Source organism: Gorilla gorilla, chromosome 18 (genome assembly GCF_029281585.2).
Source record: "Gorilla gorilla gorilla isolate KB3781 chromosome 18, NHGRI_mGorGor1-v2.1_pri, whole genome shotgun sequence".
Classification (NCBI taxonomy): Eukaryota; Metazoa; Chordata; class Mammalia; order Primates; family Hominidae; genus Gorilla; species Gorilla gorilla.
Window position 1 is genome coordinate 6,379,693 of NC_073242.2, and position 135,954 is coordinate 6,515,646.

Here is a 135,954-nt window from a genome sequence, read left to right on the forward strand (position 1 = left end):
GTGGGGCATCTGGGGAGTGTTTGGAAAGCCGGGCCCCATTCCTCATACCTCACCAGGTGCCGGCAATGGATACAGATGGAAACATCCACAGAGCGGCCATCCAGACAGTGGAGGAAAATCTGGATGGATTCCTTTCTGGTTTGGGAGTGGGGAAGGCTTCCTAAGCACCATGCAAAGCCAAGATCATTGCTCTCACTACTTACGAACTGAAATCTTCTGCAACAAAAATAACAAACATCGTTGGTAAAGTGTAAAGGGATGCTGTCAACTGGAAAGAAACATTTGGCAGGTCACATGAGAAACAGACCCAGTTTCCTGGATATTTGCAGGCGTCTTGGAAAAAGAGAAGAGGAAGGCCAAAGACCCCAAAGAAACAGAGTGAAGGGACCTGTGATTCCTTTGTGAACACCACTACCCCATGATGAAGGGGAATCGAGGTAGAAGGGAGGATGCCACTGCTGGTTTTCAGATGGGGAGAGTGTCCTGAGGATCTGGGGCCCAGTGTGATCACAACGGTCTTGAAATGTGCAAGGTGAGGCAGGAGCCTCAGAATATGGAGAGGCAATGGGGGAAAGCCTTGTCCGCCACTACTGGCTTTGGGGATGGAGGCAGCTATGAGATAAGGGTCTCAGGCAGCATTTGAAGCTGAAGGCAAGGAGATGGATTTCTCATTGAGAGCCTCCAGGAAGCAACGCAGTCCTGGGGCACATGCGTTCCAGCCGGTGAGACCCCTGTTGGACTTCTAGCCCCAGAACTGTCAGGTCCGATACTGGAGTTTATAGCCACTTGGTTTGTGCGAATTGGCTGCGGCAACCACAGGAACCTCACGTGGGGTCTGCACACACAGTCCACAGGAAGGGAAATTAAAATGACCTCTCGTGTACAGAGGATCCTCAGTCTCATAACAGGGAAACGCAAACTTCTTGGGGAGAGGGGCAAAAAGCAACACACCCTGGGCCAGGCATGGTGGCTCATGTCTGTAATCCTAGCATTTTGGGAGGCCGAGGCAGGTGGATCACTTGAGGTCAGGAGTTCGAGACCAGCCTGGCCAGTATAGTGAAACCCCGTCTCTATTAAAAATACAAAAATTAGCCGGGTGTGGTAGCATGTGGCTGTAATCCCAGCTACTCAGGAGGCTGAGGCATGATAATTGCTTGAACCCGGGAAGCAGAGGTTGCAGTGAGCCAAGATCACGCCACTGCACTCCAGCCTGGGCAACAGGGTGAGACTCAATCTCAAAAAAAAAAAAAAAAAAAAAAAGCAACACGCTCTGGCGGCAAAGTTTTGTTGAACAGGTATCTGGGCACTACAGGCAGGGAACAATTAGTACCTGGCTGCGGAGGGCAGAGTGACCCCATTGACCAGGTCACAGATGCATTTATGCTGTGACAGAGATGTCCCTCCGGGCCAGGGCAGCGCAGCATGCTCCCGACACAGCTTGGCCTGTGCCATGAGGAAGGCAGACAGTCACAGGGGGGTTTGTCCAAAGATACACAAGGCATGGGAGAAACCAACCCCAGGCTGACCCACCAGGGTGGGACAGGTAAGGGGGGAAGGGCAGCAAGCCAGACTCCTCCCAACACGCTTTGTATTTTTGAACTATCTGGAGTCGCTCTATACTGGAACATTTTCTACTCAAAACACAGGGACTGGTCTGTCATCAAGTAATGGTATTAGAGCCAACCTTCTCTGGGGGCAGATTGGGCCACTCAGGAGCTCACACGCCCTCCTCAGCCCTGCAGGTACCTGCCTGGAGGGGCCTCTGCACAGGGCATTCCTGGGTGGGCAAAATCAGCCACATTGGCCTGGAGGGAAGCTGGGCAGGGGGGAATTGCGGCTGTGTATTACAGAGGAAGACAGCAGCACTGACCACTGGGGCTGACCTGGAATGTGCGTGGGGCTCTGGGGTAGACCCAGCCCTGGCACACAGGGCTTCAGGCACTGGAGACCTCACCTAGCAAACCCCGCACAGCACAGATGGAGACGGAGTCTTTAGTGTACAGGGGTCGATGAGACCCCTGCAGGAGAGGGACTGCATCTTGGCCACCCTTTGTGTCTCAGCCCCCTACTTCCTGCCCCTGCCTGGCTGTGCAAGCTCTCCTCTCCCTACATCTGCCTCCCACTGTTCCTACACCCCAGGTATGGAAAGGTCCCCTCTCCAGGGCCCCCGAGGACTGGAATCCACATTCGCACCTACGGCCTTGAGTGGTGCTGGGCATACAGCCCACTAGACGATCTTCCTCCCTGGTTTAGGCACCTCGGGCACCCAACCCTGCAGAGAGCAACACGCTCAGCTGGGGGACTGAGGACTCCCCTGAGGCTGTGGGTGCTTGTCACTTGCAGAAGGGCACCTGGAGGGATGGGCGTGGGCCCTGTGCCTCCTTGACAGGCCCATAGGTGGGGATTTGTGTGTTGGGACCATAAGCTCTGACTGCAAACAGAATTTTAAAAACCCCACTCACAGAGAGCTAAGCTGACAGCTTCCTAGCTCCCAGAAAGAAGAGCTGAGCTGTGTGAAGGCTGCAGGCACTGTGCCGAGCACTGTCCCTGCTGAGGGGAAGTGCATCGTGTCCTGGCCCATGAGCCGAACCTGGGTCACAAAGGTTTCCACAGGCTCCCGGTGCAGCATTGAGGGGTGGGCGCGTCTGGCTGCGGTCACCAAGCTGGAGCAGGGAAGCTGCTAGGGCTCCTGGGTGCTGCCTGGATTTGTCTGCCACCTACCTGCCCCTGGATCTCTGCACCCACCTACTAGCCTGATGACAATGTTGCCTGACATGGTTGGTGCCTTGAGCACCAGGAGAATGCAGAGCTCCATTTTTTTTTGTTTTTTTGAGACAGAGTCTCGCTCTGTCGCCCAGGCTGGAGGGCAGTGGCACGATCTCGGCTCATTGCAATCTCCACCTCCCGGGTTCAAGAGATTCTTCTGCCTCAGCCTTCAGAGTAGCTGGGATTACAGGCGCCCACCATCACACCCAGATAATTTTTGTATTTTTAGTAGAGATGGGGTTTCACCATGTTGCTCAGGCTGGTCTCAAACTCCTGACCTCAGGTGATCCACCCGCCTTGGCCTCCCAAAGTGCTTGGATTACAGGCATGAGCCACCGTGCCCGGTCGCAGAGCTCCTCTTTATTCAGTGATTCATGAGTTAAATTAATCATGTCATCAACCAGGTGGGCCCAATTTCATAATTAATCAATTTCAAATGAATTTAACTCATTTCCTGTAGATGGGCATTTAGGCTTTTTTGGGGAGGGGACAGAGTCTCACTCTGTCACCCAGGCTGGAGTGCAGCAGCACGATCACGGCTCACTGTAGCCTCAACCCCCCAAGGCGCAGGTGATCCTCCTGCCTCAGCCTCCCGAGTAGCTGGGACTACAGGTGCATACCACCATGCTCGAGTAACTTTTGTATTTTTAGCAGAGACAGGGTTTTGCCATGTTGGCCAGGCTGCATTTTTTTTTTTTTTTAAGACGGAGTTTTGCTCTTGTTGCCCAGACTGGAGTGTAATGGCATGATTTCGACTCACTGCAACCTCCTGGGTTCGAGCGATTCTCCTGCCTCAGCCTCCTGAGTAGCTGGGATTATAGGCATGCGCCACCATGCCAAGCTAATTTTGTATTTTTAGTAGAGATGGGGTTTCTCCATGTTGGTCAGGCTGGTATTGAACTCCCAACCTTAGGTGATCCACCCGCCTTGGCCTCCCAAAGTACTGGGATTACAGGCGTGAGCCACCGTGCCCAGCCTGCATTTTTAAAATCTGATGAAGTTGTGCCAATAGTGCCTGAACACGGACGTCTCTGAGTGGCTCCAGTCCTGCAGGGACACTCTGCGGAGGCTGCACTGGAGGGGCTCCTGTTACGGCTCCGGGCGCTCTGCAGAGTGGGCTGAGACGTCAGGCAGTTGAGGAAGTGTGTCTTTATATATTCATTACTTTATAATTATTAAGTGATGCGTTTGTCTGATGCATCTTTTATGTTTTTTTTTTTAAAGAAGTACTTTTAAATACAAAATCGTCAAGCTTGGCAGTCATAATTCAATTGGATTTTCATAATTTACTTACTTTTTGTAGTGATGGGGTTTTGCTATGTTGCCTAGGCTGGTCTCGAACTCATGGGCTCAATCAAGTGATTCTCCAGCCTCAGCCTCCCAAACAGCTGGGATCACGGGTGCGCCATTGTGCTAGGCTTTGAAATTCTGTAAATTTCACTTTGGGAGGCCAAGGCAGGTGGATCATGAGGTCAGGAGATGGAGACCATCCTGGCTAACACAGTGAAACCCTGTCTCTACTAAAAAAACACAAAAAATTAGCAGGGCGTTGTGGCGGGTGCCTGTAGTCCCAGCTACTTGGGAGGCTGAGGCAGGAGAATGGCATGAACCTGGGAGGCGGAGCTTGCAGTGAGCCAAGATAGCACCACTGCACTCCAGCCTGGGTGACAGAGCAAGACTCCTTCCCAAAAAACAACAACAACAACAAAGAAATTTTGTAAATTTATGACTGTAACCTCTTTCAAAGAGACTAGGAATCTTAAGAAAATAAAATGGTGCTTGGCCGGGCGCGACGGCTCACGCCTGTAATCCCAGCACTTTGGGCGGCTGAGGCGGGCGGATCACGACATCAGGAGATCGAGACCATCCTGGCTAACACGGCGAAACCCCCTCTCTACTAAAAATACAAAAAATTAGCCGGGCATGGTGGCGGGCGCCTGTAGTCCCAGCTACTCGGAAGGCTGAGGCAGGAGAATGGCGTGAACCTGGGTGGCGGAGCTGGCAGTGAGCCGAGATCGCGCCACTGCACTCCAGCCCGGGCGAAGGAGCGAGACTCCGTCTCAAAAAAAAAAAAGAAAGAAAATAAAATGAGTGCTTTTCTCTGTTTGTTTTTCAGAAATGGGAGGTGGTGGGGGGAGTCTCACTATGTTGCCCAGGGCTGGTCTTGAACTCCTGGGCCTCAAGCATCCCAAAGTGCTGGGATTACAGGCGTGAGCCACCACACCTGGCCCCAATTAGTGCTTTAAAAGCTCTCTAAACCCTTACATCACAAAGAATATCCCTCCTCCCGCTCCAGAAAAGAAAGGGGTGGCTGGACGGTATCGACCTCACCAGGTGTGCTACACCAAGGCCAGAAAGAGCCGCTGAAGTGGCTTGGACATGGGCCATGCCAGCTGCACGTGGAAGGCCATTCCTCCCGGCACTCATTTCCAGTGTTTCATATCTGCTTGTCCTGGGTACAGGAACCACGGCATGTTTCAGAGGTTCAGAGCCAAGTACTTTTGGGGTCTGGGTACTGCACAGAGAGGGCCCAGGCACTTGTTCTGCTTGCCGTGTGCCCCACCATGCCTGCGCTGAGGACCAGCCTCAGTCCATCCTGCCCAGAAGGCTGGCAGCACACATGGGGCCTGGAAGCCAGAAGGCCTCTCAAGAGACCCTGCTTGCAGCCCTGTGGGAGGGGTTGGATGGGGGCTGGGGTCTCCAGATAAAAAGGTAATTCGAGAAACCCTCCCAGGCAGCTGGGAGGCTATGGCATTAACCCTAGGGATTGTCCTTCCTGAATGTCTGGTCTCCCTCTGGAGGGTAGGATGCTTTTGCAGACATCGTCCTCACCCTCCTACCCTGTTCCCACCCTCCCTAGCACCTGTCCTGGCTGGTAATTATCTAGTTATTTGTAATGTAAGCTCCAGGAAGCCAGTGTGCAAATGGGAGGGGCTCCACTCACCAAAGGCTTCCCAGTCTTGGGCCCCAGGCCAGGGGGGGTCTGGAGGAAGGCTTGCACCACAGGGTCCTCCACCAGGCCATGGAACTGGAAGCTGAAGGCCCACACAAGGCCACTGCCTGGGAGAACAAGCATAGGCAAGTGTGCCCGTCATGGATTGTCACAGAGCGGAGGGAAAAGAGGCCACGGGAAGGACCAGCCCTGGAAGGCCCAACAAAGGAGTTGTGATGTCAACGTGAGGGTGTCTGGAAGAGTTTTAAGCAGTTCAGAAGTCTGCATTTTAGGAACATCACTCCCAGGTGACAGCCGCTAGGATGTCAGCGATGGCTGTCTCTGGGGGTGGTGCCCCTGTGTGCTTTTTTTCTTTTTGCTGATTTGTATATTTTCTGCAGTGAATGTGGTTTACCTGTGCATGTCACTTTCCTAGGGCTGCCATAAGTCACCACGAACTTGGTGGCTTCAAACCACAGAAGTGGGTTCCCCTACAGCTCTGGAGGCCAGAAGGTGGAGACCAAGGTGTGGACAGGGTTGTGCCTCCTCCAAAGGCTCTGGGAGAGGATCTGCAGGGCCTCTTCCAGCTTCTGGCTCCTTCTGGAGATCCCTGGCATGGGCACCGCTCCAAATCTCTGCCTGGGTCTCCTACGGCCTCTTCCCCCGGGTGCCTATGTCCTCTTGTCTTCTTGTAAGGATGTCAGTCATTGGATTTACGGCCTACCCTAAATTCATGATGATTTCATCTTCAGATCTTTAACTCAATTATATCTGCAAAATCTCTTATTCCAAATAAGGTCACCTTCCGAATGTCTAGGTGGTTGTGAAGTTTTGGGGCACCACCGTCCACCACACTACAGTGAATAAAAAAATAAAGTTTAAAGGGAAACTAAAAAATCATTCTAGGGCTGGGTGCCATGGCTCACACCTGTAATCCCAGCACTTTGGGAGGTTAAGGCGGGAGGATAGTTTGAGCCCAGGAGTTCAAGACCAGCCTGGGCAACACGGGGAGACACAATCTCTACAAAAAACGTCCACCTCTACTAAAAATACAAAAATGAGCTGGGTGGTGGCGTGCGCCTGTAATCCCAGCTACTTGGGAGGCTGAGGCACAAGAATTGTAGTGCGTGGAGATCGTGCCACTGCACTCCAGCCCGGAGTTAGGAGTGAGACTCTGTCCCAAAAAAATAAAATAGACAAAAGACACGAAGAGAAATTTCTCCAAAGAAGATGTACAAACGGCCAACAAGCACATGAAAAGATTCTCACCATCATCAGTCATTAGGGTACTGCAAACCATGTTTTGTCACTATTCACGGGCATTAAATGTGCTGACTCACGCACAAAACATTCCATAAAGAATATCAGTGGGGGTACCGGAAAGGGTCTCACTGGAGGTGCTGGGGTCTTTAACCAGAAAGGCAAAGCCTTTGCCACTTTACTATACCACTCCAGAGTTGCGGCCGGCTTACAGAAGCACCGTCCACGGATGCAGAGTTCAGACACTCAAATCTGCGATCAGAGCTCCTGCAGGAGATGGGGGTGGTGGGGGGGAGGGTCTCCCGGCTCTAGCATCTGAGATAAGTACATCCTCCCACGGGCAAGAGAAAAACAAATCTTAAAGCCGGATGCGGGCCGGGCGTGGTGGCTCACGCCTGTAATATCAGCACTTTGGGAGGCTGAGGTGGGCAGATCACCTGAGGTCAGGAAATCGAGACCAGCCTGACCAATATAGTGAAGCCCCGTCTTTACTAAAAATACAAAAAATAGCCAGGCGTGGTGGCACACGCCTGTAATGCCAGCTACTCGGAAGACTGAGACACGAGAATCACTTCAACCTGAGAGACAGGTTGCAGTGAGCCGACAACACGCCATTGCACTCCAGCCTGGGTGACAAGTGCGAAACCACGTGAAAAAAAAAAGAACAACAACAACAACAAAAAACAAGGCCCAGATAAGGTGTCATGCACGGGTAGTCCCAGCTACTTGGGAGGCTGAGGTCGGAGGATCGCTTGAGCCCCAAATTCGAGAACAGCCTGGGCAAAACCCTGCCTCTTAAAAACACCCCCAAATCGTAATATCAAATATAAATCCTTGCTCTCAAATGGACAGTTCATTACGTGGTACCGCGTCCTGCTGCGGATCAAGGACACCTGGGTTGGTTAGGACAGCTAAGCGGGACGTCCAGGGCTGCTCGCCAGCGGCGGGTCTAGATATGAACTCGTGCTCGAGCAGCCCAGCGTCCTACAGCTCTGCTGTGAGGACGGCTGGCTCATTATCAGGCCCAGAATCACGGGCTTAGAAACATGAACAGGAAGTACGGTACCGAAAAGTGGAAACTTTAAGGTGCTTATTATTTTCCTCCTGCCTTGTTCCTGTATGTGCCGCTTCACCGGTATCACGTCCTGGGTCTGGTGGGACCCCGGCTTGGCTGCCCTACCGGAGGCTAAGAAAACTCCTCCCCCAGGGGCAGCCGTCGGGCCTCAGCCCGGTCTACAGCGGGAGAACGTGGCCCGTGCCACGGGTAACTGGTTGGGCCCCTGGTGCAGGTCTAGGGCCTGCAGCCAGGCTCGGGGCCTCCGGGGGTGCCCGCTGGCTGGGGTCTGAGGCGGCTTCTCTCGGGTACGGGAAGGCGGACTGCTGTGCAGCTGCGGGCTCGCTCGGGAAACCCAAAGTCACACGAAAGCGGCAGCACCACCGCGCCTGGGATATCGTCTCCCAACATGGGGAGACAAAATGGCCGCCACGCCCCGAGCCGAAATTACATCCGGGCTCCGCGGCACGCCCGAACCACAACTCCCAGAATGCTCTGCATCGACAGCGGGAGACGAGACGCGCTCGGGCGCCGCTTTGCTGCCGCTAGGCCCTGTGCTCCTCCCCGTAGCGGAAGGCCTACGAATACGCGGTGTCTTACGTCGCTTCGTCCGTTCTTCGTTGCACTGGCCAACGGGACGCTTAGTCTTTCGGCAACGGGGTGAAACCTTCCTTGTGCCTGAAAAAACGGTACTTCGCGGTGTGGCTTCGGCGCCTGCGCAAAAGGCCGCGGGGCGCACTCCAGTTCCCGGCAGGCCCCGCGACGCGCGTTTGCGTGCTGACGCACGCAGTTAGTCGTGCTGACGTGCAGCGCGGCCCAGGCGGGGTGCGAGTGGCGCAGTCGGAGCCCGTTGCGGCCCCTGAGGAACCGAGGAGGCGTCGGCGTCGGCTGAGGCGGGCGGACCGGCGAGGCGAGGCGGCGGCCCCAGGCCCGAGGGACTCGGGAGCTCGAGCAGCGGCGGCGGCAAGACCTCTCCCCCTCGGAGGCGGCGGGCGGAGGCGGCGGGTGAGAGGGTGAGGGAGCCAGCGAGCCGGGTGGGGGAGGGGCGGCGGCCCCGGCGCGAGGCCAAAGCGCGCGGAGAACGGCCCAGGCCGCCGAGCTTCTCCGCGCGCACGCGCGCTCGCCGCCCTTCGCTGGCGCGGACGCCCTCGCCTCCCTTCCCCCTTCCCGCCGTTCCTGTCGCGCGCGGGCTTCAACCCCCCGCCCCTCCCCCACGACAACGGCGTTCGCAGCCGCCCGTACTCGGGTTCGCGAGCGCCCTTGGTGAGGGGGGAGGGCGCGCGCCTCGGCTTCACTCCTCCCCCCAACATGTGCGGCCGCGGTGGCCTTCCTGCAGCTGCCGCTTTCGGCCCTAAAGTGGCGGGGAAGGGGCGGCGGCGGGGGGCTTGCTCCTGGACCGTTGCCCCCGGTTCCAGGTCTCCTTTCCTCGGGCTTCTCTTCGGCGTCGGGCTGCCGTGTCGGGGGCCTCCCAGACTGCGGGACGCCGCGCAGCCCCCTCCCCCATTCCGCAAGGCCGAAAATAGGTCCCCGGCGCTGCGGGGAGGGCCTTGAACTTCGTGGGCCGGATTTAAATGGTTTAGGATTCCTGGCTATCAGCCTTTGAGTTGTTAGTGGCGGGGAGAAACCTCAAAGCTGAAAAACTGTGAAGAAAGTGAACGTGTTCAGTTTACATTTGTAAGGTAGACCGTGCGTTCCCTTTTCACGGTTTTTCAGCGTCTCCCGAGAATTCGTGTTAAAACTAAGGAGGCTTTTGGAGACCTTCGTTGGGAGGAAAACGCCAGACTCATATATAAGTTTTCTGGTTGGTTTCAGGCGTTATTTGGCACACAGCTCTTCTGAAGCTTGGTTTCCACTCGGCTTCATTTAGGACGAATCTGGATCAGAATTTCAGAGTGTTGTGTTGCCTTTCATCCTAAGTGCGTGGGCTTAGGGCTCTTCTAAAGCTACTATTTTAGCTTTCTGAGTTCTTTGTGTCCACTCAGCCGCTCTGGAGCGCCCCGGTGCTGAGCTGGCTGTGCTTGCTGATGTCCATTTTCTTGGACAACCCTTGTCTCCCCTTTTTCTCCCCTTTTGGTGCCGTTTTCTTTTTTGCATATTTTACTGTTGAATTTAAATATATCTTTCTACTTCATTGTTAGCTTACCACTTAGATAATTTCCCAAGAGAAAAGGGTCTTTTTGTCTTCCTTTGTACTTTTTACTTTCTGCTTTTAACTTAACTTTTGCATATCCACTGTCTGTGGCCCCCACTTTAAGAGTTTTATAATATCGTTTGGTTTGGTGATTTGTGTGTGGTGTTGATCTTCCTGCTTTCTGTGTCTTAACACACCCCTTAGATGCCGTGGGGTATCTTTGTCTTTTTTTGGGGGGTAGACTAGGTGGCTCATTCCCTAAAAGTTCTCCGAAACATTGTGATCTAATATCCTTTGCTTAGCACCTACTGGTTTTCTTTTTTTTTTTTTTTCCGAGACGGAGTCTAGCTCTGTTGGCAGGCTGGAGTGCAGTGGTGCGATCTCGGCTCACTGCAACCTTCCGCCTCCCGGGTTCAAGCGATTCTCCTGCTTCAGCCTCTGGAGTTGCTGAGATTACAGGCAATCGCCGCTGCCCAGCTAATTTTTGTATTTTTGGTAGAGACGGAGTTTCACCGTGTTGGCCAGGCTGGTGTCAATCTCCTGATCTGGTGATCCGCCCACCTCGGCCTCCCAAAGTGCTGGTGTTACAGGCGTGAGCCACCGTACCCGGCCTGGTTTTCCCTTCTTAAGGAGTGGGGGGATTTTTGTGTGAGATGGTATGGAAGTGTGGGTGAATGGTTAAGCTGAAGAATTAAGTGCAGGTCAAAAACATGCTGCAGGGTAGGCAGAAATTAAGTGGGGTAGGGGAGAGGCGAAGAAGGACCTAGTTTTAAACCGTGAGGAGGATTGGTACTAGAAGATGAAAATGAGGATTGGGGTGTAGAGAAATTGATTTTTTGAGCCATAAAGTTTTTCATTTTTTCCTGGATTTCTGGTTGCCTTATCCAGGTTTAGCCTCTTCTGTCACCTTCTGCTTTCAGTATTGGGTCTGCTACTGGGCTTGGGCAGGGACCCATCCTTAGGCGCATGCGCTAGTATATTTTTCCAAACATTTGTATGATGCTTGTTCATTCTGGAATTTTCTAAATGCATCCTTCCCTTCTACCCAGTTCTTTTACATCTTTGATTAGTCTCTCCACTTTACCTATTCCTTAGGGTTTTTTCTCTGTAGTATTTTCTCATATATGCATGTTCTAGGAAACTATCTTGGAGAGGATGAGGATGAGAAAGAGAGTATATGTAATAGGAGGAAGGAGTAGAGTATGTGTAGCCAAGGAATCTAACCAGAAAAGCTGGGACTTGAGAATTTTTCAGAATCACGTTAGGGTTGGGACAAGTTGAAAGGCTAGAACCTGGGAGGAGGCATGGGGTTAACGCAGGAGAGAAGGAAGAGGCAGGGCTGAGAGATAGAACCTAGGAAGTGCTATCCAGGGGATTGGTGGGGAAAGCCAACGGCTGGACATTAATGAAAGTGGGGTGTAGAGAGGGTTTCTAGATAGATTTAGGGCAAGGTATATGGAGAAGGTATGGGAACGGTTGGAACAGAGGAGACTGGTTTGATGTGTTTAAATAGAGCAGAGTTGAAAACAGGTAATATTTGACAGTTGGCAAGACAAGGAGGGAACTGCAAATTGTGGTAAATCCTATTGAGAGGAAGGAAATTGAAGGAATGAAGTATCAGGATAGTTGATAGGATCTTTAAATATTTGGAATCAAGGAAATGGCCCTTACCTGGGAGGTGAAGTATATGACGATTATCCAAGGTTCATGTGTGTTTCTGATGTGCATGCTGGCCTTTAGTTGGGGTGTGAGGCTGCACATTCTGAACCAACTAGTCTGCTGTTCAGATACCTAGGGGCTGTGTAGTTTATTTCGTATTCATGTAGGGTGGTCTGAAATCCTTAGGTAAGTTTTTGGGAGAGTCTTTGGACATGGACTAGAGGCCGTTGGGTGCCACAGATCTATGTCTGGTGTTTGTTGTGACCAGGAGGCCTTGGTTGGTTACCAGAGGTTAGGAATTAGAGTAGTTGGTAAAGACACCACTTGTGCATTTTGGGGCCAAAGGAGAACAAAAAGGGACAGTGTGGAGAGATTTTAGAGGAACAAGATCCTTGTTTGCCTAGGGTGGAAAAAGAAGAAAATTTAGGTGCAGGGAGGGATTATTTAGAATTCTGTGCAAGGGCATTGAGAGAAAGGTTGTAAGAACTGGGCTGTGATTTGGTAGAGAGGAAATTTGGAAGGGCAAAGAAGTGGTTTTCTTGGGAGACCAGGAGGATGGTGGAGCATTATACAGCGAAGACTTAGTGTGAAGATCAATGTTGAATTAGGGATGAAGGAGAGCAGGGACTTGGGTGTGGGGCGGTAAGTGGTTAGTTTGGGGCCAGGGGCCTGACCCGTGTCTCCCCGCTCCCCCTCAGGAGCGGTGGTGCCCCACCCGGGCACGGGGCCATGTACAACGGGATCGGGCTGCCGACGCCCCGGGGCAGCGGCACCAACGGCTACGTCCAGCGCAACCTGTCCCTGGTGCGGGGCCGCCGGGGTGAGCGGCCTGACTACAAGGGAGAGGAGGAACTGCGGCGCCTGGAGGCTGCCCTGGTGAAGCGGCCTAATCCTGACATCCTGGACCACGAGCGCAAGCGGCGCGTCGAGCTGCGATGCCTCGAGCTGGAGGAGATGATGGAAGAGCAGGGGTGAGGGAGAGCTGGGGGAGAGTCAAGCACTGAATGAGTGCAGAGCTGAGGGTGTTAGGTGGGATGTATAGGGAGCTTAGGGTGGTTGAAAGAGGCCTGGCAAAGAGTTGTGGTAGGGGAGGAGGCAAATGAGCTCTAGAGAAGTGAAAACAGTTAAGGGACAGTGGAGAGTGGGAAATGAGAAGGCTGTGTGTCTGGGGCATAGATGGGAGCCTGAGGTACTAAATGGAGGCATGTGGGAGAAGGGAGGGGCCATTGAGGAACAAAAATGTGTTTTAAGGAAGAGATGGGAAAGCAGAGACCAGGTAGAGGAGCTAGGTAAGCTGATAGGTGTTGTCATTGGTAGAAAAGAAGAAGATAAATGGATGTAAGGATTGAGGCCTTGGAAAGTAGCATAGGCAGGAAAAGAGGAATTAGAAGAATACTTGAAGAAGAGTGAATCATGGGCTGGGAAGGGAAATTTTGGAAAAGGAGCACATTAAGGCAGAAAACTCTTTTAGAGCAGTGGTTTTAAACTTCAGCAATGGTGATCCTTTTATACAGTATCCCTTACTTTGGAATCCCAGGAAGTAAAAGGCACATTCTTGTTGAAGTTGGGGAGGAGCACTTGGAACCCTGCTTGCTTAACTTTTTTCTTTTGGTCCCTGAGGTGTAGCATATTTAAAATCCACTGTTCTAGAGGGAGTAGTAAGTAGAGGGAAGAAAGATGATGGGAAAAGATCAGACAGAAGGGACTTTTGGGTGAGCGAAAAGTTCTGTGTGTGCATGGAGAGGGAGGGGCCCCTTTTGGGAATGAGGGAAATGGAAATCTGGGACTGGGGAAAGTGTCCTGTCGAGCTTAACCCTGAAGGGATTTGTTCTTCAGGTACGAGGAACAGCAAATTCAGGAAAAAGTGGCGACCTTTCGACTCATGTTGCTGGAGAAGGATGTGAACCCTGGGGGCAAGGAGGAGACCCCAGGGCAGAGGCCAGCGTGAGTGTTGCGCTCTCCCTCGATGACTCTTGGACTCTACTCTGGCTGCTGGCTGCTGCTGCTGTCCTTTTCCTTACGTGGGACTTCCTCCCTGCTTTCGTCTGCCTTTCCCATGCCTTATTTGGCTCCTGCTTATACTTGTGTTCTGAATATGGCTCTGTCCTTTATATTTCCTTCAGACTTTTGCCCTTCTTTTCTCTAGGGTCACGGAGACTCACCAGTTGGCAGAATTAAATGAGAAGAAGAATGAAAGACTCCGTGCTGCCTTTGGCATCAGTGATTCTTACGTAGATGGCAGCTCTTTTGATCCTCAGCGTCGTGCCCGAGAAGCTAAACAACCAGCTCCTGAGCCTCCCAAACCTTACAGGTATACAAGGCCAAGAAACCACTGTCAGCTTCTTTTCTTGATTGTAAGCTCCTTGCTCTATTTTTGTCTTTTTGCGGGCTGGTTTCTTCCCAAACTCTTCAGATTTTGTTCTTCTGAAGTTGAGGTGCCCAAGAAAATTTGTCCAAGGGTTAGTCACAGTGGGTCACGCGTGTAATCCCAGCATTTTGGGAAGCTCAGGCGGGAGATCACTTGAGGCCAGGAGTTTGAGACTAGCCTGGGCGATGTAGTGAGACCCCGTCTCTACAAAAAGAAAAAAAGCTGAGTGGTGGCACATGGCTGTAGTGCAAGCTGCTTGGAGAGGTGGAGGCAGGAGGGTCTCTTGAGCCCACAAGTTGGAGGTTACGGTGTGAGCTGTGTTGCTGCCACTGCACCCCAGCTGAGGCAACAGGGCGAGACTCTTTTTTTATTTTTATTACTATTTTTTTTAGACTCTGTCTTAAAGAAAAGAAAGGAATGTTTGTTCTACCACCCATCTCTGCTGCTTTTCATTTTTCCCCAGCCTTGTTCGGGAGTCTAGCAGTTCTCGCTCACCAACCCCAAAGCAGAAGAAGAAGAAAAAGAAGAAAGATAGAGGACGGTAAGTTAGTTGGAAAGTGACTCTGATAGCCAGAGGACCAATCCTGTTGTGTACCTTTCTCTCTGGAAGTGGACAGTTCTGGCTTCCACAAAGCAGGAGATAGTTGTCAGGGAGGAGGGAGTTACCATTGAGGCCTCAGCTGGAAGAAATATCTGAGTTTCTCAGTGGGGAAGTGTTGAGTTTGCAGTTCTGCTAATTAAGGTTGGCCAGCAGCATTTTGGATTCTGGAATTTTCTTTTTCATTTTGAGGTTTGTTGACTTAAGGAGTTACTTGTACTTGTTGGAGAAGGAAGAAATAAGTCCTGGGCTTAGGTCTGGGGCATTAGTGCTATTAGGACGTTCAAGTGTTTCAGAAACCTTTTTAGGATTGTAAGTGGGAGGGCCAGGAAAGAAGCCAAGCAGAATGAGCTTGCTTTTGAATCCATCTTTAGCAGGTCAGAGAGCAGCTCTCCTCGACGGGAGAGAAAGAAAAGCTCAAAGAAGAAGAAGCACAGGTACGAGGTGGGAATACTTGAATGATTGGAGAAGGTTTGCTGAATTCAGGCAGAGGTGTTTCTTATGTTTTTTCTTCTCTTTTTTCTAACAGGTCAGAATCTGAGTCCAAGAAACGTAAGCATAGGTAAGAGCTCTTTAACTCATAGGGGGCGCAGTGGCATGTGGAGTGGTGATTTTTTTTTCTTGGAGTGAAGCTCAATTCCTTGATCTTTCTTGTGTCAACACTCCCTCTTTCCATTTCACTTTTGGTTTTATTTCCTTTTTTAAAGAAGTTACTTTTAACAACCTTTCCTTATTTCCCAGGTCTCCCACTCCAAAGAGCAAACGTAAATCTAAGGACAAAAAGCGAAAGCGGTGAGTGAATTTGTGGGGAATTTGCTTAGGAAGTAAGTGAACGCCACCTTAGTGGGAGGGAGTTGAATGAGTTATGTCCCTGATTGGTAAAGGGTTGAGGGATAGGTGAGGAGAATCCAGGGCAGGTACAGCAGTACCCTGAGCTGTGGTGGTGGTCTTCCTTCAGGTCTCGAAGTACAACACCAGCCCCCAAGAGCCGCCGGGCCCACCGTTCAACTTCTGCTGACTCTGCTTCCTCCTCCGATACTTCCCGCAGTCGGTAAGGGGTAGTCCAGGAGGAAGGGAGGGAGAGGGAATGATGGGTTAATTAATTTAATATTTATTGAGCGCCCACGGTGTGCTAGGCGCTGCACAGACCATTCGGAAGACACGGTCCCTGCCCTCTAGGAGCTGACAGGCTAAAGCAACAGGATGGACAGACATATACATTTCCCCTTCTCTTTTTTTTTTGTTTTTGTTTATTTGTTATTTTTGTTTCGTTCTGATGTATATGGACTGCCAGAATAGGGGGGGTGGTGGTTTGTTCGTGGTGTCTGGGGGAGGAAGGAATCCTTACCCTGGCTTCCTTAATCGGGGAAGGCTTCCTGAAGGAGGTGGGCTCAGAGGTGAGTTGTGAATGAAGCGGGTAGGGAGTGGGCTGGGTGGATGGTTTGGGGATGTTTGGGGGAGGTGAGTAAAGGGGTAGAGGGAGAACGCTCTTTGGGATTGTGTTGGGAAGAGAAGAACCAAAGTGGACTGTACTTGCATTTCAGTGAATGATTTGAGTTGTGCGACTAAAGGCTTTTTGGAAGAGGGTTGTCCAGTTAGGAAAGGTGGATGGGAGTTGGGGAGGGGGTTTTCTGTTCTCCCTTTGAGCTGATTTCCTTCCTCTCCCACGTCCTCAATTAACTCCTGCAGGTCTCGAAGTGCTGCAGCTAAAACTCATACGACTGCCTTGACTGGGCGAAGTCCTTCCCCTGCTTCAGGGCGACGCGGGGAGGGAGATGCTCCTTTCAATGAACCAGGTACTACCAGCACACAACGGCCTAGTAGCCCGGAGCCTGCTACGAAACAGCCTAGCAGCCCTTATGAAGACAAAGATAAAGGCAAGAAGGAGGTATGTTCCTGAGTGTGATGTTCATTGGGTTGCAAATGTATAGATTGAGGATAGACATGTGATGTGAAAGGGAGAGGTAATAACTTATTAAAATAAATAAATTCAGGTTTTTTTCCTGCATTCCTCTCCCAGTTCTCTTACTGTATCTGCAGAACTTTTAGTGTTGTTACTAGACTGAATTGTGAACCCTTTAGAATCAAATCTCACTGGATGTTAGGTTTTATATTGTGTCTTGTTTATACATAGATAGAACTGGAACAAACGTTGTATCTTATCTGTGTACTCCGTATGATGCCTCTAGTTTCTTCTCTTATTTCATTAAATGCTGGTCATGTCTCACCAAAACTTTTTAATCCATCGGGTTGCCACCAATAGTTTGAATGAAACACCGAAATAGTCTTCAGTAGTCTTCTGTTCTAATTTTAAGCATTAATCATTTCCTCTTGCTTTAGTGATTACAGTGTGAATTCTTGGCCTCTATCATCAATTTTCCATGTCATCCAGGGTTACCTTTCCAAATTACAAGTTGGTTGACCTCAGAAACTTAACTACTTCCTTATTGCTTTTGAATTATATTTAAGGCTTTTAATAATATGGTCTTTTTCTCGTTTCCTGTGCTCTATCCATCCTGGGCTGCTTTTTTACTCTTCACACAAATCACGTTCTCACATCTTTATTCATGCTGTTTCTTTTCCTTTAATAGAATTATTCTTCAAAGGTGAAGTTGCCATTCGCTTTAGGAAACTGCTTATTTTTCCATTTAAAGATTGTTTTTTTCCATTCTTATAACGTTTTGTAGTGATATTTGTTGAACGTAGTAGTGCATTAGTTATTTGCATTTTGTGTTTCTTTCAGTTTTAAGATTCTGACTATCCATATATTCATATGTTTTCACCACTGTGCTTTATATGATTCCTTGTTATTGAATGAAAGTGATCTCTTGTGGTCAGAGGGTGTGTAAAAGAAAAGTTATCATTGGAAAGGGTGTTGGGATCTTAGGGGTGATGTGAAGTTTTGGCGTTTATGAATCCCTATCCCTGATCTCTCTTCCACTCTTAGAAATCTGCAACTCGACCTAGTCCCTCTCCGGAAAGGAGCAGCACAGGCCCAGAACCACCTGCTCCCACTCCGCTCCTTGCTGAGCGACATGGCGGCTCCCCACAACCCCTTGCAACAACCCCCTTAAGCCAGGAGCCAGTGAACCCCCCATCTGAGGCCTCTCCAACTCGGGACCGTTCACCACCTAAGTCTCCTGAGAAACTTCCCCAGTCTTCTTCCTCAGAGAGCAGCCCACCATCCCCTCAACCTACCAAAGTTTCTCGGCATGCCAGCTCTTCCCCAGAAAGTCCTAAACCTGCTCCAGCTCCAGGGTCCCACCGAGAGATTTCTTCTTCTCCCGCATCTAAGAATCGCTCACATGGCCGAGCAAAACGGGATAAATCACATTCTCATACTCCCTCCCGTAGGATGGGGAGGTCCCGTAGCCCTGCCACCGCTAAGAGAGGGCGATCTCGGTCTCGAACCCCTACCAAGAGAGGTCATTCTCGATCCCGATCTCCCCAGTGGCGTAGGTCCAGGTCTGCACAGAGGTGGGGAAGATCTAGAAGCCCCCAGCGACGTGGCCGCTCTAGGTCTCCTCAGCGACCAGGCTGGTCTAGGAGCAGAAATACCCAGAGAAGAGGCAGGTCTAGGTCAGCAAGGCGAGGGAGGTCCCACTCTAGATCCCCAGCCACTAGGGGTAGATCTCGTTCTAGAACACCAGCCCGCCGGGGCAGGTCCCGCTCTAGAACACCTGCCAGGCGGAGATCACGATCCAGAACACCCACCAGGCGTAGGTCTCGGTCTAGAACACCAGCCCGGAGGGGCAGGTCTCGGTCTAGAACACCTGCTAGGCGCAGATCTAGGACCCGATCACCAGTACGACGCAGGTCTCGTAGTAGATCACCAGCCAGGAGAAGTGGCAGGTCACGCTCTAGAACCCCAGCTAGACGTGGCCGCTCACGCTCCAGAACCCCAGCCAGACGTGGCCACTCACGCTCTAGAACCCCAGCTAGACGCAGTGGTCGCTCACGCTCCAGAACACCAGCCAGGAGAGGGAGGTCTCGGTCTAGGACACCAAGACGAGGGAGATCCCGCAGTAGAAGCTTAGTTAGACGTGGAAGATCTCACTCTAGAACACCTCAAAGAAGAGGCAGATCTGGCTCATCTTCGGAGCGGAAGAACAAATCCAGAACATCTCAAAGAAGAAGCAGGTCCAATTCAAGCCCAGAAATGAAGAAATCTCGCATTTCTTCAAGGCGGAGCAGGTCTCTCTCTTCACCACGGTCCAAAGCAAAATCTCGCTTGTCTTTGAGGCGCAGCCTTTCAGGGTCTTCCCCATGCCCTAAACAAAAGTCACAGACACCACCCAGGCGTAGTCGCTCTGGATCCTCCCAACCTAAAGCTAAATCTAGAACGCCACCCAGACGCAGTCGCTCCAGTTCTTCTCCGCCACCTAAACAGAAATCTAAGACACCATCAAGACAAAGTCATTCCAGTTCATCTCCTCATCCTAAAGTGAAATCTGGAACACCACCGAGGCAAGGGTCCATAACAAGTCCCCAGGCCAATGAGCAATCTGTAACGCCACAAAGACGGAGCTGTTTTGAATCATCACCTGACCCTGAGTTGAAATCTAGGACCCCTTCTAGACATAGCTGCTCAGGGTCCTCTCCTCCTAGAGTGAAATCTAGCACACCTCCCAGACAGAGCCCATCTAGGTCATCATCTCCACAACCCAAAGTGAAGGCAATAATATCACCAAGACAAAGAAGTCATTCTGGCTCCTCTTCTCCAAGTCCTAGTAGGGTGACGTCGAGAACAACTCCACAGCGAAGCAGATCAGTATCTCCCTGCTCCAACGTGGAATCCAGATTGTTGCCAAGATACAGTCATTCTGGGTCCTCCTCACCAGATACCAAAGTGAAACCTGAAACACCGCCAAGACAAAGTCACTCAGGGTCTATTTCACCATACCCCAAAGTAAAGGCCCAAACTCCACCGGGGCCAAGTCTTTCTGGATCAAAGTCACCATGTCCCCAAGAGAAGTCTAAAGACTCACTAGTTCAAAGTTGCCCTGGATCCCTGTCTCTGTGTGCAGGAGTAAAATCTAGCACACCACCAGGCGAGAGCTATTTTGGTCTCTCATCTCTGCAACTGAAAGGACAATCTCAAACTTCACCAGACCACAGATCTGATACTTCAAGTCCAGAAGTGAGACAGAGTCACTCAGAATCACCATCTCTGCAGAGCAAATCTCAAACATCACCTAAGGGAGGTCGGTCCAGGTCTTCATCTCCAATCACTGAGCTGGCATCCAGATCTCCAATAAGACAAGATAGAGGTGAGTTGTCAGCGAGTCCTATGTTGAAATCTGGAATGTCTCCTGAGCAGAGCAGGTTCCAGTCTGACTCTTCTTCATATCCTACAGTGGACTCGAATTCTCTCTTGGGGCAGAGTAGATTGGAGACTGCTGAATCAAAAGAGAAAATGGCCTTACCTCCTCAGGAGGATGCTACTGCATCACCTCCTAGACAGAAAGACAAATTTAGTCCCTTTCCAGTACAGGATAGGCCTGAGTCTTCACTGGTATTCAAAGACACACCTAGAACCCCGCCAAGGGAAAGAAGTGGTGCTGGGTCATCTCCAGAAACAAAAGAGCAAAATAGTGCGTTGCCTACGTCAAGCCAAGATGAAGAGTTAATGGAGGTGGTAGAGAAGTCTGAAGAACCCGCAGGCCAAATCCTGTCTCATTTGTCTTCAGAACTTAAAGAAATATCCACAAGTAACTTTGAATCATCTCCTGAAGTAGAAGAAAGGCCTGCTGTGTCTTTGACTCTTGATCAGAGCCAGTCACAGGCTTCTTTGGAAGCAGTAGAAGTCCCTTCAATGGCCTCATCTTGGGGTGGGCCACATTTTTCTCCAGAACATAAAGAACTGTCTAACTCCCCACTCAGGGAGAACAGCTTTGGATCACCTTTAGAATTTAGAAACTCAGGCCCACTTGGTACAGTAATGAATACTGGATTTTCTTCTGAGGTTAAAGAAGATTTGAATGGACCTTTTCTTAATCAGCTGGAAACAGATCCATCTCTAGACATGAAAGAACAATCGACAAGATCCTCTAGACACAGCAGTTCTGAGTTATCCCCAGATGCAGTGGAAAAGGCAGGGATGTCTTCAAATCAGAGCATCTCTTCACCTGTGCTTGATGCTGTACCCAGAACACCCTCGAGAGAAAGAAGTAGTTCTGCATCTTCTCCTGAAATGAAAGATGGTTTACCCAGAACTCCATCAAGGAGAAGCAGGTCTGGGTCTTCTCCAGGACTTAGAGATGGGTCTGGGACTCCCTCGAGGCACAGCCTGTCTGGGTCCTCTCCTGGAATGAAAGATATACCTAGAACACCATCTAGAGGGAGAAGCGAATGTGATTCTTCTCCAGAACCGAAAGCTTTGCCTCAGACTCCTAGGCCGAGGAGTCGTTCTCCATCATCCCCAGAGCTCAACAACAAGTGTCTTACCCCCCAGAGAGAAAGAAGCGGGTCAGAATCATCAGTTGATCAGAAAACTGTGGCTCGGACTCCCCTGGGGCAGAGAAGTCGTTCGGGATCCTCTCAAGAACTTGATGTGAAACCCAGTGCATCCCCTCAGGAAAGAAGTGAGTCAGACTCTTCTCCAGATTCTAAAGCCAAGACACGAACCCCACTTCGGCAGAGGAGTCGGTCTGGATCATCTCCAGAGGTTGACAGCAAATCTCGACTATCCCCTCGGCGCAGTAGGTCTGGTTCCTCCCCTGAAGTGAAAGATAAGCCAAGAGCAGCACCCAGGGCACAGAGTGGTTCTGATTCCTCTCCTGAACCTAAAGCTCCAGCCCCTCGGGCCCTTCCCAGACGAAGCAGATCAGGTTCATCAAGCAAAGGCAGAGGCCCTTCTCCTGAAGGAAGCAGCAGTACCGAGTCCTCTCCTGAACATCCGCCCAAATCCAGAACTGCTCGCAGAGGTTCCAGGTCATCACCAGAGCCCAAGACCAAGTCTCGTACACCACCTCGACGTCGCAGCTCTCGATCATCTCCTGAGCTAACAAGGAAGGCCAGACTGTCCCGTAGAAGCCGCTCTGCCTCTTCCTCACCAGAAACTCGCTCTAGAACTCCCCCAAGGCACCGGAGAAGTCCCTCAGTGTCTTCCCCGGAGCCAGCTGAAAAGTCGAGGTCTTCACGCCGACGGCGCTCAGCTTCATCTCCACGCACTAAGACAACCTCAAGGAGAGGCCGCTCTCCTTCGCCAAAGCCTCGTGGACTCCAGAGGTCCCGTTCCCGCTCAAGGAGAGAGAAAACAAGAACAACCCGACGTCGAGATAGGTCTGGATCTTCTCAGTCAACCTCTCGGCGAAGACAGCGGAGCCGGTCAAGGTCGCGGGTTACTCGGCGGCGGAGGGGAGGCTCTGGTTATCACTCAAGGTCCCCTGCCCGGCAGGAAAGTTCCCGAACCTCCTCTCGACGCCGAAGAGGCCGCTCTCGGACACCCCCAACCAGTCGGAAGCGTTCTCGCTCACGCACATCACCAGCCCCGTGGAAACGCTCTAGATCTCGAGCCTCTCCAGCCACTCACCGGCGATCCAGGTCCAGAACCCCCCTGATAAGCCGACGTAGGTCCAGGTCTCGAACTTCACCAGTCAGCCGGAGACGGTCAAGGTCCAGGACTTCAGTGACTCGACGAAGATCCCGGTCAAGAGCATCCCCAGTGAGCAGAAGGCGATCCAGATCCAGAACGCCGCCAGTAACCCGCCGTCGTTCAAGGTCTAGAACGCCAACAACACGCCGCCGCTCCCGTTCTAGAACTCCACCAGTGACTCGCAGAAGGTCTAGATCCAGGACTCCACCAGTAACCAGGAGGCGATCTCGAAGCAGAACTTCGCCTATCACTCGCAGAAGATCAAGATCCAGAACATCTCCGGTCACCCGAAGGAGATCTCGATCTCGCACATCTCCGGTAACTCGAAGAAGGTCCCGCTCTCGAACTTCACCAGTGACACGCCGCCGCTCTAGGTCCCGGACACCTCCAGCTATTCGGCGCCGCTCTAGATCTCGAACGCCACTGTTACCACGCAAACGTTCTCGAAGTCGCTCCCCACTTGCTATCCGTCGCCGCTCCAGATCCCGTACTCCACGAACAGCTCGGGGTAAACGGTCCTTAACAAGATCTCCTCCAGCCATCCGCAGGCGTTCTGCATCTGGAAGTAGTTCTGATCGTTCACGATCTGCTACTCCTCCAGCAACAAGAAATCATTCTGGTTCACGGACACCTCCAGTAGCACTCAACAGTTCGAGAATGAGCTGCTTCAGTCGTCCTAGCATGTCCCCAACACCTCTTGATCGCTGCAGATCACCTGGAATGCTTGAACCCCTTGGCAGCTCTAGAACACCCATGTCTGTCCTGCAGCAAGCCGGTGGCTCCATGATGGATGGTCCAGGTCCCCGAATACCTGACCACCAGAGAACATCTGTGCCGGAAAATCATGCTCAGTCCAGGATTGCACTTGCCCTGACAGCTATCAGTCTTGGCACCGCTCGGCCTCCTCCGTCCATGTCTGCTGCTGGCCTTGCTGCAAGAATGTCCCAGGTTCCAGCCCCGGTGCCTCTCATGAGTCTCAGAACCGCCCCAGCAGCCAACCTTGCCAGCAGGATTCCTGCAGCCTCTGCGGCAGCCATGAACCTAGCCAGCGCCAGGACACCTGCCATTCCAACAGCAGTGAACCTGGCTGACTCTCGAACGCCAGCTGCAGCAGCGGCCATGAACTTGGCCAGCCCCAGAACAGCGGTGGCACCTTCGGCTGTGAACCTGGCTGACCCTCGCACTCCCACAGCCCCAGCTGTGAACCTAGCAGGGGCCAGAACCCCAGCTGCCTTGGCAGCTCTGAGTCTCACAGGCTCTGGCACACCACCAACTGCTGCAAACTATCCCTCCAGCTCCAGAACACCACAGGCTCCAGCCTCTGCAAACCTGGTGGGTCCTCGGTCTGCACATGCCACAGCTCCTGTGAATATTGCCGGCTCCAGAACCGCTGCAGCCTTGGCCCCCGCGAGCCTCACCAGTGCTAGGATGGCTCCAGCATTGTCTGGTGCAAACCTCACCAGCCCCAGGGTGCCCCTTTCTGCCTACGAGCGTGTCAGTGGCAGAACCTCACCGCCACTCCTTGACCGAGCTAGGTCCAGAACACCACCGTCTGCCCCAGGCCAGTCTAGGATGACCTCTGAACGGGCTCCCTCCCCTTCCTCTAGAATGGGCCAGGCTCCTTCACAGTCTCTTCTCCCTCCAGCACAGGATCAGCCGAGGTCTCCTGTGCCTTCTGCTTTTTCAGACCAATCCCGTTGTTTGATTGCCCAGACCACCCCTGTAGCAGGGTCTCAGTCCCTTTCCTCTGGGGCAGTGGCAACCACCACGTCCTCTGCTGGTGATCACAATGGCATGCTCTCTGTCCCTGTCCCTGGGGTGCCCCACTCTGATGTGGGGGAGCCACCTGCCTCTACTGGGGCCCAGCAGCCTTCTGCATTAGCCGCCTTGCAGCCAGCAAAGGAGCGGCGGAGTTCCTCCTCCTCGTCGTCGTCCTCCTCCTCCTCCTCTTCATCATCATCGTCGTCCTCCTCCTCCTCCTCCTCTGGCTCCAGTTCTAGTGACTCAGAGGGCTCTAGCCTTCCTGTGCAACCTGAGGTGGCACTGAAGAGGTGAGGGAGCTTGACTTTTAGAAATCTTCAGTGGGGGAGGTACTGGGGATGGGTTGGGGAGTGGGGAGGGAGAAACCATGTCACAGGTGCTTGGCTCTTGGAGGAGGTATGGGGACCTTGACCCTCAAGCTGGGGGTAGAAGAGAATGCTGGGGCAGGGGGCGGAGGGAGGAGGAATGGGACAGATAAAAGTCTCCGAAGGTTCATTCTCTAGAGGATAATGATAAGTTTTCCGTCTCTACAGAGGACAGAACTAGAGGAAATGGACTTAATTTTACAGCAGGAGGGATGGCAGTTAGACCTCAAGAGGAACTCCCTGGGCTGGAAGGATCTTCAGAGGTCATCCCATCCCTCTCCCTGCCTCCAGGCAGGACGGCCCCTTCCCCAGCCATCCTGCACTCACAGGGGCCTCCCCAAGCTGCGGCTCTCCGAGGAAGGAGACTACCCAGCTTCAGCTTCCACACCAGAGCCCAGAGGCCTTATTCCTCCATCAGGGACATTCTTGAGGTTTAACCTTGATCCCTTATGCTGCGGGCCCCAGCCTGTTGCTTCTGTTAGCAGAGGTTGGGTCAGCTCGCACCACTGCTCTCCAGAGAATTGCTGGCTCACGTGGCTCGGAGAGCTCCCAGCGCCTTTCTCAGGCACCCCTCCCCCCCACTGCCGTTCCTCCAGGCCAAGGAAGGTAGGGTTGGGGCTGGGGCAGCTTGTCTCCTTGTGACACTCCTCTCCTCCCACAGGGTCCCCAGCCCCACCCCAGCCCCAAAGGAGGCTGTTCGAGAGGGACGTCCTCCGGAGCCAACCCCAGCCAAACGGAAGAGGCGCTCTAGCAGTTCCAGTTCCAGCTCCTCCTCTTCATCTTCCTCCTCCTCCTCCTCCTCCTCTTCTTCCTCCTCCTCTTCCTCTTCTTCTTCTTCCTCCTCATCTTCCTCCTCCTCCTCGTCTTCCTCCCCTTCCCCTGCTAAGCCTGGCCCTCAGGCGTTGCCCAAACCTGCAAGCCCCAAGAAGCCACCCCCTGGCGAGCGGAGGTGAGTGCTGTCTTGCCTGAGTTGAAAGGTGGGTGGGAGAGTGACTTGTCCAGAGAAGGGGCCCTGGGGTGTGAGCTCCCCGCTGGGTGTCTCACGTGGCCTTGGGCATCTGGTTGTGGGGGAGGAGGCACTTGCTCTCCTCTCCCCATGCTCGTTGCACCCTGTTCTGGCGAAGGGCTGCGCCATCCACAGCGGCGCTCAGGCCAGGACCAGGGGGTCCTTGGTTTCTTCCTCTCCCTCCCTCAACACATAGCCTGTTCCCAGGGTTCTAGCTTTGTCTCCCTGTTGCTACTGCCAGGGCTCTGGTCTGGCCACCATCATCTTCTCCCGACTCTGTCCACAGCCTCCTCCCTGTCTCCCCGTCTCCACGCCATTCTCTTCCACATGTAGCCAGAGGGACCTTTCTAAAACGCACATCTGGCTACTTCCCTCCACTCCACAAATCCTTCGGGACGCCCTGTGGCCTGCAGGACAAAGCCCCACCTCTGCGGGAGTGGCGTGTGAGGCTCTTCACCAACGGGCCTTGCCCGCCCTGTGTTCTCCTCCTGCCCGCCCCCACACATGCCCTGTGCTCCAGCCACACCCAGCGCCTTGCAGTCTAAGGAGAGCCCATGCCTTTGGACATGCTGTTCCTTCTGCCTGGAATTTCCTTGTCCGCCTGGTGAACTCCTCGTTCTGCAAGACTCCGCTCAAAACAGCACCTTCGAGAAGACTGCCCTGCCCCTTCCCTGCCTTGCCCCATGTCCCCCTCCCTTGGGTCCCCAGAGCCACGCACATCCAGCCCTGCTTCCCACACACGGGGCCGTGCGTGCCTTTCTTCACCACTGAGCTCCTTCAAGGGCAGGGACTGTCTTTATCTTTGCATCCCCCGCTGCACCCTGTGCCTGCCCACTGGGCACTCGGTGGATGGTGTGCGGGCGGATGGGTGAGTGAGCGGACAAAGGTGGGTCTGAGGCTGGCCCTGTGTGGTGTGAGGTTTGGTGGTCAGGACCTGGGCGGGTGGTCCTGAGTGCTGGCCCGTGTGCTTGAAAGGGTGTGGTGCTATTGGGTCCCACTGTGTTCCCCAGGTCCCGCAGTCCCCGGAAGCCAATAGACTCCCTCAGGGACTCTCGGTCCCTCAGCTACTCGCCTGTGGAGCGTCGCCGTCCCTCGCCCCAGCCCTCACCACGGGACCAGCAGAGGTAAGGCCAACTGCAGGTGTCAGCACCCAGCCCTGTCTGGCCGCCACTGCTTTCTACAAAGAAGAAAGCTTTGTGGTTGTGGCTGTGTGGTGCCTGAGGTGGTGCCACCCTGTGGCCTGATGTCTGTCCTGTGTTGCAGCAGCAGCAGTGAGCGGGGTTCCCGGAGAGGCCAGCGTGGGGACAGCCGCTCCCCCAGCCACAAGCGCAGGAGGGAGACACCTAGCCCTCGGCCCATGAGACACCGCTCCTCCAGGTGCGTGTCCTGGAAGGCTGAGGCCCCCTTCCGGGAGCCAGTTGTGGTGGTGGTGGGTGGCGGCCCCATTTTGGGAGTGGCCCAGAAACTGGCCTTGAGGGCTGGGGTGGGAACTCCCTGTTGACCCATATCTTCTGTTGCAGGTCTCCATAAATTGTCTTTGGGGGATTCCACCACACCCAATGCTCTGGAGCCACAAGGAGTGTCCCTTCTTCCCCAGCAGAGCCGTGGGAGGGTCCTTGTCTGCTCTCCTTTGAACCTTGGCAGCCCTTGGATGGAGGGCTCCCTTTCCCTCCCTTTTTTTTTTCTTTGTTCCTGTGAAATGTTAATCTCCGTGAGTTCTTCCTGGTTCATGTGTTCTGGGGGGTTTGGGGTGGGAGGGAATGCAGATGGGAGTTGGGGGAGGGGAGGATACAGTTCAGGATACCCCAGCCTGGAGTCAGGGCCAGGGAGGCATGGCCCCACTTGTGTCCAGAAGTTCCCAGGGGTGATTGTGATGGTGGTTGGGACTGGAGGTTGTGTAAGGTGTTCTTGGAAGGAAGGGGCAGGAGTTGGAATTAGTTGGTCCCTACTGTCCCCCATGAGGTTGTGAACCCCTCCCCCCAACTTTTCATGTTTCTTAAAAGGCATTTTGGTTTTTTAAAATCTGTACAGCAAGAGCAACTTTTTCTGTCAAATAAAAATGAGAAATGCAGGAACTGGGTCTGTAGACTGTTTATTAAAGGTGTGTTAAGGGGGCAGCCACTTCCCTCCGTGATTACAGCCCCCAGCGTGGGTGGACCTGTGTGGGTCCGTCTTGGGGTTCCCTCATTGAACATGCTGTCAAACCAGGACACTGGCTCCAGCTTGTGTTTCTGCTCTTGGCCATCGTCCTCAGGACAAGAGGCCCCTGGGAGTGGACATGCAGGCTATGGGGGTGGGGGGCATTTAGAAGGAAAAAGGCCTAAAACTGGAATCTCTTGTCCCTGAGGCTGGCTCGGGTCTTTGTGTCTCTCCCAGTTCTTCCCTTTCCTCCCGCTGGCGTGGTTGGTGTGGCTGGCTAGCTGCTAACGATGGCTTGGGTCTCAGGACAACCCAGGTCCCCATGGTGCCTTTAAGCAGCAGGCTGGGCCAAGTTCTCAGCCAGGGTCTCAGGATCTGGGAGACAGGACAGCACAGGAACTGCCAAGCACAAGCCCCAAAAGGAGCCCACAGGGAGTGGGACCCATCCCAGGGAGGGGCGGGAAAAAGAGGCAGCAACCAGGCAGACTCCCAAATCTCTTTTATTGGGGGAAATGGGCCTCTTGGGGGTCCTCACTGCACGGCTTGTTCATTGGCACTGCTTCCCGAGTCCTGGGGCTTCATCACATCGGGCAGCTCTGGCGGGCTGGAAAACGGCTCGATGCACAGGGCCTCAAAGGTGTCATCTGTGGGGGAAGGAGCAGAGCTGCAGGGGGGTATCCCAACTCTTGCCCCAGCTGGGGCCTTGGTGTTCACGTGTGATCATCTGCAGCTTTGGGGATCTCCATGCGAACGCTCGTCCACACGGCTGTAGTCTCCACAGCACTGACCTCCCTGTTCCAGCTACCCCCGTGGCCCCACGGTAATGTCTCCTACCCCTGTGGGCCCAACCTGAAGGTCCCCAGCCCTTCCCACTGACCATGCTGGGGCCCCTTTCCTCATCTTCCACATCCACTAGTGAGTCTGAGGGCTGACCGGGCTGACCATCTGCAGCTAGCATCACCCTTCACCCAGAATATATCTCCTTGTTCCCTTCACACACTTTGGGAGGCCGAGACAGGCAGATCACGAGGTCAGGAGATCAAGACCATCCTGGCTAGCACGGTGAAACCCCATCTCTACTAAAAATACAAAAAAAAAAAATTAGCGGGGCATGGTGGCGGGCACCTATAGTCCCAGCTTCTCGAGAGGCTGAGGCAGGAGAATGACATAAACCCAGGAGGCAGAGCTTGCAGTAGCTGAGATCGCGCCACTGCACTCCAACCTGGGCGACACAGTGAGACTCCATCTCAAAAAAAAAAAAAAAAATCACACTAGACATATCTAGACTATTCCTCCCCTGCTTAAAACCATCCAGTGGCTTCCCATCATGACCTGAATACCATCAAGTCCTTGCCGTCTGTCTCTCCCTCTGCCTCCCACGCTCTCAGGCTCTGGCTCTCTCTGTTCTGTAAGTTCTTTCCTAACTCAGACCTTCGCACTTGCTGGTCCCAGCACTCGGAATGGCTGGCTGCTTCTGGACTTTCAGGGTCCAACTCAGGTCACCACCTCAGATGAACCTCCAGTCCACGCACCCCCAAAAGTCAAGACATCCTGACACTCTGGGCGTAGGGGCACTTACCACCGGACAAACTGCCCTTCTGACTGGCTCCAGGAAGGCAAAGGCCTTCCCTGTCTTGTCCGTACTGTCACCCCAACACACAGCAAACAAACCCACAGCTTTTCTCCTGTGCTTTCTTCCAGCTAGGAGACCCATCTCTGCTTGGCTCAGGGTTCTCAACTGATCAGGCATCCCAGGGAAAGCTGGAATGCCTGATCACAGTTGTGGCGGTCACAACTGGGGAGGTGGGGTGCTCCAGCGCTATCTAGTGGGTAGAGGCCTGGGATACGGCTCCGTGTGCTATGGTGCACAAGGCAACCCACACAGCAATCCAGCCCAACGTGCCCACTGTGCCGAGGTTCAGAAACTAATGCATCTTCCAAGCCACAAACCTGTGACAATTCGTGCCTTCACTACCTCCCTCATTCTTTTGTGATGAGCCGGGACAATGCCCTTTAACATTTGATTTGAAATACTCATCTTGAGTGGTAAGCTTGGGGGAGGGGAGAGGCGGAGGGTGGGGCACCCATTCAAGGCCTGAGAACAACATGATGACGGGTTGAGCTGCACCCAGAAGTGTGTTTCTGCAAGCAGTCCATGGGGAAGCAAAGAGCTGACAGCCCATGCTGTGCCCCCTATCAAGACAGCCATCACCTGCAAGAGGGATGATGTGACCTGGGCTCCGGAGTCACCACCACATTCCATGCCATATTAGGGGTTGTGGGAGAAAAACAAGTCACCTTCCTCAGCCTTGATTTTCTCATCTGCAAAATGGGTCTATCAGTATCTTCCAAGTCACAGCAAACCTCTAGGGGTACCACTGTTGAAATTAGAGAAAGGGACACTTCTGGGGGAACGCAGCCCAGCTTCGGTTCACGAAGCAGACCAGATATGCTCTTGGCACTCCCTTGCTCTCTTCAGACAGGCACCCCTGGGCCAGGCACCGAGGCTCAGGCCTGTAATCCCAGCACTTTGGGAGGCTGGGATGGATGGATCGCCTGAGGTCAGGAGTTTGAGACCAGCCTGACTAACATGGTGAAACCCCATCTCTACTAAAAACACAAAGATTAGCTGGGCGTGGTGGCACGTGCCTGTAATCCCAGCTACTCAGGCCACTGAGGCAAGAGAATCGCTTGAACCCGGGAGGCGGCGGCTGCAGTGGGCTGAGATGGCGCCACTGCACTCCAGCCTAGACAACAGAGTGCGACTCTGTCTCAGAAACAACAACAAAAAAATGCACCCATGTACAAGGCACGACCTGTGTCTATGCCAGCCCTGCATCTGACTCTTAACATCACCATCTGGGCAGAAAGCCCACAGAAAGGCTCTGAAGCTTCCCATCTGTTGGGCACTGGCAGCAGGCCAGACGTGGGGTGCATGAGGACTCAACACCACCTTGCTGTGAAGCCAGTCTCATCACACCCCTTTAAGGAGAAGGGAACACTGGGGCCAGGAGGGGCAGGAGGGCAAGGTAGCTGGCCAGAGGATATAGCTGCTGAGACTGAGGCCTAGCCTGAACTTATGGAACGGAAAGGTGGAGCTAGGACTCTACTCTTCCTCTTCAGCCTTTGCTATGTTCCCTTACAGGCAGAAAAATAAGAATTCCTTACAACTTTATCCAAGTTTTCTCAGCCATCCACACAGCTGCTGGGTCCACAGCTGTGAAAACACAGCTCTATAACCTCTCTTCAAGTTCCTAGAGACAAAATATTTTAAATCTCCCCTCCCTTTCTCTTGGGTGGAAGAAGATATCTTGGCGAGTAGTAAACCACTCCCTAATCCCCAGGTTTCTAAAGCTTGGGCAGGGGTGGGGTATGGCTGATGGAAGCCCAGGCTCTGGATCTGAATCCTAGATGTGGCAGTCACAGCAGATGACCTAACCTCCCCAGGCTCACTTTACTGAACCTGAAAACTGGCAAAATCCAAATCTCAGCCACACAGAGATGCAGAGGGATTCGGTGATACACAGCATAGAGCCTGGTATGATGTCTGACTCCAGCAAGGGCCCGGCAGTCAGCATCCTAACCGTGGCTCCCTACGTGACTGCTGGTAAGCCTGTGTCCTCATCTGCAGAACATGGATGATGGTATGTGGACCTCCCAGGGCTACTGAGAGGATGAGACAGGGCAGTGGAAGCCACACACAGAGTAACATGCAGAGCACGGAGCCAGGCACTCACTCAGCCTCCTGTAAATGTGAGCTGGCTTCGCGAAATAAGCTTTGGTTTCTGTAAGCATCTCATTTGGTTGCTTCTTTTTTTAAAAAAAAAATGAGGAAACAAACACATTGTGAAAGGATATTGCCAGCCCTTTAGGCACGAGGAAGACACTGCCCTGAAGGCTTCAACTCCAGGCTCCCTGATGACCCTCTTTGGAACAGTGTTCCCAACCTGCTTGGCTACCACCCAGCCCAGTGGGTGGTGGGCCTCTCACCTGCCCGGAAGGCCAGCCCCACTGTGGCTGGGGCCTGTGGCCGTGCTGTTTGACTGGTGAAGCCACACTCGCCCAGTGTCTTGCCATCATCCAAGAGTTGGTCATCCTGAGGAGAGAAGCAGGATCTTGGGAGAGGCCCTACGTGGGGCAAGTCCCAAAGACTTCTGACCAGCAACTACACGGGAAGTCAGAGGAGGGAAGAGAGAGTTCCCTCAGTGTGGCCCAGGACCACCACGCTGCTTGACAAATACACAGATTCCAGGGTTATATCCAAGAACTTCTAAATCAAAACCTCCCAGGGTGGGACTTGAGAATCCCGTTTTATCCAAATTCTCCAGGCAAATCTAATTTGAGGAGCCACTGAGCTATCTGGAGATAGGCAGACCTGGCTTTCAATCCCAGCTCCGTCACCCTGGACTAGGCATTTGAACATTTTTTTATTTTAGAGACAGGGTCTCGCTATGTTGCCCAGGCATGCAGTGGCACAGACCCAACATAAGCGCTATCATAGCCCCCTCCAGCTTGGAACTCCTGGGCTCAAGCAATTCTCCTGCCTCAGCCTTCAGAGTAGCTGGGACTACAGGACCATGCCACCACGGCTGGCTGGTAGTTGAGCCTTTTGATGCAAAGTTTCCTCATCTGTAAACTAGGAATTACCAGAATTCTCAATTCGTAGGGCCACCAGAGGGTTTCAATGAGCTAGGAAGAAACATAAAGCACTAAGTAGACATGTGGCACACGGGACATGCACAGGCACGGTCATTTAATATTTGCTAAGTCCCAGTAGTTATGAGTGAGGAAAGGCCTTTAGAGACCATGGGAGCTGAGGCTCTGAGCCTGGAGCTAAAAGTCAGTTTCCCAGTTTCCACCTCTAGAATCTGAACAATGCACTTGGGCGACAACCTCACAATGTTGGGAGACGTAAATCAGAGGCTGATGCATCTGATTCCCCAATGCAGACCCCAAACCCCAAGCCATTCTCACTGAATAATCTCAGTTCGTTTGCAAGGGGAAAGGGGGCTTCTAGTACATCAGCAGGAGGTCGGGCGGTAATAACAAACGGTTGCTTGGTGAAGAACGAGTGGGACCTGACTTTCTTTGCATTAACTGAGTCCCCAACCCTCCACCCGAAGGAGTGTCCGGGGGGACAGCGTGATTCCGATGGGCCTGCGAAGAAGGGTGGGGATTAAGGGGTCGTGGTTCGAACCCTGGCGCTGCCAATGACCTTTGGCTGGTTAAGCGACCAAGCCGAACCTCAATTTCGTCAACTGCACGGCGCGGGCGATACCGTTGCAGGGGTTGGATGCCACGGTGCCCTCGGCGCCCGGGGCCCGGCACGAGGTCTAAACATCGCCCCCGGACCGGAGATCCCCGCGGCGAGCGCAGCTCGCGCTTCACCCGCACAACGGATGTCCCAGTCCCGCGGCTCGGGCGCCCGCAGGCGTCGCCGGCCGCTACTGTTTACATCGCGGACAGCGTAGGCGTCAGCCCCGTGCCCGGCGCCGGGTACCCGTTCCCCTCGGCCCGCCCGCGGGACCCACCTTGTACAGCCGCTGCTCGTCAGGAGGCCGCTTGAGGATGCCCTCGACGATGCGCTTCAGTTCGAACACCGTGCTGGACTCCTTGGCGTCCGTGAAGATGGTGGTCTTGTGGCGCCGGATCATGAGGAACACGTCCTGGGGGCGGCGGGCCGGCGTGAGCACGAAGCCCGGGACCCCCGCGCGGCCCAGCCGCCCCCCGCCGCCCCCGGCCCGGCCCGGCCCGGCCGCCCCTCCCCCACGCCCGCTCACCATCGCGGCTGCTGCCTCTCCCCTCGACGCGCCGGCGCAGCCGCGCTCCGCCCCGTTCCCGGCAGCCCGCGCGTGGCCCAGCATGCCCCGCGCCGCCTGACCTACCCCGGCGCAGCCCCGCCCCGTGCCGCCCCGCAGCCGCCGCCATTTTAAGTGATCTGGAAGCGGGCGGTACCGAGGGGTGTGCGGCGGCCATCTCGACGGCGGGGATGGCCGTTGGAGGCGGTGGCGCCGTCTCGGGAGTGGCAGAGGGGAGGTCCCCGTGTTGGTGCGGTCCGGCGGGCTCCAAGCTCGGGCACACCGAGCTCGGGGCCGCCTTGTCGCGGGGTAGTCGTGGCCGCCATCTTGGGCAGGCTCCGCATTTGGGGTCTTCTGGCCGCCGTGCTGGGGACAGTCACCCCCGCTCCCTGACCCGGGCTGGATGCGAGGACTGTCGCCGCTCAGAGGGGCTTATGACCTGTGAGGAGTCCTGGGGGCTGCTGTTGGGCTTAGGGATGGCCGGGCGAACTCCTTGGGCTAGAAGAGGAGGCACGGGAGCGGTTGGCGACCGCTCTCCGCAGGAGGAGGGAAGGGGCAGCTCCTTGCCCCAGGAGCCCTGGGCGCCTGTCCGCCTTCCTGCTTGGCTGCATTTCGGCTCTGAAAAGGCCTAGAGACTTGATTCTCCTGGCTGGCCGCTCTTTCCACCAAGGCCCTGTTTCCTGAATGCTGGACACTATCCTGCATCGCCCCAAGTTGCGTTTACATGAGAGTGAGGGCCCCCCACTTGACCTCTCCCTTGCAGAGACACCCCAGGCTGGGTCGTGCTGGGCGGGTGTCGGAGGCGGCGTTCGAGAGATGAGCCAGAGGGTGGCCCTGGACGCCAAACCGCCCTGCAGTCCTCCGAGCTGCGCTTTGAGGGCTGTTGAGAATGGGGTGGAACGTGGAGGTGCGATTGCTGCCGCGGCATCTAGAGTGGCTAAGGAGCAGCCCTGGGCTCCGCTGCTGACTGCGGCCATGGGCCGTTAACCTCATCAAAGCCCAGTTTCCTCCTGTTGTAGATGGGAGAGGAACAGTTTTTGAACTGCGTAGAACCTCGGCAAGTCAGCGCTGCATTTGTGTTTTCTAAGCTGTAATTCTAGTTATTGCTACTTTTGACTTGTGGAATGTGGCTCCTCCCTGGGGAGTCCTCCAAAGTCCCTTCCCTCGTGTGACTTCCTTCACTGCGGTTCACTGCAGCCCCTACCCCCGCTCCCAGGGTCCTCAGCATCGCAGTCCCTGCAGAACCTGTCTCTTCTTCATGACTTGAGTCATGAGGCATTGGACAGGTAATTGCTGGGAAGAGCTCTTGGCCAGGCTAAAATTTCTTTCTCAGTCGCAGTGTCTGGCTGGGCGCGGTGGCTCACGCCTGTAATCCCAGCACTTTGGGAGGCTTAAGGGGGTGGATCACTTGAGCCCAGAAGTTCAAGACCAGCTTGGCCAACAAGGTGAAACCCTGTCTGTACTAAAAATACAAACAAAATTAGGTGGGCACGGTGGCGCACGCCTGTGGTCCCAGCTACTCGAGAGGCTGAGCCAGGAGGATTGCTTGAGCCCGGAGGCGCAGGTTGCAGTGAGCCGAGATCGCGCCACTGCACATCGCCTAGCGACAGAGTGAGACTCTGTCTCCAATTAATTAATCCCAGTGTCTTTACGTACATAGAACTGGCAACTTTAAATCCTGTGCTTCTGTGGAGGGAGAGCGAAGGAAGAGTGTGGACAGTGGGGGCCAGGAAGTTCTCAGGTAGCCCAGCAGCCCACGCAGAAGTCAAGGGGTGTGTAGGTACAGGAGGGGCCGTCTCCACAGGGAGACGCCTGGATCCATACTCCATTCAGGCTTCATCTGCAGAGACCAGGGGTGGACACCTCGTTTGTGGGGGCCGTCACAGCTGATGCCCCAGCTCAGGATGTCCACCAGAAACCAGGAGTCACCATCCTCTTAAGGTTGGTGCCTGTCCTCCAGAGAGCATATCACTGGGTTCAAACCCCAGCTCCTACCGGCAAAGCCCGGGGCTTCCACCTGGGTGTTCCCATCCATGAAGCGGGGATACACAGTGTGGAGCCCTTGGGAGGTTGGGGAGTGTGCCTGCCCTCACCGTGCATCAGCTCATAAATACAACAACAATTGCCTTCACGTGCTGATGCTCAGTGAGCAGTGGCACAGTTCCCCAGCTGGCGCAGTGAATGGTGCCTGTTTGCTGTCAGAGGTCACCTGGACCCAGCACGAGTCCTTGCCCCCAGAGGGGGTCTCCACACACCCCACGACGCTGTCCTCCCTGTGGGATAACTACACGAGGAGATGGCAGGCCGTCGTGTCATTCAGTGCAGCGATACCTCCTGCGGTGGGAATGGGGTCAGGAGGGATTTTCCCGGAGCTGGGCCACTCGCTGGCCTAGCCTGGGGTCTCCACTTTTGGAAGTGTGGTCTTGTGGGGTCCAGGTTCTCCTTAAGGGCCTTTACAAGGAATGGGAGCGTCCAGTGGTGGAGAGGAGCTGGCTGGCTGCGCCTGCTACTCCACACGGGAATGTCCTCCTGGGCTCCTCTCTACAACTGGCCTTCACCTCTCCGCCTCACAGATTTCACTCGGAGAATCCGCCTTGCAGCCTGTCTTCTGCTCTCTCCCGTCTACCTTTTGTTTTTTTTTGAGACGGAGTCTTACCCTGTGTCCCAGGCTGGAGTGTAATGGCGTGATCTTGGCTCACTGCAGCCTCTGCCTCCCGGATTCTCCTGCCTCAGCCTCCCGAGTATCTGGGATTACAGGCATGCACCACCATGCCCGGCTAATTTTTTGTATATTTAGTAGAGATGGGGTTTCACCATGTTGGCTAGGCTAGTCTCGAATCCCTGAGCTTGTGATCCACCTGCCTCAGCCTCCCAAAATGCTGAGATTACAGGCGTGAGCCGCCACGCCCAGCGTCTGTCTACCTTTTATTCCCATCACTCCCCACCCCAGACAGGGTGTTGTGTTATGATGGGGAAGGCCCTTGTGTCTTTTGGGTGTGTTAGACCTGGGAAACAATCTGTCTTCTCCTTTCATGTGCCCCAAAGCAGGACTCCAATCTTCCCCAGGCCTTTCTGATTGGGAGTCTTAAGACCCTCCCCAGAGAGGGCCCCACCCTGTTCCCTGGGAAAGGAATGCTGACAAAACCCTACAGGACGGTTTGGAGACAGGGTTAGTTCAACTTGTGTGTGTCCCCAGAGGGTGACACCACAGGGATGAATGGGAGCTCCAGGCCCCTCCCCAGCACCTCAACCTGCACATTGCTTCATCTGGATCCTTTGTAACATCCTTTATAATAAACCAGTGAAGGTGTTTCTCTGAGTTCTGTGCGTCACTCTAACAAATTAGTTGACCCCAAAGAGGAGAGTCATGGGAACGCCAACCTGAAGCCAGTCAGTCAGACGTTCCGGAGCCCAAACTTGCGAATGGGGAATGGGGAGGCAGTCCTGTGAGCCCCCACCTGTGGGACCTGAGGCTGGCGCTGGGCAGATAGTGTTGGAATTGAGTTGAGGACACCCTGCTGGTGTCCAGTGCTTAGTGTGTGGGGAAAAAACCCCCACAACTGTTGGTCACAGGAGTCTTTTGTGTTGATGATTGTGGTTTTGGTGTGAGAGTGTTAAGGACCTCTGCTTACCAGGCCTCTGGTTTAATAAAACAACCACAGTGACTCCATCTTAAAATGTGTAGCTAAGCACTCACAAGGCATCTATAAGGTTCATGCTGTCTGAAAACAGCCACATTCTTTTTGTTTTTGAGACAGGGTCTCCTTCTGTCACCCAGACCAGAGTGCAGTAGCCTGATACTGGCTCAAATAATTCTCCCACCTCAGCCCCTCGAGTAACTGGGGCTACAGGCATGCACCACCACATCCGGCTAATTTTTGTAGTTTTTGTAGAGATGGGGTTTCACCGTGTTGCCCAGGCTGTTCTCAAACAGCTCAAGCAATCCTCCTGCCTCAGCCTCCCAAAGTGCTGGGACTACAGGCATGAGCCCCCACACCCAGTCTAAAATAGCCGCATCTTAAGCTGGCCGCCAATTATGATTACAAAATGTGTATGGCCATACAGGACTTCTCCCAGAAGGCCCGTAGAATGTCCACACGTCCTGAGAATGCAGCGCACTTTACTAAGATAGTGTCAGTAAGCAGGCTAAGACAGAGGATGCACGGTCACTGATGGCACCAATAGCTCTGACCTTTAGTGAGCACATATCTGCACGTTCCAGGTTTATTTACTGCTCCTTGTAGTTTCTCTTTTTTTTTTTTTTTTTTTATGAGACAAAGTCTCACTCTGTTGCCCAGGCTGGAGTACAATGGTGTGATCTGGGCTCACTGCAACCTCCGCCTCCCGAGTTCAAGTGATTCTCCTGTCTCAGCCTCCTGAGTAGCTGGGATTACAGGTGCGTGCCACCACACCTGGCTAATTTTTGTATTTTTAGTAGAAACGGGATTTTACCATGTTGGCCAGGCTGGTCTCGAACTCCTGACCTCAGGTGATCCACCCTCCTCGGCTTCCCAAAGTGCTGGGATTACAGGCGTGAGCCACTGAGCCCGGCCTGTAGTTTCTTATAAGCAGAGACACTAACCAAAGACGGTGAGTTCTTCCTCCTGCTCTCTGAGCACGCCTGCTCTGTGATGGAATCCTTTCTAATCAACTTGCTTCTCTCACTGTGCTCTGTGGCTCACCTTGAATTCCTTCCTGCGTGAGATCCAAGAACCCTCTCTTGGAACCCTGTCTTGGGGTCTGGATTGGGACCCTCTTTTCTGGCAACAAGAGTAGAGGAAAAACACAATTTGAGAGAGATTTTCCCTACACACAGATCTTGCTCTGTAGCCCAGGCTGGAGTGCAGTGGCGTGATCTTTATGGCAGCCTTGAAATCCTGGGTTCAGGCGATCCCACCTCACCCTCCCAAGTAACTGAGACTGCAGGCACGGGCCACCATGCCTGGCTAATTTAATTTTTTGGAGAGATGGGGGTTTCACTATGTTGCCCAGGCTGGTCTCGAGTTTCTGGCTTCAAGCAATCATCCTGCCTTGGTCTACCAAAACATTGGGATTACAAGCATCAACCACTGTGCCTGGTCTACTTTTTTTGTTTTTGTGTTAATACGTAGTAGTTATTCACGACCGTGCGTTAGTAATGTGCCTTATTTGTAGAGTGTTTTATAGCTACTTTTGTCCCCATAAGGGATGTGACATAACTGTTAGGAGTGTGGGATTTGAGTTCAAATCTGTCTCCACTACTTACCAGCTGTGGGCCTGTGGCCAAGTTACCTAACCTCTCTGGGCCTGTTTCCCCTTCTGTGAGATGAGAAGAGTATCTCCTTCGAGGGCTATGAGGTCTGCTGAGAGCATGTACATGCCTGGCACAGTGCACATACTCAGCGGGCATAACGACCACCTTGGCCGACATCTGGACCCCCAACAGCCACGGGAGTGCAGGTGTTATCAGTTCAGATTACGGAGAGGGAAGTAGGCCCCATCCTGTGGAGGTCAGTTGCACGGGGCTGACAAGAGCTGCCACTTGTCTGGCCCCACAGGCCATCATGCCAGGAGCGGGCCAAGAGGACGGGTGTGGGGAGGCTGCCCTTTTGGGGTGGGAGGGAGTGGAGAGAGTGGAGGACCTCTGCTTTTCCCAGAATCAGACCACGTGGGCTGGAGTCCCAGTCTACCAACCTTGCCGGCGGTGTGACTTTTGGGACTTGTTTTTCTCATCTGACAAATGGGGACAAGCCACCTCACGGAGCCTCCTGTGGGAATTCAATGAGCTGATGGAATAAAGCCCTCCCTCTGCACGGTGTCTGGTGAGGGCTTGACGAGGGGCCGTGATTTCTTCTCATTAATGATCCTCCCTTCCCTGCCCGGCTCCACTCCCTTCTGCCTCCTTAGCTGGGCCTGCAGCCTTTTGCAGGCTCGCCTGCCATAGCCATGCCCCGTCGTCCTGGGCACCTGGTGCCTGATGACCACACCAGTGGTGGCCAAGCTGTACTGCAGCATGGTCTGTTCTCCACCTGGGGGACAGAGAAGCCTTGAGCACCCTCCCTGCCCCACCTGGCCTGGCCCAGCCGTGACCATCTAGTACAGCCCACTTCCCTGGCTCCCCAGGAGGAAAGGGGAGGGAGGCGATGCTCAGGCCTGTGCCTGGACCTAAAGGGGCTGCGCCTTTGAAGTTTACCTTCCCTTATCTTCCCTTCCCTTCTGCTGATAGCCCCTGTCAGCTCCAGAGTAGGTTTTGAATTTTCCAGGTTTTGTTTCTTTTCCTTCTGCAGCTGTGGAAACTGACCTCTATCTATTGGAACGGGTGGCCCTGGCTCTGGAGACAAGGACATGGCAGAGAGGGGACAGGATGCCAGGCACCAGGCTGGAAGGGGACCCCAAGGGTGGGCAAGGACCTGCACGTGGGCTAGCTGTTGGCGTCTGGGTGCAGGTGTCAGTAGGGTGGCCTGGGCTCTAGGCTCACCCTGGGAGTGAATGGTGGCCAGACAGAATGAGAGCAGAATCTGGGCCTGCCCCGGGGCTCCTGACCCCTCCTGGGCCGAGGGCCTGATGCCAAGTGCCCAGCCTCTTGGAGTATGTGGGGAGGTGGCCGCGCTGGCCAGCCCACCTTTCCCACTGGGACACCTTCATCACAGTGGGGCAAAATCTATATTAGTTTTTATTGCTGTATAACAAGTCAGCACAAATGGAGCAGCTTAAAGCACACATTTATTAAGTCACAACTTTGTAGGTCAGGAGTGGCTCAGCTAGGTTCTCTGCTTAGGGTCTCTTTAGGTTGAAATGAAGGGATTGGCCGGCGGGGCTCTTATCTGGAGGCTGGGGAAGAACTTACTTCCCACCTCCTTCAGGGTGCTGCCAGAATCCAGTGTCTGAGGGTTCTGATTCCCTGCCGGCTGTCGGCGGGGGCTGCTCTCAGCTCTTAGAGGCTGCTCATGGCTGTGGTCCCCGTGTCCTCAAAGCCAGCTATGGAGGATCTCCCTGGTGTCAAATCTCTGTCATGCTGTGAATCTGACTTTCTCCAGAAAAAGATGGGCACACAGGCCAGATGGGCAGCAATTGGTTTGCCCATCGCTGCATGCCTTGCGCCCAGCCCTGGCCAGGGCCAAGAAAAGTAAATACAAGCCAGGAAGGGAGTGGGGAGTGTGACTCCCTGGGACTCATGGCAGATCCCTGGATGAGGGTTGTTGGAGTCAGATCTGGTGAGCCCCAAAGAGGAGAGGAGGCAGGAGGTGGTGGGTGGGGGGTGGGGTGGCCTTTAGCTTTTTTAGGCATCTTGGCCTCGAGGCAGAAGGGATGTGGGGTATGGGCAGGTGCCCGGATGAACCAGGAGGCTGAGGGACCCCAGCAGCTGGCTCCAGGTCAGCCTCACCGGCTAGCATTAGAAGCTGACGCGAGCCTGAATCCAGGGGCTATATGTGGCCACATTGGTGTGGACACCTGGACGGCTGGGCAGGGCACAACCCTTGCCCCAGCTCACCACGCCCACCAGGACCCAGCTCCCAGACTGCAGGCAGGTCAGAGGTCCCCCAGAATCACCCTGCAGGAGAAAGAGGAGCCTAGGTCCCAGCCCTCCCAGGACTTCAGTTCTCAGGGCTCCAGACCCCTGGGGTGGTGCCTCTAGGTTGGAGGCCAGGATCCTGAACCTGAGTTGGGATGTCCTGGGTCCTGGAGTTCAGGGAGGGAGGGTGCTGGGCACAGGGATGGGACTCCGGAGGCTGGGGAGGCTGGGTGCACACCTGGCAGGCGTCCTTGTGGCCCTGGGTGTAGCCGGCACACAGACTCCCAGGCAGCAAAATGCGCTCAGCCTGGGGCACGTCCGCGCCCACGTGGTAGAGGCCGTCGCAGGTGCGCGAGTCCAGCAGCGGCACCCTTACTCCTTGTAGCGGTCGCCCCACTGGGAGGGGCACTGGGGGAAGAGGAGGAATCTGAGAGGCAGGCGTGGAGCGGGGGCCAGTGGCAGAAGCTGAGCTCTGAGTGAGAGGAGGTTTTGTTCCCTAGAAGCCGCCCTGGGTCCTGGATTGGAGCAGTGAGGGGCTGGGATTTCCAGTCAGATGGAGGAGGACGTGGGGGCTCCCGGATGCCTCGGAGCCCCGCCCTCCTGCCTTACCTCCTGGGCGGAGGCTGCCCCAGCCGGTGACCCAGCATGGTGTGCCGGGCGACGGGCGGGCGCCGGGCACGGGCAGGCAGACGGGTTGGACGCGAGCGCTCAGGGGCACCGGGCGACGCAACTGCAGCAGTGCCAGGTCGCCGCGGGCCCCGTCCTCGGAGTAGTCCGGGGGCAGCAGCACCCGTCGCACAGGCACCGAGAGCGTGCGGGGCGAGGTGGAGCCCAGACGCAGCGCCCCCAGGCGCACGCGGTACTCAGCTGGCAGTGCCCTCCTGCAGGACAGGAGCAGGGGACTACTTCCAGCACCGGGTCCTCGACCCCCTCCAGCCCGCCTCGACCCCAACGCCTCTGCCAGGCCACACCCGGTCCTCTGCGGGCCTTGCCTTCCTTGCACAGCCCGCCTGGGCCCTCGGTGAGCACTGACCTGGGGAAGCAGTGCGCCGCTGTCAGCACCCACTGGGGGGCGATGAGCGACCCCCCGCACACGTGTGCTCCACGATGCTGGATGCTCGCCTGCCACGGCCACTCTCCGTCCCGGCCATCCCGGCCCCCAACGATCCGACTGGACACGCGGGGCTGCCCGCAGGCTACAAAAGGACCAGGGGCGGTGAGGGTTGGCTGAGGACCTGGGGCCTGGGAGGCAGGTGTTGGGGGGGAGACACGGGGCCGAGGTCCAGGAGGGGCTGACTCGGGTGGACTCCGAGGCTTCCTCACCTGCAGACTTCCTTCCCTGAGTCCCAGCAGCTCCTGGAGGAGGAAGCAGGGAAGGGACCAGATTATAGATTTGGTGTCAAATAACGGAGTTGGAGGGGAGGCCAGAGATGAGGAAGGAGGGTGAAACATAATGTTGCCCTGACATTGCGCAAGGCTTTCGTGCCGTCTGTTATCTTATTTAACCCTCCCCAGAGCACTGTGAAGGTGCAGGGGGGAAGGGTGTATGAGCATGACACCGACAAGCACATCGAGGTGTGGTGAGGTCAAGGTCAGTGGCAGAGAGGATTGAGCCCTTGGAATCAAGATTAGAAAGCCCAAGAGTGCTCCGGGGCTCCCTCTCCCTCTCCCTCTCCCTCTCCCTCTCCCTCTCCCTTTCCCTCTCCCCTTTCCACGGTCTCCCTCTCATGCCGAACCCTCTCCCTCTCTTTCCACGGTCTCCCTCTCATGCCGAGCCGAGGCTGGACTGTGCTGCTGCCATCTTGGCTCACTGCAACCTCCCTGCCTGATTCTCCTGCCTCAGCCTGCCCAGTGCCTGCGATTGCAGGCGCGCGCCGCCACGCCTGACTGGTTTGCGTATTTTTTTGGTGGAGATGGGGTTTCGCTGTGTTGGCCGGGCTGGTCTCCAGCTCCTAACCGCCAGTGATCTGCCAGCCTAGGCCTCCCGAGGTGCCGGGATTGCAGACGGAGTCTCCTTCACTCAGTGCTCAATGGTGCCCAGGCTGGAGTGCAGTGGCGAGATCTCGGCTCGCTACAACCTCCACCTCCCAGCCGCCTGCCTTGGCCTCCCAAAGTGCGGAGATTGCAGCCTCTGCCTGGCCGCCACCCCGTCTGGGAAGTGAGGAGCGTCTCTGCCTGGCCGCCCATCGTCTGGGACGTGAGGAGCCCCTCTGCCCGGCTGCCCAGTCTGGAAAGTGAGGAGCGTCTCTGCCCGGCCGCCATCCCACCTAGGAAGTGAGGAGCGTCTCTGCCCGGCCACCCATCGTCTGAGATGTGGGGAGCGCCTCTGCCCGGCCACGACCCCGTCTGGGATGTGAGGAGCGCCTCGGCCCGGCCACGACCCCGTCTGGGAGGTGAGGAGCACCTCTGCCCGGCCCCCCCGTCTGAGAAGTGAGGAGCCCCTCCGCCCGGCTGCCACCCCGTCTGGGAAGTGAGGAGCGTCTCCGCCCAGCAGCCACCCCGTCCGGGAGGGAGGTGGGGGTCAGCCCCCACCAGGCCAGCCGCCCCGTCCGGGAGGTGAGGGGCGCCTCTGCCCAGCCGCCCCTACTGGGAAGTGAGGAGCCCCTCTGCCCAGCCAGCCGCCCCGTCCGGGAGGGAGGTGGGGGGTTCAGCCCCCCACCCGGCCAGCCGACCGGTCCGGGAGGGAGGTGGGGGGGTCAGCCCCCCGCCTGGCCAGCCGCCCCGTCCGGGAGGTGTACCCAACAGCTCATTGAGAACGGGCCATGATGACAATGGCGGTTTTGTGGAATAGAAAGGGGGGAAAGGTGGGGAAAAGATTGAGAAATCGGAAGGTTGCTGTGTCTGTGTAGAAAGAAGTAGATATGGGAGACTTTTCATTTTGTTCTGTACTAAGAAAAATTCTTCTACCTTGGGATCCTGTTGATCTATGACCCTACCCCCAACCCTGTGCTCTCTGAAACATGTGCTGTGTCCACTCAGGGTTAAATGGATTAGGGGCGGTGCAAGATGTGCTTTGTTAAACAGATGCTTGAAGGCAGTATGCTCGTTGAGAGTCATCACCACTCCCTAATCTCGAGTGCCCAGGGACACAAACACTCTGCCTAGGAAAACCAGAGATCTTTGTTCGCTTGTTTGTCTGCTGACCTTCCTTCCACTGTTGTCCTGTGACCCTGCCAGGTCCCCCTCTGCGGGAAACACCCAAGAATGATCAATAGAAAATAAAATTAAAAAAAAAAAAAAAGAGTGCTCCAGGGAGCTGGGCCCAGGGAGCAGTGAGATGGGAGAACTGGGAGCCAAGGTGTCTGCGGCCCTCACCCCCAGTCCCTGTCCCCACTCACCCAGCACCAGAAGGAGCAGGACCTGGAGACAGGAAACCCCTCTCATTCTGTCTTCAAGGCTGGGCTGGATAAGGGTGGCACTGCCTAGGGCTTGGACTCTGGTCTGGAGCCAGCAGGGAGAAGAGAGGAGAGTCCTGCCCCAGGGGCACCAATCCTTACCCCAGCCCCTCACCCCCTCCGTGGTCCTTCTGTCTGTCCTCAGCTCCTGGTGGGTCCTGGACTTATCCTGGTGGCCCAGGCTGTATACCCTTCGTTCTGCCCAGGCCCCAGGTATGCAGCACCCACCACCCAGATATTTGGGCATCCTTGGTCTCAACAGAAGCCCTGGAGCCTAACCCCCCTCGGTCATCCTCACTCCCTCCCTCATCCCCCTCCCCCATCCTCATCCCCCTCCCTCATCCTCCCCCTCATCCTCACCCCCTCCCTCATCCTCACTCCCTCCTCCGTCCTCACCCCCCTCCTCCTCACTCCCCTCCCTCATCCTCACCCCTCTCTCATCCTCACCCCCTCCTCTATCCTCACCCCTCCTCCATCCTCAGCCCCCTCCTCCTCACTCCCTTCCCTCATCCTCACCCCCTCCCTCATCCTCACCCCTCTCTCATCCTCATCCCCTCCCCATCCTTCACCCCCTCCCTCATCCTCACCCCTCTCTTGTCCTCACCCCCCCATCTTCACCCCCCTGTCCTCACCCCCTACCTCATCCTCACCCCCTCCCTCATCCTCACCCCTCTCTTATCCTCATCCCCTCCCCATCCTTCACCGCCTCCCTCATCCTCACCCCTCTCTCGTCCTCACCCCCCCCATCTTCACCCCCCCATCCTCACCCCCTACCTCATCCTCACCCCCTCCTCTATCCTCACCCTCTCCTCCATCCTCACCCCCCTCCTCCTCACTCTCCTCCCTCATCCTCACTCCCTCCCCCATCCCTCACCCCCTCCCTCATCCTTCACCCCCTCCCTCATCCTCACTCCTCTCTCATCACCCCTCCTCCATCCTTCACCCCCCCATCCTCACCCCCTCCCTCATCCTCACCCCCTTCCTCTATCCTCACCTCCTCCTCCATCCTCACCCCCTTCCTCCTCAGTCCCCTCCCTCATCTTCACCACTTCCCTCATCCTCACCCCTCTCTCATCCTCACCCCCTCCCCCATCCTTCACCCCTCCTTGTCCTCACCCTCATCCTCACCCACTGGCTGCCCCTGCAGCCCCCACAGCCCCTGGCTTGCTCTCACCCTCACAGCCTGGTGCCTTCTGCTGACTGGGGTTGGGGGAGGGCCTAGGGGCTTAAAGGGCCAGGAGAGAGCGAGGCTCAGCCAAGGAGTAATTAACAGGGCCAAGGTGGGGCTGCGGCTTTACTGGACCAGCCTCAAACAAAGATGCTTTGAGCAGAGCTTTACAGGTGGCAGGAGAGGGCCAATGGGTTTCTCGAAGGAAGCCTGCCTTGGGCCAAGGTACTAGAACTGGGGGCTGGAGGAGAGCAGTGGTGCGGGTAGGTGCTGGGAGGGGTTGCGGTCAGGTGGGGAAGCTCTGCAGGATCCGGGGCAACTCCTCTCCAAACCTGACCTGGGCTCCCTGCAGAGCACACCTTGCTGGAGCTTCTGCGCTCCATTGTTCTGTGCAGAAATCCCATCTCACACCGCAGGCCTGGCCAGACAGCTCCACCCAGAGACCCCAGCATGGCCAGCCCCCTTCCAGATCTGGGGTCTGGAGCAGCTGGAGGTGGAAAGGGACTGGTTCAAAGTTGGTGGCACTCCTTACTTGACCAGAGGCAGGGGGAGACTTGACCTTGGGGACCAGTGCACTCTTTGGTTTGGGGTGGCCGAGACAGAGCAAGATGCTGGGGTCAGGGGACAGGAACTCCCTTTCTCTCGAGGCCTGTGGAGGACCAGGGCCTGGATGGTCCAGGGCCCTGTAGTTCCCTCTTGGGCTCATACACAGCGTTCGCTGCCTAGGAGTCTCTCCAGTCCCTCTCTGCATAGTCAACTCCTCTTATCCCTCAGCCTTCTGCTCTGCCACCTCCTCCTGCCTCCTTTGCAGCCCTGCCACAGTTGTACTTTTTTCTTTTTCTTTTTTTTTTTTGTTTTTCTTTCTTTTTTTTTTTTTAAGAGACAGGGTCTTGGCCAAGCATGGTGGCTCATGCCTGTAATCCCTGCGTTTTGGGAAGCCGAGATGGGTGGCTCATTTGAGGTCAGGGGTTTGAGACCAGCCTGGCCAACATGGTGAAACCTCGTCTCTACTAAAAATACAAAAATTAGCCAGGCCTGATGGCGGGCGCCTGTAATCTCAGCTACTCGGGAGGCTGAGGCACAGGAATTGCTTGAACCCGGGAGGTGGAAGTTGCAGTGAGCCGAGATTATGCCACTGTACTCCAGCCTGGGCGACGCAGTGAGATTCTGTCTCAAAAAAAAAAAAAAAAAAAAGGGAGAGAGAGACAGGGTCTTGCTCTGTCACCCAGGCTGGAGTGCAGTGGTACAATCACAACTCCCTGCATCCTTGACCTCTGGGCTCAAGTGATCCTGCCACCTCAGCTTCTCGAGTAGTTGGGGCCACAGGTGCATGCCACAGCACCTAGCAATTTTTTTTCCCAGAGATGAGGTCTTGCAATGATGCCCAACTTGTTCTCGAACTCCTGGGCTCAAGAGATCCTCTTGCTGTAGTCTCCCAAAGTGCTGGGGTTATAGGCGTGTGCCACCGAGGCTAGCCCATAGTTGTCCTTTGACAGGGACTTGAGGAGGTTTGATTTACATCCTCTTGTCTCTCCTCCAGCATCAGGGTCTGGGTCTGTGTCCCTGTAGGAGTCCGCTTGGGCTGCCATAAACAAAAACCACAGCCGAAGGGGCTTTCTTTTTTTTTTTTTTCTGAGCCAGTCTTGCTCTGTCTCCAGGCTGGAGTGCAGTGGCGTGATCTCGGCTCACTGCAACCTCCACCTCCCGGGTTCAAGCAATTCTCCTGCCTCAGCCTCCTGAGTAGCGGGGATTACAGGTGCGCGCCATCACGCCCGGCTAATTTTTTTTTTTTTTTTTTTTTGTATTTTTAGTGGAGACGGGGTTTCACCTTGTTGGCCAGGATGGTCTTGATCTCTTGACCTCATGATCCGCCCGCTTCGGCCTCCCAAAGTGCTGGGATTACAGGCGTGAGCCACCGCGCCCAGCCGTGGGGGCTTAAACAACATAAATGTATTGCTCATGACTCTAGAGCCTGGGAATTCCAAGATCAAGGTGCCAGTAACATAGTTTTCATTCTAAGGCCACTTTTCTTGGCTTGTTGGGTGGCCTGCATCTTGCTGTGTGCTTCCGTGGCCTCTGCGTGCATGAGGGGATGGAGAGAGGTAGGTTGCACTCTTGTCACTTCTTATGAGTGACACAGAACGGCTGGGCTCCCAGTTAAACCCCACCTTCAAGCCTGGAGCCCCAGCCCTAAGTGAAAACATCTGACCCTGTTTTTCTGCTCAAATGATTGCCTTCTTGGCCCACCCCGCCCCCTAACCTGTACCGGTAAAAACCAGACCAGATGGCAGAAAAAAAGGAAGAAAAGAGCAACACAAGCAGCTGACCAGCAGGGATACAAGCTGCTGAGCCTTGGGGATACATGCAGCTGAGCTTTAGCCGTGGATAGATGCGGCTAACTTCAGATGGTGCGACTTCAGGGAAAGACCACCTTCCTTCCGCACCAATTCCCCATCCTGCTGACAGCCACTTTTATCACCCATTGAAATCCTCTGCATGCACTACCTTCCAAATAGCTCGTGTGACCTGGTTCTTCCTGGACACTGAACAAGAACTCGGGTGTCAAAAAGGGCAGGTGCAGGATGCTGTCACCCTGACCCTTCACTGAACTGTTAATATTTAGCCATCCACGAACAACAGCTCAGTGAAACGAGCCACTCCAGTTCCTGCCCACGAAGGGGGTCACAGTCAAGGGAACAAATCCCGTCTCATAAGGACACGAATTCTATTGGATTAGGGTCCTACTCTTTTTTTTTTTTTTTTTGAGACGGAGTCTTGCTCTGTCGCCCAGGCTGGAGTGCAGTGGCACAATCTCGGCTCACCGCAACCTCCGCCTCCCGGGTTCAAGTGATTCTTCTGCCTCAGCCTGCCGAGTAGCTGGGATTACAGGCATGCGCCACCACGCCCAGCTAATTTTGTACTTTTAGTAGAGACAGGGTTTCTCCATGTTGGTCAGGCTGGTCTCGAACTCCCGACCTCAGGCGATCCACCCGCCTTGGCCTCCCAAAGTGCCGGGATTATAGGCGTGAGCCACTGTGCCCGGCAGGGTTCTACTCTTGTGACCTCGTTTAACCTTAATTACTTCCATAAGGGCAAATACAGTCACACCAGTGAGTAAGGCTTTGATATATGAATTTTGGAGGGGACACAAACATTTCAGTGCATAACATTCTCCAGTGGGCAGGACAGTGCCCAGCACAGAGCTGGCACTAAGGATTTGGGAATAAGTGGCCAAGGCTGAGCAGGGCAGCAGACTGGGGATGAGGCTGAGGGACACAGAGGAGGGGGCTGGTGGGGACACAGACCCAGCATCTGGATGCAACGTAGACAGAGGGTGGCCTTCAGGCCTGACCTCTGCTGTCCCCGTTTTAGGACCACACTCAAGACCAGCTCTCTGCAACTGGGCTTTGGCACCCCGGTCTCCAGCTTTGAGTCCTTGGGAGAGCTGTTGAAGCCTCACCTACCCTGCTTTCCTCATCTGCAAAATCCACCTGGTAGGTTGTGGTAAAGATTAATGGGGTTAACCATGCAGAGCTTGGCACAGTGACCAGCACTTGACAAATGCTAGGAAAGTCCTGCAAGAATAAAAGAAGTACACTCCCACCCTCCCTGAGCCTCCAGAATCTTCTGCTATACCAGGTTGGCTGCCCTTAGAGGGCATAGTGGGGACAAGGCCAGGTGGGCAGTGTCCCTCTCTGTCATGGTTGGGTGCGGCTGGAGACCTGGACCAGCATGAGAGTGACAATGGGCCCTCAGAATATGCAGCCACCCCGGGGGACTTGGCCAAGCACTGGGAGGGAAGCCAGCTAGGAGGATGGACTCCCTGTTCAGCGGGAGCTGGGTCTCTGCCTGTTCAGCGGGAGCTGTGTCTCTCCCTGTTCAGTGGGAGCTGGGTCTCTGCCTGTTCAGCGGGAGCTGGGTCTCTGCCTGTTGCAATTTGGGGTGAAGGGGGAGGTTGGAGATCTGAGGACACCTGAGGGCTTGGGTTAAAGAAATGGATTCTCACGGCGAAATGGGCTTTTTTCAGGGGAGGGTCTGCAACTGGTTAAATATTGGACATTGGATCTTTGGGAGAGGAGGGAAAGAGTCCCCAGACCCAACCCCTGTCTCAGCTCCTATGTTGAGAAACTGAGGCACAGACCCTCAGGTAGACCCACCTCCCCTTCAGCACCGCTCTTTTTTTTTCTTTTTTTTTTAGTGGTAAAAAACACACAACACAAATATACCATCTTGGCCGGGCGCGGTGGCTCACACCTGCAATCCCAGCACTTTGGGAGGCTGAGGAAGGTGGATCACCTGAGGTCAGGAGTTCGAGATCAGCCTGGCCAACATGGCGAAACCCTGTCTGTACTAAAAATACAAAAAAATAGCCAGGTGTGGTGGCACATGCCTGTAATCCCAGCTACTTGGGAGGCTGAGGCAGGAGAATCGCTTGAACTGGGGAGGCAGAGGTTGCAGTGAGCCAAGATCACACCAGTGCACTTCAGCCTGGGTGACAGAGTGAGACTCCGTCTCAAAAAAAAAAAAAAAACGAAAACACACACACACAAAATAAACAAATATACCCTCTTAATTTTTAAGTGGATGGTATAGTATTGTCAACTATATGCAGATTCCTGTAAACAGATCTCTAGAGCATTTTCATCTTGCTTGACTGAAACTCTTTTCCTTGAACAACAGCTCTGTGTGTCCCTCTCCCCCAGCTCCTGGCAACCACCATTTTACTTGCTGCTTTGATGAGTTCGTTACTTTAAATACCTCATATAAGTGGAATTTTGCAGTATTTTTTGTTCTGTAACTAGCTTATTTCACTTAGCATAAGGTCCTCAAGATCCATCCGCGTTGTAGCATATGAAAGAATTTCATTCTTTTTTAAGGGTAAATAATATTCTGTCAGGAGTTCCTGACCAGCCTGGCCAATATGGTGAAACCCCATCTCTACTAAAAATACAAAAATTAGCTGGGTGTGGTGGCGCCCATCAGTCCCAGCTACTCAGGAGGCTGAGGCAGGAGAATCGCTTGAACCTGGAGGTGGAGTTTGCAGTGAGCCGAGATCGTAACATTGCAGTCCAGCCTGGGCGACAAGAGCGAAACTCCATCTCAAATCATCATAATAATAATGATAATAATAGGCTGGGCACGGTGGCTCACGCCTGTAATCTCAGCACTTTGGGAGGCCCAGGCAGGTGGATCTCGAGGTCAGGAGATTGAGGCCATCCTGGCTAACATGGTGAAACCCTGTCTCTACTAAAAAAAAAAAAATACAAAAATGTAGCCAGGTGTGGTGGCATGTGCCTGTAGTCTCAGCTACTCAGGAGGCTGAGGCAGGAGAATTGCTTGAACCTGAGAAGCGGAGGTTGCAGTGAGCTAAGACTGCGCCACTGCAATCCAGCCTGGGCAACAGAGCAAGACTCTGTCTGAAAATTACAATAATAATATTCTATTGTATACGACATTTTCTTTATCCATTTATCCGTTGATGGACATTTGGGTTGTTTTCATATCTTGGCTATTGTGAATAATGCTGCAATGAACATGAGTGTGCAAATATTTTCTGAGATCCTGTTTTCAGTTCCTGGGGATATATACCCAGAAGTGGACTGCCGGGTCATATGGTAACTCTATTTTTAATTTTTCGAGGAACCTGCATACTGTTTGCCATAGCGGCCGCACCATTTTTACAATCCCATCAACAGCACACAAGTGTTCCAAATTTTCCGCATCCTCACCGACACCTGTAATTTTCTATTTTTTGTTTTGTTTTGTTTTTGTTGTTGTTTTGAGACGGAGTCGCACTCTGTCGCTCAGGCTGGAGTGCAATGGCATGATCTCAGCTCACTGCAACCTCTGCCCCGCCCCGGGTTCAAGCAATTCTCCTGCCTGAGCCTCCCAATTTTCTGTTTTTTGATAGTGATCATCCTAACGGGTGGGAGGGAGCATTCTGTTGTTTGAATTTGCAGTTCTCTGACACTTAGTGATGCTGAGTATGTTTTCGTGTGCTTGTTAGCACATGTGCATATCTTCTTTGGAGAAATTTCTGTCAAGTCCTTTGCCCATTTTTAAATTGGGTTATTTATTTGTTATTGGGCTGTAGTTCTTTATGTATTCTGGTTATCAGCCCTTTAGCTGACATATGGTTTGCAATTTTTTTTTCCTGTTCCACATGTTGCCTTTTCACTCTGTGGATCATTTCCTTTGCTGCACAGAAGTTTTTGTTTGATGTATTCCCACTTGTCTATTTCTGCTTTTGTTGCCTGTGCTTTTCCCATCTGATCCAAGAAATCATTGCCCAATCCAATGGCCTGGAGCTTTCCCCCTAGGTTTCCTTTCAGGAATTTTATTCACACCCTGGGAATTTCTAGGAATTTTTCTTCTAGGAATTTTATGGCTTCAGGTCTCACATTAGTTCTTTAAGCCATTTTGAGTTGATTTTTGTATATGGTATATTTGTATACGGTATAAGATAAGGGCCTATCTTTATTCTGAAACCACTGTTGCAAAATTACGATGGAGAAATATAGCATAGCTGACTCTGTCTTCCTTTTTTTTTTTTTTTTTTTTTTGAGACAGAGTCTTGCTCTGTCTCCCAGGCTGGAGTGCAATAGTGCAATCTCGGCTCACTGCAACCTCCGCCTCCCAGGTTCAAGCGATTCTCCTGCCTCAGCCTCCCAAGTAGCTGGGATGACAGGCACCTGCCACCGTGCCCAGCTAATTTTTGTATTTTTTAGTAGAGACGGGGTTTCGCCGTGTTGGTCAGGCTGATCTCAAACTCCTGACCTCAGGTGGTTCACCCGCCTTGGCATCCCAAAGTGCTGGGATTACAGACTTGAGCCACCACGCCCGGCCAACTCTGTCTTCTTCTGACCTTCAAGCTGTCCTTGGTCATTCCTATGCATAGGCCAAACTAACTTCAGGAGGAATTTACTTTATAGTTTAACTTAAAAGCAAAGATGATAATAGTCCCCACTAAAACGAACTCCCTCTTTGCTCAGGGACCAAAAACCGCCTTTGTAAGACTAATAAAAAGCCAAAAGACTAGGATGATGGGAGGGGCCTGAACTCTGCTCAGAGGTAGGCATAGTTTCAGTAATGCCTTACTGCTCTGGAGTCATGTGGCCAGAGCTTACAAGATTTGTGACTTCCCCAATTGCTTCTATAGATAACATCACTATTGTACAACCTAGGATTGTTTTTTTGAGATTTTGTTTGGACTGACCTCACCCAGACTCATGACTCATGACTCACGGCTCAGCTAATCCTGTGGCCCTACCCAAAGGTGGATCAGCACCCAAGGACCCCTATGATTGCATCCCCAACGAATCAGCAGCACCCATTCGCTAGCCCACTGCCCACCAAATTGTCCATAAAAACCCTAACCTCTGAGCCATCAGAGAGATTGATTTGAGTGATAACTCATTCTCCTGCATGGGCCAGCCTCACATCAGTTAAGCTCTTTACCTACTGCAATGCCAAGGTCTCAGTTAATTGATTAACTGTGCAGCTGGCAAGAAGGACGCATTAAGTGATTACAGTTCTTTTGCATGTGAATAACCAGTTTTCCCAACACCACTTTGAAGAGATTATCCTTTCCCCATTGTGTAGATCAGTTGACCATATATATATATATGTGTGAGGGTTTATTTCTGGGCTCTCTGTTCTGTTTTGTTGACTTGTATGTCTGTCTTTATGCTAATACCATATTGTTTTGATTCCTGTAGCTTTGTAATAGTTTTTGAAAATGGGAAGTTTGAACCCTCCAGTTTTGTTCCTTTTTCTTATAATAGTTTTGGTTATTTTGGGTCCTTTGACATTCCATATAAATTTTAGGATTTTTTTCTGTCTGAAAAATGCCATTGGGGTTTTGATAGATATTGCATTGAATCCACAAATTGCTTTGGGTACTATGGACGTTTTAACAACATTGTAATTGCCCAACAGTTTGTTCCTGACTGCTGCACAGACAAAACCAGTTCGCTGAAAAGATGATGTTGCAGTAAAGAAAGAGTTTATTTGACCCTAGGCTAGCCACATGGGGGTGGAGTTATTACTCAAGTCAGCCTCCCCAAAGGCTCGGAGGTTAGGGTTTTTCAACGACAGTTTGATGGGCTGGGGGCCAGGGAACCGGTGCTGCTCTTTGGTTGGAGATGCCATCATAGGGGTGTAAAAACTTGTCCTGTGTGCTGAGTCCACCTTTGGAGGGGTTGGCAGCATCAGCTGAGCCATGAGTCATGAGTCTGGGTGGGGTCAGTCTGAAAAACATCTCAAAAAACCAATCCTAGATTCTGCACGAGTGATGTTATCTATAGAAGCAATTGCGGAAGTCACAACTCCTGTTACCTTTGCCACGTGACTCCTGAGCAGTAAAAGGCATTATTGAAAATATGCCTACCTCATAGCAGAACTCAGGCCCTCCCGTCATCCTCATCTCATGGCTTTTCATTAGGTTTTTTTGTTGTTGTTGTTAGCCTTTAATGAACCTCCCTCCATGTGGCTTCAAGTCACCAGGACACAGGCCTCCGTCACCCCCTGCCCCCCAGACACCGTTAATCTTCTCCTCAGCTCTTCTGCTGAAGAATTTGGCCTTCATGGTGACACGATGCTTTGGGAGCTTTCCCTTTCCCAGAACTTTGCAGCAGCCCTAGAAGAGCAGAGAAAAAGTTTACAGTACACTGTGGTAGGTACCAACTGCCTGATGGGTATGAGGAAAGAGGGCTGCTAACCCACTTTCCAAAACCCCAGGCAGGGTATGTATGTTTCTGCTCTGCGCACTAAAGGAAGCAACGACTGCCCCCACCAGTGAATCAAGACCAGTAGATTCTCTCCAAGTACCGTAGCACACCAAGAGCTGTGTCAGGATGCGACTCTAGTCTCGGCAGCCTTTCATTTGTTTTACGAATACAGTTTCATTTCCAGAACAAGGAGGAGATCAGTTTTAGGGAGGGATGATTATCATCCTTACTTCAAAGCTAAACTATAAACTAAATTCCTCCCATGGTTAGCTTGGTCTACACCCAGGAATGAGCGAAGGACAGCCAGCCTGTGAGGCTAGAAGCAAGGTGGAGTCAGCCACGTTAGGTTTTTGTCATTGATATAATGTTTGCAAAGGCGGTTTTAAGATTATCTTTTAATTCATGAACATGGAATGTCTTTTCGTTTACTTAGGTCTTCTTTAATTTTTTTTTTTTAATTTGAGACGGAGTCTTGCTCTTTTGCCCAGGTTGGAGTGCAGTGGGGTGATCTCAGCTCACTACAACCTCCGCCTCCCGGGTTCAAGCAGTTCTCTGCCTCAGCCTCCTGAGTAGCTGGGATTACAGGCACGCACCACCATGCCCAACTAATTTTTGTATTTTCAGTAGAGACAGGGTGTCACCATCTTGGCCAGGCTGGTCTCACACTCCTGACCTCGTGATCCACCCGCCTCGACCTCCCAAAGTGCTGGGATTACAGGCATGAGCCACCACACCCAGGTGGGACGGTTTTCTTAATTTCATTTTTGGATTGTTCATTGCTAGTATATAGAAACACAGCTGATTTCTGAGTGTTAATTTTGTATCCTGCAACTGCTGAATTTATTAGTTCTAACAGTTTTTTTGTGTGAAATCTTTTTTTTTTTTTTTGAGACGAGTCTCGCTCTGTTGCCCAGGCTAGAGTGCAGTGGCGCGATCTCGGCTCGCTGCAAGCTCCGCCTCCCGGGTTCACACCATTCTCCTGTCTCAGCCTCCCGAGTAGCTGGGACTACAGGTGCCCGCCACCACGCCTGGCTAATTTTTTATATTTTTAGTAGAGACGGGGTTTCACCGTGTTAGCTAGGATGGTCTCGATCTCCTGACCTCCTGATCCGCCCGCCTCAGCCTCCCAAAGTGTTGGGATTACAGGCGTGAGCCACCGCGCCCGGCCTTGTGTGAAATCTTTAGAGACTTCTACAAACAAGATGTCATCTGCAAATGGAAGTATTTTACTTCTTCCTTTCTGATTTGCACGTCTTTTTTTTTTTCTTTTTTTTTTTTTGTCTAATTATTCTGGCTAGAAGTTTCAGTACAATGTTGCATGGCATTGGTAAAACTGGGTATCCTTGCCTTGTTCCTGATCTTAGAGGAAAAGCTTTCAGTTTTTCATCGAGTATGAGTTTAGCTGTGGGCTTTACTGTGTTAAGGTCTTGTCTTTCTTTCTTTCTCTCTTTCTTTCTTTCTTCTTTTTCTTTTCTTTCTTTTTTTTTTTTTCAGTATCTTGATCTGTCGCCTAGAATAGAGTGCAATGGCATTATCGCAGCTCATTGCAGCCTCTATCTCCCAGTCTCGAGTGAGTCTCCTGCCTCAGCCTCCCAAGTAGCTGGGACTTCAGGCGTGTGCCACCATGCTCAGCTAATTTTTTTTTTTTTTTTTTTTTTGAGAAGGAGTCTTGCTCTGTCGCCCAGGCTGGAGTGCAGTGGCGCGATCTTCCAGGCCCCACCCAGCCCTCGGGAAGGCCTTGCCTACCTGCTTTAAGGGGACTCCTGGCTCAGGGCCAGGCCCTTGGTGCTGGAGGAGGTCGTGGGTGGAGGGCAGGGGGCACCAAGCGGGCAGCCAGGACCCCCGGGCTGCAGACAAGAAAAGGACTGTGGGGTCCACCGGGTCTGGGCCACATCAAGGAATGTGGTTGAAGATCCGCCCTTAGGAGCTGAAAGCCAGGGCGCTATCAGGCCTGAGAGGCCCCAAACAGCCCTTGGGCCCGGTTTGGGAGGATTAAGCTGGAGCTCCCAACCCGCCCTGCCCCCAGGGGGCGCCCCCGGCCCGGCGCGAGAGGAGGCCAAGGGGGCGCCAGGCCGCGGGAGAGGAGGCCATGGGCGCGCGCGGGGCGCTGCTGCTGGCGCTGCTGCTGGCTCGGACTGGACTCGGGAAGCCGGGTGAGCTCGGGGCGCTACTGGCGGGACCGGGGGCAGCGGGGAGGCTGGGAGGTGGAGGCCGCGGGGGTCACTTCTTGTCTCCTGCAGGGTCGCAGGAGGAGGAGTTGTTGTCAGGTAGGGCGCCCAGGACGCGCGATGCCAGCCAGGGCGGCTGGGCCGGGGTGCACGGGGGCCCATCTACTGCTGTTCCAGGTCCCGAGAACGTGATGCTCTCAAGTAACTAATGGGCCCTAGGGGTGGGACCGTCCACTGCCCACCACGTGGGAGGGTCCCTAGCGTCACCTTCTTGGCGCGCGGTTCCCCGGGGAGCCCCCCGCTGCGCGCACCCCGGGGCAAGGCCGGACGGGGCGGGCCTGCCCACCCCACCCCACCCCACCCCACCCCACCCCACCCCACCCGGCAGCTCGGCCGCGTCCGTCTGTCCATCCCAGAGGCCTGCGGCCACCGGGAAATTCACTCGCTGGTGGCGGGCGGAGTGGAGTCCGCGCGCGGGCGCTGGCCATGGCAGGCCAGCCTGCGCCTGAGGAGACGCCACCGATGTGGAGGGAGCCTGCTCAGCCGCCGCTGGGTGCTCTCGGCTGCGCACTGCTTCCAAAAGTGAGTCTGGGGAGCGGTCGGGCCTCAGACTTGCTAATGGCCTCCAGGATGAGCAAACAGTAGCCACCCCGGAGCTTGGCCTCAGGGACTGGGCCTCCGGCATGCTCAGGCGGCCAGCCCCCTATTCCAGGGCTCCCCGCCCTCTCTCCTTTTCTGCTAGGCACTACTATCCCTCCGAGTGGACGGTCCAGCTGGGCGAGCTGACTTCCAGGCCAACTCCTTGGAACCTGCGGGCCTACAGCAGTCGTTACAAAGTGCAGGACATCATTGTGAACCCTGACGCACTTGGGGTTCTACGCAATGACATTGCGCTGCTGAGACTGGCCTCTTCTGTCACCTACAATGCGTACATCCAGCCCATTTGCATCGAGTCTTCCACCTTCACCTTCGTGCACCGGCCGGACTGCTGGGTGACCGGCTGGGGGTTAATCAGCCCCAGTGGCAGTGAGGCTGGGGATAGACCGGGTGGGGTGATGGGGGTGCGGGGTGAGCATTACCCTCTACCCCTGTTCCCGCTACACAAGCACAGCAGCCCCCTCCTTGGTCTGGGGCTGCAACCTGCGCCCCTCCTGCTCTCATTCTCTCCTCACTTGCTTTTCTGCTCTCACTGCCACCTGTCAGGACAGGGACCAAACACCCAGTTCTTCCCCCTTCCAGGGACTGTGGGGGCCAGTAGGACAGTGTGAGAGGGAGGCCAGCTTGGCCTGGGCCTGAAGGAGTGAGGGGGAGTTCGGGAGGACCTGGTGACAGAAGCCTCAGGCAATGATTTTTAAAAATTAAGGCAACTCACAAACCATAACATTTTCAAGTGTTCAGTGTTGAAGTACACAATTCCAGTGATTTGTAGCCTACAGTCATGTGTCACTTAATGACCGGGATATGTTCTGAGATATGCATCATGAGGCACTTTCATCATTGTGTCAACATCATGGAGTGTAGTTACACAAACCCAGATGGCAGAGCCTGCTACACACCCAGACTGTGTGGTCTATCCCATTGCTCCTGGGCCACAAACCTGTGCAGCTTGTTACTGCACTGAATACCAGAGCAGTTGTAACACACTGTTAAGTACTTATGTACTTAAACATATCTAAACAGAGAAGAGGCACAGTAAAGATATGGCATAAAAGATAAAAACTGGGCCAGGCGCATGAGCCTGTAATCCCAGCACTTTGGGAGGCCGAGGCAGGTGAATCACCTGAGGTCAGGAGTTCGAGACCAGCCTGACCAATATGGTGAAACCCCGTCTCTACTAAAAATACAAAAATTAGCTGGGTGTGGGGGCAGGTGCCTGTAATCTCAGCTCCTTGGGAGGCTGAGGCAGGAGAATCGCTTGAACCCGTGAGGGGCAGAGGTTTCAGCGAGCCGAGATGGCACCACTGCATTCCAGCCTGGGTGACAGAGCGATATTCCATCTCAAAAAAAAAAAAAAGATAAAAAACAGTATACCTGTGCCCTAGGCACTTACCATTAGTGGAGCTGGCTGGACTAGAAGTGGCTGTTGGTAAGTGAATGAATAGTGAGTGAATGTGAAGGTCTAGGACATGACTGTACACTACTGTAGACTTTATAAACACTGAGGCTACACTAAATTTACCCAAAAACCTTTTCTTTCTTTAATAGCAAGTGGAACTTAGCTTACTGTAAACTTTTTACTTTATAAAAATTATTGCTATTTTAACTTTCTTACTGTTTTGTAATAGCAGCTACCTTAAGACACAAACACATTGTATAGCTATATGAAAATATTTTCCTTCTTTATATCCTTTTTCTATGAGCTTTTTTTCTATTCCATACACATGGAACATACAACATATGATTTTTGGGGGTCTAGATTCTTTCATATAACAGTGTCTCCAAGGTTCATTTTGTGGGATGTATCAATAAGGGGTTTCACTATGTTGGCTAGGCTGGTCTCGAACTCCTGACCTCAGGTGAACTACCCACCTCGGCCTCCCAAAGTTCAGGGATTACAGGTGTGAGCCACGGTGCCCAGCCATTTTATCAATTATTAATAGTGAGCTATTAACATCTCCAGCTATTGTTGTAGAACTGTCTATTTCTCCCACCAATTCTGTCAATTTTGCTTTATATGTGTTGGGGATCTGTTGTTAGGTATGAAGATGTTTATGATTGGTATATTTTCTTGATGATTTGATTGTTTTATCAATATGTAATGTTGTTCTTGGACTCTTATAACAAGTTTGTATTAAATTCTATTTTGTCTGATAGAGTATAGTAACCTCAGCTCTCTTTTGGTTACTATTTTTATGGAAATTTTTCCCAACCTTTCACTTTCAGCCTGTGTGTTTCACTGGATCTAAAGTGAATCTCTTATAAGGAGCACCTATCTGGATCCAGTGATTTTTTTAAAAGCCATTTTATCAGTCTCTGCTTTTTATTTGGAGCATTCAAGCCCCTTTACATTAAGAGTAATTAGTTACAGATCTGCAAAGAATTACTTCTGCCATTTTGTTACTTGGTTTTTAGATCTCATCATATCTTTTTTCCATGCTGATGTTTTATATTTCTTTTGTTTCTTATTTCCTCATTTTTGTTTAACTGATTGTTTTAGAGTACCATATTGATTCCCTTCTCATTTCCTTCTCCGTGTTTATTTTGCTTTGTTAGTGGTTGCCCTAGGGATTACAATTAATATCTAAACCTTATAACAACCTACTTTGAATTTATACCAACTTAGCTTCAACAGTATTAAAAAAAATCTCTGTTCTTATATGGCTCCATTCCTCCACTTTATGTTGTTATTGTCACAATTTACATCTTTGTTCATTGTGTAACCTTTAACCTAGATTTATAATTATTGTTTTATGTATTTGTCATTTAAATTACATAAGAAAAAGAGGAGTTACACACCAAAACTACAATAATACTGACTTTTATATTTACCTATGTAGTTGTCTTGACCAGGGCTCTTTATTTGTTTGTATGACTTTGAGTCACTCTCTAGTGTTCTTTCATTTTAACTGGAAGGATTCCTTTATCCACTTCTTGTAGGATAGATCAACTAATGACAAATCTTCTCAGCTTTTGGTTATCTGAGAATGTCTTGATTTCTTCTTCATTTTTTTCCTGATATAAAATTCTTGGTTGACTGTTTCTGTTAATCTTGCTGAGGATCCCTTGTCCTTGATGAATCACTTCTCTCTCCATGTTCATAAGATTCTCCCTTTATCTTTTGTTAGTTTTATTATAATGTGTCTCGGTGTAAATCTCTTTGTGTTTATCCTATGTGGAATTTGCTCAGCTTCTTGAATCTGTGGGTTCATGTCTTTCATCAAATATGGCAAGTTTTGACCTGGATCCCACAGCTGTCATGTGTTAATCATAAACATTCTCATCTACTGTAGCCCTTCTTCCTGCCGTGCTTTGGTTGAGAAATCTCTCCGCGGACTCAGGCAGGGGCTATCATCTCCATTCTACAGACAGAGAAACCGAGTTTCAGGAAGCACTGCAACAGCCTGGCCCATCTATTGGGTTATTCTGTGATATTGTTGATTGCTCTTGATGCACTGGGTGCTGGGGAGTCAAGAGCAATGCTGGGTATTGTGGGTGTATCAGGGATCTTCTCCCCACCACTATAACACATGCCCTTTCTCCTCTCCCTGCTCCAGATAGCAGAGGAGAGGTGAAGGGTGCTCTCTTTCTCTGTCCTATCTCCAGCACCTCTGCCACCTCCTTACAACCTCCGGGAAGCACAGGTCACCATCTTAAACAACACCAGGTGTAATTACCTATTTGAACAGCCCTCTAGCCATAGTATGATCCGGGATTCCATGTTTTGTGCTGGTGCTGAGGATGGCAGTGTAGACACCTGCAAAGTGAGTGCCTCTACCCCACCAGGGAATCCCACCCTCTCCAGCCTCTCCAGCTCTAGACCTGAGAGCAACTACCATTTCTCCCCCAACCACTCCCAACCCATTGCTTGGATTTCTTAGGAGAAAACCAGTGCAGTCTCAGTTACTGAGCCTACTAAATATGCTTCTCATTTTTCATAAATTCTGCCTACACTGATTAACCCACCAACCCCTGGAGGCTGTTGCCCCACTTTGAAAGTGTAGAAACTGAGACTTGATTCCATGGGAAGGAGTAAGGTTTACATTCAGTCTGCCTAGCTCCACAGCCCCTCCTGCTCTCATGGCCTCTCTGCTGCCCCACCCACTCTGCCCCAGGCTGGGCTCACCCATGCTGCTCCCCAGGGTGACTCAGGTGGACCCTTGGTCTGTGACAAGGATGGACTGTGGTATCAGGTTGGAATCGTGAGCTGGGGAATGGACTGCGGTCAACCCAATCGGCCTGGTGTCTACACCAACATCAGTGTGTACTTCCACTGGATCCGGAGGGTGATGTCCCACAGTACACCCAGGCCAAACCCCTCCCAGCTGTTGCTGCTCCTTGCCCTGCTGTGGGCTCCCTGACTCCTGCAGCCATTCTGAGTGCACCAGAAACTGTGAGGCTGCAGTGGGGACCACAGTATTGGCTCACCTCCTCTGGGCTGTGGGCGCTTCAGGGACAGGGTTGGGACTGCCTGCTGGATCAGATTCCAGCCCCTTTTGTCTTGTTTGCTAATAAATACGTGTGCATGTTCAAGCTGATGCCTTGCAGAGCTTTCTGTGGACCTAAGGGGCTTCGTGGACAACTCCCTCCTCTTCACTCATGTCCAGTCCAGGCCAAGACCCCACCTGAACTCCTAAATTGTTATCCAGGTTTTTGTTGCGAACAGCAGCACCCTCTGGTTATTTCCATCGGAAAGATAATCGATGGAAGAGCAGTAGTACTTCAGTGTGTCAGAGGGGTAGGAAGACATGGATTGGGGGTGCCATGGAGGAAATGCTCCCAGTGCTCCCACCCTAGGGTTCCCAATCACACAAATGCCAGATGTTCCTGATCTTATTTTGGTCACTCCAATGGTTGACCTAAAAGCAGGACATGGGTGCGGTAGTTTATCTGGAAGGTGATCCCAGGAAGCAAAGATGAGAAAGTGGAGAAACCAAGGCAGGAAAGGCAGAAATGCCAATGAATTTGCTCAAACTTGGAGAAATTGGGCCACAATCCTGTGGGGGCTTCAGCATTGGCCCACTGAGGACAAGGACACCAGGAGCAAGTGTTTCTCTCTTCCCCCTGATGCCACAAGTTGAGGGAGGTCCTTGGGGCATGGTATGATGCCCCAGAGCTCTAGCAGCCCCTAGGTGAGGCTGTGGGCACCCAGGCAGCTGCTGTAGCAGCACCATAAGGTGGCTGGCATGGGGGAGGGGGGTATGTCTTCCCCCTGCCTTGAGGTTCCTGACCCCAGCATCAGCTTGGCCAAGGAACCATTCCAACAAGGTAAATGCTGCAGGCTCCCTGAACTGGGAAAGCGATCTGCATTTTGCCAAGATCCAAAAATGCTGTGAGCACAAGAAGGTGCAAGAAGCTCTGGCCTAGGCAGCCCCTGATCCCATCCCCACCCCACAGCTCCTGCTCCTTTGAAAATGCAACCACTTGAAGCAAACTCTCCCTGCTCACCATTAGCCTCGGGAGGAAGGCTGTAGAGGGGCTCTGGTTCCTCAAACCATGGAGGGTGGGCAGTCACAGGTGGTCCCTGCCTACAATGTCCTCCCACCCTTCAGGACCACATCACTCACCAGTGGGGGGGCTGACCTATTAGCAGGTGGAATTGCCAGTCCTGCCAAATTGTAGAGGGAGTGTCATGATACAGTGGACGTGCTATCCTCCTACCCCATGCATGCGTTGGGGTCAGGGGAGGGTCTTCCTGCTGAGGAGACCTGGCCTATCCACATAGAAGAATATTGAGACTGGAAAAGGGTGGGCAGATTCCAAGGTAGGACTGGAGTGGTTGTAGCTGGTTCTGAGGGACAGGAGGTGAGTCCAGCGGCCCTTTCTAAGTCTGAGGGTGTTCTGCAGGTGAGCAGGTCTATGCAAACCTATCCTCAAAGGCCAAGGGAGCCAATAGGACAAAGAAAGAGGCTGACAAATCCAGTGTCTAAGAAATAAACATTTAATAGGAACTTACAAACTGAAGTGATGTCTTGGTTGTCCATGGGATGGTGGATCTCCACACCCTGCAGAAAGTATTCTTTATATCACAAGAATTTTTTTTTTTTTTTGGTAAAACAAGTGCAATTGGTTATGCCTCAGACATTCCAGCAAAATCTTGACCACTGGGGAGATTAGAGAGGCATCTTTATGAGGAGTTATCTGTGTGACAGGGACATCTTGGTATGCTGGAGCGAAACATGGTCATCATGGGGTTTTCACTTCAAGATGGCGTCACTCTTGCCATACAAAAGACTGTTTTCCTATAGGTCTAGGGACATTCCAGCAGAGTTGAACAAGTAAAGTAGAGACGGACATTTTTTTTTTTTTTTGAGATGGAGTCTCGCACTGTTGCCTGGGCTGGAGTGCAGTGGCATGATCTCGGCTCACTGCAACCTCCACCTCCAGGGTTCTCCTGCCTCAGCCTCCCAAGTAGCTGGGATTACAGGCGCACACCACAACACCAGGCTAATTTTTTTGTATTTTTTTTTTTTTTTAGTAGAGACGGGGTTTTACTATGTTGGCCAGACTGGTCTCGAACTCCTGACCTCATGATCCTCTCACTTTGGCCTCCCAAAGTGCTGGGATTACAGGTGTGAGCCACTGTGCCCGGCCTAGAGATGGACTTTCACCAGAGGGAATGACTTCAGAGATAAAAGGTGATGTCCACAGCCCAAAGTGGCCTATTGTGGGTGTCAGCAGGGCCTCAGGGTTCCATTGCCATATGCTGGCAAGGCAAGAGGAAAGGTGGGGACTAAGAGTAGCCCTGGGATTGGAGGAGCCAACTGGAAGGAGAGTGGAGCTGGAGCACCTCGGGGTGGGGTGATGGAATAAGGACAAGGTGTAGCGGTTGCTTGTGAAAGGAGCAGAGGAATGTGGGGAATGGGTAGGCAGATTTGGACCTTGGGTAGGAAATCCACATGGGTGGGGGGACAGTCAGAGCCCAGAGGACTCAGAGCTCTTGCTGCCATGGCCAAGCCCTGTTGGGATGTTGGCATCTGCCCTGCCCAGGACCCCCACCCCCAGGCCACAGGAGACAGAGGCTACACCTCCAGGCATCGAATGAATAGACACCAAGGGTGATGGGCAGGGAGGGATCTGGAGATTTCGGGGGTGTCTTAGTGAATTCTTACGTTGCTATAAAGGAATACCTGAGGCTGGGTAATTTATACAGAGAAGGGGTTTATTTGGCTCATGGTTCTGCAGGCTGTGCAAGAAGCATGGCACCAACATGGTGAGGCTTCAAGAAGCTTCCACTCATGGCGGAAGGTGAAGCAGGAGCACATGTGTCCCATGGCAAGGGCAGTAGCGAGACAGATACCAAACAACCAGCTCTCACATGAACTAACAGAGCAGGAACTCACTCATTACTGCAGGGAGGGCACCAAGCCATTCACGACGGACCCGCCCCCATGACCCTAACACCTCCCACCAGACCCACCTCCAACAGCGAGGCTCCCATTTCACATGAGATTTGGAGGGGACAGACATCCAAACCATATCACCGGTGCATCAGTATGGTCTGTGGTCAGGAAGAGATAGTTAGGCTGGGTCACCTCAAGGAAGAGCAGGAGACGACCAAACACAGACGGTGGGAGGGGGAGCAAGCAGAAGGAACAGCATGTGCCAGGGCCCTGAGGTGGGAAGGAACCTGGGTGTCTCCACCCTGAAACCAAGGGTAAAATAATGACAGCAGCATCTGCAGGGCCAGGCTCTATTGCGAGGGCTGAGCCTGCATTAACTTACTTCTTCCTCACCCTGAGGCTGCTCCCCCGTGAGGCCCCAGCAATGTGGCTCCCAGTGCCTGCCTGCCTGGGTTTGAATTTAATCCATTTACTTTCAAGGTTGTTACTGATAGGTAAGGACTATTTCCTTCATTTTATTTATTTATTTATTTTTTTGCGACAGAGTCTCACTCTGTCGCCCAGGCTGGAGTGCAGTGACACCATTTCGGCTCACTGCAACCTCCACCTCCCGGTTCAAGCGGTTCTCCTCCCTCAGCCTCCCGAGTAGCTGGAACTACAGGCCTCTGCCAACACACCTGGCTAATTTTTGTATTTTTAGTAGAGATGCGGTTTCACCGTGTTGGCCAGTCTAGTCTCGAACTCCTGACCTCAGGTGATCCACCCGCTCCGGCCTCCCACAGTGCTGGGATTACAGGTGTGATCCACCACGCCCGGCCCATTTTGTTAATTGTTTTCTGGTTCTATATCCTTTCTTCCTCTCTTCCTGTTATCATCGCAGTTTGGTGGTTTTCAGTAGTGATAGGTTTAATTCCTTTCTCTTTCCCTTTTATATATCTGCTCTACCAGTGAGTTTTATACTTCTACGTGTTTTCAAGTTAGTGATTATCACCTTTTTGCTTCCAGATGTAGGACTCCCTTCAGCATTTCTTGCAAGAATAGTCAGTCTAGTAGCGATTAATTCCCTCAGTTTCTGTTTGTCTGGAAAAGACTTTACTTCTCCCTCATTTCTGAAAGATAGCTTTGGCTAATAACTTTCTCCTTTCAGCACTTCGACTATATCACTCCTCTCCTAGCTTCAAAGGTTTCTGTACAGAAATCTGCTGTTTGTCTAATGGAGATTCCTTCATATGTGACTTGACACTTTTCTCTTGCTGTTTTTAGAATTCTCACGTTGTCTTTCAGTTTTGACAATTTGACTTTGATTTGCCTCAGAGAGGACCTTTTTGGGTTTAATATATTTGGGATACTTTGAGCTTCTTGGGTCTAGATGCCCATATCTCTCTCCAGACTTGGGAAATTTTCATTAAATAGGTTTTCTATGCTTTATCCTCACTCTTCTCTCTCTGGAACTCCCGTAATACAAGCATGCATATGCTTAATGGAGTCCCTTAAGTCTTACAGATTATCTTCTTTGCAATCCTTTTTTTTTTCTCCAGTTGGGTAATTTGAAACAACCTGTCTTCCAGTTCAGAGAATCTTCTGCTTGACAAGACTACTATTGAAGCTATTATATTTTTTTACTTCACGAATTGAATTTCTCAGCTGCAGGATTTTCTGTTTTGTTCCTTTGTTACGGTTTTTTATCTGTTTGTTGAATTTCTCATTAATATATTTTCCTGATTTTGTTGAGTTGCCTGTCTGCATTTTCTTGTATCTCATTTAGTTTTCTTTTCTTTTCTTTCTTGAGATGGAGTTTCACTCTTGTTGCCCAGGCTGCAGTGCAATGGCATGATCTTGGCTCACTGCAACCTCCGCCTCCCGGGTTCAAGCGATTCTCCTGCCTCAGCCTCCTGAGTAGCTGGGATTACAGGCACATGCCACCACGCCTGGCTAATTTTTTGTATTTAGTAGAGATGGGGTATCACCATGTTGGTCAGGCTGGTCTGGAACTCCCGACCTCAGGTGATCCACCCCCACCCCTGGCCTCCCAAAGTACAGCCGTAAGCCACCACGCCCGGCCTCATTTAGTTTTCTTAAGATCATTATTTTGAATTTATTTCTGACAGTTCACTGATTTCCTTTTCCACTGGGGTCTGTTACTAGACAATTATGTTCCTCTGATGCCAGATTCTCTTGCTGCTTCATGTTTCTTGTGTCCTTGCACCAATGTCATACACCTGGTGGAACAATCGCCTCTTCCAAAGTTTCTAGAGTGGCTTTCATAGAGATAGACTTTTACCTGCAGTTGGTTCTTAGTGTGCTGGTTGGAAAGGGTGTGGTGGCTGTGTTTCCAGATGGGTGCAGTGATATGGTCTCGGTGCAGCTCTTCAGCTGTGTTGAGCATCAGCAATAACTGTGGGTGCCTCGAGGCCCAGGCTGTACAGATTTGTGACAGTGGTTGTTAATGTCCTTGATGTCAAGGGCTTTTGGGATCCTCCTATTCTTATTTTCCACACAATGGGGACATGCAGCCAAAGGGGACCTTTTAGTGTCAAGTTTGATATGGCCCACAAGACAATGCAGTGGCACTGGCTTTCGTTTGCAGGTGCTTGGAGTAGCTGTGGGGCTGGGGTCCTAGGCTCAGGGCCTGGTGTCCAAATTGACCCAGGCTCAGGGCCTGGGTCATTGGGTGCAGGCTTACTCTCTGTGGCAGGGTTGAATGTGCGTTGCCCTCAAAGCCAGGATCTGTACTTCTGACGCACTCTCTAGCAGGTCAGGCCCAGGGGGCTGGGTTGTGGCTGTGATTCTACCGTGGGGGGCGGAGCAATGGCCCATCTCTGGGGAAGATGTGGTGCTCTTCAGGTTTAAACCTGGGGATCAGGGTATGGCTGCCTCTCCGGGACCTGAGCCAATAGGGCTCAGCGTAACTCACGGTGCAGGGGCTCAGCGTAACTCACGGTTCAGCGGCTCAGCGTAACTCACGGTTCAGGGGCTCAGCGTAACTCAGGGTTCAAGGGCTGAGGCTCCATGCAGTAGTGACTCTGAACCCCGAGAAGGTAGGGCTTGGCAGTATCCCAGACTTCATGAAGCCAGATACACTGGCAGAGTGGCAGAGCACAGCTGTCATTTCAGTCCTGTTGGGGAGGGAGGTGGCAGGAAACAGCACATTCGAGGGGAAGGCAGGGAGCAGCGCAGGGAGACTGCACTTTCCAGCGGGAGGGCTGTCTCCGCAGCTCTATCTCTAGGAGGCTAATCCGGCTCCGGGGAGGCAAGGTGCTGGAGCTGGCCCATAGGGCGGTGTCTCAGCTGGAGCTGGCCCACAGCACGGTGTCACAGCTCAGCCACTGCTGAGCCAATGTTTCCCTGGGATGCGAGCTACTACATCAGGTCAACCCCTGGATTCACAGCTGCTCAGCTCAGCCAGGGCAATGATCTCTTGGGGGAAGTGGGCTGCTTTAGCTTAGGCCTGGGGAATGTGACTATTCTGGGTAGCCCTGGCACCATTTCCTGGAATGCAGCACGCTTCTCCAACTTTGGCTCTGAGCAGCCAAGGTGCTGTTTTCCCGGGAGGCAGGTTGTGGCTTCAGCTCTGGCCTGAGCGGAGAAGGGGGAAGGTTAGGTGGAGCACCTCCACCACTGCTTGGCCCCAGGAGCAAGGGTGTGACCGCTGCTCACCGCTCAGTTTAGGGGTGTGAAGCCACCAGGCTGAGGTTGTTCAGTGGTGGATTAGTCTCAGGGATAAAGGGCAACTGTGGCTACTCAATCCCAGGGCAAGATATGCTCTGGCTGTAGTTCCAATTCACCGCTGGCGCAGTGCGGTAGCCGCGAGACCACAGGAAATGGGCTCACTGTGGGCTCCTCTGCAGGGGGCTCAGCTGTGCAGCCTCAGTTAGCCCCCTTGCCTGGGCTTAGTGCCTGTGAGGACAGGGGACGCCAGTGGTGAGGGCTATAGGTGTCCAAGGTGCTGGTGGGGCTCCTGGGATCCCCTGCTTACCTCCTTGCCTCATTCCCAGCTGATCCTGGTTGAGGACTGGGGTGCAGGCCCAGTGTTTCCTTCTGTTCTTCATGCGGCCATCGTGAGTTTCTCTGCTCACCATGTTTCTGTTACTCCTCTAAAGCACTCTGGTGCTCTTCCTCAGTTATTTTCATTAAAAGTTAATTGTTGGCCAGGCGCGGTGGCTCACACCTGTAATTCCAGCACTTTGGGAGGCCAAGGCGGGCAGATCATGAGGTCAAGAGATCGAGACCATCCTGGCCAACCTGGTGAAACTCTGTCTCTACTAAAAATACAAAAAAAAAAAAAAAAGGCATGGTGGCAGGTGCCTGTAATCCCAGCTACTTGGGAGGCTGAGGCAGGAGAATCACTTGAACTCGGGAGGCGGAGGTTGCAGCGAGCCGAGATCGCCCCACTGCACATTAGCCCGGGCCACAGTGAGACTTAGTCTCAAAAAAATAAAATAAAATAAAAATAAAAATAAAAACGTAGCTGGGTGTGGTGGCCCGCACCTGTGGTCCCAGCTACTTGGGAGGATGAGGTAAGAGGATTACATTGAGCCTGGGATGCTGAGGCTGCAGAGAGCCAAGATCTCACCACTGCACTCCAGCCTGGCCAATAGAGGGAGACCCTGTCTCAAAAAATAAAATAAAATAAAATAAAATAAAGAAAAAAAGAAAAAGGAAGGAAATTGTGACACATACAGTGATATTGATGAGCCATGAAGACACTGTGCTCAGTGAAATAAGCCAGTCACAAAAAACAAACACCGTATGATTTCACACATATGAAGTACTTAGAGGAGCCAAAAGCGTAGAGACAGAAAGCAAAACAGAAGTTGCCAGAGACTGATAGGGCGGGAGCAGAGCCTCACTTTAGTTTTGGCACCTGGCTCTGGTTGTGACGCCTGCACCGTCTCCCTGGAGGGGCTGGTCAGAGCTGGGCTCCCACTGACTGATGTGCTAAGGTGAGGCCCCCACTGTACCTCTGCTCACACCCTTCTGCACCACCTGCTCAGCTCCCACCCCTCTGCTCCCACCCCTCTGCACCACCCACCCAGCTCCCACCCCTTTGCACCACCCACCCAGCTCCCACCCCTCTGCACCACCCGTCCAGCACTCCTCTGACTTTCTGGGGCAGCAAGGGCCAGGCACAGGGAGTGGGCAGTGGAGTCCCTCTCAGGAGGAGCCTCCTTCAGGGAGGTGGAGGTGGAAGAGGCCAAGCCCTTGGCCAGCACAGCTCTCAGAGGCAGGAGCTTGGAGGTGCCACAAAGCGGGCTGTGTTCTCGCGCTAGCCCAGCCTAAGGGCACCTTTCCATGTTTTGTTTTGTTTTGTTTTTTCTTTTTTCACACGGACTCTCGCCCTCTCACCCAGGCTGGAGTGCAATGGTGCGATCTCGGCTCACCGCAACCTCTGCCTCCGAGGTTCAAATGATTCTCCTGCCTCAGCCTCCAGAGTAGCTGAGATTACAGGTGCCCACCACCATGCCCAGCTATTTTTTGTACTTTTAGTAGAGACAGGATTTCACCATGTTGGCCAGGCTGGTCTCGAACTCCTGAACTTGTGATCCATCCACCTCGGCCTCCCAAAGTGCTGGGATTACAGGCTTGAGCCACGGCACCCGACCTGCCTTTCCATGTTTTGCTGGCAGTTCAGGGGCCTTCTTTCTAACTCCAGGCTGACAGGGTTTGGCGCCCAGAAGGAGAGTCACTTGTGCCAGGACTCCAGAAGCACCAGCTGAGGTTGAGGGGACTTGGTGGAAGGGATAGTTAGCAGCCTGGCCAGAGGGGTGCCAGGACTCACCCAAATGCACACTGGAGGGGATGTTCAGACGGCACGAGAACGGGGATCACACATGCTTGTTCACACACGTGCCCTTGAAGATGCCATGCACACACATACACCCAGACACACACACCCACCCAGCCTCTCCTGCACGCGGGGGGCATGCACACACGAGGACACTCCTCCTCACCTGCATGCCTGACCTGGGGAAGAAGCCCACCTGGTGGGAGGCACCCCCCTCCCACCCTCCCTCTGCCATGGCCCAAGCGCTGGCCCCGAGCCCGTGCCCAGGGAGACTCAACACAGGCCCTTTGTCCCTTGGGATCAGGGCTCCCAAGAGAGGGATTTACTGAGCATTTATTTCCTGCCCCGGGCATGCCCCAGTCCTCATTCTGCCAGGAGAAGGGAACAATGAGGCCTTCTCCTGCCCACAGAGGTGGCTCTGGGTCGGCTGGCCCTTATGTGTCAGGAGTCAGGTTAGGGCCACAAGTCCCTGGCCTCCCTGCCCTCCAGGTGTGGGGCTTGGGAAGACCCCTCTGTGGCTCTGCAGCCTGAGGCACAGCAGACAAGAGAGTCTCCATCTGCAGCCCATGCAGCAGCCAGGGCCTCCCTGCAGCCCCCGGGCCAGGCTTGGCCTCTGCAGGAAGCCCCCAGCCTCACTGGAGGCAAGAACCTGAGTCCCTGGCTCAGATCTCCGGGTAGGACTGGCCTGACTGAGACCCTGGGCAAAACCAGGAGCTGACACCTCCTAGGGGCCTCAGCGGATCCCTGGGACTCAGGAACCAGAGGGAACGTCCTGCTGGCTGGGAGAGGGGCAGGATCAGAAGCCCAGGGACCTTTGCCCCAACCCCAGCAGGCCAAGGCCAGGCTGTGCATGTGACTTGTCCTTGAGCAGCTGCTGCTGGGGAAGGAGGCCCTGAGGGAAGGCACTGCAGCCTTGTGCTCCTGAAATCCGAAGCTCCCACGCGCCCGCCGCGCCCTCATTGAGTTCCCGTTGGTACCACGCTCTGTGCTAAGCGTTTTATCTGTACTTTCCCCAAAGAAACTTAATACTTTTATTGGAAAACCAGAACGCCTAACCACGCATTTTGCCTAATCTTTCATGTAATTAACCTTCCACTAGTGCAAGTGTTGAAAGTAGAATACGCTATTCCCAAGTTTCAAGTTGAGGGAGGCGGGATTCCTGGGTTCTGGTTGTACATTCCCATTTTCACTGATCTGTTCAGTTGTCAATGGATTCTTGGGTTGCTTTCACGTCAGCTACTGTGAATAATCCTGCTATGAACATGGGTATACAAATATCTCTTGAAGGCTGGGCGTGGTGGCTCACACCCTCACCCTGACACTTTGGGAGGCTGCAGAGGGCAGATCACCTGAGGTCAGAAGTTCAAGACCAACCTGGCCAACATGGCGAAACCCCATCTCTACTAAAAATACAAAAATTAGCTAAGCATGGTGGCAGGTGCCTCTAATCCCAGCTACTCTGGAGGCTGAGACAGGAGAATCACTTGAACCCAGGAGGCAGAGGTTGCAGTGAGCCAAGATCGCACCACTGCCTCCAGCCTGAGCGACAGAGCAAGACTCCGTCTCAAAAACAAACAAAACTAAACCCCCCCAAAAAACCAAAAACAAATATCTCTTGAAGACCTTCCTTTCAGTTCTTTTGGGTGTATACTCAGAAGTGGAATTGCAGCTGGGCGCGGTGGCTCATGCCTGTAATCCCAGCACTTTGAGAGGCTGAGGTGGGCGGATTACCTGAGGTCAGGAGTTGGAGACCAGCCTGGTTAACATGGCGAAACCCCGTCTGTACTAAAAATACAAAAATGAGCCAGGTGTGCTGGCGCGCGCCTGTAACCACAGCTACTTGGGAGGCTGAGGCAGGAGAATCGCTTGAACCCGGGAGGTGGAGGTTGCAGTGAGCTGGGATCATGCCAATGCACTCCAGCCTGGGCGACAACAGCGAAACTCCATCTCAAAAAAAAAAAAAAAAAAAAAATTGTTCAAGAGAAGTGAAGAGAGCCCCGCGGGAGCCCGCAGTGGGGACAGCCTGGGCAGAGACTTGGGGAGATCCCCATTCTGGGTGGAACGGGCCGAGGACCACTTTTTTCCCAAGAAAGTCCCATGAAGGAGCAGCCATGCCTCTAGGCCCCACCCGGCCTTCAGGGGGTCCCCAGGCTTTAAGGGGACTCCTGGCTCAGGGCCAGGCCCTTGGTGCTCGAGGAGGTTGTAGGTGGAGGACGGGGGCACCAAGAGGGCAGCCAAGACCCCTGGGCTGCAGACAAGAAAGGGACTGTGGGGTCCACCGGGTCTGGGCCACATCAAGGAGTGTGGTTGAAGATCCGCCCCTAGGAGCTGAAAGCCAGGGCGCTGCCAGGCCTGAGAGGCCCCAAACAGCCCTTGGGCCCAGGAGGGTGAAGCTGGGAGTAGAGGGCAGAGCTCCCACCCCGCCCCGCCCCCAGGGGGCGCCCCAGGCCCGGCGCGAGAGGAGGCAGAGGGGGCGTCAGGCCGCGGGAGAGGAGGCCATGGGCGAGCGCGGGGCGCTGCTGCTGGCGCTGCTGCTGTTGCTAGAGGGACTCGGGAAGCCGGGTGAGCTCTGGGCGCTGCTGGCGGGACGGGGAGGCGGGGGTGCGGTGGGGAGGCCGCGGGGAGTCACTTCTTGTCTCCTGCAGACTCGCAGGAGGCGGAGCCGTTGTCAGGTAGGGCGCCCAGGACGCGCGATTCGTGCCAGGGCCGTTGGGCCGAGGTGGACTGGGGGCGGTGAGGGGGTAGGGGGGGGCCTTTACTGCTCTCTCGCCCCCGCCCCCGGGATCGAGAACTCTGTTGGCGTGGAAAATAACTAACGGGCGCTGGAGGGGGATGGGCGGGCCCTGCAGAGCACGTGGGAGGGTCTCCAGTGTCACCTACTTCCTGCCGCACACACGCGAGGGGACCCTGGGTGGGCAAAAACGTGGTTTCCCGGACTGGGTTGAAGGGGAGAAAGGGAGAGGTCGGGCTTGGGGGGCTGCCTCCCGCGGCTCAGCAGTTCCTCTGACCATCCGAGGACCATGCGGCCAACGGGTCATCACGTCGCGCATCGTGGGTGGAGAGGACGCCGAACTCGGGCGTTGGCCGTGGCAGGGGAGCCTGCGCCTGTGGGATTCCCACGTGTGCGGAGCGAGCCTGCTCAGCCACCGCTGGGCACTCACGGCGGCGCACTGCTTTGAAATGTGAGTGGGGGTGCGAACGGAGGGGTGCGGGGACGGGCAGCAGCAGGGCTGGGGGGAGTGCCACCGAACTTTACCTATGGTCTGATGCCAGACTTGGGCGTGAATGTTGTGCGTGGATGCGGCCTGGTGTCTCCTGAGCCCCAGGCTGTGCTGCAGCCGGTTACACCCACTCCAGTTCCCTTTGGGTCTCCTGGAGGGAACCCTGTTCAGGTTATTCCAGAATGTTCTTCCAGAACATTTCCACACACTTTTGGGTATTCTCTCCCTTTTTCTTTCAACCCAAATTTCACCACCGTCCATCCCACCCTCATCCCCCCTCCTGGTGGACGGTGCGGTACAGTGTGGGGCACTGAGCCAAGGCCAGCACCCCCGGGCCGCTGTGTGGACTCCATCCTGCCAAGCCCACATTGGCGTGGTGCATCTGCCCATTCCTCCTTGGGCTGCATGGGGGTGCCCCTGGAGGCCTTGGCTCAATGCAAGGCTCCTTGGGACAGCTCTGGGAGGTGACAAGACCCCACCCTCCTGCTGCAGGAGCAGGTCCTAGGACTTTGGTTGTGGTCTGTCTGGGCTCCTTCATTTCTGCAGGGGACCCTGGGTGTTAGCAAGTAGCAGCAACACCACAGTCTCCCCTCCTGGACTGGACCCCAGTTGTGCTCAGGTAGCCAGACCTCCGTCCAGGGCCCCTGACTGCTCTCTTCTCTTCTGCCAGCTATAGTGACCTTAGTGATCCCTCCGGGTGGATGGTCCAGTTTGGCCAGCTGACTTCCATGCCATCCTTCTGGAGCCTGCAGGCCTACTACACCCGTTACTTCGTGTCGAATATCTATCTGAGCCCTCACTACCTGGGGAATTCACCCTATGACATTGCCTTGGTGAAGCTGTCTGCACCTGTCACCTACAGTAAATACATCCAGCCCATCTGTCTCCAGGCCTCCACATTTGAGTTTGAGAACCGGACAGACTGCTGGGTGACTGGCTGGGGGTACATCAAAGAGGATGAGGGTGAGGCTGGGGACAGGCGGGTCAGGGAGGAACTGTCTTTGTTCACCTGTTCCCCTACATAGGCACAATAGCCCCCTGCTTGGTCTGGGGGTGCAGGCTATGCCGCTCTTGCTCGCAGTCTCTCCTCACCTGCCAAGGCAGGGACCAAACACCCAGTTCTCTCCCTTCCAGGGGCTGTGGGGGCCAGAAGGAGAGTGTGAGAGGGAGGCCAGCTTGGCGCAGGCCTGCGGGTGGTGCGGTGGTGGAGGGGTTCTGGAGGGCTTGGCGACATAAACCTCACACTTGGATTTATTCCTGCATCTTTCCATCTCCCCCGGTGCTCACCAATGCCCCAGGCATCAGGCTCCCGGGCTGCCTCTCCATGCCTCCCACGGCCCCCTAGCTCTGGCCGATTCTCCTGCAGCACTGAGCCCATTCCTCTCCCCAGAAACTTCCAAGCCATGCTCAACCGCAGCTCCCACGGAAACCCCTCTGGGGGGTCCTCTGGTAGGCCTGCCCTGGCACCTGTGTGTCCCCCAACACACATGCCCTGAAAGAAGTGGGCCCAGCATCCGGAGGAGCCCCGGCAGCCCCAGACTGGGCGTGTTCCCTGTATCAGGAATCCCTTCCCTCTGCTCCCCTCTCTGGCCCGTCCCTGCATCATCCCACAACAGTAGTAACAATAACAAACGTGGTTCCTTGAGCACACGCTGTGTGCCTGGCACTGTTCTAGGCATGGGGGCCCAGCAGTGAGCCAGGCGCGGCCTCTCCTCCTTCTGGAGCTCACCTAGGAATGAAGTTGGTAACGTTTTTATACCCATCTTACAGATGAGAAAACTGAGAGGGTTATGGAAATTGCCAAGAACTAGTAAATGGAGAAGTCGGGGCCCCTTGCCTTAGAGAGGGTAAGGGATGTCCCCAAGTCATACCCCGGCAGTTGGAAGCGGGAGTGCGGAACTCAGCACTGGAGCCGCCTCCCTCTAGAGGAGGGATCCTTTGCCTTCCCTGAGAAGGACCCTTGCTGCAAACACGAGTGGATATGAGCCAGGGGCACGGCCAGGCTGCCTCTGCCACCCTCTCTCCCCAGCCCAGGGTAGACAGGTCACACCAACCCCAGGCTGTGCCTCAACTCACAGTGCAGGGGAGGCAGGGGGCAGGCACTTCTGGAGCCCCCTGCCTGGTGTGCACCTTTGCTGTGCCCTGCGCGGGCTGGGAGGCCTTGGGCAAAGCTGTTCATCTTACAGTGCCTCAGTTTCCTCCCCTGTGAAATAGGGGAATGATGGTGCCACATCACAGGCTAGTTCCCAGGTTGTTAGTCCCGAGGGCTTAGGAGAGGCCCCGCTGACGGGAAGTGCTGCCTGCAGGTTGGGTCTCATTGTCTTTTGTCATCCTCTGCAGGACAAGGTGCTGGCTGGCACTCTGAGGCAGGAATTGGACAGGTGTGGGTTCCTGTCAGGCTCTGAGACTTCCCCAGTGCCTTGCCGGGGGTCAGCGGGGCAATATCCCCCTGACTCTCCTTATCTGGGAGTAGGTCCTGATGACTGCTGCCTCCCAGGGGTGCTGGGGGGACCCTAAGAGTGCTGCAACAAGCTTGTGTCCAGGCCTGGAAAGCGCCCAGCTGCTACTGAGGCCAGGGCTGCAGCCAGGCTGCCCCTCCCCCAGGTCTGGCTTTGGATGCTCATCTGAACACCGTCTCAGCTGCCTTCACCCCTCCCTCGGCTCCTTTTGGCTAAGGAATCTCTCCATGGGCGCAGGCAGGGCCATTGTTGCCATTCTACAGATAGGGAAAGTGCGGCTGGGGGAGCTCTGACAGCCTGTCCCTCCCCGGGGCCTTCTGTGATGCTGCTGAGGGCCTCTGTTGTGCTGGGGTCTGGGTTGGAGCTGGGGGTAATGGAGATGAACCTGCCAGGCACAGTGGGTGCCCCAGGGCCCCCACCCCCACAGCCTATGCCATCCCTCCATAGAGGGGCCTCAGGTTGCTGTCTCTCTCCTTCCCCCTATCGTCCCCACAGCACTGCCATCTCCCCACACCCTCCAGGAAGTTCAGGTTGCCATCATAAACAACTCTATGTGCAACCACCTCTTCCTCAAGTACAGTTTCCGCAAGGACATCTTTGGAGACATGGTTTGTGCTGGCAATGCCCAAGGCGGGAAGGATGCCTGCTTCGTGAGTGTCCCTGCCACCACTCCCAGCCCAGGAAAGCATCCTGTGTCCCTGTGCCTTATTTGACCCTCATGCCAACCCCGGGAGGTGGAGACTGTTGCCCCACTCTGCAGATGCAGAAACGGAGGCTTGGCTGCTGCCAGGGGGAGGAGGAGGATGTGCACCCAGTCTACCCAGCCCCATAGCCCTTCCCACTCTCAGCCCCTCCCCTGCCCCACTCACTCTGCCCCAGGCTGACCTCAGCCCCGCTGCTCCCCAGGGTGACTCAGGTGGACCCTTGGCCTGTAACAAGAATGGACTGTGGTATCAGATTGGAGTCGTGAGCTGGGGAGTGGGCTGTGGTCGGCCCAATCGGCCCGGTGTCTACACCAATATCAGCCACCACTTTGAGTGGATCCAGAAGCTGATGGCCCAGAGTGGCATGTCCCAGCCAGACCCCTCCTGGCCGCTACTCTTATTCCCTCTTCTCTGGGCTCTCCCACTCCTGGGGCCGGTCTGAGCCTACCTGAGCCCATGCAGCCTGGGGCCACTGCCAAGTCAGGCCCTGGTTCTCTTCTGTCTTGTTTGGTAATAAACACATTCCAGTTGATGCCTTGCAGGGCATTCTTCAAAAGCGGTGGCTTCATGGACAGCTCATTCTCTCTTGTGCAGACAGCCTGTCTGTGCCCCTGGCTCAGACCCACATCTGTTCTGCACCATAGAACCATCTGGTTATTTCGATCAGAAAGAGAATTGTGTGTTGCCCAGGGTGGTCTTGAATGCCTAGGGTGGTCTCGATCCTCCTGCCTCACCCTCCTGAGTAGCTGAAATTATAGACGCACATCATGCTCAGCAATGGAACAGGAGTAGTTCCAGGGTGCCAGGAGCTGGGAAGCCTGGAGTGGGGGTGTGTGCATTGGAGGAAACAATCCTGACGTCCCTCACCCCACAAGGATCCAGCACAGAAACGCCAGACATCCTGATCTTACTATGGTTCCCCCAAGGCTGACCTAGGACCAGGACATGGGTGCAGGTAGTTTATCTGGGAGGTGATTGCAGGAAATGGGGAAACCGAGGCAGGGAAGGAAGGAACGCCAATGAGCTTACAGAAACATGGAGGGTACCATTCTGGGCAACCGGGGTGCAATCCTGTGGGGGCCTCAGCATTGGCCCACCAAGGACGAGGACACCAGGGTGGGCGTTCCTCTCTTGACCACTCCCCCCACCACGTTGAGAGTAGTTCTGGGGCATGGGATGCCTCAGAGCTGGGGCAGCCCCGAGGTGAGGCTCTGAGCACCCAGAGAGTAGGCAATAATGGTTCCCCTTGTGGGACTCCAGCTGGCTCCGTGTTCGAAAATCATGGTCCTCCCTTAGCGATGTTTTTATTTTTTTATTTTTATTTTTGCAGTTTATTGCATGAAGGAATTACACTAGTTCAAGTTAAAAGCAGACCCCAAATGGTTACATTAGACAAACTGTGAGGTTTTAAAGCTTGTAACAAGGGAAAGAAGGGAAATTCTACTCATTACAGGGAAATCCTCACGTAAGTTTCAGTGAGCCACAAGTAGTTAAAACCCTTGAACCATCAGCTGATCGTCCTTAGCCAGTCCCACCTCTACAAGGAACTGGCGTATGTTCTTGCGCTGGTCACCCTGTAGCTGAATGACTTCTCCATATTCTGGATGCTCAATTACCGTCCCATTGCAGGTAAATTTCCTCTTAAATGCCTTCACTAGTTGCTTTTTATTGTAATCCTTAGTGATCGCTTAGACAGTACTAAGGGTTTTCCTGTCATTTGTCTGTTAAATTCTTGCATGGATGTATTCCTCAGTGCCTGCAGGGAGCAGGTCATCACTCTTACTTAAATCAGCAAAGGGGTGGAAGAGTGGAGATTCTGGACAGTGGACATACGAGATGATTCCTTTTCCTCAGTGGAAACGGGCAAAACTCGGGCCAAGGCGCCAACAGCCACAGATTTCCAGCCAGAAAAACAACACCCCAGAGATCCTGTAATATTACGAAGGCTTTGGAATGTCATATTTAAATTGTTTATAGATCAGTTTTATCGTCTACCTGTAGACTATATTGGACCCTAAATTCTAAGTTCCTCCAATCCAGTTTTCTCCTACGGAATTGTTAAAACTGGAAGCTGCTCTTTCATAAATGCCCTGCGAGCTAAAACAAAACAACTTAACATAAATATCAAGGGACAAGTATTGTGCCTGATGTGTGGACCGTACAGAGAGTTCACCAACCATCCAAGGCCATAACCAGAGACATTTTAACTGCAAAATTGCCGGCTTCATACTGCAGCTTTTCCCAAGACCATCAAAACGAGATTCCGTATCATGGTGGTCCACTTACCTCTCTTAATGCGCACCTTTCTCCCTTGACAGGATAATGTGTAATTAAAATTTTACAGCCAGTAACTGCTTTGGGTAACTTAACAGAACTGGACCTAAAAACATGCTTCACTCCGCCTAGTGGGTACCTTTGGCGATATCGCTAACACAACTTGTTCAAATTGTACTAGTGGTCCCTTTTATAGAGTTGGCCCTGTTTTCTGCTTTATTTCAACCCAGTCATGAAATGCTACTTAATGGCTACAATAGCTTTCAGCCAGTTTGCCTGTCATCCTTTTTTTTTTTTTTTTGAGACAGAGTCTCACTCTGTCACCCAGGCTGGAGTGCAATGGCGTGATCTGGGCTCACTGCAACCTCCGCCTCCCTGGTTCAAGCAATTATCCTGCCTCAGCCTCCTGAGTAGCTGGGAGTGCCACCATGTCCAGCTACTTTTGTAATTTTTAGTAGAGACGGGGTTTCACGATGTTGGCCAGGCTGGTCTCAAACTCCTGACGTCTCGATCCACCCGCCTCGGCCTCCCAAAGTGCTGGGATTACAGGCGTGAACCACCATACCTGGCCTAGTTTTTTGTTTGCTTTTCGTTTGTTTGTTTGTTTGCTTTTGTTTTTTTAAGAGATAGGGTCTCGCTTTGGCACCTAGACTGGAGCCAGTGCAGTGAGGTGATCCTAGCTCATTGCAACTTTGAAGTCCTGGGCTCCTTCCACCTCAGTCTTCTGAGTAGCTGGGTCTACAGGCCCACACTACCACCAGCAGCTAAGTTGTTTAAAGTTATTTTTTGTAGAGACAAGTTCTCACTTTGTTGTCCAGGCTGGTCTCACGTGGGCAGTTAGCCCCAGACCTCCTGCCAGATGCCCCGGCCCAGCCAGGTGGTCCGGAATACATAAATATTTTTTAAACCTGTGAATATACACTTCGAGATTTGTGATTTCGTTGTATGCAAATTGTGCTTCAAACTGGGAAAAGCCCAACCCCCCAACAGTCTAGTTAATGATACGCATGTGGAAGTCCCTGAGGGTAAGTGAACTGAGGTCTGCACCTGATGTCTGAGGAAAGAAGATGAACCAATGAGTGGACGGAGGGTCCGGGACATGGACAAATGCAGTGACACCCACACAGGAGAATGCTGAGGACTGGAGAGGCAGGGATTGCGCGGGTGTCACTGTCACCTTTTACTCTCCAGTATGTCTGAATTTGGGTGGTAAATGTAGGGGAAATGTCTGTTGACTTTGTCCTTGGAGGACAGCTCCCCAGGGCCCATCCTCAGCTTCTGCCATCTTGGTCCATCTGGACCATCCATCCTCGAGTCTGGAAAATTCCAGGCCCTCCACATGGCTTGCTGTGGGGGCCGCAGTCAGGAACTGGCCTCCCAGACCAGCGACGCCCCCCACAGGGCTACTCCCTCTGCAGCCTCCCAGGGAGGACTCAACCACTCTTGGGAAGGAGATAAGCAACTGACTCAAACCAGTCTGAAGCTGTTCCAGTGCCTGACACCATCGAGGGCCTCGTCCGGGCCAGTCCTCATGTATTAGTCCATTCTCACGCTGCTAATAAAGACATACCTGAGATTGGGTATTTTAGAAAGGAAAGAGGTTTAATTGACTCACAGTTCAGCGTGGCTGGGGAGGCCTCAGGAAACTTACTATTATGGCAGAAAGGGAAGCAAACACATCCTTCTTCACATGGTGGCAGCAAGGAGAAGTGCCAAGCAAAAGGGGGAAAATCTCTGTATATTTATTTATTTATTTTTTGAGACGGAGTCTTGCTTTGTCGCCCAGGCTGGAGTGCAGTGGCGCGATCTCGGCTCACTGCAAGCTCCACCTCCCGGGTTCACGCCATTCTCCTGCCTCAGCCTCCCGAGTAGCTGGGACTACAGGCGCCCACTACCACGCCCGGCTAATTTTTTGTATTTTTTAGTAGAGACGGGGTTTCACCGTGTTAGCCAGGATGGTCTCGATCTCCTGACCTCGTGATCCGCCCGCCTCGGCCTCCCAAAGTGCTGGGATTACAGGCGTGAGCCACCGCGCCCAGCCGGAAAATCTCTGTATAAAACCATCAGATCTTGTGAGAATTCACTATCACGAGAACAGCAGCATAGGGGTAACTCACTGCCCACGACTCAATTACCTCCCACCAGGTCCCTCCCACAACATGTGGGAATAATGGGAACTACAATTTAAAATGAGATTTGGGCGGGGACACAGCCAGACCGTATCACCTCAATAAGATGGACTCATTTCCCCCCAGCAGACGGCTGGCAGCCGCACACATTGTCTCGCTCCTCCCTCCCAACAGCCTCAGGTGCCAGGGTGTGCTAGAGGCTTATCTACTGATAGAGAAACCGAGGCTGGGAGTGGCTGCAGGAGGTGCAGTCAGGAACAGGGTCGGAGTGTGGCGCCGGGCCAGGCCGCTCAGGTCCCTTATTACGGAATCTACCAGGGCAGGTGCGAAGCCTGAGCCCAACATCCTTCCTCCATTCACAGGACAGGGCCCGAGCAAGTCAGCTGGAGCACAGCCACGGAGGTGGACAGGGTCGGCCCCTGTGGGGCACTTCCTGGCCCCCAGGAGAGGAGGTCAGGAGAATGGGGCGAGCCCCAGGTTCTAAGCAGGTGCCTGCCTCAGGAGAGAGTCAGGAGGATGCTAACCAGGTGCTGTGGCTGTCTTTGTCTCCCCATAGTACATATGTGGAAGCTCTAAGCATATGTGTCAAGAGGTGGGACCTTTGAAAGTAATTAGGTTTAGATGAGGTCATAAGCACAGGCCCTCCAGTGATGGGTTAAGGCCCTTATAAGAAAAGGAGACCAGGGCTCTCCTCTTCGCCCCTCCCCAGATAAGAGGACACAGTGAGAAGACGGGGGTCTGCTCGCCAAGAAGGAGCCCTCACCAGCAGCCGCATCGCTCAGCACCTTGATCCTGGACTTCCAGCCTCCAGAGCTGTGAGAAACAAACCTCTATCATCTACCAGCCGCCCACGGCGTGGGATTTGTGTTACAGCAGCCTGAGCTGACCCAGACGCCAAGGAGCAACACACGCACCAGGGCAGGCTGGAGAAACCAGAACCCGGGAATCCCGCCTCCCTCAACTTGAAACTTGGAAATAGTGTATTCTCTTTTCAACACTTGCACTAGTAGAAGGTTAATTACATGAAAGATTAGGCAAAATGTATGGCTATGTGTCCTGGTTTTCCAACAAAAGTATTGAGTTTCTCTGGGGAAAGTGCAGATAAAATGCTTAGTGGAGGCTGGGCGCCGTGGCTTATGCCTGTAATCCCAGCACTTTGGGAGGCCGAGGCAGGCAGGCAGATCACAAGGTCAGGAGTTTGAGACCGGCCTGGCCAATATGATGAAACCCCGTCTCTACTAAAAATACAAAAATTAGCCAGGCGTGGTGGTGGGTGCCTGTAATCCTAGCTACTTGGGAGGCTGAGGCAGGGGAATCGCTTGAACCCGGGAGGTGGAGGTTGCAGTGAGCCAAGATCGAGCCACTTGCACTCCAGCCTGGGCAACGGAGACAGACCTCGTCTCTAAAAAAAAAAAAATGCTTAGCACAGGCGTGGCACCAATGGGAACTCAGTGAGTGTGCCGCGGGCATGCGGGAGCTGTGGTTTCAGGAGCAGAAGGCTGCGGTGCCTTCCCTCAGGGCCTCTTTCCGCAGCAGCAGCCGCTCAAGGGCAAGTCCACATGCACAGCCCAGCTTCGGCCTGGTGGGGTTGGGGCAGAGGCCCCTGGGCTTCTGATCCTGCCCCTCCCCCAGCCAGCAGGACCTTCCCTCTGGTTCCTGAGTTCCAGGGAGCCGCCAAGGCCCTGGGAGGAAACAGCTCCTGACTTTGCTCAGAGTCTCAGTCAGGACAGTCCTACCCAGAGATCCAAGCCAGGGACTCGTGTTCCTGCCTCCAGTGAGGCTGGGGGCTTCCTGCAGAGGCTCAGCCTGGCCCCCAGGCCACAGGGAGGCCCCGTCAACTGAGTGGGTGCAGATGGAGACCCTCTTGTCTGCTGTGCCTCAGGCTGCAGAGCCACAGAGGGGTCTTCCCAAGCCCCACACCTGGAGGGCAGGGAGGCCAGGGACTTGTGGCCCTAACCCAACTCCTGACACACAAGGGCCAGCCGGCCCGGGGCCACCTCTGCAGGCAGGAGAAGGCCTCATTGTTCCCTTCTCCTGGCAGAATGAGGACTGGGGCGTGCCCGGGGCAGGAAATAAATGCTCAGTAAATCCCTCTCTTGGGAGCCCTGATCCCAAGGGACAAAGGGCCTGTGTTGAGTCTCCCTGAGCACGGGCTCGGGGCCAGCGCTTGGGCCATGGCAGAGGGAGGGTGGGAGGGGGGTGCCTCCCACCAGGTGGGCTTCTTCCCCAGGTCAGGCACGCAGGTGAGGAGGAGTGTCCTCGTGTGTGCATGCCCCCCGCGTGCAGGAGAGGCTGGGTGGGTGTGTGTGTCTGGGTGCATGTGTGTGCATCCATCTTCAAGTGCACGTGTGTGAACAAGCACGTGTGATCCCCGTGTTCACGCCGTCTGAACATCCCCTCCAGTGTGCACTCTCTTCCTCCAAGTCCCCCCATCCCCAGCTGGTGCTTCTGGAGTCCTGGCTCAGACGACTTTCCGTCTGGGCATCAAACCCTGCCAGCCTGGAGTTAGAAAGAAGGCCCCTGAACTGCCAGCAAAACATGGAAAGGTGCCCTCAGGCTGGGCTGGGGCAAGAACACAGCCCCTTTGTGCCACTTCTGAGCTCCTGCCTCTGACAGCTGTGCTGGCCAAGGACTTGGCCTTTTCCACCTCCACCTCCCTGAAGAAGGCTCCTCCTGAGAGGGGCTCCGCTGACCCTCCCCTGGCCTGGGCTCTGCTTCCCCCGAAATCAGAGGAGCACTTGAGGGGGTGCAGAGAGGTGCAATTGGGGCCTCACCTTGAAACGCTAGTCAGTGGGAACCCAGCCCTGACCAGCCCCTCCAGGGAGATGGTGCAGGTGCCAGAAGAAGGGCCAGGTGCCAAGGCTAACGTGCTGCTCTGCTCCTGCCCCGTCAGGGCTGGGGTGTCACGGGGAGCCCCCTTCCTGACTCTGCCATCCAGCACCATGGACAGGGCTTTGGTGGTTCTTTGGGAATAGGTATCAACCAGGGGTGGGCGGACGTTTTGTGTGAAGGGCCAGATGGTACAATTTTAGGTTCAGGGGCTGCAGGTCTCTGTCACAGCCGTGTGAGCTTCTGTGCAAGCATGAAGACAGCCACAGGCCACATGCCAATGAGCGCACGGCGGCTGTGGGCCAGTGACGCTTGACTTATGAACTGGAGCATGGGAATTTCAAAGAATTTTCATGCACCACAAGACATCGTTCTTTTGAATGTTTCCTAAGAATGTTAACATGTAGGAGGCATTCTTTGCTCATGGGCGAGGCAGAAACAGGAGGTGGTTGGCTAGGCCATAATTCGCCACCCCTGGCGCAGGCACCTGGTTCAAGTCGTGAAAGTCCTGCTCCTCCCGCAGCCCCTGCCCACCCTCATCCCGATGAGACCGGCGTCCCCGTTCCTGGTGAGCCAGCACTTCCAGAGCCAGTCTGTGCATGCACAAAGCCCTTCTTTGCACCCATCTTCCTGGGAAGCATGTGGGGTCCACACACACTGGTCTTCCAGCCTGTTTCCCTGGGGGATGGGTGTGCAGTGGGAGTGTCCCCCACTCTCTCCACCCAAGTTTTCCACAGCCAGGGATCCACCACCCGGGCTCTCGGCATCTCCAGGTGGATGCGCCCGTGATTTCTCAGCTTTTGCTCTTTCCAAAAATTAGCGTTGTACACTCTCCCCCAAGGCATAAAGTCTAAGGCTCAGGGCAACCAGCCCGGGGGGCCTCCGCTCCAGGGAGGCCCTCACAGCACCCTCAGGGGGAGGTTCTGTTGTTATCCACAGAACAGAGGCCCAGAGAGGTGAAGCAAGTGCCTGCAGATCCCAGCCCCGCTACCTCAGGAAGCCCGGCTGGACCCACGTCTGGCTCCAGGGTCCTGTGTTGGTGATCACAGCCCTGTGGCTGTTCCCAGCGGTCACGGGCCCTGAGGAGCTTCAGTCCCTGGAACACACACAAGAGGTGTCCTAAGGACACGCATGGAACTGCGCTTGAGCTGCAATCTGTCCCCTAGTTCCCGCCTCGCTTGGGCATCCGACGGCCTTTATCTCTTCTCCCCTGATCCTTATCCGACACCCCAACTCTTCTGCAGACTCCAGTTCCTTCCCAATGCCCTGGGTCCTTCAGGGTCCTTGGGATGAGACATCTCCAAACACGAGCTTTTCTCAGCTGGCATCTGAGGGTGATGGCGTTCTGCCCACAGGCATCCGCCTGCACAGGCCTCCCTGACAAGAGGGGCTGAGGGGGAAAGGAGTGAGACAGAAAACCAGCAGGGCCCCGGGGACCAAGCCCTGGAGAAGCGCCAGTTCCCGCCCAGATGAGGGCCGACACCTCCGAAGGACCGGCCTGTGGGGTCGCCCTCCCCAGGCCCTCTGCCTCCCATCGTGGCATGGACTGCACCTTTGGTGTCCTTCCCTCCCATGGCCTCTGAGTCCCTGAACACTGGCTCATACCTGCTCCACCCAGATACAGCACAGAAGAGAGACCCAGGCAGCCTCTAAGGGCAGTGCCTTGAGGGCCAGTGCCTGGTGCACCTGCTGCACAGGGCACAGGACACAAAGGGCTGGGTGGTCCATTCAGGCTCTCTCAGGGCCCGCGTCGAGCTCGGCCTGGGTCCCAGGAAGCCTGCCAGGCACCAGGTGCTGCCTGAGTCTGAAGGAGGCCCTGACTCCAGGTCGCCCACGGCAGGAGTGGGCCCCACGGAGCTTCTGTGGACCCTTGACCCACCACCCTCAGGTGGAAGCCATCAGGCTGAGCTGGATAAGCCAGGCTCTCCCCACCTCTGCCATTCAAGTCAGTGCCAGTGCTGACTGGAGAGATCCCAGAGATACCTGTGAAATGCCTGTCACTGTTCTCAGCTTTGTTTATGTAGGCTGCAGAGCCAAGACAGCAAATACTGCACATCCGGGAGCCTCCCCAAGGCCGGCCCTGGGCCTTCCCCCAGGAAGAGCCCCACAGCGAGCTCCTTCCTGTTCCCCTGGTGGCCCCTCGCTCCTTCCTTCTGGATGGGGGCCCAGGGGGCCCAGGAGAGTATAAAGGCGATGTGGAGTATAAAGGCACAACCAGACGCCCAGTCACAAGCGAGGTAAGGTGCTTGGCTCCATGGGTGGGGCCCGGCAAGGTCACACTGGCCCTTGCTTTGGAGTCAGGAGGCCTCTCTTCTTCCCACAGAGCCCTGGGATGCGCCGGCCAGAGGCCATGCTGCTGCTGCTCACGCTTGCCCTCCTGGGGGGCCCCACCTGGGCAGGGAGTAAGTCAGCGGGGTCTGCCCTCAATCTCCCCTGCCTCCCTCCAGGAGATCCAGGGACTCACCCGGCCCTTGTCCCAGACTAACTCTGGTCACAGAACCATCCTGTCTGCTTGGAGGGGCGGGGTCCCCTGTTCTGGCAGAGGTCACCCCCATATCACCGCGTGGGGATTTTCTTCCCTTTGGGTCTCTCTTTTCTTCAGAGATGTATGGCCCTGGAGGAGGCAAGTATTTCAGCACCACTGAAGACTACGACCACGAAATCACAGGGCTGCGGGTGTCTGTAGGTCTTCTCCTGGTGAAAAGGTGAGTAGGGCTATGGTCATGGGCCCAACGCCATGTCCCCTCCCATCCCACAGTTTCAGGAACTCAGGGCAGGGGGTAAGCACCTGTGGCCACTTTTGCCACACATGCCTGGCTACTGCCGATGCTTCCTGGCTCCCGCTGATGCTTCCTGGCTGGAGCAGAGACGGTCAGACCGTCCTCCCTACCTTCTCCCTTCAACCCAAGCTCAACTCAACCAAAAATGGCCTCTCTGTCCCCATGCCTGATAGGAAAGTCAGGGGAAAGTCTGTCCGATTACTGTCAAAGAAGACAGGAGGTAAGGGTCAGAGTGGACCACTGACTGAATATGAGTCAACAGAAGTGTAAGAGGCAGAAATCCAGGGCCATTTCCTTAATATCGAGGTGTCTCTGCTGGAGGTCTGGGATGGATTTTTGCCCTGCATTTAGAAGTTCTGGGGTCCTGGGAGAGGGGAGAGAAGCCCAACAGCAGAGGAGACAGAGTGTGGGTGGGGCGAGCCGGAGGGGTGCATCCTGGGAGAGCACCAGGGTGAGGGAGGGGTGAAGATGAGCCCCGTCAGGGAAGCGCTGGCAAGTGTGGGAAGTCACCTGCCCCTCGGCCTGTGAGCTGCTCTGCTTGGAGTGACTAAGGCTCGGGATGTCCAGGCTCGGCCAGAGGCAGCTCATATGTGGGCCACAGTGATGGCAGCTGGTGCCTTCTGGGTCACAGAGACCTGGCACTGCACGCAGCTCTCCTCACCAGGATCTCAGTGACTCCTCCCAAAACTCACATCCACTTTGCAGATGGGGAAACTGAGTCCGGAGAGGCTGGGTAACGAGCTCAAGATCACAGGGCCCAAAAGTGGTAGAACCAGGGTTGGTGACCAGTGAGTCTGTGTCAGGGACCCAAAGTCTGATGGTGCTGGACTCTCTGCATCCCGGGAAGGAGGATGGGGGCGCTGAGGACCTGGGATGTGCTGGGCCATCCCAGATCTGGACGTCCAAAGCTTTGCCTCTCTCCCAGTGTCCAGGTGAAACTTGGAGACTCCTGGGACGTGAAACTGGGAGCCTTAGGTGGGAATACCCAGGAAGTCACCCTGCAGCCAGGCGAATACATCACAAAAGTCTTTGTCGCCTTCCAAGCTTTCCTCCGGGGTATGGTCATGTACACCAGCAAGGACCGCTATTTCTATTTTGGGAAGCTTGATGGCCAGATCTCCTCTGCCTACCCCAGCCAAGAGGGGCAGGTGCTGGTGGGCATCTATGGCCAGTATCGACTCCTTGGCATCAAGAGCATTGGCTTTGAATGGAATTATCCACTAGAGGAGCCGACCACTGAGCCACCAGTTAATCTCACACACTCAACAAAGTCACCCGTGGGTCCCTAGGGTGGGGTATGGGGCCATCTGAGCTGAGGCCATCTGGGTGGTGGTGGCTGATGGTACTGGAGTAACTGAGTCGGGATGCTGAATCTGAATCCACCAATAAATAAAGCTTCTGCAGAATCAGTTTATCCAGGATTGGTCCTTGGATCTGGGGTACAACCAAAGCCTTCCCTGCTCCTTGGAGACAAAGTCCCCAGTGCTGCAGCCCAGTGAACTGAGATGAGGGGTAGGGCAAAGGTGACTGCCGAGGACAGAAAGAGAGCAGCACCACCCCCTCAGAGGTGCTGTGGATCTCTGTGCCAGTCCCACAATCTTTGAAGAGTCAGGCTTCAAGGCCGCCACTCCCCACTGTCCCTCACCCCAGGCCCACCCAGCGGGCCTCTGCTGGCCACTCAGTCCCGGGATTCTCTGAGTGCTCAAGGGGCCTGAGGGAAGCCACTCACTCATCCATTCACTCAGCAAACATTTGCCAAGGCCGTGTCCTCACCAGGCTCCCCTGGCACTGGGGGTATAAAGAAGAGGCCAGGTTTCAGCTGAGTGCGTATACACTGTGGTGGGGGCTGGTGCAGAGGCAGATAGTGGCAGTTCACTTTGCCATCTGCATGGATGGGGACACATGCAGGTCGTTGTGCGTAGGCACCTGCCCAGAGATGAGGTGAGAGGGAAGTGCTTCAGGGAAGTCTTCCTAGAGGAGGCAATGTCTGACCTAAGTCTTAAAGGATGAAGGACAATTGGCCAAGTGGAGACAAGGGGAGGAGGGCATTACAGGTTGAGGGCTCAACATGAGCAAAGGCAGGAGATGCAGATGGCTGGGGTAATTTGTCACAGTAGCAACAGGAAATCAGTACAAGCCCTGGACTTGGCCCATTCTTCATGTCCCCTTCCCAAACCTCCAAGCCCACATGGGCACTTGCCAAGATCAGAGCTCCAGGGGCCTCCAGGGACGGGGTTTTCAGTCCTTTGGGACCATGATCCACAGAGAGAAATTGATCCTACTTGAGACACAGGAAGCAACACATGTAATGCAACAACCAAACACCCAGCGATCATCTAATGCAACAGCCAAACAGACAAGTGATCATCTAATGCAACAGCCAAACAGACAAGTGATTATCTAAGGCAACAGCCAAACACCCAGTGATCATCTAATGCAACAGTCAAACACCCAGTGATCATCTAATGCAACAGCCAAACAGACAAGTGATCATCTAATGCAACAGCCAAACAGATAAGTGATTATCTAAGGCAACAGCCAAACACCCAGCGATCATCTAATGCAACAGCCGAACAGACAAGTGATCATCTAATGCAACAGCCAAACAGACAAGTGATCATCTAATGCAACAGCCAAACAGACAAGTGATTATCTAAGGCAACAGCCAAACACCCAGCAATCATCTAATGCAACAGCCAAACACCCAGTGATCATCTAATGCAACAGCCAAACAGACAAGTGATCATCTAATGCAACAGCCAAACAGACAAGTGATCATCTAATGCAACAGCCAAACACCCAGTGATCATCTAAGGCAACAGCCAAAAACCCAGTGATCATCTAATGCAACAGCCAAACACCCAGAGATCATCTAATGCAACAGCCAAACAGACAAGTGATTATCTAAGGCAACAGCCAAACACCCAGAGATCATCTAATGCAACAGCCAAACAGACAAGTGATCATCTAATGCAACAGCCAAACAGACAAGTGATCATCTAATGCAACAGCCAAACACCCAGCGATCATCTAATGCAACAGCGAAAAACCCAGCAATCATCTAATGCAACAGCCAAACAGACAAGTGATCATCTAATGCAACAGCCAAACAGACAAGTGATTATCTAAGGCAACAGCCAAACACCCAGCCATCATCTAATGCAACAGCCAAACACCCAGTGATCATCTAATGCAACAGCCAAACAGACAAGTGATCATCTAATGCAACAGCCAAACACCCAGTGATCATCTAAGGCAACAGCCAAACACCCAGTGATCATCTAATGCAACAGCCAAACACCCAGAGATCATCTAATGCAACAGCCAAACAGACAAGTGATTATCTAAGGCAACAGCCAAACACCCAGAGATCATCTAATGCAACAGCCAAACAGACAAGTGATCATCTAATGCAACAGCCAAACAGACAAGTGATCATCTAATGCAAGAGCCAAACACCCAGTGATCATCTAATGCAACAGCCAAACACCCAGTGATCATCTAATGCAACAGCCAAACACCCAGTGATCATCTAATGCAACAGCCAAACACCCAGTGATCATCTAATGCAACAGCCAAACACCCAGAGATCATCTAATGCAACAGCCAAACACCCAGTGATCATCTAATGCAACAGCCAAACAGACAAGTGATCATCTAATGCAACAGCCAAACAGACAAGTGATCATCTAATGCAACAGCCAAACAGACAAGTGATCATCTAATGCAAGAGCCAAACACCCAGCGATCATCTAATGCAACAGCCAAACACCCAGTGATCATCTAATGCAACAGCCAAACACCCAGTGATCATCTAATGCAACAGCCAGTCAGTGATCAGGGGAAGGGCCAGGTCCTATTTCAGGGGCTCCACCCAAAGCCCCCACCCACAACAATTGAAGGACAGGACTTCAATTATCCTCATTTGCAAAATGAGGAAACGGAGGAACTGAGAGCAAAGTGACTTGTCCCACACAGCCGTTAGAGGTAGAGTTGGAGGTTCACCTTGAGGTGACCAAGCTGCAAAGTCTGGCCACTGAACACCAGACCTAGGCAAAGATTTCCCAACCCAGCTTCATCTTTCTGCATGAAATACGCAGAAGTTTTTTCTCTTCTCTACTTTTATTTTTATTTAATTTTAAATGCTGGTTGAGAGCCACTTCTTAACCTGGGGTCTGTGGACAAAAATCAGAAATCAAAATTCAGAGAATCCATGAACTGGGATGCGGGGGAAATTACCTCTTTTTTTTTTTATTGCCCTTGACTGAAAATTTCATGTTTCCTTCGGGTATGAATGTGACCTCACATGCAACACCCATGAAATGACCACATCAAATACTGTTGTCACAGACACCTTGAAATTTACAGCCGTCACCACTTCAAAATTATGGTGATCAGACTTGCCATTCAACGTGTTGATAATCCAAGCCCAGGCACAGAACACATTTAAGAAAACATTTTGGGCCGGGCACAGTGGCTCACGCCTGTAATCCCAGTACTTTGGGAGGCCGAGGCGGGCAGATCATGATGTCAGGAGTTCCAGACCAGCCTGGCCAACGTGGTGAAACCCCGTCTCTACTAAAAATACAAAAATTAGCCGGGCATGGTGGCGTGCGCCTATAATCCCAGATACTCAGGAGGCTGAGGCAGCAGAATCACCTGAACATGAGACGCGGAGGTTGCAGTGAGTCAAGATTGCACTACTGCACTCCAGCCCGGGTGACAGAGTAAGACTCTGTCTAAAGAGAGAAAGAAAGAAAGAAAGAAAAGAAAAGAGAAAAGAACTGGGTCCCAAGCGCTGCTTGTGGAAACCAGTTTCTGCTGAAGTGTTTTGAGTATGTGTGCCAGTATTACTAGAGTGCTAGTAAGTCTCCTGTGATTTGGATCTTCTTTTTTCTGGGATGAGGGGATGGATGGATGGATGGATGGATGGATGGATGGATGGGTGGGTGGTTGGATGAATGGATGGATGGATGGGTTGATGGGTGGGTGGATGGATGATGGGTGGATGGATGAATGGATGGGTGAGTCAGTAAATGGATGGATAGGTCGGTAGATGGGTAGGTGGGTGGGTGAATGGGTGGAATAATGGATGGATAGGTGGATGGCTGGATGGATGGGTGGGTGAATGGGTAGGTGGGTAGGTGGGTGGGTGAGTGGGTAGATGCATGGATGGATGGATGAATTTATGAGTCAGTAGATGGGTGGGCGGGTGGATGGATGGATAAATGGGTGAGTGGATGGATGGATAAGTGGGTGGGTGAGTGAGGGGATAGATGGACAGAAAACACACTAGCGGGACCAGGCACAGTGGCTTACACCTGTAATCCCAGCACTTTGGGAGGTCGAGACGGATGATCACTTGAGCCCAGGAGTTCAAGACCAGCCAAAGCAACACAGCGAGACCCTGCCTCTACAATCTACAAAAATACATAACCAGGCTTGGTGGCGTGGGCCTGTAGTCCCAGCTACTTGGGAGGTTAAAACAGGAGAATCACTTGAGCCCAGGAGGTAGAGACTGCAGTGAGCTGAGGTCGTGCCATTGCACTCCAGCCTAAGAAACAGGAGTGAAACCTTGTCTCAGAAAAAGAAAAAAGAAAAACAAAGAAAGGAAAAGAAAAAAAAAAAGAAAAGGAAAGGAAAGAAAAGACACTAGCATTCATCACGATCCAATTTTGGACCAGGCGCAATGGCGAGTGCTTACACAAGGACTGCCTCATTTAATCATCACAAACACCCTTGCGGTGGGTGTTAATCTCATATTTTTAAAGACAAGGAAGCCCAGGCTGAGCGAGTGAGTCATGGAATTCCAACCCCAATCCCACAGTCCTCCTGCCACTTCCTGCTCAGGTGTTGGCCCAGTCCCACCATTGTGGGGGGAGGTTCTTTCCTGAGAGTCCCTGCGTCCCAAGTGCCCAAATACTTCAGCCACCACAACATGTGATTTTCTTGTCCTGGAACTCTGAGGTCCACATGCATACAGTGCCGCTGGCAGAGCCTGCTGTAATCCTGAGAATTCCTTTTCATCGGCTCACTGCAAGTTCAGAGACAAGGTGCGTGCCAGACCTGCACCCTGGGCTCCAGGGTGAGGAAGGAACCGCTCGTCCTACGCTGGGTCCCTGCCTCTGCTCCTGCTTCTCACCCTTGGCCAAACGTTCCCCAATCCCGAGCGGCTCTGTCCTTTGGACAGGAGTCAGCCTGTCAGCCTTCTGGAACACCTGCGTCCATTGTGGCCACTTCCTCATCCCCAGACCGGCTCAGTCTTGCAGGGGCATTTGAATTGTTTCCTCCTACACAACACTGAACTGTGCAGCTCCCGCCCCGACCTGTGTGTAAACAGTGTCTCTAGTCCCAAGGCCTCCTGCAGGCCACTGGGCCCACAGACAGGCCAACCAGCAAACTGGGGGTCCCACTGAGAGACACTTGGTGCTGGTTGCCATGCAGTTAGAGTGGGCCAGGCAGCTGGAACCTAAGAGGAGCTGCTGAAGGAAGTGGAGCACCTTGAATGTCACCTGGACTCACGTCTGCCCCTACCACCCCCTCGGACCCGCACCCACACCCCGGCCCAGGCACCAGGAGAACCCTCTGTGTCTTTCCAACAAGCCCCAGGCAGGAGGGGTTTCACAAGCAGAAGCACCAGTCTTGTAAGTCCTCTACAAACAGCACCTGTGTGAGGGGCCAGAGAAAGAGAAGACAAAGTGGGCTGTGTGTGCACCACAGTCCAGGTCAGGCGCGGAAAATCCTTCTGTGGCTTTTGCTGTTGGCTGAGGCCCCCTTCCTTCTAACTCACCGTTGGCAAAAGTCGGATGCCTCGGAGAGAAAAGAGGCTCAGCAGGCTTCCCCTGCCCGTGGGGGTCGAGGAGCGTTCGTGCTGTCCACTGCCAGGAAATGCGGGGGGTTCTGAGGACCACACAGACACACACACACACAAATACACACCCATTCAAACATACACACAAAATACACATGCAGACACGCAAATACACACCCATATACACATACACACAAATACACACCCACCCAGAGACACACACAAATGCACACTCATACACACATATACAGACAAGCACATACACAAATACCCACACACACACAAAAATACCCACCCACAGAGACACACAAATACACACCCACTGACACACACACACAAATACACACCCATCCACACAGAGACACACAAATACCCATTCACATACACGCAAATACACACCCACCCCACACAAATACACACCCATCCACACAGAGACACGCACACACACATACTTACCGATACATACATACACACACAAATACACACCCACCTCCCCACACACCCACACACACACACAAATACACACCCACACACCCATTCACATGCATGCAAATATACACCCAGCCCCCCACGCAAATAACCACACAGAGACACAGACGCACAGAAATACACACCCACCCACACAGAGACACACTCACAAACACACACCACAGAAACACACACATACACACATACATACATGCAAATACACACCCATACACAGACACAAATACCCACACAGACACACACACCCACACACACAGACACACATACACACACCTACCCCACAGAGACACATACAGAGATGCAGACACACACACAAATGCACAAACACATATGCACATACACACACACACATGCACATAAAAATACACCCACACCCGTCCACACACAGGCACAAACACACATAAATACACACCCACAGACACATCCACACACAGACAGGCACACAGCCTGGACAGGGGCCTCCTGGATGGGAGTGGATCCTGGCACAGGGCTGATGGCACAGCAGCCCTGGTCAAGGTCATCTGGGGAAGAGACTGTGGGGGTCCTTGGGCACGGTGGCTCACGCCTGTCATCCCAGCACTTTGGGAGGCTGGGGCAGGCGGATCACTTGAGGTTAGAAGTTCAAGACCAGCCTGGGCAACATGGTGAAACCCCGTCTCTACTAAAAATACAAAAATTAGCCGAGCATGGTGGTGTGCACATGTACTCCCAGGTAGGCTGAGGTGGGAGGATTGCTTAAGCCCAGGAGGTCGAGGCTGCAATGAGCTGAGATTGAGCCACTGCACTCCAGCCTGGGCAATAGAGCAAGACCCTGTCACAAAAGAAAAAAGGAGAGAGAAACTGAAGGGGCTGATATGTAACGAGGGAGGCTGAGTGCTTCTGAGACATCCTTGGTGCTTCAGGCCTATGTGAGGGAGGGCTGCCAACTCTAACATTAAAGCAGAAATCCAGAAGTGAGGATTTTGTTTTAATCCTTCACTTTCCCTCCTCACTAGATTTCTGGAAGGAGTTATTTATGAGTGAAGAGCTGGAGAATCCATTAGCAAACTGATGCATGAAAGTGATTAGCAAGAGAAAGTTGTGAGACAAAACAGAGAAGCTGAGAGGCCAGAAACCTCCACCCAGGATGCTGAGCTCCTGGCGGATCCGATGAGTCCCTCCAGGACACCGTCCACCCTGGGATGAAGGCAGAGGAGTTGGAAGGAGGCGAGGCCGTCACGGGAGAACAGGACCCTATGAAGGTGGGCCCACAGCAAAAGGAGAGATGATTCTAGAGCATCCAGTCTTCTAGGGCAGCAAAACAACCTAAATTTTCTAAGAGGCCAACCAGCTGAGGGTGCCCCCTGGGAGGGCTGAGGCTTCAGGATGACGGCTCCACTGCCCACTCACCTGCGACCTCAAAGCCCCTCTCCTCCATGGGGTGTTCCTGAGAGCCACCTCCAGGGCAGGCGAGTGGCGCTGGGACAAACGCTGGCCCGACTGTGCCCCACCCAAGCAGACGGTCCTTCCCCCAGACCTGGCGCCAAACTGGAGTGAAAGCCCGACTACCTTGTCTCACAGGGAAACTGACACCGGATGCGAACTTCCAAATGGATCCCTCCCTGCAAGTGTGGAGCTGGCGCTACCAGGCACTGCTCTGGCCATGCTTCTAAGACACAGGCAGAGGGTGCTGCCCACCACGCTGGCGATGGCCTCAAAGCCCCTGTTCATGCCTGGGACAGCGCCCAAGGACCTTTCTCATGCCTGGGACAGGCCCCAGGGCCCCCACTGGCTGCAGTCAGCAGCGGGCAGGGTGGTGGGGGAGGGTATGGACACTCCGTGGGCCGGAGCTGGGAGAACAAGGCCTGTTATTGGACTCCTGGTGGCCATGGCAACCACACAAGGATGCCTGAGACTGAAAATCTGTGGGCTCCAAGAAGCTCCAGCTCTTGCACTGGCTGAGTCACAGTGACTATATAACTCTTACTCCCACTTTTGGGACACTTTTTGAGAGGGACAGGGATCCTATCTAACTACACAGGATAGACATCGCCCAAGACCGTCCTGAGCAAGCCTGGACGCTGTGACCCTAACAATGAAGATGTCCCGCAGACAATGTCCGGGGCAGGCACCATGCTCTCCCAACCTACCACAGCCAGATGTTTTTGGAAAGAACAATAAAAATGAATTACTAGAAAAGCAAAGACATAAAATACACATAAAAAACCTACAGTTTTTATTATTAGATTCCATCAATCCTACCAGAAAGGGGATCCCGGACTCCATGGCTCATGGTTCACAGGGACCCAAGCAAGCATACAGTCAACAGCTCAAGCAGCAGCACTGGGTGGGATCTGGAGGTGCCTGAGTGGGATCCGGGGGCACCTGGGCGGGCCCCGGACATGCCTGAGTGAGATTCAGCCAGGGTTCTCTGAATCCAGTCTGTGTAGCTTAGCACCTGGGTGTAGACACCAGGCCGGAAAGGCCGGGCACAGCCGAATCCCCAGCTCACAATGCCAGCCTGGATCCACGTATCATTGATGGGGCAGACCAGCGGCCCCCCGGAGTCACCCTGGGGGAGAGAGAGGGAGGGCCCCATGAGGTCTGCATTGAGGGAGACACCTGGGCCCCAAGTGCCTTCGAGAATCTGCTGCTGAGGCCAAGGAGCTAGGCAAAGACTCTGGTCCCTCTGGAGACCCTGAGGTGTGGGACATGGGGAGAGAGTCCAGGACAGGGTGAGCCTAAAGGGCCCACACAACTGGATGGGGTGACCAGGAGCTGCAGTCACCTGGCAGGAGTCTTTCTTGCCCTGGACAGAGCCAGCACAGAGCATGTCGTCCTGGATGAGGCGCTGGCCAGCCAGGCTGGGCTCTCCTAGGTGGTACATCAGCTCACACATGTTCGAGTCCAGGAGGGGCACAGCCACCTCCTGAAGGACACTCGCCAGGGCTGGATGTGATGTGGGGGCCAGCCTGAGCCCACCTCAAGCCTCGTCCCCATCAGGTGAGCCTCTGCCCTCTCACCTGTGATGGTGGCAGCCTGCACCTCCTACCTCTTCTCTGCCCACCCACCCTGCTCTTCTCAACTCCCAAACCAGGAGGCAGTGGGGTCAGGGAGCAGGGCTCAAGCCCAGATCCTCTCCCATGACCCTGGCTAATCTCATGACCTCTTAGCCTTGGCTTATTCATCCCAACACGGGCACAATCCTGGACACTGGCTCAAGATCCCCAAAATCCAATATGGTGGTCACCTTGGCCAAGGGGAGTCCCACAGTCTGGACAGCATGGGTCCTGGCCCCAGGTGTTCCCAGCTTCAGGGTGGGGTGGGAAGGGAGAGGAGATAAACACGCAGACCAAGTTCTGTGGAGACCACTCAGGCTGGCTCTGCGTGGTCCCTGGGCTGGTCCTCCCTGACTAGTAGGGGCTGGTGAGTGCATATTCCCCTTACCTCTCTCCTGGGTGGACCCCCAGCCCGTTACCCAGCACACGGTCCCAATGGCGAGGGGGGTCTGGGGTCCTGGGAGGCAGATGGGGCTGAACTGGGAGGCCTGCAAGGGGGAGTCCAGCTCCATCAGGGCAATGTCCCCGCTGGTGGTGGTCCCATGGTATGAGGAGTGGACCAGGAGCCTCCTCACAGCCACCAAGGCCGAGTGGGGCTCTGAAAGTGAGGGTGTCAGCCCTCCGACTTTAACATGGTAGAGCCTGGGATCCTCAGACCTGGGAGGGGAATGGAAACACGGCCCACTGCAGGCAGCCGCCAAGGGGAGGGGTGAGGAGCGCCCCCACCCAGCGCCACTCACCTCAGGAAGCAGTGGGCAGCTGTGAGCACCCAGCGTGGGTGGATGAGGGAGCCCCCACATACATGGCCCACTGAGGTCAACCACAGGCCAACCTGCCACGGCCAGCGTCCTTCCTGGGTGTCTTGGCCTCCCACAATCCTCCCGGCCTCCTTGGAGTGGCCGCATTCTGCAGAGGGATGGGCGGGTGGGAGACCTCAGCTTTATTCCCCCTCAGAAAGCCCATCCCTCCCGGTCTGACTCTTTACCCTAACACCTTCTGACGTTCCTCTGCCCTTGACGTCCAGGGATGAGGCTCCCAGGGCCAAGGGCCTCTGCATGTCCCCTGGGGCCAGTCCTCCCTGGCCTGGAGTAGGGGCTGGTTGAGTGCAGGGATGAGATGTCTACGGTACCTGAAGGCAGCACATCCCCATAAGCCCCTGGAAAGCAAGAGAGCAAAGGGGAGCACACAGGCCGGCAGGGGGTGGGAGGGAGGAGAAGACAGGCGCATCCCTCACCTGGCAGCAGCCACAGCAGCAGAAGCAGGATGGGGCCTGCCCGAAGCCCCATGGCTCCTCTTCCCTACAGACACTGCACTGGGGTCAGAGTCCTTGGACGGCACCAGAGGTCGGGGGGGCGGGGGTGGCAGGTCATTAACCAGTGGCAATCACGCTGGAGCCCTCTGTGCCTGGCAGAACCCGCCCTCCCCAGATGCCGCTTGGGCTCCTGTCCCGCATGTTCCAGGGAGGTGGTTTAGAGGAGGTTGGGGATGCCAGGGCCCACCTCAGGCCAGTCCCTCCAAGGAGCCAGAGGTCAGAAGACCAGTCTGTCCACCCTACTGGGCTGCGATGTGGAAGCCCCACCCATCCTTCCGGCAGGCAGGAGATCCCCACTGCTTCACCCACTAGAAGCTCTGCTCAAGGCAGAGCTGGGGACCAACCCTCTTCACCCTGTCCCCAACCAGGAAGTGTGATGTCTCCACACAGGCCAGCCGGGCTGCCCCAGCCCACCTCCCGCCTCCCTTCCCACCAGAAGGACCTGTAGCTCCTGCAGAGCTCTCCTGGGGCACACCGTATCTAAGGGGCTGGAACCTAGGGGAGCCCTAGTCGTTGCTATGGGAACAAAGACAGCCAGGGTTCGGCCCCCCCAGACAGGAAGGGTCGACTCAGAAGACACGTCTTCCAGGTGCTACTTCCTCCTGCTGCTGCCACTGCCCAAAACCTTTGGCCCCCATCCCAGGGCCAGGGGCAGCGGCGGAGCCAGTCCCGAGGCAGCTGAGGACCCCACCATGTGCTTGGTGTTGTGCACGGCCTCCAGCCCGGACTGAAGTTGGCCTGCCCCGAGAAGCCCAGGATCGCTGAGGAAGCTCCACACTGTCGTCGCCTCTCAGCCCCACGCCCACTCATCCACAGGCAGCCGGGATGCTCACGCAGCCACGTCACGGACCTCATCTCGGCCTCGCTACGACTCTGCCAACAGAGGGCGCTGCAGGAGGCTACGCGGTCGCAGGGACTCCTTTATGTCCGTTTCCGGCAAACTTCCTGCGCTCTTCCGGCAAACTTCCTGCGCTCTTCCGGAGGTTGAGGGTGGTTCACTAAACTTCCGGTGGGCTCCAAGAGAGTTTCCGGCGGACTTCCTGTGCGATCGGGCGGGGTTCCGGTCAGTATGCGAGTCCTGTGAGCATCATCTCAGCCTGGCCTCAGGCCCCGGAGGGTCTGGAAAATGAGTGGTCCCTCTCAGGAGCCAACCAAAAGACGTTCTCACTGGCTGACGATGGGACACTTGGAGCATCACTGTGGGCAATAACTTGGAGTGATTTAAATACGTGAAATAAGGCCGGGTGTGGTGGCTCACGCCCGTGATCCCAGCACTGTGAGAGGCCGATGCGGGCAGATCACCTGAGGTCAGGAGTTCGAGACCAGCCTGGCCAACATGGCAAAATCCCATCTATACTAAAAATACTAAAATTAGCTGGGCGTGGTGGTGGCACCTATGGTCCCAGCTACTCAGGAGGCTGAGGCAGGAGAATCACGTTAACCCGGAAGCAGAGGCTGCAGTGAGCCGAGATCGCGTCACTACACTCCAGCCTGGGCGACAGAACGAGACTCCATCTCAAAAAAAAAAAAAAAGAAAAGAAAGGAAGAAATCCATGAGTTCATAATATTACAAAAAAAAACCTTTATCATTTTTGGAGTATGCTAAGGAAATAGTTCATTATTTTGAGGATAATTAAATAGATGCCAAAAACATAAACATTTTTAAAAATAGAATGAAAGAGGCAACAAAAATAAATAGATGACGAAAAGTTTCTCTTTATGGAGGAATTTCTGCTAATAAATGGAACAGGAATATCACCATGTTGTAATCTACTGAACTAATTGGTCTAGGGAATAATCCTCAACAGCTAGCTCATCACTAGGAGACAGTCAACTGGTGTGTTCCCCCTGATAGACTTTTCTGGAAAAATCAGAGGCCTGCAAGGGGGAGTCCAGCTGCATCAGGGCAACATCCTCGCTGGTAGTGGTCCCATGGTATGAGGGGTGGACCAGTAGCTTCCTCACAACCACCAAGGCCGGAGTGTCAGCTCTCCGACTTTAACATGGTAGAGCCTGGGATCCACAGACTTGGGAGGGGAACGGAGACGCACTCTGCTGCAGTCAGCCGCCCAGGTGAGGCAAGGAGTGCCTGAATTTGCCCAAGACTGCAGATCTGGTGTGTGGGACATAGGAACAGAGCCCAGAACAGGGAGAGCCTGAAGAGTCCACAAATCTGGACTGGGAGTCCAGAGGGAAACACAGAAACAGAGGAATATGTTAGAGACAGCATGGGGGCACAACCAGCAAATCCAGATGGTGAGATTAAAGGACAAATGATCAATTATTGGACAGTGACAAAGAAAAAAAAGAGATGGAGGGGGCACCTCTAGAATAAAAGAAACTTAAGACATATAGCAATCAACTGCAATGAATAAAGTTTATTTTGTAAGGGAAAATCGTGAAAGACTTTAAAGGGGACCCACAAAAATTACTGAGTAAATTCAATGGGGTTGTCTCTCATACTCTTCCAGGTTTTCTGATTCTGTGGGGGTCCCTCCCTTTGAGCTATTTTAAGACTCTGTAAATTGTAGATAACTGATAGGAATGCAGGTTGTTCTTGTACATCTATTTACGCAGATTAATTTCAACATTGCTGATGCATTAAATATGTTCCTACTCTGAATTCTCCTTTGAACCAGTTGTAACATCTCACTGATTCTGTCATTAATTGAGTTAAATAAAAACACAGCCTGGGTGCAGTGGCTTATGTCTGTAATCCCAGAACTTTGGGAGGCTGAGAAGGTGGGATGATAGCTTGAGGCCAGGAGTTCAAAACCACCCTGGTAAATATGGCAGACCCTGTCTCTCTAAAAGTAAAAAATTGACATGTATTGATTTCGTATTTGTATGAGTCATGATTTTATCTTTTTAGCACATCATCCTTTAACAATTTATATTCTGATTCAAACGCACACATTGGAAAACATAAAATGAGCTGGGAATAGGAAATATGAACATTAATTATATTTGATGTTGTTAATGAATTGTTGTTACTTTTGTTTAGTTTGATAATGATATTGTAGGTCTTTTTCATGGCCCTATCTTTTAGACATATATACAGAAAAAAAATATTTAATTGGTCTCAAAAATCCAGAGTGAAAATAGCCAGTCTCTGTGTCGCCCAGTTATGGTGAAATATAAATTAATGCACCTGAAACTGGCAGGTGTTCATTTTGTACTGGAAGTGAAGTAAGTAAGGTCAACTTTATGATAATGCCAGCTTCCTGTAGGTTTACAAGCAGAGATGTGTGTCCCTGGACAGGGGTGTTTATTAATTGGAATCTCGTGAGCAGTCCCTTTTACTTCTGCTAACATTAAGCTAGTGAGCACCATTGTTGTGGGGAGATGTGATGGAATATTTTGTTGGTGGACGGTTTAAGCCTGAAATGACCTTCTCAAGACCCCTTGATATGCAAATCTGAGAGATGGCATGAGTAAGTTTGCATAGGGCAATGAGCAGGTCTAAAAGGAACTGTCATTAAGCCTGTATGGGGTCCTCAGTGAAATAGCCACAACTTCCTGGTATGCAGATTAAACCAAGTGTCTCTTGGCTACGTGTCATGATACACAAGCTAGGCGACAAACAATACCAACACAGATACATCTCTGCAGCACTTCCTATAGCCCGTATCATTGCGGAACAGGAATTTGAAAGATGTAATTCGTATGTGGGAAATGTAAAGCAGCTGAAAGAATGGAATGCAAAATCCACCAACAGGAGAAAAACAAGAAATGGGAGTAAAACCGAATAGTAAATAAAGCATTAAGTAGCTGAATAAGCTACAGTTAGGAAACCAGTCACAAAAGTAGAGTTTAGTGAGGTTTGATATTATTAGAATTTCTCTTATTAATTGGAATAGTCCCAACTGGGCCCATTAGCAAAAAGTAACCCCAAGGACTGCAAAGACAATTCTCCCTTGAGTGGTGTGAAAAGGAGGCCTAGTGTGCCCAGCTCCATTTTGCTCCTGTAAATCAAAAATAAAATACTAAGGCCCTCCAACCATCTGAATGGACCCCTCCTTTGGGCCAAGGGCATTCCAAAGTTAACCTGAAAAACTAGCTCAGGCCATGATGGGAAGAGGGGCTGGACATGCCTCATTATACCCTCCTTCCTTTTGCAATTCATAAAAGTGGACCAGCATTAACATCAATACAAACCTTAAGTCTGATAAGAAACATTTACAGTCTATTCTCTCTGAAACCTGCTACCTGGAGGCATCATCTGCATGATAAAACCTTGGTCTCCACACCCATTATCATAACCCAGAAATTCCTTTTTCATTTTGTTTTCTTTTGTTTGTTTGTTTGCTTTGTTTTGTTTTTTGAGATGGAGTTTCACTCTGTCACCCAGGCTGGAGTGCAGTGGCACACCCTCGGCTCACTGCAACCTCCACCTCCTGGGTTCAAGCAATTCTCCTGCCTCAGCTTCCCGAGTAGCTGGGACCACAAGCACCTGCCACCACGCCCAGCTAACTTTTGTGTTTTTAGTAGAGATGGGGTTTCACCGTGTTGCCCAGGCTGGTCTTGAACTCCTGACCTCAGGTGATCCACCTGCCTCAGCCCCCCAAAGTGCTGGGATTACAGGCGTGAGCCACCATGCCCAGCCCCAGACATTTATTTCTATTGGTAACAACTCTTTCAACCAATTGCCAATCAGAAAATGTTTAAATCTACCTATGACATGGAAGACCCCCCCCCCTTCCAGTTGTCCTACCCTTCCAGGTTGAGCCAGTGTCAATCTTACATGTCTCAAGAGTTAGGAGGTCCCAGGCATAGGAGAAAGTCCCTTCAAGGCCTCGGGTATTAGGAGATGTATTATGTCTCCCTAAAATGTATAAAAGCAGGGTGTACCCCAACCACCTTGAGTACATGTCATCAGGACCTCCTGAGGTTGCATCACAGGTAAACCCTTAACCATGGCACAATAAACTTTCTAAATTGATTGAAATCTGTCTCAGATACTTTTGGGTTCACACGCCTAACCACCCTCCCACCAGGTGATATCTTTTTAGGTTAACTGCTTTTGCTTATCTCTGTGTGTAGGCTGAACTAACTGTGGGAGGAATTTATAGTTTAAAGCAAGCATGATAATCCCTTCTCCAAACTTATCCCTGAGGAAATAAGGAGTGTGTACACACAAGTAACAATGTTATGCTAAAGATTTATAGGAGCCTTGTGACCTGACCAAGGACAAAGAAGTTTCACAATGCCCACCTCATACCGCTGCCCAGATGTCTGTGATTGTGAGTCACCTCTTATTTCAACCCTGCTCCTTCCCCTAACATAAAAGGAGCCTGAAATTCTATTAACTTAAGGTGGTTCTTCGGGACATTAGTCCACCATCTTCTCGGTTTGCTGAGTTTCTGAAAGAAACTTTCCTTCCTTACCCCAACACCTTGTTTCTCAACTTATTGGCTATCATGCAGCAAGTGGTACAAGCTGTGGGCTCACATACGCAGGCTCAGCCCAAGCATCTGTTCATGTGCAGCTTGTGGCTGAGGCCAGAAGCCCTGATCACACAGGCACTGTGCTCTGTGAAATGATGGCTGGGCCTGTGACTATGACCTTGAAGACCTTTGACCTCAGATCCCATATGTAAGTCATCAGGGCAGGGGACCAGTTGAGCAAAGGCTTCCCCGCCAAACAAGGGGAGGGTCTGCAGGACTAGGGAGACTGGTGTCTATCGGCACCACCACTTGATGTTGACCAAAGCAACAGAACTGAATTGAAGGACTAATGGAATTTTCCAGTTTTCATAGGACTGGACCCTTTGACCCATGTAAACCTGTAGAATTCTTGGATACTCCATGGATTTAGTGGGATGGTCTCAAGAAAGAAAGGATCTCTGCTAAAAAGAGAATGTGGTGCTTGAGTAATTAGTTAGAAAAACAAGAGGGCCAGGCACCATGGCTTATGCCTGTAATCCCAGCACTTTGGGAGGCCGAGGTGGGCGGGTCACTTGAGGTCACGAGTTTGAGACCAGCCTGGCCAACATGGTAAAACCCCATCTCTATTAAAAATATAAAAATTAGCCAGGTGTGGTGGCAGGTGCTTGTAATCCCAACTAATTGGGAGGCTGAGGCAGGAGAATTGCTTGAACCTGGGAGGCAGAGGTTGCAGTAAGCTGAGATGCCACCATTGCACTCCAGCCTGGGTAACAGAGTGAGACTCTGCCTCAAGAAAAGAAAAAAAAAAAGAGATATCCACACTGTCCACCAAACTGATGAAATAGATGATACTTATCACCATTAACTCATGAAACATTTACTAACACCTACTATTTTGCCAGGCTGCAGTGAGCCATGATCCCACCACTGGACTCCAGCCTGGGCCACAGAGGAAGACCCTGTCTCTAACAACAACAATAAAAAGGTGGGGAAACCTGAAACTAACTGGGGGACCCTTTGAGGGTCCAAAATTCTTGTGGCTAGTTGGGAGCTCAAGGCCTTCATAATTTGGGTAATTTATATGGGATTCAATTGTGCTGATGAAATCTGACATCCTGTGTCCATGAAAACAAAGAGTTTTCTGTAAAAAAATAAAAAGTTTTCTGCAAGTCTAAAACTATTATAAAATAGAAGGTTTGGAGTAGATGTATCAGTTAGGAATGCATTTAGCTGCAAGTAAAAGAAAATCCAACCAATCACAGTTTAAAGCAAACAAGAAGCCTGGGACTGGGTGCAGTGGCTCACGCCTATACTCCTAGCACTTTGGGAGGCCGAGGTGGGTGGATCACCTGAGGTCAGGAGTTCAAGACCAGCCTGGTCAACATGGGGAAACCCCATCTCTACTAAAAATACACAAAAAAAATTATTTTTGATGGGCGTGGTGGCACATGCCTGTAATCCCAGCTACTCAGGAGGCTGAGGCAGGAGAATTGCTTGAACCCAGGAGGCAGAGGTTGCAGTGAGCCAAGATCTCACCATTGCACTCTAGCCTGGGCAACGAGAGCAAAACTCCATCTCAAAAAACAAAACAAAGGCCGGCATGGTGGCTCACGCCTGCAATCCCAGCACTTTGGGAGGGTGAGGCACGTGGATCACCTGAGATCAGGAGTTTAAGACCAGCCTGACCAATATGATGAAACCCCGTCTCCACTAAAAATACAAAAATTAGCCGGACATGGTGGCATGTGCCTGTAATCCCAGCTACTTGGGAGGCTGAGGCAGGAGAATCGCTTGAACCCAGGAGGTGGATGTTGTAGTGAGCTGAGATCACACCATTGCACTCCAGCCTGGGCAACAAGAATGAAACTCCATCTCGAAAAGAAACAAACAAACAAAAGACAACAAGAAGCCTGGAAGGAGGCAGGCTGTGTAGTGCTAGGGCAGCATCTTGACCTCGCCATCACACCCATAGCTGTTGAATCGTGGTTCACTGTCATTAGCGTGTCATAAATGGCTGCTGAAGTCTGGGCATTGCGTGTGCATTCAGGACTAGAAGGAGGAGGAAGGAGAGAAAGGATGACGACAGCTGAATATGTCCCTTTAATCAGGGAAAAACAGTCTTCCTAAGAAACCACCCATCTCATTGGTCAACACTTAGTCCCATAGGCACACGTGACCATGCAGGAGACAATGAGCATTTAGCTCTTCCAGGTGGAGGAAGCGAAGAGAAGAGTTGAAATAGGGGCTGGCTTAGCAACCAAAGGAGCCTGCCACGGAGGGAAGTCATGTATTTAAGTATGTGCTTTTAAATGCTTGCTTCAGATGCAAAGAGTTAGGAGTTAGGAGTTAGGAGTTAGGATGCAAGGAGTTAGGAGAAGAGTTAGGAGGTCCCGGGCATAGAAGGAAGTCCCCTCAAGGGCTCACGATTTGAGGAAGGAGTAGGCAGACCTCGCAGCCTGCATCTAAGGCGGTTCCTGATGCAATGACATTTGTCGCGGAGGTCAGATGGTCCTCACCAGTGCTCTTAGGGAGACAGAGAGAGCTCTGCAAAGGGCTGTTCCATGGGAGAGGTGAAAAAGGAGCCGGAGCCGTCTGCCCAGGAGTCTAGGATGGGCGTGTAGCCGGCCATGTGGGACCAGTACAACTGGAACATGTGGGATTCCCTCGAGGAGACAGCCAGGCCTACGGGTCTCTGCAGCCCCTAGAGACAGGTGATGCTGGTGGGGCGGAGGTAGCGAGGTCCCCCCACCCAGCATGGTTCACATGTGGGACTTGTTCCTGGTCCAGGCTCCAACCAGGGAGAAGAGGGCTGTTCTGTCAGCCATAGTCTCAGCATGTTCAGCAAAGTTTGGGGACGTGGGCTGGCCCGACTCTGAGTAGGGTGCACACGCTATGAGCCGGCAGGACCCCCGAGGGAAGGTCACCAAGATGTTGGAGATGCACGCGCTGCCTGAGCCCCACAGGGGCTGGGGAGACTCTGTACCCACCTCCTGGCACCCCCCCTGGTTTGGGGAGGGCATCGTTGGAAGTCCTGTTGCCCTGCAGAGGCAGGGCTGACTTCCCGCTCCACCCCTAGCCTGTCCCTCAGGGCCTTAGGATCCTGTGGAGCCACTAGGGAAGGCACGAGAGGCTCCCTTAAGCTCAGGGCTGCCTGGAGGCGACCTCCCAACTCAGAGAAATCCCCACCCTGCCTGGTGAATCCTGCCACTTACAGGGTGGTTTCTCCGCCCCCCTCTAGGCGCTACATTCTCAGGGGCTTCTGTCAGGACCCTGTTAGAGGGAGTAGATGCACATGCACCAGGGCCTGTGGAGGGATGGGGTAAAGGGACAGGCACCCACAAAACTGAGGGTCGGAGAACGAGAGTTGACAAGGAGGAGAAACAGGACAGGAGCAGGGAGAGGAGAGGAAAAAGAGGAAGACGAGGGGCAGGAGAGGGCTGGCCTGGCGGCACAGAACAGTGGGGCAGAGCTGACAGGGCAGAAGGAGACACTGAAGGGAGAGACTCCAGGACAGGAGCAGGGGAGGGAGGTAGAGAAATGAGGGAGGGGGCACTCAGAGACAGAAGGGGGCAGTCGAGGAGCAGGGGCAGAGGGGGAAACCAAGTGAGGGAGAGAGGCCAGCAAAGGAGGGCTGGAGAGGGGAGGGGCTAAAGCCCACAGAGGAGATAAGAGAAGCCAGAGCATAGGGTGACATCAAGAGGGGACCAGGTCACAAAGGGAGGGGCCGTGGCGGTTGGCTTTGCTACCTGGGACACCTGAGTCACCCCAGCACTCCCTGGGCTGGTCACTCTGACAAACAGCAGGGCAGTTCTGGTTGGTTGGTTGGTTGTTTTAATAAAAACAACCCTAGGCCGGGCGCAGTGGCTCACGCCTGTAATCCCAGCACTTTGGGAGGCCGAGGCGGGTGGATCACGAGGTCAGGAGATTGAGACCATCCTGGCTAACACACTGAAAGCCCGTCTCTACTAAAAATACAAAAAGAAATTAGCCGGGAGTGGTGGCGGGCACCTGTAGTCCCAGCTACTCGGGAGACTGAAGCAGGAGAATCGCTTGAACCCAGGAGATGGAGGTTGCAGTGAGCCGAGATTGCGCCACTGCACTCCAGCCTGGGTGACAGAGCAAGACTCCATCTCAAAAAAAAAAAGACAACCCCATAGCATTTACTGTGATCTGATAATCATATGAAGGTAATCAGGCTGGGCCAGTGACTCACACCTGTAAGCTTAGCACTTTGGGAGGCCAAGGCAGGTGGATTGCTTGAGGCCAGCAGTTGGAGACCAGTTTGGGCAACATGATGAAACCCCGACTCTGTAAAAAAGTTAAAAATTAGCCAGGCATGGTGGCACACGTCTGCAGTCCAGCTACTCGGGAGGCTGAGGTGGGAGGATCACTTGAGCCTGGGAGGTAGAGGCTGCAGTGAGCCAGGGTCACACCACTGCACTCCAGCCTGGGCAACAAAGCAAGCCCTACCTTGAAAAAAGTAAATAAATAAATAAGGCAATCAAAACAGTATGAATAAATATTTTAGAACTGCACTTACAACAAAGGACACCAAAAAAACAAAAACAAAAACAAAAACAAAACAAAAAACTAAACCTGTATTGCCTTCTCCAAACTTGGCCATGCCCTTGATCATTTCTGGTTGGAGATATTTCATGGCAGAGTCATAGTGTCTCTTCTTCAGCACAATTGGACCTGGTTGTTTTCTTGACCTGGCTTTGGGTGAATCTCTTCTGTATCGGCTACTAAGAGGGTCATATTCTCACCAAAGCCAGCGGCACAGCCCTCTAACCACATACCTATTTGTTACAGGGATGCTGGGGAAGGCCTGCATCCAGGCAGGCTGGGATGATGGCCCTGGGTCCAGGAGGCCAGAGCCGGCTGCAGATGAGTGGATGTGGGGAAACAGAGTATTAGCCTGCATCCCTAAGCAGGCAGGAAGCCAGACAGACCCCTCCTCTCTGTTTGGGATTAAACTACCACCCCCCATGGGGACAGGTGGGGTGACTCAACCCCTGATGCCCACAGAGCCAGAGGCCTGCCCTGCCACTGTCCGCTGCTTCTTCCAAATTTGGGAGTTTAGAGCTTTGGCAGTGAGTCGCTCGACGAATCGGCTCCTGGGGATGAGGACCCAGCAGCCAGCCCACGGAGACGGGGCTCTGATGGGGCTCACCTGGGCGCTTCCCTCCACCACCACCCTCAGCTCTGCCATCCTGAGGCCCCTGAGGCCTGTGGTGGGGAGAGCAGAAGGCAGGGCTTGGCCTGGGGTAGAGAGGTAGCACCTCACTCTCATGGGGCTGGGTTTCTCCTCACCAGCCCTGTGTTGGAATCCAATGCACAGTTTGGGGGTCCCAACCCCTCTCCTCCCCTTCTTGAAGCATCAGAGCTGGGTCTTCCAGGCCTCTAGACTCTGCCCCTTCTCCATCAGCTGCCCTGCCCTGGTGGGAGAGGGATAAAAGGGAGGGTGGCCCAGGGCTGCAAAGGTCAGGGGTCAGGAGGCTGAACCCTAGGTGGAAGCAGGGGTCGGCGTCAGCCCCAGGTGGACAGGACCGCGGAGTCTCTGGCTAGGCCAACATCCAACCCCCAACCTTAACCCCCTCTGGACCCTTGCTTTCCAGTGTCCCCAGGCATGGGAAAAAACAGACACTGGAGAATAAATAATTTATTGAAATTGGAGGAATAAATATGTGGGCAGGGTTACAAATAACTATAAAAATCATTAACATTTATATACACAAAAGCGCTGGGGCCCGGGGGCGGGGCCGGAAGTCGTGGGGGCGGGGGCATGAGGCCGTTGGGCGGGGCCTGAGGCCTTGGAGGCGGGGCCTGAGGCCGTCGCGGGGGCGGGGGTCGGGGAGGGGTCGCCTTTCCGCAGCAGCCGTCCGGGCCCCCAGAGGTAGATGAGCCTATTTACGGCGGGGGAAACCGCCCAAGGCCGCCGCAGATCCAGATCCAGATCTGGATCTGGCCGCCTTTCAGATCCGAGCCCCGCGTCCCGCTGCGCCCTAGAAGCGCGCGGCGGCCCCAGAGCCCTGGCTCGGTGCCCTGAGGGCCCCACCCCCCTGAGCGCGCCCGCGGAGCTGCACCCCTTGCACGATCTTCTCCACCCAGGAGCGGTGCGCAGAGAGGCTGATGTAGACCCCGGGCCTGTTGCGCTCGGCACAGCCCTCGCCCCAGCTGATGATACCGGCCAGCAGCCAGGCGCCGTCCACCTGGCACATGAGGGGGCCCCCGGAGTCGCCCTGCAGAGAGGAGGCGAGGTTAGGAACCCCCGTGGCACAGGGGGTGGCAGAATCCAGGGCCCGTGCCCTGTCAGGGGGCAGATGAGCCCCTTCCCGGGAGCCCGTTTCTCCTTCCTGGAGGAGACAGGACCTGAGCTCCACCCAGGTGAGAAGTCCCTGGCGGCAGAGTAGGAGCTGCAGCCAGGCCTTAAGACGTCCAGGCCCGAGTGCTGCCGCTGCACCATCTGACCGTCTTCCAGACAGCCCCTGAGCTAGAGCTGGCTCTGGGCACTGAGGCGTGGGAAGCCCCCTGAAGGAAATGAAAGCTCGCGGAGGGCGAGGTGGTGCAGCTGGTATGCCCAGTTTAATGTCTGAACAAATAAGTGAGTGGCTGAGCCAGGCTGAGGCTGGTTCTATGGGGACCCGGGACTGTCAGGCACAGCCAGTTCTGGGGAGGAGGCCAGGGAGAGGTTGTGGGGCTCAGTGGGGACAGGGCTGACGCTGGCTCCTTCTCGAGGCCCTCCTGGCCAGGGGTGGGGGGCTCGAGGGAGCTCACCAGACAAGCATCCCGCTCCCCCTCCAAGTAGCCGGCACACAGCATGTCCTCAGTGATGGGTCCCTGTCCTGCTCCCCGCCAGTACAGATGGCTGCAGACTTCCGAGTCGATGATAGGAACCTTCAGCTTCTGCAGGGTCTGAGGGTGGGGCAAGGGAACTGGGAGGAAAGAGGACAGAATCAGGCTTGGGGGTCTCCCCTCCTCGTTGCCTCCTCAAAGGACTATGCCCCCCCAACACCATTCCTCTCAGCAGCGGTTCTCAAAGGCTAACAGATTAGCTCTACCAGGCTCTCCCAAGATGCCTTCAGAAAATTGAAATTCCAGGTCTCCACCTCTGGCCCTGCTGAATTAGAACATGAATGTGAAACCTAAGACCCTGCCTCTTTAATAAATTTTCTGATATCCACAGATGGTTAGAGCCTTTCCTGTCCCAGATACTGCATTACTTCACCAGCACTGGGACTGCTATAGAAGAAGTGTTCAATAAATGTCCACTCGATGCTGAAAATTACCAGGACCTGAGGGATCCCCACGCCTTGCCTGGAGCTGGTCTACAGACTGTGGTCTGCAGATTGTGGACTGAAAGTCCGCGATTCTAGCTCTTGAAGAAGCCCCTACAGAGATCATGGGGAGGTTGCAACCTCAGAGTTACTGGGATCCCCACACACCTGAGCTAGTGTCATTTCTCTTAATTATTCTGGAATCTGGTTAAATTTTCATCTATCTTACACTTTGTTATTACTTAGTCTCTATCTCTCTCTTTCAAACTCTTTCTTCCAGGTCTTCATTGTATCCTCATTTCTGCCTGTATGTTTCTTTTCCTTGGCCCAGTCTCTATCATCTATCTGCCTGTCGATCTGTCATCTACCTTTCTCTTGCTGCTTCCCTGCTTCTTGCTTTGTGTAATCTAGTTTGAGTTTTGAGATGATGTTTTCCAAACCTCCAGAGGTGGTTTGAAAATTATATTTTACAATTAAGGAGGCTGCATTTTCTCCCGAGAATTTTGCCTGCAATTGTGGCATGCTACCACCAGGGGGTGCCTGTTCCCACTCTGGAATCAGGCCTCTTTATATTCACCCTGTATTCAGCTTAGTCCCCCACACACCTCCTTTCAGCCATTCCTGTATTGATGAATTGAATAGCTTCACGGGTCTGGCTGTTGCCTCAAAACATAGCCAGATACTTTTGAAGTAGAAATGAGGCCAGGCACAGTGGCTCACACCTGTAATCCCGGCACTTTGGGAGGCTGAGGCTGGTGGATTGCTTGAGCCCAACAGTTCAAGACCAGCCTGGCCAACACAGAAAAACCCTGTCTCTACAAAAAATACAAAAATTAGCCAGGTGTGGTAGCAGACACCTGTAGTTCCAGCTACCTGGGAGGCTGCGGTGGGAGGATCACTTGAGCCTGGGAGGCAAAGGCTGCAGTGAGTTAGGATCACAGCACTGCACTCCAGCCTGGGTGACAGAGTAAGACCCTGTCTCAAAAAAAAAAAAAAAAAAAAAAAGAAGAAGAAGAAGAAAGAAAAGAAAAGAGAAATGGCCTGAAATTGCCCACCAAGGTTTCTTCTGGGTTGCAGCCCATCTTTCCTTCCACCTCTGTCATGCTGTGCCTCTGGCCTCCACCCTTTGTTGCTCATGGTGTCTGTGTCCCTGAGTGTCTGCCATCCTCTGTCCCCATCTGCCCCCAACCACCTTGGAGAGGAAGAAGCCGCACCTCCATCTTGGATGCTCCCCCAGCCTGAGATCCAGCAGTGGGTGTTTGGAGGGAGGTGGATAGAGGCATCAGGTAGGCAGATGGGCAGGACCCGCTCTGAGAACTGTATGGAGTGCTCGAGACGCACCAGGGCAATGTCCGCACGGGCACCCTCCTTCCAGGAATACACAGGGTGGGGCTGCACCCAGGCAACACCCACCTTCTGGGACCGAGAGCCAGGGTTCCCCAGCTGCCAGGCCCCCAGCAGCACAGAGAACAGGGATGGTTTATTCAGGTTGCTGGAAGGAAAGGGAAGGGGAGGATCAGCCAGGCCTGGTCTGGGAGGAGGTACCTGGGGGAACAGCATGGGTGTGAAGGCCCCTGAAGGCAGGAGAGGCTTCTAGGTAGAATCGAGGGGCACCAAGATTGAACAGAGGCCCGGAAGCAGAGCCTGTAAAGGGAGCCCAGGGCCTGGGGCACAAAGCCCAGGGCCTTAGAAGATCAAGTGCCCCAGGCCGGCTGTACATACTCCTTGAAACAGTGGGCAGCAGTGATCACCCAGCGGCTGGTGAGCAGAGAACCTGCGCAGTGGTGGGTCCCATTCTTCTGGATGCTCACGATCCAGGGCCACTCGCTGTCAGTGCTGTCCTCGCCGCCCACAACCCGGTTCAGCTGCTGGGGCTTCCCACAGGCTGGGGGAACTGGAGGGTACGGTCAAGTTTTGTTATCTCTAACTTACTACAACCCACCCTCGGAATCCCAATCCCTAGGCCTGCACCCCAAGCTTTGCCCACAGCCCAAGCTCCGTTCATGTCCCCAAGCTCTACCCACACATCCCAAGTTTCACCTGCACTCCAAGCTCCACCCACACCCCAAGCTCCACCCACATCCTAAGCTCCACCTGCATCCCAACCGCACCCATACCCCAAGCTCCGCCCACTTCCCCGTCCCATCTCTCCCTCCATCCTCACTCTCTGCTGGTCCTCACCTGGCCCTGGCCTTCCCACTCACTCCTTGTCAGCTGCACCTGGTCTCTCCCTCCCCCTCTTTCCTTACCCTGCTTTCCACTCTGTTCACCTTCCTGGTTCTCTCTCTCCTCTGGCCCTGGCATCTCTCAAGCCTTTCTCCTTGCGTCCGTGTCTCCTTCCTGCCTCCCTTCCCCTCTAGCTCTTCCCCCCTCTCACCCCAGCCCCTTTCTGACCTGTGCCCAGGGGACGGACACATAGACACTGCCTGCGCGTGGGCATCCTCCCTTCTCCCTCCCGTCAGAGCTGCCAGCTCCACTCACCAGGTATCCTGGCCGCATTGAGGATGGCTGAGGGCAAGAGAAGGAAACGGTTAGGCCAGTGAGGGGCCCCAGGACACAATGGTGAGGGGCCCTCAACGCCCAGTGAGGAAGTCCCCCAACACCCAGTAAGAAGGGATCCCAGTGCCCAGTGAGGTGGAGGTCCCAGCACCCAGTGAGGAGGGTCCCTCAGCGCCCATTGAGGAGGGGTCCCAGCACCCCCTGAGGAGGGTCCCTCAGCGCCCATTGAGGAGGGGTCCCAGCACCCCCTGAGGAGGGTCCCTCAGCGCCCAGTGAGGAGGGGTCCCAGTACCCAGTGAGGAGGGTCCCTCAGCGCCCAGTGAGAAGGGGTCCAGTGCCCAGTGGGAAGGGGTCCCAGCACCCAGTGAGGAGGGGTCCCCAGCGCTGAGTGAGGAGAGTCCCCCAGCGCCCAGTGAGGAGGGCTCCCCAGTGCCTAGTGAGGAGGGGTCCCCAGCACCCAATGAGGACGGGTCCCCAGCGCCCAGTGAGGAGGGGTCCCCAGCGCCCAGTGAGGAGGGGGTCCCTAGAGCCCAGTGAGGAGGGGGTCCCAGCACTCAGTAGGGGGTCCCAGCGCCCAGTGAGGAGGCGTCCCAGCGCCCAGTGAGGAGGGGGTCCCCTTGAGTACCTGGTGGTGAGGAACCCCTAGCCCTCCAGTGCCCAGGGAGACTCTCAAGTCTCTCAACCCCAGGGCCCCTCCCGGCGGGGCATTTCCTGGGGCCTGGCCAGGCCCTGGCTGCACAGCTGTGACCCTGCCCTCCCGCAGCTCCCGTCCAGCCTGCCTTCCGGGGACCAGGACCGGCTCCTCGAGGGAGGCACAGACCTGAGCCCCTCGGGTCTGGACGCTGCTGCCGCTGGTGCCCTCCCCTGACCTCCTGCGGCAGGAACAACACAAAACGGTGCTTCCCCAGAGGCAAGCAGGGGAGGACGAGGAGATGGGAGAACACGGAGGCGAGAGGGAGCAGGCGATGGCGACGCCGACGGTAACTGGAGACCGAGGCGCGCTGCGTACTTGCTGCGTTTTCTGTTTAATCCTCACAGCCGTAGAAGAAACCGAGGCACAGAGCAGTTAAGGAGCAAGAGATAAACAGAGAGCAGAAGCGGAAAGGAGATGAGAGAGGCAAGGCCGGGAGGGAGAGAGGGAGGGAGGGAGGGTGGAGGTGGGAGGGAGGAGGGAGGAGCAGCCTCCGGACGTACCTGTCGACGCCAGCAGCAGCAGGGAGGTGAAGGTGCCGAGACAGCCCCTACCCAGGGCTGGGGGCGCTCCAGAAACCACCATGGCTGGTGGGGCGGGGGAGCAGGCAGCAGGCTCGAGAGACCCAGGGCGATGCGGGTCAGGGTGTGTAGGTTCCCTGCAGGTCGCCCCAGGTTTTATCCTGGGAGGTGGAATGCCGTCAGACCAGTCCCCAGGTGGCTCCCGCGGCCACCCCGGCTGTGGGTCCTGGGCAGAGGGCGGGGCTGCGGGGAGGAAGCCAGCCGCTACAGGGCTCTGGGGGGGCTCTAGTTGAGACCCCAGGCTCCAGCTGTGGGTCCAGGATGTGGCCCCTGGAAGGGCAAGGGAGGGGCCTTGGGCCCAGAGGTCCCTGACGTTAACTGTCCAGGGGCAGAGAAAGGTGCCAGGGCACTGAAAGGAAGGGGTTACGGGCTGGAGAAGGCCTGGGTTTGGAGAGGCAGAAGTCTGGGGTACTGGGTGTTGGGGGTGGTCCTAGGGCCTTAGGGATCAAGGGGGTGCCCAAAGCTCAGTAACGGCTCCCACCTGCAGGGCCCCAGGCCCTTGTGACTCAGCCCAGAGACCTGGCGCAACCCGGGCTCGGGAATCCCGTTAACCCACTTCCCGAAAGCTGTGAATCAGGTGAGTGGCGACCTTGGTGGCCTCCTGGTGGCCGCCCTCCTGTCGTTCCTGCAGGCGGGGCTCTGCCCTGCGGTTCAGACACCTGACAACTCACCTCACCTGGACTCCTGGGAAGGGGAGGAGCCCATGGGCACCAGGGCTCGGCCAAGCAGGAGGGTTGAGAGAGGAGGGGCCCCGGGAAGGGCTGGGACTCCCAGGATTCAAAGAGCTGCTGGGCTGGGCTGTAGGGGGCCGGGTCCTGGGCTGGGAGTGGATTCTCGGTGCTTCCACCCAGCGGCTGCCACAGTGGCAACCCGGGGCTGAATCCTGTGAGACCTTCCCTGACTCAGTGCCCTGCAGCGCCCCACACTTGGGACACTCCCACCCAAGCAGGGCAGGCTTCCTCCTCTACAAAGAGGCAGGAGCCTGCGCCCCTTCACTCATTCAATCAACAAGCCTCCAGCAGGGCCCTTGCTACCGCCGGGGGTGAATTAAAAACAACCATAGTGTCTGGGTGGGGTGGCTTATTCCTGTAATCCCAGCACTTTGGGAGGCCAAGACGGACAGATCATGAGGTCAGGAGTTCAAGACCAGTCTGGCCAACATAGTAAAACCCCGTCTCTACTAAAAATACAAAAAAAAATTAGCCAGGCATGGTGGCAGGCGCCCTTAGTCCCATCTACTTGGGAGGCTGAGGCAGGAGAATCGCTTGAACCTGGGAGGCAGAGGTTGCAGTGAGCTGAGATCATGCCACTGCACTCCAGCCTGGGCGACAGAGCGAGACTCTGTTTCAAATAAGAAACCATAGTAGTGAATATGTATGTAATAAATATATTTATACAAATATAAATATAGTATTTTTATAATAGAGCAAACATTTAGGAGTGCCATGCATTGCCTCCTAATCCTCAAATGTCTTTATTATTCCCACTCTGCAGATAAGGAAACTGAGGCAGCTTAGGGCGGTTAAGTGACTTGCCCGAGATTGCTGGGTGAGTGGTGGAGCTGGACCTGCACCCCAACTCTGGGGGTGGCTGCTGGGACTACCCTTATGGAGGCTTCGGGAGCCTGGAGGAGGTGCCCCACCCTGCCTGGGGTGAGCCCTAACTTGCTCCCTGCAGAGTCAGGGTGGCGTGGGTCAGGGGCTTAGCAGACCACCACGGCTGCTTCAGGGACTCCACGGCTCTGAGCAGGACGGGTTTTGCCCTGGGGGTGGACTCTGTGCTGCCCACCTCCTCAGTCTGTTAAGGGTTAGGGTGGCAGCAGGACGACTGGCGCTTTCTCGTGGCAGAGAGGCCATGCCCTGCTCCACCGAGAGATAAGTCAAAAAGCAGGGCCCTGGGGAGCCCCAGAGGATGCATTATTCTCTGTCCCAGGACTCTGAGGGGGTTTGGGGGAACTGCAGGAAAAGGACACGCAGAGTGGCCAAGGAGGGGCAGTGTCTCTGAGCAGCAGCAGCACTGGAGCAGAAATTTCCACTGGGCTCCCCCAACCCTACTCACTGTCCCCCGCTCAGCTCTGCACCCAGGGCGTCCAGGGCCTTCCTGCGCCCCACCCCACTGCCTTCTGGAATAAGGTGGGTGGCCTCTCCAGCTCACCCAGCAAACATTTATTGAGTACCTGCTGTATGTCAGGCCCTGCTGGGCACCAGGACACATGTGATGAATAAGACACAGGTCCTGTGCTCAGGAAGCACATGACCTCCTAGGGGTGGGAGGCAGACGACGGATGACAGGGAGGTGTCCGGGAGGTGGGCACAGAACCATGGGACCAGGAGGTGGCTTGGACCCTAGAGGGCCACTGTGAAGCTGGGTGCTGGGGAAACAGTGTGGGCAGGGGGGCTCCCTGTGGACCCCCAGGATCATGTTCAGTGCCTGTTGCACCCTGGGGCTCAGCGAGTGTTTGTTGAATGTATAAATGAGTGTGGAAGAAGCAAGTCTGCAAGTGGCTGGGTACTGACCACTCCAGCCTCCCTCTCTGCCTCCCACCCAGGTTTCCTCTCCATTCCAGCTTTTCTGCCTTTCTGAAGAGCCAGCTCACTGCCCTGGAGACCCAAGGGTAGCCATGGGTCCTGCCCAAGATGCCACTGTCCCTGAGACAGGGTGGCCAGGAAGAGGGCCCCGAGGAGAAGGGCCTGGTAGGAGCAGGGGGAAGCCCTGAGGAGCTGGGTGAAGACTTCCTGGCACAAGTCCTGGGGAAGGGCCCCAGACAGCAGTTCCCCAATTCCCAGGGTATAGAGGGTGGAGTCTCTGAAAGGCCACGGGGTGGAGACCCTGGCATGATTCAACATTCACTCAACAAAATATTTATTGAGTGCCTGCCAATGCTAGACCCACATGCTGGCCAGCATCCCTGCCTGTGCAAGCTCTGGATGAGCTGCGTGCACCTGCCACCCACACCCCCACTCTGCCAGCCTGGCCTCAGGGCCTCTGATCCATGTGCACTGGAGTGGTGATGACTGACAGGGCCACTGGGGCATTTCCATGCTAACAGCAGCTGCCACTGGCAAAAGAAGTGACTCGCTAATGGTGGCATCTCAGATGTGGGCCCAGGAGTCCGGGGAGCTACTTTGAACAGGGCTATCCATTCATTGCCCCACCAAAGGCTATGGAGCCCACCCACCATGTGCTGGAGTAGTCAAGGAAAATAAGACACTCTCCTTGTCCTCGTTAACTCAATCAACAAGCATTTGCAGAGCACCGCCTGTATGCCGGCACTGTCCAAAGTGCTGAAGATACAGCAATGAGCAAACCAAAAGCCATGGACATCGGATGAAACAGAGAATTGTAAACAATAAGTACATCATTTAGCTCTATGGAAAACAGGATAGAGATTTCTCAAAGAACTAAAACTAGAACCACCATTCGACCAGCAATCCCACCACTGGGCATCCACCCAAAGGAAAAGAAGTCATTTAATCAAAGAGACACCTGCACTTGTGTGTTCATCGCAGCAACACTGTTCACAACAGCAAAGCCATGAAATCAGCCTAAGTGTCCATCAACAGATGATGGATAAAGAAAATGTGGTGAATATATACACAGTGGGATACTACGAAGCCATAAAAAAGAACACAAAACCATGTCTTTTGCAGCAATGTGGATGGAACTGGAGGCCATTATCTTAAGCGGAACAAGTCAAACACAGAAAGACAAATATTGCATGTTCTTATTTATTTATTTACTGAGATGGAGTCTCGCTGTGTCACCAGGCTGGAGTGCAATGGTGCAATCTCGGCTCACTGCAGCCTCCACCTCCCGAGTTCAAGCAATTCTCCTGCCTCAGCCTCCCAAGCGATTCTCCTGCCTCAGCCTCCCACATAGCTGGAACTACAGGCACGTGCCACCACACCCAGCTAATTTTTGTATTTTTAGTAGAGGCAGGGTTTCAGCATGTTTGTCAGGATGGTCTCAATCTCTTGACCTCATGATCTGCCAGACTTGGCCTCCCAAAAGGCTGGGATTACAGGCATGAGCCAGTGTGCCCAGCCTTTTTTTTTTTTTTTTTTTTTTTTTGAGACAGAGTCTTGCTCTGTTGCCCAGGCTGGAGTGCAGTGGCGCAATCTGGGCTCACTGCAACCTCTGCCTCCCAGGTTCAAGTGATTCTCCTGCCTCTGCCTCCTGAGTAGCTGCAATTACAGGTGCACACCACCATGCCCAGCTATTTTTTATATTTTTAGTAGAGACGGGGTTTCACCATATTGATCAGGCTCGTCTCGAACTCCTGACCTCAGGTGATCTACCTGCCTTAGCCTCTTAAGCATGTTCTCATGGATAAGTGGGAGCAAAGCAGCCGGACGCAGTGGCTCACGCCTGTAATCCCAGCACTTTGGGAGGCCGAGGCGGGCGGATCACGAGGTCAGGAGGAGCTAGAGACCATCCTGGCTAACATGGTGAAACCCTGTCTCTACTAAAAATACAAAAAATTAGCCAGGTGTGGTGGCGGGCGCCTGTAGTCCCAGCTACTTTGGAGGCTGAGGCAAAAGAATGGCGTGAACCTGGTAGGTGGAGCTTGCAGTGAGCTGAGATCGTGCCACTGCACTCCAGCCTGGGCGACAGAGCGAGACTCCATCTCAAAAAAATAAAATAAGTGGGAGCAAAGCAATGTGCACCTGTGGCCACAGAGTAGAATAACAGACATTGGAGACTGGGAGGGTGGGAGGGAGGGAGGGGGCAAGGGAGAAGAAATTGGCTATTGGATCCAGTGTTCACGATTTGCGTGATAGACACTAAAAGCCCAGACTTCACCACCACACAGTATATCCAGGTAACAAAAATGTGCTTGTAGGCCGGGCGCGGTGGCTCACGCCTGTAATCCCAGCACTTTGGGAGGCCGAGGCGGGCGGATCACGAGGTCAGGAGATCGAGACCATCCTGGCTAACACGGTGAAACCCCGTCTCTACTAAAAATACAAAAAATTAGCCGGGCGTGGTAGTGGGCGCCTGTAGTCCCAGCTACTCGGGAGGCTGAGGCAGGAGAATGGCGTGAACCCGGGAGGTGGAGCTTGCAGTGAGCCGAGATCGCGCCACTGCACTCCAGCCTGGGCGACAAAGCAAGACTCCGTCTCAAAAAAAAAAAAAAAAAAATTTGCTTGTACCCTCTAATTTTTGTTTGTTTGTTTGTTTTTGAGACGGAGTCCCGCTGTGTTGCCCAGGCTGGAGTGCAGTGGTGCGATCTCGGCTCACTGCAAGCTCCGCCTCCCAGGTTCACCCCATTCTCCTGCCTCAGCCTCCCGAGTAGCTGGGACTACAGGCGCCCACCACCATGCCCGGCTAATTTTTTGTATTTTTAGTGGAGACGGGGTTTCACCGTGTTAGCCAGGATGGTCTCGATCTCCTGACCTCGTGATCCTCCCACCTCGGCCTCCCAAAGTGCTGGGATTACAGGCGTGAGCCACTGCACCCGGCCTTTTTTTTTTTTTTTTTTCTGAGACAGAGTCTCACTCTATCACCCAGGCTGGGGTGCAGCGGCATGATCTCAGTTCATTGCAACCTCAACCTCCTGGGCTCAAGCAATTCTTGGGCTTTTGCCTCCCAAGTAGCTGAGACTACAGTCGTGTGCCACCATGCCTAGCTAATTTTTGTATTTTTAGTAGAGACGGGGTTTCGCCATGTTGGCCAGGCTGGTCTGGAACTCTTGACCTCAGGTGACCCACCTGCCTCAGCCTTCCAAAGTGCTGGTGTGAGCCACCATGCCTGGTCTAGTACCCTCCAAATCAATAAAGATAAAATTTTAAAAATCATTTAGTTCATGCCTGTAATCCCAACACTTTGGGAGGCCGAGGCAGGAGGATCATCTGAGCCCAGGAGTTTAAGACCAGCCTGGACAACATAGTGAGATCCCTTCTCTATACATTTTTTTAAATTATTTAGTCTAATAGTTGATGAAGTCAATGGGGGAAACCAAAGCAGGCAAGAGGTGTGGGGAGTGGGTGGGGGTTGGGGTGGATGAGGATGGAGGGTCGCAGTCTTAAGTAAGTGGCCCCAGCAGTTCTTCCCAATGAGGGTAACATTTGAGGACAGACCTGAGATGTGAAAGAGCTGTGTGGAGCGCTCAGGGGACCGTTCCAGCCACAGGACAGCAAAGGCCAAGGCCGGGATGTGTGGGCCCAGGTTGGGGGTCTCAGGGCGCAGGGAGAGAGCGGCAGAGGGTGTGAAGCGTGAAGGCCTTGGGCTTTGTTGAGGGGCTGGAGCCCCTCCAGCCCTGGCTGCATTTTAGCGGGATCCCAGGAGGAGCCACGTTAACACCTGGCTGTGAGGAGGCTGGGGTGAAGCAGGGCTACCTGTTGGGCCCAGGACAGAGAAAATGGGGTGGAGAGAGGGATGGATTCTAGGTCTTTCTCTGAGGCCAAGCAGACAGGACCAAGGGCCAGAGGGCCAGTGCAGTGGGGGCAGTGGCTGCCTGAGGCAAGGGTTGTGGGCAAGATGAGGAGTGACTCTGGATCTGCTTAGCTGGAGACAAGGCCCAGGGCAGGTGAGCTCAAGGCAGAGGTCGGGTTGGAGGGAAACCTGGCATCTGGAGCCTGGGGAGGATTTAAAGTCTGGAGGCTGTTGAGGTGACCAACGAGCAGGTGACATTTGCCATCAGAGACCACGTGGGCGTGGACAGCCAAAGAGTTCCACATCCCTCACTCACCTGCAAACGCGACGGGACTGGAACCGCCACAAAGCAGAGATGTGGGCGGCCAGGACAGTGTCCCAGGCCAAGGGGGCCCCTGTAGGAACTGACCACGCGGCTCCAGCACAGGGGCTGGGTGCTTGGGCTGGCCGGGGCCACCAAACCACTGAGGTCCTCCTGGGCCCCGTAGAGAAGACTCTGCTCAAGGGCGGGGAAGGTACTGCCAGCTTGCAGCAGAGTCAAGCTGGGATCTGAGCTGGGTTAGAGGTGTGGAGGGTATGCAGGAGGCAGGTGGGGAAGCGGGTGAGGGCTGCATCCAGGAAGAAACTGTGGCAGGGACTCTGTGGGAAATGGAGATGGAAGCGAGGGGGATGGCAGGTGCCAGTAAGCCAGGCAGGTGGTGGGGTGACCAGCTGCCCGGGACGCCCAGGACTGAGAGTCTGCCTGAAATATTCTCCAGTAGGCTAAGACTGTTGGCTGCCCCAGGCGGTGCCTCTGTCCACTGTGATGACGGAGGTCGGCAGAGCGTTTCAGGCCCAAGGGTCCCGTGGTTGCAAATTTAGGAAGGTGGGAGATAGAAGTCTAGGATGCCCTGGTGTCTAAGTGGGGCTGAAAGAGGCAGGTCTTCAGAGAGGGGCTGCGGTGGGAGCCGTGGGGGGTGGAGAGGCCTTGCGGGGGTGACGGTAACGTGCTGCCTGCCTCTCCTCCGCAGTTTCAATGTTTATGGAACTCTGACCCTAGCTCAGAGGTTGCTGGCTGTGTTTTGTGCAAAGAGGGGCTGGGTCTTTCGGGCTGAGGAGGTGGGGAGGGTGGCGGAAGGGGAGGCCACCAGGAAGCTGTGAACTTGGGTGTGAAGCCACTGTGATCTAGGCAAGCTGTCTGGCCTCACAGGGCCTCTGTTTCCTCCTTGGCCCAGCGGCTTGTTCTGGGACCGGAGCAGTAAACTGGCTGTGGAATCCAACCTTCCGGGGGTCTTGTTAGACCTGCCACGTTGCTTGTTTTTGTAAATTGAACAAATAGGCATTTTTTTAAAAAAATCTGAATTTCAAATGATGCTGCTGTGAACATGGATGTTTAAGTATCTGTTTGAATCCCTGCTCAAACACACGTGTACACAGATATTCACTGTGGCATCACTGACAATGGGTGAGGTGGAAACCACCACGTGTCCATGGACAGGCGAGTGGGTGAGCGCAATGCAGTCTATTCCCACCTTGGGAGGACGCGCAGCCTCAGCCTCAGCCTCAGCCTCAGCCTGCACGGACCTGGAGGACGTTGAGTTCAGTGACAGGGGCTGCACACAAAAGGACAGACACTGTATGATCCTCCTAAGAGAGGTCCCTTGAGCAGTCAAATTCATGGAGACGGAACAGAATGGGCCAGGCGCGGTGGCTCATGCCTGTAATTCCAGCACTTTAGGAGGCCGAGGTGGGAGGATTGCTTGAGCCCAGGAGATTGAGACCAGCCTGAGCAACATGGTGAGACCTTGTCTCTACAAAAAATACCAAAATTAGCTGGGCATGGTGGTGCATGCCTGTAGTCCCAGCTACTCAGGAGGCTCAAGTGGGAGGATGGCTTGAGTCCAGGAGGTTGAGGCTGCAGTGAGCCATGATCATGCCACTGCACCGTTGCAGCCTGGGCAAGAGTGAGACCTTGGGAAAAAAAAAAAAAAAAAAAGAAGGAAGGGAGGGACGGACGGAGGGAGGGAGGGAGAAAAGGAGGGAGGAAGGCAAGCAGGCAGGAAGGAAAAGGTGGGTGCCAGGGGCTAAGGAGAGAAATGGGGAAGGAAGGAAGGGAGGGGAGGGGAGGAGAGGGGAGGGGGAAATGGAAAGGAAGGGAGGGGAGGGGAGGAGAGAGGAGGGGGAAATGGAAGGGAAGGGACGGAGGGAGGGAGGGGAATGGCGGGTGCCAGGGGCTGGGGAGGGAAATGGGGAGAGTGTTTTCTGGGGCAGAGCTTCAGTTTGGGAGGATGCAGAAGTTCTGGAGAGGGATGGTGGGGTTGGCTGCACGGCCGTGTGAACGTGCTGGGCGTTACTGAACTGTGCACTTAAGCAAGGTTAAATGGCCAATCTTCCCTATATTTTACCACAACTAAAAAAATAAAGATGTCTGGATTCTCACTTTTTCATGAAAAATCAGAAGCTCTGATTGCAGAACAGTCCCCACCTCACCCCCCTGTGACACTGGCCCTATACTGGGTCCCCAAATGCAGGATCCTGGGGTGTTTGAGTTCTGGACACTGCTCTTAGCAGGTGGGGTCTAGGACAGAGCCAGTGCTCCATCCGCTCCTCAGGTGACTCAGGTGAGGCTCCAGTTAAGCTGGACTGAGCAGAGCAGAGCATTGCAAAGCAGCCCAACAGTTCCTTCCTCCCCTTGTGAGAAGGGCTGAGGCCTCCCAGGGCTAAGTGTGACTGAGTAAAGGGCAAGCTGGCTGCTCTGCGGGCAGGGTTTTCTGGGGCACTAATGGTTTTGAGGAATCTGGCCTGTTTGGCCCTGGGAATGTTGCAGGACCCGCTGAGGTAACACTGCTCACCAGCTGGCATTTCACCACCTTCCCACGGGGATGTCCCTCTGTCTGATCAAACTTCTGAGCTGCCCTGGGAACCTGTTTCCTTCGTAGCCTGCCCAGCACTTGGGGCTTCCCTGCCTCTTGGTGACTTGGGTCAAACTGGGTTCCAGCCCATCCTAGGTCCCAGTCCTCTGCCTCCACTGTGGGCTCCTTGAGGCCTCAGCTCTGTCCATTCAGGCCTGGCCCCCAGACTCTGCCCCTCCTCACTTTCCACCAGAAACCCAGCCTGGATTTCCCACAGCTCAGTAGCTTCCTGAAGCCTCGGGGAGGTCCAGAGGGCAGCCTCGAGTTGCCCATCCTGTGTCCAGCACATCCAAAGCCAGACACAAGCAGCCCAGCATCCTCTGTCTCTTCCACCTGGGACCAGCCAGAACTGACTCTTGCATCTCAAAGCCCCAACACTGGGAGCTCAGTCTGGAAGAATTGCGCCTCCTCCACTGCCTGGAAGCAGAGAGGGAGGGAAGGACAGGACAGGGTCTGGGCAGCTGGGATGCAGCCCATGGGAAGAGTCGAGCTGGGGAAATGACACAGAGGAACTGGGCGAGCAGGGCCGGCTGATTCCCTGGGTGTCCGTCACCAGGCTGGGCAGCTCCTACACTGTCCGTGACTCATCAGTGACACAGAGGAGGGGCAGGACCTCAGAGTCCTGAGATCAGAGGTCATGGTGGGGCTGTCTGCCAGCTTCAGAGAGTCTGCAAATCACAGGAGAGGAGGTGGCTGACCACACAGAGATTAGTCACATCTGGGGGTGCTGTGGGATGAGGGACCCCAGTTCAGTTCCAGAGTGAGCTGTGCAGATCTGGGATCTGCAGGTCTCTGCCTTCAGGGCCACCTGCTTAGCTGTGACCTAGTCCCCCATGTGACCTGGGCAGCCACGTCAGGCCTGCTGGGAGAGGAGGCAGAGAAACCAGCTCTGACCACCCCCGCAGGGTGTGAAGCCAAGTCCAACCCCGGTCCTCCTCCCCCCTCATCCTTCCGGGAAAATGAGTGACTCTAATAATCACTGCGAATGAGTGGCTTCAATGATAAGTCAGAGTGTGGAGTTTCTCCACCAGGAGGTCAGACAGCTCTGGGGCAGAGGGGCACATGTGTGTGGGGAAAGTGGGTCAGCAGCTGGAATGGGCTCACCCCTCTGTGCCGGTGGTGACGCAGCTCCCACTTCCACTCCCACAGCTGTCCCTTCAAGCCATAATCTGGGCGCTGGGGACTTGGACGTGCAACAGGCATCTCAAAGTAGGAAATGTGGAGAGTCACTCCAATCCACCCCTCCCCCGGGCTTCCCTGCTCAGAAAATGGCCCTGCTATTCATCTGGCTCTCCAGCCGCGAGCCTGGATGTCGCCCCTGGTTTGTCCTTTTCCTCCCCGCCTGTATCTGTCCATCAGCAGGTCATGGCGTTTCAGACCTGGAAGTTGCTGGTGGACGCAGGCACTTCCCTCCATGTCCACAGGGCCCCATCCATCTCCTCTGCAACAGGTGGGCGGGTACCCTGGGGTCCCTCAAGTCTCTTGTCTCAGGAATCAGAGCTGTTTAGTGCAACGTAAATTACATCATGGCACTTCCCAGTTTAACTCTCTCTAGCGGGGCCCACTGCTTTCAGGAGATCCTGTAACTCCTGGACTCCCTCGGGACTCGGCGTCATCAGCCCCTGCTGACCTCTCTGCCTGCCGATGGTCACCCTGCCCAGCTCATTCCTGTCCAGCCACACTGGTCCTCTATTTGCCCTAAGCCCTTTTCTACCTAAGGGCCTTGCCACACGCTGCTCCATCTATCCCTGTTCAGAACTGACAGGTCTCCTCAGGTCTTAGTTTAAGTGACACTCTCCCTCTTATTCTTTTTCTCATCCCTACAGGGAAAAGCAAGGAAGATACGAAATGAGCAAGTGACATGATTGTATATACTTTCAAGGGGAAGCTGGAGCCACCAGGGATTACCCCATCCTATACGGGTACCCACCTTGCTTAGGCTACTCTGTAAAGACAGAAGTTCATTGGCAGGAAACTGATAGTGATGTAAATAATCCCTGTGCATAGAAATGCTACTGTGGGTATCGACTGTTCTGACAGCTCCACATCCACTGGCGAATTCATTTCAGCATTATTCATCTGACTGTAAGTGTATGGTGCTTTGAATAAGTTGCTATATATATATAAATTTTTTTTTTAGATGAAGTCTTGCTCTGTCACCCAGGCTGGAGTGCAGTGGCTCGATCTCTCAGCTCACTGCAATCTCCGCCTCCTGGACTTAAGCGATTCTCCTGCCTCAGCCTCCCGAGTAGCTGGGATTACAGGTGCCCACCACCAAGCCCTGCCAATTTTTGTATTTTTAGTAGAGACGGGGTTTTGCCATGTTGATCAGGCTGGTCTCAAACTCCTGACCTCAGGTGATCCACTGGCCTCGGCCTCCCAAAGTGCTGGGATTACAGGCGTGAGCCACCGCGCCCAGCTGAACATTACACTTTTAACAGCTTAGTATTGTATCTTCAGTGCCTGTCATGTAGTGGCCTCCCAATATTGTTGAATCAATTGATGAATTAAGGGAAACACCATTTATAAATTTTTACTTAATAAAGCAAGCTACAAATTATATTCCTTTTTTCGGATATTATTGGAATCATACTGTGACATTATCTTAATCTGCTTTTAAAATTCAATATGGCATCTTCTCATATCAGTAAACCATTCATAACATGATTATTAATGTCCATATAATATTCCACTATAGAATTGTTACGGTTTGGATGTGTCCCCAAAGTTCATGTGTTGGAAACTTAATCCCCAAAGCAAGAATGTTGACAGGTGGGACCTTTCCGAGGTGATTAGGTCATAAAGCTTATGCCCTCCTGTATGGATTAATGCCATTATTTTGGGAGTGGGTTGGTTATCATGGGGTGGGTTCCTGATAAAATGTATGAGTTCCACCCCCTTACTCTCTTATGTATATGCTCTCTTGTCACGCGATGCCTCCCGCCATGTTATGAGGCAGCAAGAAGGCCCTCATCAGATGCAGCCCCTCAATCTTGGACTTCCCAGTCTCCAGAACCATGTGCCAATGAATTTCTGTTTATTATAAATTACCCAGTCTCAGGTATTCTGTACCTAAACAACACAAAACAGACTAAGACAACAATATACCATAATTTACTCAATCCCATGCCCTCTGATACTGGACATTCATTGCTTTTTCTGTTGTATGTAATGTGTCAGTAAGTAACCTTGTTCATCAATCTTTGAAAGAATCTCTCGTTATTTCCTCAAGCTACATTCCTAGAAGGGAAATTGCTAGGATAAAGGTTTTAAATGTATTTACAGTTTTTGATGACATATATTATCAAACTACACTCTTGAAAAGTTATGTAGTGCCTAGGCATAATAGCTCACGCCCATAATCTCAACACTTTGGGAAGCCAAGACAGGAGGATCGCTTGAGGCCAGGAGTTTAAGACCAGCCTGGGCAACATAGCAAGACCCTGTCTCTACCTAAAAATTTTTAAAAATCAGCTTGGTGCAGTGGTGCACACCTGTAGTCCCAGCTACTTGAGAGATTGAGGCAAGAGGATTGCTTGAGCCCAGGAGTCCAAGGTTGCAGTGAGCTATGATCGTGCCACTGCACTCCAGCCTGGGCCGCAGAGTGAGACCCTGTCTAAAAAAACTAAATAAAAGAGATAAAACTTGTATGGGATTTGTTTTTCTTCCCTATCTTTACCATAGAAAAATAGGATCCAAAAATTTCCGCAAATATCCTGGCAGGACTTGGAAACTCAGTCTTTCTTGCCCTTGAAGAAAAGAGAACTAGTTTTTTGGTTTTTAATGATTTGGTGTCAAGGTCTGCTGTAAAAGAGGAGAGCAGTGGCTTGAGGACAGAGAAGACAGGAAATACCTCACCTAGACATCTAGACACAGGAAGGAGGAAGGATTTTCCAAAGCACAAAAGAGGGGACAAACTGAAAACTTAGGAAAGTTCTCTGAGGGGGGCATTGCTCAAACATCCAGGATCCCCAGGGAGCCAAGGCCCCACTGGTTGACCTCAGGCTTGAGGTTCAAGGGAGTGCCCAGGGGTGCTTCACTGATCAGAATCTGGCCCCCATCCATGCCTGCCCTGCCCAGGGCTGTACTACCAACCTCCACTTGCTCCCACACCTGGTACTCCCATGCTCCCCTAAGCAAGGCAGATTTTCAGCTCTGGTAGAGCCAAACTGAATGTCAACTGTAGGTTGATAAACAGCCACTTCCCCAAGTCCCCAGGTGCCCCTTACTGCCCAGCTGCTCCAGGCCCTCCACTATCCCCAAAATCTAACACTTAAAGAGTGAATGCCTGTTTTCACACAGGGCCTCCAGCGTCTCCAGCAAGACTGTTCTGATTGTTTCATGCCTGTAAAGAGCTGGTTGTTAAACATGTGGGTCAGTGCAGAAACTGACCTGAATAAGTCCCAGGCTCCCTGGGCTGGGATCCTCATTTCTCTTGCTTTCTCCTAACCTGACTAACCCTGAGCCCTTACAGACTTGCTATCTATGGGTCCATGGTCTCTCTCAGGGTACGTTGTACCAGATCCACAGTTTGCAGGGCTGAAGCCACCCCGGGATCATCTGGGCCTCAGTTCCAAAAACTGTTTGCTACTATACTCAACACACCACCTCGCTTCACCCTTCTTATTCTGCCCCCAGCATTGTCTTCCCCACTGTACACATGAGGAAATTGGCTCAGAGAGGGAGGAGTTGATCCCAATTCACATGGCTAGGAAGTAGAAAGGCCAGGACTCAAGTAGAAAGGAAGTAGAAAGGCCAGTCACAGGGCCATTTTAAGACCTTGATAAGCCTGGAGCATTCTTAGCTTTGAAGCCCCCATCACATGGCTTCGAACACATGAGCATGCACCTCCCTCTGCAGAATAAATGCAATGCACCCACAACTGTGTGCTCTGAGTTGCACTGGACCAGCGGACATAATTATGTCTAGGAGACATTTAACAAACAACTATGTAATTCAATTTGGCAACTCCATTTCCTATTTCAGAGTCAGGATAATTTTCCAGGACTCAGACATTTTTGTAAGCCCTACATTGCTGTAATACCAAAAGCCTACAATACGTTGAAACTTTGGTCTTCTCAAAGCATGCCCAGCTCCTCCCCTTCTCTCTGCAGTATAATCCCCATTTTACACACAAGGAAACCATAACAGGGTGCCTCTGGATACAAATAGCAGAGTACTCCGACTCACAATTGCTGAAGCAAAATAACATGACTCTATTATCGTGATTTTATTATTCCAGGAAATGCTTGCCCAGAAAGACAAAAGTTGCAAATAACCTTACTCCTTGAGTTCAGGAAAATCCATTAATAAAACCACACTGCTCTTCAACATGGAGCATCAAAGAAAGCTCCAAGAGTCTTTGAAGCCCTCACTTCACTGTGACCGCCAATACAAAACTGCTGTGACCACCAATCCTAAACTATTATAACATGACCCTTACCCAGCCCTGATTAAGTCCGACATCAAAGGACCTGCCTTAAACCAAACCCCAAAACCTCAATATCTCAACTTTGCCCTCCCCACCTCCACTCTACAATGACTCTTTCAAGGTGGTGCTTCCCCTTAGCATAAGCAACAACCCAGTTTTGTCTTATCAGCTGCTTGCTTTGATGCTATTTCCAGGAGCCAGCATTTGACAAGGGAACCAGGACCAACACGGTCGGCTGTGTCCAATCAGGTAGGATGAAGCACTGGAGTAAATTTCCCTGGAGAGGTGGGCACTGCCTGCCAACAAGAAAGGGGAAAGCAGTGAACTGAGATCGCCCCACTGCACTCCAGCCTGGGCGTCAGAGTGAGACTCTCAAAAAATAATAATAATAAAACATTAAAGAGGCGGGGGAGGGGGGGCGGGGGGGGGTACCGGAGAAGCAGGCGTCAGTGTTCTACTACAGTCCCACAGTAGTAGAACGTAGTCATGGTGTCTTTGCTATTCGTGCTGAATAGCGGGTGTTTTCCAAAGTAAGTAGAGAATTAACTATACTTATTATTATTATTTTTCTGAGACAGTGTCTCGCTCTGTCGCCCAGGTTGGAGTGCAGTGGCGCGATCTCGGCTCACTGCAAGCTCCGCCTCCCAGGTTCATGCCATTCTCTTGCCTCAGCCTCCCGAGTAGCTGGGACTACAGGCGCCCGCCACCACGCCCAGCTAATTTTTTGTATTTTTAGTAAAGACGGGGTTTCACTGTGTTAGCCAGGATGGTCTCGATCTCCTGACCTCATGATCCACCCACCTTGGCCTCCCAAAGTGCTGGGATTACAGGCGTGAGCCACCGCGCCCGGCCAACTAACTTATTTTCAAAATAAGTATAGAATTAACCAACCATACCTCCTTAATTGATGGTTCTCTTAATCTTGATTCCAAGGGTCTTAACTATCTGGATGTACTCATTGTATGCTAAACAGACACCAAAAGGGTTGACTAATCTCATTTTTATGTACAGAGAATCAATTCCCGAAAAATGCTGCAGGTTTTGCATTTGTTTTAAAATTTTAAAGGTCATAATATTTATTAATACATATTTATACCCTTAGAATTCCCAATTTGGCAGCAAATAGAGTCCCATTCTATTATGCCATTGAAAGTAATGATAAAAACCGCAGTTACTTTTGCACCAACCTAATAAAACCATGATTAAAAAATAATAAATAAACATTTAAAAAGCGGTGGGGGGAGGCGGGCGCGGGGGCGAGCCGGAGAAGCAGGCGTCAGTGTTTGCTAAAGAAACCAAGGCCCAGGAGAGAGTTAAATGTTTGGCCCAAGGTCAGGCAAAGAGTTGGCAGGAGGTCTAGAGGAGAATTCAGGCTTCCTCATCTAAACTCCAAGCTTTTCCGCCCAAGCAGGGCATGCCCTGGGGCCAACCCCTCCAGGAAGCCTGGGTAGTCTCCTTCCCTGCATTTCCCCAGGGGCTGCTGCCTCAAGGTGACTCAGAAGGAAGCTGTTGTCTCCAGTTCCTCCTCACCAATCCAGCTGGTCTTAGGATCGGGAAAAATATAAGCTAATTGTCTGGTGATTAACTCCAGCCAACTAATGATCTGAACTTGCCGCGGATACCCAGCCAGCGGAAGTGCGGTTAACTGCCCGAGGGATGCCCCGAAGACCGGCCGAGCAAACTTCCGGCCGCAGAGGCTGCCGGGCAGGGGTTATGGCGGCCGCCAGAGTGAGCCAGCTTGGTGTCCGGGGACACTTGGGTCACTGCGGATGGACAGCGCTGGTTTTCAATACCAGGGACCTAAGTCCGGGTGGGGAGCGGCCCCTCGGCGCCCCAGACCCCTGCCACCGTGCCGGTGACGGTCCACGCCCAAAATATCAGGAAAAGCGTCTCAGTCCTCTTTGTGGGCGGAGAAGAGACCCAGCGGCCGAGCCCGGGGGCCTCAGATCCCCAGCTGCGCATTGGCCTGTGTCTGTCGCCCCCCGGAGGCCGCGTGAGGGACTGGAGCCCGGCTTTGCTCCTCCCGTTGGCCTCGTTTCTCTTCCTGGCTTTGCGTGTCCCGACCACTAAAAGCCCTAAACATGACGAAGTAAAATGGGCACCGTCAAAAACCGCATCTGAAGACAGTGCGCATGAGCGCATGGTTAAGTTTTCAGACGTTTTGCAAGCTGGATGTTAAATACATTTTTTGACGTCATTGTTAAAAAATAAATTTTATGAGCCTACAATTAAATACATTATATTAAAAACAAAGGTAGACGCCTGCGCGGTGGCTCACGCCTGTAATCCCAGCACTTTGGGAGGCCGAGGCGGGTGGATCACCTGAGGTCAGGAGTTCAAGACCAACCTGGGCAACATGGTGAAACCCCATCTCCACTAAAAATACAAAAATTAGCTGGGCGTGGTGGTGCGCACCTGTAATCCCAGCTACCTGGGAGGCTGAGGCCGGAGAATCGCTTGAACCTGGAGGTGGAGGTTGCAGTGATCTGAGATCATGCCACTGCACTCCAGCCTGGGAGACAGAGCAAGACTTACTGTCCAAAAAATAATAAATAAACAAATGAAGAAAGAAAACACTCAAAATGTATCACTGGTTAATTGTTTTGCTGTTTTACTACTATCTGTGTTCTTGGAGTGATTTACATCCATCTTATCTGTATGGTGGGAATACTATATAATAGTGTGCTATTGCATGTTTCTTTCCAACTCTATGTTCAATGACATCATATTGGAGACTTGAAATCGGCTATGGTGGGAATATTTACACCATAGAAATTGGTAAACTGTAGAAATCAGGGCTTTTTTTTTTTCTTCCCAGAAAGTCAGTTGTTAAACATTCAGCAGCATACCACTGGAGTCAGACAATAGCCAACGTGGAGAGACAGAACAAGGTCCGTGTCTTTTTGGGGTCAGCATAGGAACATACTCATTTTCTGCTTTATTAAGACTCAGTGCAGAAACTGACACATGGTGCTCCATGAGTGTTTGAGGAAGAGCAGGAGAGAGGAAATTATGTGCTTCGCTGGGCTCTCAATTTACTTATCAGTTTGGCTAACCTTGACCCTCACTGGGACTCTTACCTCAACCTTTTCTCTCCAATTATCCTAACAGCCCTTGGTGCACCACGTACAAGGCCTGAATGCTAACAATTGAAAGCGTTTCAAAAGCGAAAGTCAGCCAGGGAAGGATTTTGAGTTGGGGGTGATAAAATCAACTTTGCTTTAGGATGAGAATCAGCTATCTGTGTGTGGAACAGGTTGAGGAGAGGAACGACCAGCAGCAGGGAGACCAAGACTTTGTTCTACACTGACCGTGTGTTAGGCCTGTGTAGAGAGAGATGGGGCTGCAGGGGTGAGCCTAAGCCGCGATCCATGGCTCCAGGAGCTCAGTCTTCTGAGGCAGGAGATAGTAAATAGACAATCACTGTGACTGTGATGCACACGCTGGGGGAGAAGGCAGGTTGAAGTCCCGGAGAGCAACTCACTCTGCCTGAAGGAGGCAAGGAAGCAGTGAGCCAACCCAGGACTTGTAGGGCTTACAGTCAGAGGGATGCTGTCAAAAAAGGGAAGACAGGAGATGACAGCATGTGAAAACTGCCTAGGCAAAGCCTGGAAAGGAAAAACCACAGGAGACTGATGGGAGATGAAGCTGGAAAGGGTTAGAGTTTCTCACTGCAGACTGAGCATTTTTGAGACGGGGTCTCGCTCTGTCACCCAGGCTGGAGTGCAGTGGTGCGATCTCAGCCTCCCGGGTTCAAGCACTTCTCCTGCCTCAGCCTCCTGAGTAGTTGGGACTACAGGCGCATGCTACCATGCCCAGCTAATTTTTTGTATTTTTAGTAGAGACAGGGTTTCACTGTGTTAGCCAGGATGGTCTCGATCTCCTGACCTCGTGATCCACCCTCCTCGGCCTCCCAAAGTGCTGGGATTACAGGTGTCAGCCACTGCGCCTGGCAGGGGAGGTTCTTTACTATTCTCCAGGCTTCAGCTCTCTGTCTCCAGCGAACCAGCTCTTCAGCTGTGTCTCCTGCCCTGTCTCTGCAATCTAGCCAAGAAGGAATCCTGATTCCGCAGCGTGGCCGAAGGTTGGTGGCTGTATATCTGGCCCACAATATCCTTTATCCCCAAAGCTCCATTCAAGCATGTCTGTCTGTCTATCCTTTTCTCTCTTTTCTCTCTCAGCATTTTGTAAAATTTGCCCAACTTTAGCATATAGCTGGATGCCTTGACTCACAGTGAATCCCTGAGATTTTTTTTGAGGCAGGGTATCATTATATTATCCATGCTGAAGTGCAGTGGTTATTCACAGACGCGACCATAGTGCACCACAGCCTTGAACTCCAGGGCTCAAGCCACCCTCTTGCCTCAGCCTCCCGAGTAGCTGGGAACACAGGCTCATACCACTGAGCCTGGCTACCAAGAATTTTTATTTTAACAATCTGTAGGTCAAACCTGAAAAACCACCTCTAAATAACTTATAATTTTGATATATTTACGTTTCGATCCTTATGATGTTTGCATTTTGTTTCTGTATTCCAGGGTTGCAAGCATATTCTACTTTTCCCAATATGTTTATAGTTTGAGGTTTTAAAAAACATTTTTATGAACAATATAAAGATTTACTATTTTCCAAATATGTTAACTAATTTTTTTCAGCAATGTTTATTGAATCAATCATCTTTTCATTCCCCAGTGATTTAAAATGACATCAACGTAAGATATATCTGTATATATCTGTTAGGGTAAAATTCATTTGTGTGATCGAGGAAGCAGAACCCTCAAGGAGCGACATAACATAATTACAGCAGGGCACAGTGGCTCACGCCTGTAATCACAGCACTTTGGGAGGCTGAGGTGGGTGGATCCCTTGAGATCAGGAGTTCAAGATCAGCCTGGCCAACATAGTGAAACCTCGTCGCTACTAAAAATACAGAAATTAGCTGGCATGGTGGCACATGCCTGTAATCCCAGCTACTCGGGAGACAGAGGCAGGAGAATCGCTTGAACCCAGGAGGTAGAGGTTGCAGTGATTGTGCCACTGCACTCCAGCCTGGGTGACAGAGCAAGACTCTGTTTCAAAAAAAAAAAAAAAAAAGAATTAGGCCAGGCTCAGTGGCTCACGCCTGTAATCCCAGCAATTTGGGAGGCGAAGGCAGGAGGATCAGTTGAGCCTGGGAGATAGAGGCTGCAGTGAGCCGTGATGGCAACACTGAAATCCAGCCTGGATAATGGAGTGAGGCCCTGTCTCCAAAATAAATAAAATTAAATTAATAAAGTAAGTATAGGGATTGGATTTTCCGTGACTATGGGAGCAAGCCCAGGGAGCTGCCTCCAGTTGACTTCTGCACCTACATTGGCTGAAGCTGGTTGTAGCAAGGAGCGCTAATAGGAAAAAATTATGTGTGAAGCAGGGAGTGTGAGAAGATGGAGCCACGTCTGTCTCTCACTGCCTACAGCCTCAATATCAAACAGAATAAGCTGCTGCCTGCTACCTCAACTCTGCACACGCCTGGCTCAGACTCTGAGCAGCCAATGGAGGAGACATGGTGGGAGCTGAGGGAGCCGAGGGCCTGGCTACTGCCCAAAGCGGGCAGCACAGTGAGCTACGATGGGGACTCATCCCTACTCCCCACGCTGACCCCAGAGCTGCATGGCTGATGCTTCACTTAAACCTTCTGATCTTGCACAAACTTCTCTTAAGGCCAGTCATCATAACATGGAAGGGAATTCTGAAAAGATATTCCAGGCCAATTCTCATCAAAACCAAGCTGGGGCCAGGTGCAGTGGCTCATATTATTTTATAAATAATAAAAAAGTATTAAAATTTGTTGGCCGGGCACGGTGGCTCATGCCTGTAATCCCAGCACTTTGGGAGGCTGAGGTGGGCGGATCACAAGGTCAGGAGATGGAGACCATCCTGGCTAACATGGTGAAACCCTGACTCTACTAAAAATACAAAAAATTAGCCGGGCGTGGTGGCGGGCGCCTGTAGTCCCAACTACTCAGGAGGCTGAGGCAGGAGAATGGCGTGAACCCAGGAGGTGGAGCTTGCAGTGAGCCGAGATCGCACCACTGCACTCCAGCCTGGGCAACAGGGCGAGACTCTGTCTAAAAAAAAAAAAAATTGTTATAGAGTTGTTACATCTCCCAGTATGATTATAGGGGTTACTTTGTCAATTTTTATTTGTAATGTGCCCATTTTTTCTTTATATCTTTGAGGTTATGATGTTAGGTGCATACAAACTCATGATTCTTAGGTCTTCTTCTCAAAAAAAAAAAAGAAGGAAGGAAAGAAGGGAAGGGAAGGGGAAGGGGAAGGAAGGTTAGGTTCAAGCTATATTTATCCCACGATTGAAACCAAATACTTTAGGAATGTGTGTGCCTAGGCTTTGCGCATTGGTAATTTGATTCTGAGCTGACATCTACTGAAATAAACATTCCTTCCTCACCCATAAAGGCCAGGATTTTTTTCAACACTTGAAACATCTGATTGAAAAAAGACAATGGAACCACAGAATGAGGAAAGTATCAATATAAAATATATCAGTGAATGTTTTCAACAATGTAACAATTAGCTTAACAATTGACATGCAGTTTAAACAAGTAGTA

The 135,954-nt window shown here is 53.3% G+C and overlaps 8 protein-coding genes, 1 long non-coding RNA gene, 1 other non-coding gene and 1 pseudogene across 29 annotated transcripts; 4 read left to right on the forward strand and 7 right to left on the reverse strand.

Moving 5' to 3' along the window:
* Positions 1-6,082: 6,082 nt before the first annotated feature.
* SRRM2 (serine/arginine repetitive matrix 2) lies at positions 6,083-27,572 on the forward strand. Of its 14 annotated transcripts, none has more exons than XM_063699924.1 (15): positions 6,083-9,017; positions 12,501-12,773; positions 13,639-13,746; positions 13,949-14,113; positions 14,634-14,711; positions 15,143-15,205; positions 15,298-15,330; positions 15,510-15,560; positions 15,727-15,819; positions 16,458-16,656; positions 17,716-24,416; positions 25,153-25,440; positions 26,508-26,621; positions 26,761-26,874; positions 27,018-27,572. In XM_063699924.1, the coding sequence occupies exons 2-15, from the start codon at positions 12,532-12,534 to the stop codon at positions 27,025-27,027; spliced, it is 8,259 nt and encodes a 2,752-aa protein (XP_063555994.1). In that variant the 5' UTR covers positions 6,083-9,017; positions 12,501-12,531; the 3' UTR covers positions 27,028-27,572. The 14 variants fall into 14 exon arrangements, with proteins under 14 accessions (XP_063555994.1, XP_063555995.1, XP_055220996.2 ...); XM_063699925.1 differs by having other exon boundaries at positions 26,764-26,874; XM_055365021.2 differs by lacking the exon at positions 27,018-27,572 and adding an exon at positions 25,784-26,383 and having other exon boundaries at positions 26,761-26,863.
* A 546-nt stretch (positions 27,573-28,118) lies between these two features.
* ELOB (elongin B) lies at positions 28,119-33,535 on the reverse strand. Its single transcript, XM_019011947.3, has 4 exons — positions 33,417-33,535; positions 33,168-33,302; positions 31,627-31,732; positions 28,119-28,280 (listed from the first exon to the last, which is right to left on the reverse strand). The coding sequence occupies exons 1-4, from the start codon at positions 33,498-33,500 to the stop codon at positions 28,168-28,170; spliced, it is 438 nt and encodes a 145-aa protein (XP_018867492.2). The 5' UTR covers positions 33,501-33,535; the 3' UTR covers positions 28,119-28,167.
* Positions 33,536-40,806: 7,271 nt separating this feature from the next.
* On the reverse strand, positions 40,807-45,170 carry LOC101132282 (serine protease 33). The gene is made up of 5 exons (XM_063699772.1): positions 45,060-45,170; positions 41,960-42,282; positions 41,536-41,807; positions 41,165-41,334; positions 40,807-40,965 (listed from the first exon to the last, which is right to left on the reverse strand). Exons 1-5 carry the CDS (start codon positions 45,168-45,170, stop codon positions 40,807-40,809), a joined length of 1,035 nt encoding a protein of 344 aa, XP_063555842.1.
* On the forward strand, positions 42,192-61,581 carry PRSS41 (serine protease 41). Of its 2 annotated transcripts, XM_055365031.2 has the most exons (8): positions 42,192-43,356; positions 48,862-48,983; positions 56,245-56,371; positions 56,459-56,587; positions 56,803-56,968; positions 57,129-57,412; positions 60,650-60,807; positions 61,186-61,581. In XM_055365031.2, the coding sequence occupies exons 3-8, from the start codon at positions 56,308-56,310 to the stop codon at positions 61,402-61,404; spliced, it is 1,020 nt and encodes a 339-aa protein (XP_055221006.1). In that variant the 5' UTR covers positions 42,192-43,356; positions 48,862-48,983; positions 56,245-56,307; the 3' UTR covers positions 61,405-61,581. The 2 variants fall into 2 exon arrangements, with proteins under 2 accessions (XP_055221006.1, XP_063556002.1); XM_063699932.1 differs by lacking the exons at positions 42,192-43,356; positions 48,862-48,983 and having other exon boundaries at positions 56,285-56,371; positions 56,459-56,968.
* On the reverse strand, positions 54,238-54,363 carry LOC115933420 (small nucleolar RNA SNORA3/SNORA45 family). Its single transcript, XR_004069278.3, has one exon. It is a non-coding gene; the product is annotated as a small nucleolar RNA SNORA3/SNORA45 family (small nucleolar RNA).
* An 11,025-nt stretch (positions 61,582-72,606) lies between the features above and the next one.
* On the forward strand, positions 72,607-77,111 carry PRSS21 (serine protease 21). 6 transcript variants are annotated; one of them, XM_031007371.2, is made up of 6 exons: positions 72,607-72,733; positions 72,817-72,843; positions 73,188-73,353; positions 74,063-74,355; positions 76,347-76,501; positions 76,758-77,111. In XM_031007371.2, the coding sequence occupies exons 1-6, from the start codon at positions 72,670-72,672 to the stop codon at positions 76,995-76,997; spliced, it is 945 nt and encodes a 314-aa protein (XP_030863231.1). In that variant the 5' UTR covers positions 72,607-72,669; the 3' UTR covers positions 76,998-77,111. The 6 variants fall into 6 exon arrangements, with proteins under 6 accessions (XP_030863231.1, XP_030863232.1, XP_055221008.1 ...); XM_031007372.2 differs by having other exon boundaries at positions 74,069-74,355; XM_055365033.1 differs by having other exon boundaries at positions 74,069-74,355; positions 76,373-76,501.
* Positions 77,112-78,045: 934 nt separating this feature from the next.
* LOC129527514 (eukaryotic translation initiation factor 1-like) lies at positions 78,046-78,386 on the reverse strand (annotated as a pseudogene).
* A 7,516-nt stretch (positions 78,387-85,902) lies between these two features.
* Positions 85,903-87,953, forward strand: ZG16B (zymogen granule protein 16B). Its single transcript, XM_055365034.2, has 4 exons — positions 85,903-86,024; positions 86,111-86,189; positions 86,390-86,492; positions 87,493-87,953. The coding sequence occupies exons 2-4, from the start codon at positions 86,120-86,122 to the stop codon at positions 87,854-87,856; spliced, it is 537 nt and encodes a 178-aa protein (XP_055221009.1). The 5' UTR covers positions 85,903-86,024; positions 86,111-86,119; the 3' UTR covers positions 87,857-87,953.
* An 8,103-nt stretch (positions 87,954-96,056) lies between these two features.
* LOC129527516 (serine protease 30-like) lies at positions 96,057-99,161 on the reverse strand. The gene is made up of 6 exons (XM_055365035.2): positions 98,137-99,161; positions 98,032-98,058; positions 97,643-97,808; positions 97,291-97,559; positions 96,632-96,792; positions 96,057-96,415 (listed from the first exon to the last, which is right to left on the reverse strand). Exons 1-6 carry the CDS (start codon positions 98,186-98,188, stop codon positions 96,140-96,142), a joined length of 951 nt encoding a protein of 316 aa, XP_055221010.1. The 5' UTR covers positions 98,189-99,161; the 3' UTR covers positions 96,057-96,139.
* A 10,093-nt stretch (positions 99,162-109,254) lies between these two features.
* On the reverse strand, positions 109,255-114,827 carry PRSS22 (serine protease 22). The gene is made up of 6 exons (XM_055365037.2): positions 114,572-114,827; positions 113,360-113,386; positions 112,601-112,772; positions 112,093-112,370; positions 110,379-110,536; positions 109,255-109,843 (listed from the first exon to the last, which is right to left on the reverse strand). Exons 1-6 carry the CDS (start codon positions 114,651-114,653, stop codon positions 109,607-109,609), a joined length of 954 nt encoding a protein of 317 aa, XP_055221012.1. The 5' UTR covers positions 114,654-114,827; the 3' UTR covers positions 109,255-109,606.
* A 14,303-nt stretch (positions 114,828-129,130) lies between these two features.
* On the reverse strand, positions 129,131-130,985 carry LOC134757451 (uncharacterized). Its single transcript, XR_010131434.1, has 3 exons — positions 130,877-130,985; positions 130,243-130,311; positions 129,131-129,642 (listed from the first exon to the last, which is right to left on the reverse strand). It is a non-coding gene; the product is annotated as an uncharacterized lncRNA (long non-coding RNA).
* Positions 130,986-135,954: the final 4,969 nt, after the last annotated feature.

What these genes read in the sequence shown, in the direction of transcription:
- SRRM2 (XM_063699920.1), top strand. Translation starts at nt 12,532, where the DNA reads ATGTACAACGGGATCGGGCTGCCGACGCCCCGGGGCAGCGGCACCAAC. An exon ending in AAGAAGAAAGATAGAGGACG is followed by an intron (nt 14,712 to 15,142) that starts GTAAGTTAGTTG and finishes ATCCATCTTTAG; the next exon opens with CAGGTCAGAGAGCAGCTCTC. An exon ending in CCTGAGGTGGCACTGAAGAG is followed by an intron (nt 24,417 to 25,152) that starts GTGAGGGAGCTT and finishes CTCCTCCCACAG; the next exon opens with GGTCCCCAGCCCCACCCCAG.
- ELOB (XM_019011947.3), bottom strand. Translation starts at nt 33,500, where the DNA reads ATGCTGGGCCACGCGCGGGCTGCCGGGAACGGGGCGGAGCGCGGCTGC. An exon ending in GAGAGGCAGCAGCCGCGATG is followed by an intron (nt 33,303 to 33,416) that starts GTGAGCGGGCGT and finishes CGCCGCCCCCAG; the next exon opens with GACGTGTTCCTCATGATCCG. An exon ending in ACGAGCAGCGGCTGTACAAG is followed by an intron (nt 31,733 to 33,167) that starts GTGGGTCCCGCG and finishes TTCTCTCCTCAG; the next exon opens with GATGACCAACTCTTGGATGA.
- LOC101132282 (XM_063699772.1), bottom strand. Translation starts at nt 45,170, where the DNA reads ATGAGGGAGGAGAGTGAGGAGGAGGGGGGTGAGGATGGAGGAGAGGGT. An exon ending in GGGGGGTGAAGATGGGGGGG is followed by an intron (nt 42,283 to 45,059) that starts GTGAGGACGAGA and finishes TTCCTCCTCCAG; the next exon opens with GAGCTGCTGGGACTCAGGGA. An exon ending in GGGCAGCCTCCGCCCAGGAG is followed by an intron (nt 41,335 to 41,535) that starts GTAAGGCAGGAG and finishes CTCTTCCCCCAG; the next exon opens with TGCCCCTCCCAGTGGGGCGA.
- PRSS41 (XM_063699932.1), top strand. Translation starts at nt 56,595, where the DNA reads ATGGGCCCTAGGGGTGGGACCGTCCACTGCCCACCACGTGGGAGGGTC. An exon ending in GTTAATCAGCCCCAGTGGCA is followed by an intron (nt 57,413 to 60,649) that starts GTGAGGCTGGGG and finishes TCCTATCTCCAG; the next exon opens with CACCTCTGCCACCTCCTTAC. An exon ending in GCAGTGTAGACACCTGCAAA is followed by an intron (nt 60,808 to 61,185) that starts GTGAGTGCCTCT and finishes GCTGCTCCCCAG; the next exon opens with GGTGACTCAGGTGGACCCTT.
- PRSS21 (XM_031007369.3), top strand. Translation starts at nt 73,004, where the DNA reads ATGGGCGGGCCCTGCAGAGCACGTGGGAGGGTCTCCAGTGTCACCTAC. An exon ending in GTACATCAAAGAGGATGAGG is followed by an intron (nt 74,356 to 76,346) that starts GTGAGGCTGGGG and finishes TCGTCCCCACAG; the next exon opens with CACTGCCATCTCCCCACACC. An exon ending in GCGGGAAGGATGCCTGCTTC is followed by an intron (nt 76,502 to 76,757) that starts GTGAGTGTCCCT and finishes GCTGCTCCCCAG; the next exon opens with GGTGACTCAGGTGGACCCTT.
- ZG16B (XM_055365034.2), top strand. Translation starts at nt 86,120, where the DNA reads ATGCGCCGGCCAGAGGCCATGCTGCTGCTGCTCACGCTTGCCCTCCTG. An exon ending in GGGCCCCACCTGGGCAGGGA is followed by an intron (nt 86,190 to 86,389) that starts GTAAGTCAGCGG and finishes TCTTTTCTTCAG; the next exon opens with AGATGTATGGCCCTGGAGGA. An exon ending in GGTCTTCTCCTGGTGAAAAG is followed by an intron (nt 86,493 to 87,492) that starts GTGAGTAGGGCT and finishes CCTCTCTCCCAG; the next exon opens with TGTCCAGGTGAAACTTGGAG.
- LOC129527516 (XM_055365035.2), bottom strand. Translation starts at nt 98,188, where the DNA reads ATGGGGCTTCGGGCAGGCCCCATCCTGCTTCTGCTGCTGTGGCTGCTG. An exon ending in GGGGTCCACCCAGGAGAGAG is followed by an intron (nt 96,793 to 97,290) that starts GTAAGGGGAATA and finishes CATCACATCCAG; the next exon opens with CCCTGGCGAGTGTCCTTCAG. An exon ending in GCAAGAAAGACTCCTGCCAG is followed by an intron (nt 96,416 to 96,631) that starts GTGACTGCAGCT and finishes TCTCTCCCCCAG; the next exon opens with GGTGACTCCGGGGGGCCGCT.
- PRSS22 (XM_055365037.2), bottom strand. Translation starts at nt 114,653, where the DNA reads ATGGTGGTTTCTGGAGCGCCCCCAGCCCTGGGTAGGGGCTGTCTCGGC. An exon ending in GCTGCTGCTGGCGTCGACAG is followed by an intron (nt 113,387 to 114,571) that starts GTACGTCCGGAG and finishes TCTTGCCCTCAG; the next exon opens with CCATCCTCAATGCGGCCAGG. An exon ending in GGGAGCGGGATGCTTGTCTG is followed by an intron (nt 109,844 to 110,378) that starts GTGAGCTCCCTC and finishes TCCTCTCTGCAG; the next exon opens with GGCGACTCCGGGGGCCCCCT.